The sequence below is a fragment of the Gordionus sp. m RMFG-2023 genome, chromosome 3, assembly GCF_954871325.1.
Source record: "Gordionus sp. m RMFG-2023 chromosome 3, tfGorSpeb1-WG-v2, whole genome shotgun sequence".
NCBI lineage: Eukaryota > Metazoa > Nematomorpha > Gordioida > Chordodea > Parachordodidae > Gordionus > Gordionus sp. m RMFG-2023.
In genome coordinates, this window is record NC_088777.1 from 3634336 (window position 1) to 3778514 (window position 144179).

At 27.2% G+C, this 144179-nt stretch overlaps 5 protein-coding genes and 1 long non-coding RNA gene across 8 annotated transcripts; 4 read left to right on the forward strand and 2 right to left on the reverse strand.

The window, feature by feature from the left end:
• The first annotated feature begins 494 nt into the window (after positions 1-494).
• On the forward strand, positions 495-10630 carry LOC135926634 (uncharacterized). The gene is made up of 5 exons (XM_065462560.1): positions 495-713; positions 8569-8662; positions 9942-10134; positions 10182-10283; positions 10401-10630. The coding sequence occupies exons 1-5, from the start codon at positions 659-661 to the stop codon at positions 10587-10589; spliced, it is 633 nt and encodes a 210-aa protein (XP_065318632.1). The 5' UTR covers positions 495-658; the 3' UTR covers positions 10590-10630.
• A 6722-nt stretch (positions 10631-17352) lies between these two features.
• LOC135926082 (protein kinase C zeta type-like) lies at positions 17353-27904 on the forward strand. The gene is made up of 10 exons (XM_065461754.1): positions 17353-17438; positions 17536-17677; positions 17969-18060; positions 18164-18276; positions 18449-18534; positions 18683-18749; positions 18860-18943; positions 22849-22947; positions 27473-27555; positions 27818-27904. Exons 1-10 carry the CDS (start codon positions 17353-17355, stop codon positions 27902-27904), a joined length of 939 nt encoding a protein of 312 aa, XP_065317826.1.
• Positions 27905-44498: 16594 nt separating this feature from the next.
• LOC135927565 (uncharacterized) lies at positions 44499-49314 on the reverse strand. The gene is made up of 4 exons (XM_065463627.1): positions 49156-49314; positions 46925-47894; positions 46619-46822; positions 44499-45536 (listed from the first exon to the last, which is right to left on the reverse strand). Exons 2-4 carry the CDS (start codon positions 47844-47846, stop codon positions 44926-44928), a joined length of 1737 nt encoding a protein of 578 aa, XP_065319699.1. The 5' UTR covers positions 47847-47894; positions 49156-49314; the 3' UTR covers positions 44499-44925.
• Positions 49315-53932: 4618 nt separating this feature from the next.
• LOC135927465 (uncharacterized) lies at positions 53933-65212 on the forward strand. Its single transcript, XR_010572097.1, has 5 exons — positions 53933-54005; positions 62707-62818; positions 63849-63903; positions 64933-65035; positions 65154-65212. It is a non-coding gene; the product is annotated as an uncharacterized LOC135927465 (long non-coding RNA).
• A 6706-nt stretch (positions 65213-71918) lies between these two features.
• Positions 71919-91700, forward strand: LOC135925685 (transcription initiation factor TFIID subunit 5-like). Of its 3 annotated transcripts, none has more exons than XM_065461119.1 (19): positions 71919-72006; positions 72052-72116; positions 72157-72232; positions 72275-72353; positions 74958-75081; positions 76341-76459; positions 76649-76726; positions 77196-77326; positions 81074-81165; positions 81332-81451; positions 81803-81948; positions 82090-82227; positions 82393-82474; positions 83744-83855; positions 84590-84703; positions 86245-86299; positions 88326-88448; positions 91111-91258; positions 91441-91700. In XM_065461119.1, the coding sequence occupies exons 1-19, from the start codon at positions 71941-71943 to the stop codon at positions 91646-91648; spliced, it is 2076 nt and encodes a 691-aa protein (XP_065317191.1). In that variant the 5' UTR covers positions 71919-71940; the 3' UTR covers positions 91649-91700. The 3 variants fall into 3 exon arrangements, with proteins under 3 accessions (XP_065317191.1, XP_065317193.1, XP_065317192.1); XM_065461121.1 differs by having other exon boundaries at positions 83744-83831; XM_065461120.1 differs by having other exon boundaries at positions 72166-72232.
• Positions 91701-93755: 2055 nt separating this feature from the next.
• LOC135926304 (uncharacterized) lies at positions 93756-97164 on the reverse strand. Its single transcript, XM_065462126.1, has 2 exons — positions 96115-97164; positions 93756-94254 (listed from the first exon to the last, which is right to left on the reverse strand). The coding sequence occupies exons 1-2, from the start codon at positions 97145-97147 to the stop codon at positions 93944-93946; spliced, it is 1344 nt and encodes a 447-aa protein (XP_065318198.1). The 5' UTR covers positions 97148-97164; the 3' UTR covers positions 93756-93943.
• Positions 97165-144179: the final 47015 nt, after the last annotated feature.

The window sequence follows — 144179 nt, forward strand, 5'->3', positions numbered from 1 at the left end:
TAGGATTACGCTCGCGTCGCGGGTCTTTTTACTCCAATAATCTTGCCTACCAATGGACTTACTGATTAAAGATAAAACTTGGCAAAAGATTCTGAATCCTCGCCCTTAAAATTTATGTCGAAATAAAATAATCGAGGGGAAGTGGGAAGGGGGAGGGAAGAATTATGAGAAATTCCCTTCCACATAATTTTTTTCTTAGAGGGAGATAGGGGGGTTAAAATATATAAAGATAGGGAGGGGTAAAAATAACTGTTTTGTGGGTTTATAAGTTAGTAAAGGGGGTTTAATTAAGCACGTTATCTCGATCAATTTTTTCCTCACTAAGAGTCTGTTTATATTAATTGGCTTATAAATTAAAAAAAAATTTCATTGATAGCAATGGTTTTTATCTTTAACTTTTTCCTTTTATTTATATTTTTATAATATCTAATTCAAGGTTTTTTGTTTCGAAATTTACCAAAAAATAATATAAAATTTAATCATTGTCGGATATTTTTCTTTCTATATAAATTATATTTTCTTTTACAATGAAGGTTAATTTTAATATATATTTTAGATAATTTAATAAATCTATTTTTAAAAAAATGACCTATAAGATAAATAATTTTAAAAAAAAATTAAACTAAGCAAGCCCTTTCTATTATAATTCCTAAAAAAAATGCTATTCATTTTATTCGCTTGTATCTTGATTTGTGCCAAAGCCGATCGAATAGGTATATAAATAATTTAATAATAATATATCGTCGGACCTAGGAATTAGAGGTGCTCCACTTTGCGGAAAAAATGTTTAAAACGAGAAAATCTACGTTAAATTTTAAAAATCAAAATATAGGAATGGCTTATTGATCAATTTTGACAGAAGCTATATATATAACTTAGTGGTAAAAAGATTAATATTTTTAATTATATATTGGGAGAATAAATAAGTTACTATCCCCTTCTAACTCAAAAATTTAAAAAATGTCGAGTGGGGAGCACTCCAATCCTAGAACCGACAAATATGTATAAAAGTTTTATGGAGTTAAAGGAAGAAAGTCTGTTAAAAAAACAATCACTTTATACATTCTTCAATTCCAAATCATGTATGTTCGTTAACCACTGAAATAGTAAGTAGCATTTTTTAGGGAATTATTCAGGAGAGACAAAAGATTCTTTTCGATGCGACCCCCCAATACCATTTAAATTTTTTTTTATTTAAATAATATGCTTTTTTGATCAGTTACGAGGTCTTGATAACGTTTAAAAAAATTTTCATTTACAAGATTTAGATAGTGTTGTTAAACGGTGAGCCGACTTTTTAAAACGGCTAACTCAATATTTAAGCCCAGAAAAATATTGCCCTAACCCTCGAAATTTCGATAATATATTAGACCTTTTGTTCCTTCTTATGAGCAAAATCCAAAATCTTCGAGCTTGCGTAATATTTTTCTGAACGAAATATTTGAGCAAGCCATTTTTTTAAAAAAATCGGCTCAAAACGAGCTGTTTAAATAACACATATGTGATGTTTAAATTGATAAAAAATACTAGTCTTTTTTGCTTATTGGGACATGAATCTTTGCCTAGACTACTTGTATAATCTTTGAAAGATTTGAAGGGATCATAGCTCTTAATACAAATTTATTTAGACAGCGTATACTTAGATGTTTATTTTTGCCTTATACGCTTGCAAATTAACAGATAACTAGGTTTTAAAATATATGTTAAAATAATTTCTTTAAATTTATAAATTTTTTTTGTTAATGTAATTGTTCATAAATATTTATATCACTGTTGTTACTTAATAAAATTTGAAAAAATGTTATCATAGTAAGTAACTTTTGTGTAGTGTTGTTAAACGGCTCGATTTGAGCCGATTTTTAAAAAGTGCTAACTCAATATTTTGCAGAGTTGTTAAAGGATCTAGATACTTGTATCTACATCCTGTATCTTGATATAAAAATATGGTATCTGTATCTAGATAGATTTTTTGATTAAAATATCTGTATCTAGATATTATTTTAGACGATGTATCTGTATCTAGATCCATTTAAAAAGTATCTTTTAACAACTCTGATATTTTGTCCCCAATAATATTACGCAACCCTGAAGATTTTTCTCATAGACGGCACAAAGGTTTTAGACATCAATTAGCGAAATCTCGAGGAATAGGCCATATTTTTCTAGCTAAAATATTGACTTCATTTAGCAAAACTACTTTTGTGTGATGATATAAAATATTATGGGCTTGACTTAAACTGCAAATATACATATATGGTAAACTATAAATGGCAAAAGGTAAGCTGCAAATGCTTGGTTAAAGTAGGTGAGAGGCGCATGCGCAAACGTTTTTTTTGTTATTTTTTTAAATATTAAATCGAATGTAATAATTTTTTAAACAACTAAAAATAAAATGTTTTATTACATAATAATAATTGAGCAAAAATTGAAAAAAAAAATTTTTTAATAATATTTTAGAAAACTATAATCTTAAAAGTTGTTCTTAAAACGTTAAATATTTAATTTTGAATAAAAGAAATAAAATATTAAAGGTTATTTTGCAAGATTGCAAATAGCTTTTTTTGAAAAAAAAGATTTTTATGCCTACGTCTTAAAGGCTGAATCAAAAATTGAAGAAAGAATAATTTTAATAGGTGTAAAAATTATGTATATTTAAAGATATATATTATTTAATACATTTTCAATATTATTTATTAATTTTGCTTTAAATTATTTTAATTTCGCTTTATTCGATTTCTAAATCGCTTCAATGTATATTCTATTAATTTAATTTAGATTCATTTTATTTAAGAAATTTACATTTGATATATAACAGATTATAAAAATTAAATTATTCAATAAATTAAATTAATTAGATTAATAACTGTGTTTTCTTTAATCAATGGATGGTTTTTGATACATATAATTAACAATTATATTAATGGATTTTTTTTATTGTAGAAGACTTAAGGCTAGGAACGTTATATTATATGATATTTATTTAATATTAAATTGATGTTTAAACGTTATATAGAAAGATTTATATTTAATATTAAATTGATGTCACCGTCCACTTTACTTTTAAATACAATAGGGCCGTAGGTTTTGGGTGTGGGCTGTTCTCTTGGTCCTCCCTTATCTGTTCCAGCCCACAGACGTTTAAATAATAGTGCACGAACTATTATGCGTACAAGTACGTGCGGCTTGCCCACAAACGTGTGAAGGGCTCCTCATATTTTACTTTACACTTAACTTAAATCTTCCAATTAGATGGAAATGAGGAAAACCTAGCGTAGCTCTGTTGTAACTACAACGTAGAGAGGGCGTATGCGCTTTATTCCGTATTCCGTAAATTGATGTTAATTTTGTATATATATATACACCAAGATTATTATTAAAAATAAAACCTTTTTTTTTTATCTTTTTGGAAAATAAAGAACTTTATTTAATATATACTACACATTGTAAAATTAGTTTTGCTCTATTGAGATATTCCTAATCCTCACGGATTCCATATTCCACGATTGATTTTATATTCTTAACCATCAATCTTCCGTATTTATTCAATACTATCGTCCTCAATTCTTTCCATATTATTACGCTTGTCCATTAGTTTTAAATCACTTTAGGCTGTATCCTAAATATCAAAAATTGCATAAAAATTATCTCGCGCAATTTGCGCCAATCTAACGAAAAAAATAATATAAGCTATTTTTAATGGTAAATTAAAATGTTGGCCTAAATGATTTTTTAGATTTTGCGCATATCATGTGATTCTTAAAAATTATACGATTCGTAAAAATTTAATCATTTTTTCCTCAAACTTTTGCGAATTGAGGGAATAAAAATGGCTAACGAATTTCAATTAATGGAAACTATTAGACCTTATAGATATTTGTGGTGTATTAGTGACCTTAAATACAGAGACACTGCTGGTAGCAAAATCAAATGGGAGGAGATTGGTAAGAGATATTATCTTAGTTATGATGAAATCAAAAAAAAAATTCGCTGGAATAAAGGCAAAGTTTAATAAGATTTTTGCTATATCCACAAAATCAGGTATAATTATAAATATATATAAATATTATTTTATATTTAAGGTTATAAAAATATATAACTCTATAAAATTCAATCCGCAAGATGGCTCATTTTATTATAAATTTTAAAATTATTATTAATTTTTTTTTTGTAATTATAATTTCTATAATCATATCACATTATTACCTGAAAGTAAAAAGTATACTTTAATTCCATTATCTATAAAAAAAAATTTCTCGGATACGAATTACGATTATGATTAATAATTTTAGTAGTGTTTATACAGCTCCATTTTAAGCTGATTGCTAACTCAATCTTTTAGCCAGAAAAGTACTCGATATTATGATAATATGTCTAAAACGTTTGTTCCTTCGAGGAAAATCTTCAGGCATGAGTAATATTTTTCTGGATAAAATAGTAAGTCAGCCGTTTTTAAAAAGCGGCTCAAAACGAACCGTTTAAAAATGCGAAAATTTTAGTCTAATTTACGGTAGCTCTTCTAGGAACCATGCTGTTGATTTTTTTTTTACAAATTCTGAAAACTAATGTCTTTATAAAGTAATCTAATAAAGGCATAATTCATTTAATGCTGAATTAACTCGCGTATTATTCTGTAGTCATCGTAATGAAGAGCGTGATTTTACATTTTCAATCATGATGAAATTTGATGATAGAATCAATGATTGATAAGTAAACCTGTTTGAGGAGAAAAATAAAATTGATTGCATTGATGTTTTGGATATGTCAAAAGTAATATAAGATTACCTTGATAGTGAATTATATTATTTTTTAAGCTTTAGAGTATCTAATGTGCACCTATTTATGGATTGAATACTAATTATTCTAAGTGTATTAACTACAAATAAGCAATTAACAAATGATTAAAATTGTGCAAGTGTATTTTTATTTTCAAATTCGGATAAGAAACATAATTTTTGTTGAAATGCATATAGATTACTGGATTGTAATGATTGTAATCTTGTAATATTATAATTATTTTCTTTCTACTCGTGGAGGTAAAATGTAGGTATGAATGACTGTCATATTGTTATATCCACTTTAACATTGTTTGGCTCTCACGCCCTCCTTTTATAAAGAGTTGGGGCTCCGGATCTCTGATAGAACCGAGGATCTCAACGATGGTTAATCCCTGTATCCAGCGTCTACAAGACAGGATTTTCACTGGATGTAAACCCTCCCCTTCTACCTCAAAAACATATGGGTACCCCCCTAAAAAAACGCGTCGCTTTCGGCGACGATGTTTTACCATTTAATTAACCTTATACTCCTTTCATAAATTTTAAAAAGAAAAACTTAAATTATTTTACATTTAAAAGAATAGCAGAAAGTTTTATTTGGAAAATAATGTCTATGATTGTTTGCAATATATAAACTTGGTCGATGATCAGCAATATCATGTTATTATATAAATCAATATTATCCTATAAAAATTTAATAGATAACCCCTAACATCCCCCCTTAATGGCGCCTACCCACTACACCCCCCCCCCCTCCTCAATAAAAAATGGATGCAAAATGTTTCTACCCCTCTCTTCTCCCTCCGTTCATGTAGACGCTGTCTCAGAAGCTGGGCTAAAACATAATAACGAGCAACTATCTCAGTTTATACTATCAATGAACGAGACCACGTGATTGATCCAACAAATAATATATAAACATTTCCCGACCAAAACATACCCCATTCTGCCCATAGATCTTTCTTTAAATAATAATTAGAGATCTGCAAAAGTAGGCCCAGCCCGTACTCAGCCTGTAAAAAAATGTTGAGGCGGACCGGGCTTGATAAATTAGGCCCGAAGCAGATAACTACGAATTATCATGGAATACGATTAGTATGATCTTTTCAATTTGCCATCTATCTGAATAAGCACATAAATATAACTAACGAATTGTATAAAATAATAATTATTTTTATACGGAAAATTATCATATTGGAATTCTGCCCGTGGAATCATATATTCCATGTTTAATTCTAAGGAATTACTATAAATTAGTTTCTTATATAAAACAGCTGTCAATCTTTTCTCCCAACTGATAGAACCCACTTGATTTCTTGCAAAATTAAGGGCAACATTTTCTGGTTCTTTCAAGAAGAATAAAGTCTTTAAATTTTCGTTCCACATACAATAAAAGGTATTCATGGCACACCTGCGAAAATTGTTTACAGTTGATTGATATGTAGTAAATATCAAAATTTATTTTTGTTCTTTTTTTGATATATTTTCAATTTTAAGAAAATTGTCCCCTTATGATCTATTTTACAATCCATAAATTATGTATTATAATTTTATAATATGAGTGAAAATAATTTTGAAAGATGGCTCCAACCGGTTATATTATATCATAATAGGAATCCATCTTAATTCGTTTTTTTAAAAAACAATTTTGACTGATATTTTGTCATTGATCTCAATTTTCTAAGCACGGGAGTTCAAACAAATTCAAATTTTTAAATAAAATATGGATATTAGGTTCCCACATACATCCTTTAATTAAATAGGAAATTTTATTTATATATCTTGAAAACAATATTGTGACAACTTTGGTTTCTATCATGTGGTTAATAAGGATCAGATAATTATTTGATATGTTAAAATAATATTTGTCTTAAAAGTTTATTTTTTTAAATAATACATCGATGAAGAGGCTTAGAAAGTAAATATTGATGGAATGGAATCATCTTTCAATAAAATCTTTTGAAATAACTTGGGCCACAGAATTGATAAAATCTTACCCTTTATTAATATGCTAAATTTTCTTCAATATCCATAAAAATTAATATTTTTATTTTTTATAAGCTAGCTATAATCTACTAGGTAAGCAATTTAATTGCTCTTAATTAAAACTAATATATTAAATGAATTTAGATTTATTTTATTAAGAATTTAACTTATGATATAAACAAGTTATAAAAAATTAAATTATTCAATTCATTCAATAATAAATTAATTAGAATTAATAATTGTATATTTTTTTTTAAATATATTTAAAAAGTAATCCTTTAATGTAATTTTTATATAAAATTAAAAATACATAACTCTATAAAATTCAATCCGCAAAATGGCCCATTATTATTAATTTTAAATTATTATTTTTTTTCTTTATTATATTTCTAAATCATAATACTATATTACCTATAAAGTAAGCTTAATTCCATTTATTATCTATAAAAAAAATTGCTTGGAAATTTACGATTATGATTACATTTTAATGGGATAAAATAATTTTAATAGTGTTATTAAATGGCTAACTCAATATTTTAGCCAGAAAAATATTGCCTATGCCTCAAGATCTCGATAATATATGTCTAGACCTATATTCCTTCTATGAGCAAAATTTTCAGGCTTGCATAATATTTTTCTGGATAAAATATTGAGTCAGCCGCTTAATTGACTCAAAACGAACCGTTTAACAACACAGAATTTTAGTGTAATTTAAAGTTAACTTTTCTAGGTGCAATGCTGAATTTTGCAACTTCTGAAAAATTAAGGTCTTCCTTCCCAGCCCTAAAAAAAATTATTATCACATTATGTTGACATATTGTAATGTAATCTAATAAAGGTTTAATTAATTTAAATGCTGAATTAACTAACGTATTATTCTGTAGTCTTTGCGATGACATTGCTTATTCAATATAATTGATGAAAGCTGATGATGGAACCGGTGATTGATAAGTAAGCTTATTTGAGGAGAGAGAAAAAATAAATTGATCGTATTGATGTTTTGGATATGTCAAATGTTATATAAGATTATCTTGATAGTGAATTATTATTTGTTGGCTTTAGAATATTTAGTGTGGACCCATTTGTGGATTGAATAATTATTCTAAGTTGACTTTGGTAAGAAATTTAAAAGAAGAAGAAAAAAACAAGAAATAAAAATTAATAAATAATTAAAAAAAATTAGTAAGTTATATTGAAAATATTTGTGCTGTGCATAAATATATCTTGTGTTGAATTTTTTTTTTCAAGTTCAGATAAGAAATATAATTTTGTTGAAATAAGTTAACTGGCTTGTGATAATTGCAATCTTGTAATATTATAAAATTATTAAAAAAATTATGCTTATTAAGGTAAAATGTAGGTATGAATGAATGTCATATTGTTTACTATATATATCAACTTTAGCAACGTTCGCCTCTTCATATAGACGCGGCCTGCGTCAGAAGCTGGGCTATAAACATAATAAAGGGCAGCTATCTCTGTTTATACTATCAATGAACGAGACCACATTGGTCTAACAAAATGGCTATTTGATATACATTTACTAATATTTAACAAAGGGTGTGAACCCGAACCCGTTTTCAGGAATTTAAATTAATTTGGCTGGGCATTTTAGGACCACAGACCAAACAAAGATCGATTTAAGGACACGAACCTGGGATAGTCTGGACCTGGGGTGAGTTCGGACCTCTCTTAGGGAATTCGGTTTCGATTAAGTTCTTGTTATTAAAATTTTCACTAAATAGAAAAATATATATATAAAGAAATACTGATCGTTGTAAAAAAATTAAACATTTCTTTTTTTTAGTTATACCGGCAGAATACAAACATTTATGTTGGCAGCAACATCGTGATCATTATCCTAATCTATTCGATATATTTTTGACTAAAGATATATTAGAGTGAGAAATTAGATTTTATAAATATTTCTTTCAAATAGTCTTGTTAAACGGCTCGTTTTGAGTCGATTTTTAAAAACGGCTAACTCAACATTTTAGTCAGAAAAATATTGCCTAAGTCTCAAGATTTCGACAATATATGTCTGGTCATTTGTACCTTCTATCATCAGTAATCTTCAGACTTGGGTAATTGGATGAAGTATTGAATTAGCCGTTTGTAAAAATCGGCTCAAAACGAGCCGTTTAACAACACTATTTTCAAATTTATAAATTTATTGTAAACTAGTCCATCAAGGCGTTTTTTTTTTAAATTTTTTCTATACCAAGATTTCTCTTCGATAATATAAAATTTGTTTCTGTTTAGTGGATAGGGGTATAAGGAGATTCTTAAGAATTTGTCATTATAACTTAATTATTTTTTAGTCATTATTATCTTAGGCATCATAGTTATGGTAGAGAGGTCATTTCTTATATATATTTAGGGTCAATGGGTTTTTTCCGGGGAGTGCGTTATATTCAATTTTGAATCATTTCTTGAGGGCGTCTTTTTAAATTTTAAAAATCTGATCTTACCTGAAATGTAATCTAGCATCTTTAGAATACCTTTCTTATGAATTGCAGACATGGGACTCTTTTAATCGGATTTATAAAATTTCCTCAATAAATAGTCTCAAAAACTGGAATATTCTGGTTAGTGTTGTTAAACGGCATTGAGTAAGCCTCGAGATTTCGCTAATAGATGTCCAAACCTTTGTTTCTTCACAAACAAAATTTTCAGGCTTGCACAATATTATTCTAGATGAAATATTGAGTTAGACCTTTTTAAAAAATCAGCTCAAAACGAGCCTTTTAACAACACTAATTCTGATGACCTTTTATTCTATAAGGTATTTTCCAAACTCAACCATAAGATTTTATATTCTAATTTAATCCAACAATAATAATAAAAAATATTTAAAAAAGTATTTACTATAATAGTTAGTTTATGATGGGAGAAAATATTTAAAAGATTTATTTTATTTTAAGCTTCTACATGATAAAATAATTTTTTTTAAAAAATAATAAACTAATTATGACTTTTTTTAAATTTCTGTAGCATTTATTTATATCGAAAATACGTAGATATATAATTTATAGATTCTACAAAATCATGAGATCTAGATCTCCAATCTTCACGTGAAGATTCCGAATAACCCCATTATGCCGTCATAACTTATGGATTATATTAAACATTATAAATGATATAAAATTATTAATATTATATTTTATATCTTAAACAAAGGTTTTCACAACTGTATCTTAGTAGAGCGAGCAATAATACAATAAAAGCTCTCATCCAAGGTGGTGAAATGGGATTTGAAAGTCATTCAACGGAGTATACCAACAATAAAACTTTAATTCTATATGAGAAGATTCAATTATTTAACTTATTTAGATTAAATGCACTCAACAGAACATTGATAATCGAAGCTAAGGTGCTTTAATTGGTTCCAACATTATAATAATAATACTCTTTTTTTAGATGGAAATCAGTTTAGAAAGCATTGGTGCAACGATCGTTTTGTGTATGATGCCATTACAGAGTACAGTACAATATATGTGTATGGAATTCAGAAACGTAAATGTAAAGGCAAAAATTTTAGGGAAAGGAAATGGAAGGGAAGGAATGGAAAAATATGATAGCTAAAGGATAATGAATTAATATTATTTTATTCTTTTTTATCGAATATTATATCCATAGATTACATTAACAATATCCAATAACTTGGTATCGTTACGAATAGATAATTCGAACCACACACTCTTGGGCACATACGAAAACTATATCTTATATAGCTTATCGTGGAGCTTACCTAAAGAAAATTTTTATCAATACCGTTTTGTAGGTGGAAGTATAAACGTATCTTGCATTCTTGAAATTTGCAATTAAAAAAATATATATTCCCCTTAATCCATTCTGTTCTATATATATATAATAAAAAAAGCTAATATAACTATAAATTTGTTTATATCACAATTGAGATTATTTTGTTTGTTTGGAAATGTGCTTTTGACTTGTATAAAATAGCCACACTTTTATATTCAAAAACTAAAAAGTTTAAAATTGTTTTGAGATTTATAGGGTGAGATAATCATCTGTACTTCTTTGAGTACATTTAGGGTTAAATAAGATTATTTAAATATTTATAAATGGACTTCAGCAAATAATTTAAGAAGGCGCTAAATTCCCTATGAATTTAATATCCCAATTATTATAACATTTATGAAAATAATTAAAATGCTATCAAAATTTTATTTACTCTAAATTTGTAATTTCCTTTTAGGATTTCAAATTAAATTTTTTGCTTGATGGAAAGGGACTTGTTTTGAATCCCCGTTATTATTGAAATTTTTTTTACCCAATTGTCTTAAAAAATTTTAGGGGTTGGTGACCGGGGTTTCCCAAAACACTAATATTAGAGAGATAAAAAAGGGACCTATGTTTATCGCATTTTTTAGATTTCTTGGAGTTCCAAGAGTAGTTTCTATTAGCGGGAAATGAGGTAACACATGACACAACTCGGACAAGTCTTTTGTCGCCGACCCAGAATGATGTAAAGACATGCCATTAGGGCGTTCACCATCCTCATTTAGAAGACCTAACAGCTCCATGCTATTGGGGAAACCGACCGACATCAAAGATTTGCCGAACCTATTTAGATTGTCATGTCGTAAAAAAGGGCCACCGATTTTGAGGCAAGAGAAACAATGTCTAGAAAATGGATCAACTTGCTTATTGCAGGCTGCACAGATGTCAACAGACGGGGTGAGACAACCTAGCCTATGGTTAATGGCAATTTGAAACCCATTGTTTGTGAGTAACATTTCCTTTACTCATCATCGCCTATACCGATTCATGGCCTTTAGTATTTTATTTTGAATTTCTGAGTAGTTGAATACTATAGATAGGGACATGCACATTGAAGAACTAGAAAGCTCTTTAAATGGCTGAAAATGGGATTCTAGGATCCTAGGAGAAATAGAGTAAGCCCAGATTGTTAAGATGAAGTTAAAAAAGGGATCGTTCAACTCGATAAGCGAGGAAATAGAGTCGTAAAGGATATTCGAGAAAAAAGAAGACAAGCAATTGCCATTAAATTGGGGGGGGGGGTGAAAATCCAAATCCTCTCTGGTAATCAGGCAATGAGGCAAATGACCAATTAAAATCAGAAAACTTTAGGACTAAAAGGGATTGATAATGTTTAAATTTTAATTCGAAGGACTTATGGATGCAAGAATTAGGTAAGAAAAAAAACTGATACTTGGGAAGATGATGAAGATTCTTTAGCGAATTAAAAAGAGATTGAAATCAAATTGTCACAATAATTTGACAAAAGGAAGTTGAAAAGTCGATAGGAGAACTTAAAAGACAAAGTTCCTAGTGTGGAATTTTTTTTAAATCTGCGGGAGGGATAAAATCCTTATTGTTGAGGGAAGATATTTCACATTTATTTTCTATTAAGGAAATACCAATTTTCGGAACTTCCATTTCAACGTATTCGATGGTCAACATAACATTGGGTAAAGATCCGCCATAATAGCCCTCGTCCAGATATCATAAATTTAGGTCTAATTTAAATCAGGCTTTAAATTTTTGTTCAAATCCTTAACACCTATAGTAAAGAGCAAGGGACCTATTGGATCACCTTGCTGAATTCCCTCTTCAGAGGAAATGGAAAACTCTCCGAATTTGAGTAACGAGGGAAATCCATAGCAGGAATTAAGGAAATTCTAATATTTTGGAAAATTTTGTAAGAAAGAGAGTAAAAATAAGCTCCGATGTGCTGCGGAAGGCAATTCTGAAGTCTAATTTGCAGAAATCCTTATCAGCATCAGTGTTTATAAAAATACGCGTTACATGTGAGGCCACTTCGCACCCACCTCTAACTTCAAAAACTAAATTGTGAGGGAAATAGGAAGGAACTGGCCTTAGACCGGATCCTAATTACTATAACCGCATCATCCAGTTTAGTTAAAGAAACAAGACGTGCACCAAAAAGAATAAGGCGTATAGGAACTTCGAGCATTAGGATATTTTTACAAAGTTCGGTTAATGATTTTATTAAAGCGACATTGAAACCACTATCAAAGCATTAGCTTAAATCAGGAAAAAAAACCTAGTCTGAACCCGTCTAAACCACTTTTTGTCCCTTTTTTAAAGGACTTTAAACACTTAAGAACTTCATGACAGGTAAAGGGGATAGGAGAAGAGCCATGCGGATGAATGTTAAAAGGGGACTCAATAATATAAATGCTTTTCTAGAAGTTGCTGAAAAATATTAGCGTTAATAGGTGAAATAGTATCATTGGAAATCAAAATTCTGGCAGCACCATCTCTACGGTCTGATTTTTCAGAGATTCCAGCTGAAAGAGTTAGGATTTAAAGTGTTAGATGGAATTCATGATAAATTGTAATTTTAATCTAAATATTATTTAGCACCATCTATCATATAAATTTATCATTTTGTATAAGCATTATATTTAAAGGTGGAAAATGTAAATAATTAATAAACTTTACGTAAAAATTTTGGATGTTTAAAAAAGTGTAATACTGGTTCCAATTTTAAAATATTTTAAAATTTATAATTTTTACATTAATTATTATTATTATTTAAAAATGGGCATTCGCAGGTTGAATGCATTTAGCAGCAATATAAAACTTGCAATCTAATTTTCAAAATAGTCTAATTATTTCAAGGAGGTCAGAAGTCTCATTAAATTTATTAATAATTGTATTTACAATTATGCAGATATCTTATTATATGATTTTAAATATAAAATTCAATGAACCCGATTGAACCCTGGTTCTGTTAGGGTTCTTAGGAATTAATTTAAAAAGAGTTTAGGTTCGGTACGGGATCACTAAATTCTTCAAAAACTGTTTTCAGCTCCAGGTTCAAGTTCGATACTAACCCCCTTTTCCTTGGTGCTTCATTAGTAGAGGTTAGTACTTTAATCAGTTAAGTAGCTCCAATTAAAATAAAACAAATTTATAAAAAGAAAAAAACAAAAATAAACAGCTTACTAGAAGAAAATAATTACTCTTTTTGTTATTATTTAGTGCTTAATTAGTAAATTTAAATTCCGTTATTAACTTGGTTAACCGCCTTATAGGTTGCAAGCTAAATAAAAGTTATGATGTCACGATTAAGGCGTGAAGTTGGCCGAACGATTGAAAGCGCAACCGATAAAATTAAAATTATTCTATAGTGCTTAATTGGTAAAGGGTCGTGTTTCGATCATTTTAGTAGATCCAAATAAGAAAAAAGTTGTTGAAGAAATAAACAAAAATCAAACAATTAAATGGCGGCACACCAAGACAAATTAGTAATAAATATCCGGTTTTCGCTACTATTTCTATTAACAAAATAAACCAAAAAATGGCCGTACACCAAAACAAAAACTGGAGGTGCAATAAAAATCTTGTTTTCGCACAATTATTTGGTACTTGATTAATATATTTATAAGTTGTAAATAATAAGCTAAATAAAAATTACGACATCATGATTTTAACCAAACGATTGGCACTAACTATGAATACATTCTTAGTGTTTTGTTTAGTATAGGTTATTTGTTATAATCAGTTTTAGTAACCCCATTTAAAATTTAAAAAAATTATTTAAAAGAAAAAACTAAAATAAACAACATGGGCGCTTACAAAAAACAAAATAATACCGTTCGCGTCATTATTTAGTGCTTAATTAGTAAAATTTATATTCAGTTATTAATTCGGTTATCCGCCTTATATAGGCGTCATGATTTAAGTGTGAAGTTGGCAGAACGATTGAAAGCACCAACGATGAAACTTATAACATTCCTTAGTGCTTCGTTAGTAGAGGTAAATGCTTTAATAAGTTTAGTATCCACAAAGAATAAAATGAAATTATTAATAAAAAAAATCAACTAATGGCCACCCACCAAAACAAAAATTATAATAGTACTAAACCCATTTAATTTATTTTGGAGGTATCATTGCCGATATAATTTTTTCTAATGTTTAAAGAAGAATACACGCCATTTATTTGTGTGCTAGTGAACAATAGTGGTCAAAATATATAAAATATAAATATATTAGAAAAACTATTAAATATTCATGAACTTGATGAGAACTTTACATTTCTTTTAATTAAAACCGATAAATTTAGCCAAAAATAATATTACCTACTAGATTTTTCAAAACGATGGTAGAAAGGTTCAAATTCTTAAGGCAAAATCTCTAGGCTCATTAAATAGACTAAACCCAGATTTTTCAACAATACTAAAACAAAAAGTATGAATAAGGAGATTTATTTTTTAATATTATTCTACTGATCATAACAATGGGCTTGTCTTGATCAAAGTGTAAAGATATGCGAATACCGAATTCATTAAGCTCTTCTTTGAACACTTAACAATCACATAATTTAATAAAATATTGATCAACATTTGATTAATTACTATTTAAGTTCTTAAATACTTTCTGCAATTTTTTTGGAGTCAACTAAAGCTGTATTAAATATAAGTATAATAAAAATATTTTTAAAAATAAATTAGAAATACAAAGAAAATAGGGATTTAAATGAGATTTTTATCTTCTGAAAATAAATTTTTATTTTAGGCCATTATGCTATTTTTACTGAGAGAATTCTTAACACCATCTCTACTAACTCCATAAAATCAAAGATTAATTAATGACGAAGGCTGTTTTAAAATATTTTAATCTAAATGTTTTGAATCTTGGAAGCTTTTTCCTGATGTCCCCCTTTGCTAGCTAATCTCCTGCCTTAATCAGATTAATATTATGAGGGATTATCAACCAATTTATGATTCTAATGGTAGAGGATTAATCAATTTAGTTTGAACTAAATTTTATTTATTGGGTGTAGTTATTACACCGAACGTTTTGAGATATTTTTCAATCTTTCTGAAATTAGAGGCTTAGACATTCTAAATATAAAACAAATTTATGAAGAATATCTATAGATTTATTTTTAGGTTGAAGCTGCTTGATTTATTAGATAATATATTATCCTTCTACATTTTATTTACCAAAATTTAAATCCTCTATATTTTTATTATGTTCAAAATATTTTACAAGTCTGGGAAAAGAAAATTGCATGATATCAAAATTTTCTTCTTACAATCTGTCTCATCTTTTTACCATGGTGGCCATATCAGTTGGCGACATTTATATTTCAAAATAACCGATTAATTAGATTTGCAAAACGATTTCGAAATATAAATTTAAATTTCGAAATTATATTAAATATATAGATTATGTGTCCCCTGTGAAACCCATATCAATAACTAGAGCCACCATCTTCTATACTGTCGTTTTTCAAAAAGTTGATTATCCAAACACTATGCCACAATTAGATCATCAATAGAATCGTGAGATACGCAAGTATTCTTTCGGAACCCAGACCTGATGGGAAGACCCTAATCTCGTAAAACTAAGTTATAATCCTCGCTTGGGATTACGCTTGTTTAGATTGTTCTGCCAGATCTCTTTCTATTAACTCCATCATGAGAGCAAAAAAACATAAAGACAAATAAATATAGCCACCTAAATAATCTTTCGTTCATTCCCGTAGTTTTAGTGTGTATATCATTTAGAACCAGAGTTGTTAAAGGATCTAGATAAAAGTAACTAGATCCTGTATCTAGATATAAAAATTTGGTATCTGTATCTGTATCTAGATAGATTTTTGATTAAAATATCTGTATCTAGATATTATTATAGACGATGTATTTGTATCTAGATTTATTTAAAAAGTATCTTTTAACAACTCTGCCCAAGCCCTACCATTATTCAAAAAGGGTTACGTTCATTCACAGTTGACCCAAAAGAGGGCTTTTACTTGCGAAACTGCATCTATCTGTACATGGGTCATTAAGCCCGGATATTTAACCTTATTTTTCTAAATGTTCACTTATGTAATACCTAAATTCAAAATTCTCTTTTAATGTCTATTAATATTGACCTAAATTGCAGGATTAGGTAGTAAAGCCAAGATCATAATATAAAAATTTAAAATGATCACTCATACTTACCAATCAAAATTGACTGCTTAATATTTTAAACAAAGATATCAAAAAGTGGTACAAATAGGTATAAAGACCTTTTGAGACTAGATTCAAGTGACATCATTTTGAACCGTTAAAAGTACAGTTTAGGTTCATGAAATAATAAGAGTTAATATCGTATTAAGCTTTGGTTTGGATCCTTTTATTTCGAGTATAGTATGAAAAGTTCTACAAGTTTTTACGATAACTCTTCATATGGAAGATGATCTTATAAGCGAACTAATACGTATCATGCATTCGAGAATTGATTTTGCTTATTATTTATTTTAATAATTTATTGCGTATTTTTAAATATCTAATTAGAACAACAATCATCATCGTCATTATAAAAAATTTTCTAAATATATGATTCTATTTACATTTTTCAAAAAAGATAAGGATGAAACGAAAAGAAACAACCGCGTGCAGCGGAGTAAAGTTTTATTATATCGATGTTTATATTTTATTATATAATTTTAGAAAAGGAAAGAGGAAAGTGATTGGAGAAAGTAATTGATTGGTTCCTCTGCACAAAGCGCGGTTGGAAACAGAAGTTTGGGAAAGGTTATACCAGGGAAGACGTACCACTTCGTCGTGGGGATGAAAGTATGCGTGGGAGTGTGTTAGATATTGTCGATAAATCTAAAGATGATTGTGTAAATGTTCCACTAGACTCTAGTCAAGACGATGACAAGTAAATCAAGGAAGGAAGGAAGGAAGCAAGGAAGAAAGAAATAAATAAATGAAATTTATAATTATGCAAGCTTTATATAAAAATAATCTTATTTTAGGAAAAGGAAAAAGAAGAAACTGTCAGATTACGAAATAATTAAAGTATTAGGCAGGGGATCATTTGGCGAAGTGGTCTTAGCTGAACAAAAACATACTAAAAATCTCTATGCTTTGAAAATGATGGACTTAAACCTGTGCAAGGTTTATATTTGTTTAATATATTCATTCTTTCTGTTGAAGCTATAGTGAATAATGTATAGGGATGTTAAAACATCAACAAAAAAAATCTATTTATAAAGCAAAATAACTTTCAAAAAGAAAGCCATATATATAATGATTAAATTTTATTATCATTATATCTTTGACAGTATTAAAACAATGATACCTCATATATAAATATATATATAATATAATGACATTTAAGGCCGAGTCGATAAAATTTTCATGTAAAAAGCTGTTGATTTATTTAAATTCAACCATATATTTGTTAAGACGTTATTCGAAAATGAGAGAATGATATTAAAAATCGCGAGGAATCAGCCATTTCTGGTTGGCTATCATGCAACCTTTACAACGTCCGAAAAGTATATTTACTTTTGCGAATTAGGGGAAAAAAATGATAAGACCTTTTGATTAGTTTATATAAAAATAATACAATGTTTCTCAAAAATGAATGTAATATTGTAGTATGATCATAGCAATGGACTTTGTAAATGGGGGTGATTTGCGAAGCCTTATCAAAAAGTTAGACAAGATTCCTGAAAATCATGTAAGGTTCTATGTAGCCGAGCTACTCCTGGGTTTAACATTCCTACATTCTAGAGGTTCTATTATTATAAATACAACTTTTATATTGCCATTTTATATAAATTGGCTTCATGATTTAGATCAGTTTTTTTTTTATTTGCGAATAAAAATGTTGTTTTCTATTAAATACCGATTTAATTTGTATTTTTTAAAAATATATTTCAGGAATTGTGCATCGAGATCTCAAACCTGGAAACATAAAGATTGACCAAGAGGGTCATATACGTATAGCCGATTTCGGTCTTGGCAAAGTAACATCTTTTTTTTACAAGATTCATATTGCAACAATGAAATGTTTCTACAAATATAAACATCAAAATTCAATTTTTTGAAGTTTATAATCAAACTAAATTAATGAGCTATTTCATATAAAGGTACTCTATGTCTAGTTTTATATAGAGTCGTTTTATCGGAGATTTGTTACTTCTTACCGGCATAGAAGTAGATAAATTATTGTGCCATACATGTTTCTGTTGTCATTCATGTTATATTTAGTTTTTAATTTATTTGTACCTTTAATAGGGCTCTCTTTATCTAACTTTTACATATTTAATTTATGAAAATTACTTAATCCAGGTTTAAGCTGCGGCAAGAAAATCAAAGGCAGGTGTGGTACCCGGGCATATTTAGCCACCGAAATCTTGCGGGGTGGAAGCTATGGTAAATATTTTCTAATTATTTCTCTTCTTATATCAATAAAAATTTTCCTATGTTTTTTTTTTACTTTTACAAATAATGTACAATATTTAACATAGTAAATTGGTTTATAAAATTTTTTGTTATTCTTAATAACATTGTTCTTTATGTTTACTTTTTTTTTTACTTTTACAAATAATGTACAATATTTAACATAGTAAATTGGTTTATAAAATTTTTTGTTATTCACATTGTTCCTTATGTTTACTTTTTTTTTTACTTTTACAAATAATGTGCAATATTTAACATAGTAAATTGGTTTATAAAAATTTTTGTTACTCTTAATAACATTGTTCCTTATGTTTACTTTCCTTTTTAATGAAATAGAGGAAATTGGAGCATTTTGAATAGAAAGACATGTTAGGTCTATTATCTATTTCCAAGATATTTATATATATAAGAGTGGAAATTTAACGCTGTTATAGTAAATTGCATCAATAGATTTAAGGAAAGTTTAAATTCTATAATTAATCATGACAATTACTAAAAATAATAGAGCATTATGGTATGTGTTTAAATGGCATTTATAAAACGCGAGGCTTGTTTTGATGATTATTCTCTAAGAATATTAGTCTCATTAAATATTATATATCTATATATTTTTTAAAAAATATACAAATATAATTGTAAAATAATCTGTTTTTAATCTAAAAAATATTATTTTTTATTTAAATCATATAATTATTAAATAATTTTATAATTTATCACAAGAATTTCTAAAAATCCTTAAATTAGGTTTTAATTTCTTAATCATTGCTTGCTTATTATATTTATATTACAACAAAAATTAATTGAGATTAAATTATTTTATTTATTTTATAAAAATAATATTAGAAATAACATGTAAAATATTTATAAAAATAAATACAGAATGATTTTTAAAATAAATAAAACGGGTTAAGAAGAAGTCCCAAAATACTTAGATCATTTTAAAAGAGCAATTTGGCCTTTGAGAAGTCTTTAAAGACGATTCTTAATATCCACGTGATCTGAAATGAAAAAAGACTAGGAGACCTAAGGACTCATTGGTTGAGATAAGATTTTGAAATGTGATATTTTCTGATTTTCAACTTTTCGGTTTTTATTAATAGAATCAATGTTTAGATTAGAAGAAAACTGGAAGCCATATTTGAGATGTTTCTATCTAAACCAAGGGATATTTATAATGCGATGAATTTTTTGTAATAAGAGAGGGATGATTAAATTAATATTTGTCCAACTTGAATTTATTCTACATCACAAAATTGGCCATGTCAAGATTTAAGTTAGGACTTCTACACCCATTACTTTTATGAGATAGATATATATCTCGGACCATTCTATAAGTTATTATTCACCGTAACCTCCTCATCTGATAGAAACTGAATAAGATTTGTATTTGGAACCACTTTTACCCATTAATGGCCAAGGTACCTTTATCCCAAATATCTGAGATGGGAGTCATATGGAATATTATAAGTTAGGAAGAGTAGGATATATATACTAAATTATTTGTTTGATGCCTTAAAACATTTTTCTTCTATATCTTCTATGTGTCTATATAAAAATTATGAAAAAGATTTTTGACTATTAAAATTTTTTATTTTTATAACAAATAGTAAAGGGATTTGAATTAACACTTTTGAAAAATATATTTAAAATTATTATTGTGGTTCAGCCACTCCTCAAAATTGGTAGATAGAAAATTAAAAGAATGTGAACATAGAGTTTAACCAAACGTGTTCAAAATGATCGTAATGTAATATATATAATTAAATTACATGAAAGATTTTTGGGCAGATATCTGAGCTCTTGGCATAACAATGTATGAAATGCTTACCGGAAGAAGACCTTTGTACTCTGAAAAGAAATCTTTGGTAAGGTGTAAATTTTGGAAATCTTCTGCATTTATAAAATTCCTTCCTCAAAAACAAAAACATTTTTCCAAATTTCTACTGCAGTTTAAAAAAATTTTGACTATAAAACCTTGGTCAAACAATGTCATATTTATAAGCCCTTGCATTGATTTTTATGGCATCAACCTTTTATGATTTTAAAATGATCTATAAGATTTCATTTTTTTTATGTCGGCTAAATTTGTTTAAGTAGACATAAATGGACTTACCAGCTGATAGAGTAAAATCTTTTTAAAATGGGATTCATTTCTTTACATTAATACTAATTTATAATTTCGGTCTTACTAACTCTTTTGTAATATATTTTGCACTATATGCACTAATGTCTTCGGGTATTTAGTAGACTGGTAATAGGTTTGTTTCCATTATTTTCAATATAAAACAAAATTATACCTTGCCAATGATTTCTCTTCAGAGACAAATCGAAAGACCTTTGACCAGTTAGCACTTCATACATGGTTACACCAAGAGCCCATATGTCCACTCTAAAATCTTTCATGTTTTTAATTATTTAAATATATAAAATATATTGTTATCATTTTGAACATGTTTGACCAAGCTCCATGCTAATTTTTTTTTATTAATTTTCGCTGCTCCCAAATCTGAGGAAACTAGGCCATGGCTAGATTTAAGATAGAACTCTCACACCTTTTACATTTATGAAATAGATATACATCTCAGACAAACATATAAATGTCATCCTAACTTCCATATAGTAACTCTTCAAGATTAGCACACCAATTTTTTTCAATATCTTCCTTATAGTTACATATTGTGTACCTATTTTTAAAAGGGGGTGGGATGGGGGATGTGTAGGAAGAAAATATTTATTCGCTTAAAAGATAATATATGAGAACAGATAAATTAAAGATGGGGGGGGGATCCTAACCCCCAACTTGGTTACACGCCTAAATGATTATTAGTCATTCTTTGGCCTAAATAACCACGACTGAAAGAGTTTTTATAGAATTTTTCTGGATATGGTGGATTTTTTATAAAAATTTTAAACTAATATTGTAGGGTTGTTGGAACATAATGGATGGATCGAAGTTTTAAAGTGGTAGTGGTAAATTAATTTTTGAGGGGCTTATGTAGACCTTGCCTACATTATATTTTACTTGTTAACGTATCCCTAAAAAATGGATGGTTCATTGTAGGACCTGATAAAAAGATATACAAATTTTATTATTTTTTTTTCAAAGTAAAATGATTTATCCTAAACAACTAACTAATTTGAAAACTTTAAATTCCTATTTAAACATTAAAAAGATTTTGATAAATTAGACTATTCCTTTCTTCTAATTTTGTTAAGTCAGTTAAATTCTAGCAGCAAACAATCACTAAGCCTTGAGGCTTGAGTATATTTATTTTCTAGATTAAGCTATCCTTTAATTTTAAGCCTCGACTAAGATTAAGATGATAGTTTATCGGTTAAAAATTCGGTTCAGCCTTTTTTAGACTTGACTCAAAATCATTTAAATCCTAACTACATTTTAGTAATGAACCTTTATATATTATATTTGAAAATTGAAATATTAAAAATAAATTTTTTTTGCTTATCAAATTTCTCTGTGGCTATAAAAACTTATACGAAAAATTTTTTGACTAATAAAATTTTTAATTTTTATAACAATAATTAAGGATACAAATTTAAAACTTTTGAAAAGGGAGTTAATAATCAAAGTAAATTTGCGGGAGCATAAACTCCCCTTAAACCATCTTGCAATTCCCCAGATGGTGCATTTGTCCAAAAAATAATTTTTCTTCAGATAAATTTATTTTAAAAATGATGTTTAACTTACAAAATAATTATTATTTTAAATGACTTATACTATGCGATTCATTTTTATCCATATAGGGTTAATATATTGAACTTAATCAGGTTAGAAAAAATAATTGTACCCAAAACATCTATGATCTCCTAACCATGTTCAAAATACTCACGATATATTTAAATAATTAAAAACATTAAAGATTTTAGAGAGGACATATGGGCTCTTGGCGTAACCATGTTTGAAATGCTAACTGGTGAAAGGCCTTTCGATATGAAGCTTAGAAGAAATCCTTGGCAGGGTATATGATTGTTTTATAAACAAAATATTTTTTTAAATTAATTTTTTATAAATAATGGAAACAGACCTTTTACTAGTCTATTAAATACTAGAAGACATTAGTGAATATAATGCAAAAAATAATACAAAAAGGATATTAAGACTGAAATATTAATTTAAGGAAATGGTTTCATTTTAAAAGATTTTATCAACTCGATAAGCTGTTAATTCCATTTATATATACTAAAAAAAATTATACCAAAAAAAAAATAAAGATTTCTAGCCAAAGTTTAATATAATGAATATAAAAATTATGCCTAACATATTTTAAAATATAAATATATTATATTCATTATAGAAAATGGAGAGCAGACCTCATAACATATTCAAAAACTGATCAATTGACATGATTTTATTATTTAATTTAGAGTCAAAATGGAAATATATATTTTCAACATAAATAAAATACCTTTTATTTTTATTAACTCGATAGCTTACTATATATTTTTATTCTAACAATTTTTAACACCAACTATAATAGCATCTCAAATATTTCCCCTGTGAGACTATATGCCAACGAGTTTTCCTCTTTGTGAAACAGAGTGAGAGCGTATACGTAGCTCTCTAGGGTTTTTAATTTGTATCATTAATTACATTATATTCGAATTAATAAGAAAAATATTATCAACGCATTAATATTTTATTATAAATATGAGTGTATATATTAATAAAATGCATTATTATAATATATCATTATATAACGTGATATCATTAGATAATAAATTTGTTATAATCATTATGGATTCTAATAAAAATAAAGTCTTCTAACATCCGAAAGGCTAATCATTATTAAAAAATATCATAAATATCAGCAATTATATATTAATTTTTGAAAAACATTAATTAAAATCATTATAATTGAAAAAATATCACATTAGTTGCTTTTTATAAATACAATTGAAGATGAAAAACATTAAATATAACGTCATTATAATGAAAAATATAAATATTAATTAATTTCTGTAAATAATTTGTACATACAAATCATTATATTAAAAAAAACATAAAAATGGTTTATTTAAATATGATTTGTAATATAAAACATTTGTATAAAACAAAAATCATTATAATTGAAAAAAATATGAAAATATTAGTTTTGCAATCATTTGTTCATGAATCATTATAAGAAAATAAAAATATTAGCATTATGCATTATAATTTCTGAAGAAAAAAATTTCCAAAATCATTATAATTAATTAATATTTTGTATACAATTGAAGATTAATAATGTTTATCATTAGTTTCATTGGCTAATGCTACCACCATCCCATGGTGCATCCAATCCTTAGAAGCTGCTTTTATCAGAAAACTCGGAATTCAGACTTTATCGCTATAAAAAATTTAATAAGATAAAATATAAAGGTCATAAGTGGGCATGTGTTTGATGATCTTAATTATATGAAAATTTTTTTTTACTAATTCAAAATTATAAATAAATGACTATAAATCCTTTTTATATATCACATCTCTAATATCTGCATATAATAAGAAATTACCACAAACATAATGAATATCAATTGGCTTCGGGTTCAAATATAAATAATTCATTTTAAATTTCGATAAGTATATTAATACATTAGTGATAAATTGTAATGAACAGTGCTGGCCAAAACAAAAACGACGTACACTCAAAATGTTCTAATTAAAAAACTATAAGATAAAGCCTAGATTATAATTTAATTATATATATTAATGTTTGGGATACATATTCTTCATATTAAATTAATTTGATTAAAATTAGTCTTTAAATCTAGCTAATCTATCACGGTCAAGACCCTGGTCCTCATTCACGACCTGTCATAATGAACAATTTAAAATATTCAAAAATAATCTTATTATATGCAGATATTAGAGATGTGATATATAAAAAGGATTTATAGTCATTTATTTATAATTTTGAATTAGTAAAAAAAATTCTTCATTTAATTAGTAAGACCATCAAACACATGCCCACTTATGACCTTATATTTTATCTTATTAAATCATTTATAGCGATAAAGTCTGAATTCCGAGATTTCTGGTAAAAGCAGCATCTAAGGATTGGATGCACTGTGGGATGGTGGTAGCATTAGCCAATGAAACTAATGATAAACATTTTTAATCAATTAATTGTATACAAAATATTAATTAATTATAATGATTTTGGAATTTTTTTTCTTCAGAAATTATAATGCATAATGCTAATATTTTTATTTTCTTAAAATGATTCATGAACAAATGATTGCAAAACTAATATTTTCATATTTTTTTCAATTATAATGATTTTTGTTTTATACAAATGTTTTATATTACAAATCATATTTATATAAACCATTTTAATGTTTTTTTATTATAATGATTTGTATGTCCAAATTATTTATACAGAAATTAATTAATATTTATATTTTTCATTATAATGACGTTATATTTAATGTTTTTCATCTGCAATTGTATTTATAAAAAAGCAACTAATGTGATATTTTTTCAATTATAATGATTTTAATTAATGTTTTTTTCAAAAATTAATATATAATTGCTAATATTTATGATATTTTTTAATATTCATTAGCCTTTCGGATGTTAGAAGACTTTATTTTTATTAGAATCCATAATGATTATGACAAATTTATTATCTAATGATATCACGTTATATAATGATATATTATAATAATGCATTTTATTAATATATACACTAATATTTATAATAAAATATTAAGATAATATTTTTCTTATTAATTTGAATATAATGTAATTAATGATACGAATTAAAAACCCTAGAGAGCTACTTTTACGCTCTCACTCTGTTTCACAAAGATTAAGACTCGTTGGCATATAGTCTCACAGGGAATAATATTTGAGATGCTATTATAGTTGGTGCTAAAAATTGTTAGAATAAAAATATATAGTAAGCTAACGAGTAAATAAAGATAGTAGGTATTCTATTTATGTTGAAAATATATGTAGTGTATATTTCCATTTTGACTCTAAATTAAAATAATAATAAACAATTTATGGGCAATTTGCAATAACATTATTTATAAGAATTGAAATAATTTGTGGCGTGTATTAAAATTTTATAGAGTAATCTATTAATATTTATTTCAGATTTACTTTGAAAATTTTCGAGGAGATATAGGTGAAATTCCCAATCACCACATAAGAAGATAATTATCTGCATGGTTCACCTAGACATTTTTTATGAGTTTCTTTCAAAAAAAATAAATATATATATCAAAGATCTGCAGATGCGTCTGGACTTGGATAAAAATTGTAACGTTATTAAAAAATCCAAGTTAGGATTAAAGATTTTGGCCCGGGTATAAAAAGTGAAAAAATATAAAAATTATCTAGCCGCTTTTAAAATAAATTAAAATCATGTCAATTAATCAATTTTTGAAAATGTTAGGAAAAAATCCTACAATGGAGGTTTTTTTAATATTTATAGACTGTTCATTTTCGAATTCTCTTTGAATCAATCTGCAAAACAGTGACAAAAATTTAACTAATTTAAAGAAAAATTAAATCTCAAAAAATGGGGATAGTGTGTTCTCAGGACGAGTATATCCCTATCAAATGATTTAATAAACTTAGAGATTATAATAAGCCAAATATCTATTTTAATAAGGTCCTTAAGTCTAAAAATATTTCGGATATGAAAAATTTTAAATAAAAAATTTAATTTTAACATACCAAAAATAATTTTGGCTAATAAATTTTCCTATAAAAGTTGTTCAGACTTAATTTTAATTTTAAATGTCACAATGATCTACATTTTATCATATAATAAAATATTGACAATATTAATGGTAATTAAGACCTAGAGCAAGTTTGAATGACAACAAATTCTCCTGGGTGATATATATATAATATAGGTGATCCGAATAATTTTAACATATGTAAATAGAAACTAGCTCATATTTAGAAAAAAATATATATCAAAGCCTAGCTTGCTTTTCTGAATATTTTTCTTAGGCTCCTACTTTATATCTTTCATCATTCTTTTAAAGAAAGAAACCGAAACAGATATTTAAATTTTAAGTGTATAAATCTGTGAATTAAAAAAATATATGAAGGTCTAATAAAGAAACGTTCAGGATTTTGAACCATTCGTTTTTTTTAAAATCATTTTATACTAATTTCAAAAGAATGTTCTAATTTGTTAATTAAATGAAATATATTTAGAAAATAATTTTAAAAAAAATAATAATATTAACTTTATATACAACTTTTATTTAAGCGTTTATAAATGGATATCATTTTTAAAACACTCAAGATGTTATTATCTACTAATAGATGGGGACTTCAATGTCAATTTTGGATGTCTAGGAAAAAAGAACTTCATTCCAAAGGTTTTACATTTTCTGAACATACATTATAAATACAAATTGTGAATTGCCATTTTATATAAATTGGCTCCTTGATTTAAATCAGTTTTTTTTTATTTAACGAATAAAATGTTGTTTTCTAGTAAATACAAATTTGCTTATTATATTTTTTTGATATTTCAGGAATAGTAGATAGAGACCTTAAACCTGAGAACGTGAAGCTAGAGGTAGTCATTTGGCGAATCACAGATTTCGGATTGTCCAAAGTAATATATTTTTTTTACATTACAACTATTTATAGTTTCAAACAAATATAAAGAAAATATTTAACTTTTTGAATTTTGTAAAATAAAAACTAAATTATTGAGCTATTTAATATAATAGTATTCTAGGTCTAGTTTTTGCATCTTGCTGACATCGAAATAAAGAAATTCTAATATTTCTGTGATAGCCTATGTTATATTTTTTATAAGGGCTCTCTTTTCTTACTTTTATATTTATTTAATTTATGAAAACTACTTAATCTAGAAAGGTTTAAGCTGCGGGAAGAAAATCAAAGGCAAATGTGGTAACATGTCCTATTTAGCCCCTAAAATCTTGGTGGATGGATGGTAAATATTTTTCAAATATTTTTCTCCTTATCTCAATAAATATCTTAAGGATTTTTTTTTTACTTTACAAATAATGTAACATATTTAACATAGTAGTTGCGTGTATAAATTTTTTTGTTATTCTTAATAACACTGTTAATTGCTCTGCAATACGGTAGTGCTTCCACACCCATTACATTTATGAGGTAGATATATGTCTCAAGCAATATTCGCCTTAACCTCCACATCGATAGAAATAATGGCCAAAGTAGTTTTATCCCAAATATTTGAGATGGGAGTCATGGATGATTATTACCCATCAATTCTTAAAGTTAGGAAGAATGGGGATATAAATTCAAAACTATTTGTTTGAAAATTATTTTGCTTCTCTATCTTCTTTGTGGCCATAAAAAAGATTATGAAAGATTTGTGACTATTAAATTTTTAATTTTTATAACAATAATAAAGGAATTCAAATTTAACACAAAAAAATATCATAGAAAATTGAGGGGGAGGGTGTTTAGCCAATATTTAAAAATTTTAGAAAAAGAGCTATAAATGAAAAATATTTAGCATAGAGCTTAACCAAACACTTTCGAAATGATCACAATGTATTTTATATATTTAAATAATTAAAACATGAAAGATTTTAGAGCAGATATATGGTCTTTCTTTATAACTATATATGAAAGGCTAAATGGTAAAAGCCCTTTCGATTTGAAGATTAAAAGAGAAGGGATAAGTTTGTTTTATGCTGAAAATATTTTTTCAATTTATTTTTTAAAAATAACGAAAACAAATCTTTTACTAGTCTACTAAATATTAGATGACATGAGTGCATATAATGCAAAATACGGAGAGAGTAAGACTGAATTTAATTAATATTAATTTAAAGAAATGGTTCTCATTTTAAAAGATTTTATCAACTCGATCAGCTATTCATTTATGTCTAGCCGAGTGCATAAAAAATGAAACAAAATTAATACATTTTAAAATCTTATAAAGTTGATGCTATAAAAACAATGGAAGAGCTTTATAATAAGATATTGTTTGACCAGTTTAACAAGGTCAGAATTTTAAAAGGAATTTAATAATCGCAGATGATTTTGAATGGGGGGAGTTTTATCTAAGGGATGATAAGGAGAGACCCGGCAACCCTGTGTTTGACCTTAATTTAAATATAACCTTATAAATTTTATCGAATTTATCATTTTTATTAGTTATATAATTTAAAACAATACTTTTTTATGATATCATTTTTAGGGAAAAAGGCTGTGGTTCGTATACCAGATTATATATCTGACGATGCTTGTCATGTTTTAAAGAGTTTTTTAGCCAAAGTTTGATATAATGAATACAATAATTATGCATAATATATATTTCAAAGTTGATACATTTTTTAAAATATAAATATATTATATTCATTATAGAAAATGATGAACAGATTGGGAGCCAATCCCAGCACCACTATTCAATCCATTGCCTCCATGCCCTTCTACAGTTTTATCAATTGAAAACTGGTAACATAAATATCTGTAACTTTTTTAAATAGAATTTCTTTTGCAATTACTTTTACTTTTGCATCTCACATTTCTGGAGGATTTAAAAAACAAATTTTTATATCTTCAATACTGACAAATTCTTCTCAATATAGATTTACTCGAGTTTCCTAGTAACTGGTCTAACTATGGTGTATAAAGCGCCTATCTTAGGGTGGAAGCATAACTCCTTCACGGTCGTGAGTTAGTGTTGATTTGTATATGGGTTTGTCTCTTCTGGCTTCGAGATTATAAAGCAAAATAAAATATTATGTTTTTTTTAAATCCTCCAGAAATGTGTGATGCAAAAATAAAAGTAACTGTAAAAGAAATTCTATTTATAAAAGCTTAGAGATATATATGTTATCAGTTTCCAATAGATGGAACTGAAGAAGCGCAGGGAGGCAATGGATTGGATGGTGGAGCTGGGATTGGATCCCAATCTATTCTTCTTTTTCTATAATGAATATAATATATTTATATTATAAAAAATTATCATCTTTATAATATATATTATGCATAATTATTATATTCAATATATCAAACTTTGGCTAGAAATCTCTTTAAAACATGGCAAGCCTCGTCAGATATGTAAACTGATATACGAACCATGGCATTTTTCCCTAACAATGCTATAAAAAAATATTGTTTTAAATTTATAAGGTCTTATTTAAATTAATAACCAACCTTTATACTTTATATTATTAAATCTCAGATAAAACAAAAGATGAACTCTATTATCCATTATTAGAAATTACTTAAAAAAAGTAAATTTCTATTACAAAATAATAATTTCTATTTTTTAATTATAATGCTTTTAGTTTTATCTTTTTTTATCAGAAATTATAATATAAAATTCTAATATTTTAACATTTTTTTCTGATTATTCAGCAGAAATTTTAACAATATATTAATATTTTTTTTTATTATAATGATTATAGTATGTTCAAATGATTTTTCATCAGAAATTATAATATAAAATCCTAATATTTTTATTATTTTTCAATATATTGATTGTAGTATATTTACAAATGTATTTTCATCAGATATTCATATAATTAACTGAAGATTTTTCTAAAATGCATTCACAGGTGTGCATGCATAGAACTTTAAAAGACAATTTGTCAACCATATTTTCTATTTCAGCTAATGACATTGATAACAGTGTTGACTTAAATGGTGCACATTAATAAGAATTGTCATTTTTAGGTTAGAATTAATATCATGGATTTAGATCTGATTTCAGAAAAAAATGAAAAATTACATAATTCGTATTCCACCCAGATATTATGGTTTGCTAATATTTTTGATATTTTTTATTATAATAATTGTAGAATAAAATTTTTTATTCATTCACTAGCCAAAGTTAGATATAATGAATATAATAATTATGCATAAATTTATTTCAAAGATGATACATTTTTTATAATATAAATATATTATATTTATTATAGAAAATGGAGAACAGATTGGGAGCTAATCCTCGCACCACCATCCTATCCATTGCCTCCATGCGCTTCTTCAGTTCTATCCATTGTAAAAATGTTTCTGGATGATTTAAAAAACAATTTTTTATAACTTCAATACTGAATTCTTCTCAATATAGATTTACTCGAGATTTCTAGTAATATGGTGTATAAAACGGCTATCTTAGGGTGAAAGCATAACTCCTTCACGGTCGTGAGTTAGTTTTGGTTTGTATATAGATTTGACTCTTCTGGCTTCGAGATTATAATGCAAAATAAAATATTATGTTTTTTTTAAAATCCTCCAGAAATGTGTGATGCAAAAATAAAAGTAACTGTAAGAAATTCTATTTACATTTAGAGATATTTATGTTACCAGTTTCCAATCGATGGAACTGAAGAAGTGCATGGAGGCAATGGATTGAATAGTGGTGCTGGGCTGGGATTGGCTCCCAATCTGTTCTCCATTTTCTATAACGAACATAATATATATATATATATTTTAAATGAAATCTTTGGAATATATATTATGCATAATTATTATATTAATTATATCAAAATTTGTCTAGGAAGCTCTTTAAAAAATCAGGCATCGTCAGATTGAAAGATAATTAAACGAATGAATTCACAAATTAACACAAAAAAACGACCCACATAACAGTTAATATATTTGGAAGTTCGCATCCCAATTCTGTAACTAAACTATTTCTTGCCTCTCACACCCTCTACGTCAGCACACTTGTAAGACTCAGGTGGCAAAACTCTAAAGAAAAAGGTTTATTCTGAATTGGTCGTTCCCCAGGGAAACAAGTTGCAAGAGTCACAAGCATAGCATTCTCATACTCTCCGAATAAAAAATAAAACGGCTGTCACTATTCCTATTTTCATACAACAAAGATATCAAGAATGGTGTTTAAAAATCCTAAGAATTTCGTGGTTTAGGACTTCCAACATAATGCTAAGAATAATCCTACCTTTATAACGAATTGGAGATATAGCATTTGGTTAGGTGACTCACTGCCAGCCCTGACTTTCCAATTCAAAATCCTTTACATGTCTCTTCAGTGGAATGAGATGAGTCTAAACATTCATTGTTGACAAGTGAAAAAGAATGTATAATTTTTAGAATGCTGTTTAATTTTATATATATATATATATATTAAATTATTAATAATTATTTTACCCTGATATATATTAAATTATTAATAATTATTTTACCCTGGAAACTAGAAATTTGAAACAAAATGATACCGGGGATACCATATTAACTGAGATTGATAGATTAAAGAGGAGTTCCGTTTAAAAGCCAAAATAATACAAATGGAATGTTCAGGCCAATGTCAAAAGAAGGGTCAGATTGGGAGAAAATGAGCATCAAGGGCGTACATAATTTGGTTATAGTTGGTGGCATAAAAAAAGTTGCCAGAATTAATATTTTATTTAAAAAAATTAGAGAATATTTTAGCCTTCAGAAATCGAGTAGCTGTTTTAGAATGTGAAATTGAGGCTGAAAATCGTAAATGTCTGCAGTCAATTTATGAAACAGGTCATATTATCTTGAATGATTCTGATCCATACCTTGAATATTTTAAATGTCTGATGAGGCCCATAATAGAAATGGAATGAACTAACAATCTAATTAATATAAAAACTTGAAAATTAAATTTCTCTACCCCCTATCACCACAGCATATTAATTATGCCTGAAATTTTGCAGTGTAACCAAATTCCTATAAATAATGTTCTAAATAAAATAAAAAGCAATATTTAAAACTCTTTAATAATGAATGGGATATGATTGATAAGCTATAAACAGTATTAAATATATTCGGAGAGTCGGTGGAATTTCTTTCCTCCCAAAGTGATCTATAATAAACCAAGCAGTGAAATAGAAACCCATATACATATCTATAGATCTGATTGCTCAAATATTATTTGCTTAAAGGAAAAATATGTTTTTCATTAGTGAACTCAATTTATTTTTATTAATAAAATTTTATTTTAAACATTAGACTTTAGCGACTCTACTTGCAGATTTCAAAATCTTAAAATTGTTTCAGAATATTTAAATTCGAATTATACGACATCATTGCAATTTTTAATTAGACATTAACTTTTAGAGCATGTACACAGAGTGAGAAGATAATGGGCAAACATCCAGTTCTTAGCGAAAATAGCTCGCAAACATTCCCTTTCAAGCAACGATTATAACAACATTAGAAATCTATAACAAAAATGGCATCTTTTGCTCAGCCAACATAATATCCTAGAAGAGGACGCATTAACCTTTTGGAAGAAAAAGCGACTGGAACTTCCTAGGATTGCTAATTTAGCTAGGACGGCTCTTTGTATACCTACAACCAGTACACCCAGCGAAAGGATTTTTTCCATTGCTGGATTAATATTCAATCTCATATATGGCAGAAAAGAGTAAGCATCTATTAGCCAAATCTCAAGACTTGCATAATTTTGTTTTTGCCAAAATCTTAAATCTGGTCGTTTAGCATCACTGGTTTATTTAAATCCATCCATATATTTGTTAAGGCATTTGATTTATATGAATATGAAAAAGAAGTTCTTAAAATTGCCACAAATTAACCCTTTCTTATTGGCTATTATATTTCAAACATCCAAGTTTAAGATAAATATATGATTCGGAGAGGGGGTCAAGAATTCATAAGGCCTTTATAAAATTAGTTTCAAAACTAATACTTATATTTCTGTAAATTGTAATCTTGTAGTTTGATAATAACCATGGATGAATGGTGGTGATTTGGAAAATCTTATAAAAAAGCTGGGTAAGATCCCGGAAGAGAATACAAAATTCCATGTATCACAGCTGATCTTGGGTACACATTCCTTCTTTCCAAAGGTTTTACATTTCGGAGTATATTTATTAAAAATACAAATTTTAAATTGCCATTTTATATAAATTCTTGATTAAATCAGTTTATTTAGTAGCAAATAAAATTTTGTTTTCATATAAATACTAACCAAATTTATATTTTTTTTTATATTTCAGGGGTCGTACACCGAGATGAACCAGGGAATGTGATGCTAGGCTATGATCATTTACAGATCACAAAGGTAACATTTTTATGCATGAATCATATTACAACAATTAATAGCTTCAACAGAAAGGAGACACAATATTTAATTTTTAAGTTTATAACAAACGAAATATCATATAAATTTGTATTGCTCAAGGCCTAGTTTTATACTCGTGCTATCTTTGAATTGGAAACTTTCAAGGGCCATGTATTGGCTAAATTATACATCTTTTACCGGGCCTGGCATCCTTGAAATATTTTTACAATAGGTTTATGCCGGGCTTGGATCTAAAGTTTTTATTTAAATTTAGCTTATTTTAGGAATACTTATAAGGTCAAATGTAATCTAATTTTATTAGTATTCTTTATCAAATAGTGTATAGGTAATAAATATATATATTATAGGAAATTTACAGTTGAATAGATTCTATTTTAATAACAATAACATGTTTTATATATATGCAGATGCTTGTGTAGATTATGTTGTAAGTAATACATCATGGTTATGAAATAAATACACCAATCTAACTATTTTAGCTAGTGCAGTAAACATTTCTAAAAAAAATCGAACGCGTTCAACTTTCATTGACAAAAATCGAACGCTTTAACGTTCACTTTCAAAAAAAAATGGAACGCGTTCACGTTCTTTCAAAATTTTATGATAAATTTTTTAAAATTTAATTTAATATAAATAAATGTCTTATATTTTTAAACAAAATATATTAGCCATGTTAAAAAATAATGTAAATTTATTTCGGTAATATAATTATAAATACAATATAATATAGTAAATAAAAAATAACCATTGTTTTTTAAATTTTTTATTTGATAGAGAGGAACGTTTGACAGTTAATATGACATTAACTATACTAAAAACGCACTCTACAGGGACAGATGAGTGGATTGCGATATTATATTTAATAATCAACTCTTTTAACGCGGGGAATTTATTATAAACATTAATTGTTTTGTCCTTTCTAATTATCCTCCTTCAATCCATCCTCTACTTACGGTTTTTGCATTATCATTTCGTGGGTTTCCAATGCATTTTTTTAATAACTCTATAAGTTTATTTTTTATAGGTTCGTTCTGTGGAAGTTGTGTCCATGGCCATTGAAGCATGAATACTGGATGTATAATTGCAGAAAGAACATATTGATCTTCCTATATATGTTCAAATCTTTTTAAAAAAAATATGTAATTAATTTGATAGTGACAATAATCCTTTTACTAATCCCATTTAATTAATACTGCGTCTATCAATGGTTAACCATATTTTAGGCAACTAATTTTTTTAATTTTAAAATAACTATCGTTATTGTTGGGGTTAAATAGCCCAAATACATTTTGTCTTCAAATATAATGATTTTACTTAGTTATATTATATATAAAAATTACAATCAAATGTCGTTAAGCCTGAAAACCACCCCCATAGCTACGCCACTGTAATTAATATTACAATCAAATGTCGTTTTAAATTGGAACTTAAAGATTTTTAAATTGATATAATACTTTTTGGGCACATTTTACATTTGGTAAGTATTGAATTTGTTCCTTCAATATAGGATGTTACTGTAATAAACAACTTGAAAATATGATCAGCTGATTATCAAATTAAGACATTTTTCTTAAAAAATTCGGATATATATAATTTTTCAAATAAATAAAAATAAAATGTTTTTAAAATTGAACGAAAGTTAAATTAAAACGCGTTTGCAATAAAAAAAGGAACGCGTTAACGTTCAATATTCTTCAAAAATAAAAAGAACGCCTTCATCATTTTTTTTCAAAAAAAACGAACTGTTTACAACATTACTTTTGGCAGATAAATTTAAATTTAAGATTTTTTTATAACAATTATATAAAGCTTTTTCATTTTCTCAGATATACAAAATGCTTTAATAAATTCTCTTTGTAGTGCAACAACTGACATATACACAGATGACTTTAAAAAGTAGACATATATAACATTAACTCTTCACTACATAATTAAATGAAAACTAATTAAATGTGTTTTGTAAATTTCTCTTTTTTTATAAGATAAAAATACATTCACAAATAATTTGTTTCTAATTTTACTAAACTTGGATAATATGCTTCTTATGCCTTTTACAACATTTATCATTGATCAAGGTAGCAACTTGGTAAAAGCTTTCGAACCATATAACTGATTAAACTGTTGCTCAATTCATTAACACTATGAAATAACTTCTCCAAAATTTGTGCAAATATCCACACCTTTATTATGTAATCTCATTCTTCAATGTAGATCACTGTCAGATTTTTTAAGCAAAGTAGATATGATAAGGATTTATCAAATACACTCTAGCAAGATACTGAAACACGGTGGAATTACAAATTAAAGATGTTCAAAAGTATATATGAACAATTGGAAGAAATTTTAGATTCTATACAGAAATGAAATACGAAGGACAAGCTAAATTCTATTGAAACAAATGGATTGAAATCTTTGATAGACATGTTGACCCCTTATGATCAAACAACCAAAGAGCTGGAAGGAGAGACAAGACCTAATTTATCCAAAGTTTTATTAATCTATAAACATATGCATATCAAAATAATAATGAAATTATAAAATTAAAGTTAAAAGCCAAAGAATTCTTAATATCTAAATTCCAGTTATATCTATTCTCCATATAATTGTTAACTCCGAAATTTTCACAATTACAAATGCTTAATTTGGAAGAAGCATTAGAAGTGAAAAATTTTGTCAGCTATAATGAAAGATTATTCAGAATATCAACCTATTCCTATATATGATCTGGATGAAGCACATATTCCTACTTTAAGGAATGCTACCATAGCTACAAATAACATTTTTTTATAAATATTTATCTATATATTATTTTTAGCTACATCTTCAGATCTGAATGAAGTGCATGTTTCTACCTCGAGGAATATTTCCTGAGCTACTAGTAATTTATTCTTTATAAAATCTTTTTAGCTTCATCCTCATTAATGGATATGTATAAATAGGAGGATGATACAATGTTTAATAATGAAATTGATGCTGATGAGGTTAATTTATATTTGGATTAATTATGAAGTTAGTATCCTTTGGTGGGAGAAGCTCGCAAAAAATTTTCAAAAAATAGCAATATAATCAAAAAATATATGTAATTCCAGCATCAAATGCTTCCAGTGAACGTAATTTTAGCACTATTGGAAGGGTTATGGAAGAGAGAAGGATAAATATAATGAAATTGTTGATAATATATTATATTTAAATGATAATATGAATATATAGATTTAAATTTGTTTATATCATTTTTATCAATATTATATATAATTACTAAATAAAATATTAAATTTCCATTAGTATTACTTTACCATTAGTATAAATAAAAAAATTTAATGGACCCTCTGCAATGAATGTAGAGTAAGTCTTTAAAATTTTAATATACACAACTATCTAAAAATTATAATTGATGCTTATCAATAAAAATTAACTGCTAATATTTTAAACAGTCAGAATATTATAATATCCAAACCCGTTTATTAACCTGTTGAGTCGAGATTGAAGTTTGATTGGCAGATTTTGAACCGATTAAATAAGGTTTAGAAGATAATAGAGTTAATTTTAAAATAACGACTTCGGATATTGTATTAAAGTTTTACAAGTTTTGGCGATAACAGTATGGAAGTTGATCTTATAAACGAAATGAACTATTACTGTATCATTATAAATATTATATTATCAACAATAAAGAATTGTTTTGATTAATTTAATAACTTAATTAGCCACGAATTTTTAAATGTCTAATTTAAACGTCAATCAACATTGTCATTAAAAAAATTTATGATGATGTTTGAAAAACTATTTCCATGTCTAGAAAAAGTAAAGAAGGATACTACGAAAAGGAACGACTGCGTGCAACAGTGTAAAGTTTTATTATGTCAAAGTTTTTTAATTTATTGTATAATTTTAAAAAAAGAAAAGAAGGCAAATTGTTAAAGGCATTAGATTGGTTCTGTTGCAAGAAACGCAATTGGAAAAAAAAGATTGAGAAGGGTTATAGATAGGAAAAACTTACCTGTTCATGGCGATGAAGATAAACTTTGGAGTGGAATGCGTGGATGTGATGCAGATTTTGTTGTTGAGCCTAACGATTAAGTGTTGTGAGAAAATGTCCCACAAGAGCTTGACTGTAGTAGTGGATGACAAGTAAATAAATATATATGTTCTGAAATATAAAACCGTTGGAATGAAGAAATGTGATAACTAAGAAGATATCTCTGATACATAGAATTTTGCATTCTCTTCCGGGATTTTACCTAGCTTCCTTCAATATAATGTGATATGAAAAATCCAGTTCTATTGATTTACCTGTCATCCCCTTTACTAGAGTCAAGCCCTTGTGGGACATTTTCTCACAACACTTAATCCTTAGGCTCATCCACAAAATCTGCATCACATCCACGCATACCACTCCAAAGTTCATCTTTATCGCAGTGAACAGGTAAGTCTTCCCTATCTAGAACCCTTTTCAATCTTTTTTTCCCAATTGCGTTTTTTTGCAACGGAAACCTTTTTCAATCTCCCTTCTCTTTCCTTTTCTAAAATTATATGATAAATGATAAACATCGATATAATGAAACTTTACTCCGTTGCACTCAGTCGTTCCTTTTCGTCGTATCCTTCTTTTCTTTTTTTAAACATTGAAATAATTTTTCGAACATAGTTGCAATTTTGACAAAGTTGATAGTCGTTTAGATTTGTTTGAAGAGATTACAGTCGCATCTCTCATTTAATAAAAGGGAAATGTAGTAATGATTAAGGAATATATTTTAATATACTGTATCTTTCACTAATGCCCAACCCCATTCCATTGTTTCACTTCCCTCCCCGTTCACACATATGAGCGTTTTTTCACCGTTTTCATTAAAAATCTGACTGGCTAATTCAATATTTTATCTATAAAAATATTATAATCGTGAAAATTTTGGTCACAAATGACTCAAAGTCCTAAACCTGGAGACTTCGCTATTCAAAATTTTATGTTTTTGTAAAAGATTAAAAAGATGTTTCTTCAATCTAGCATAAAAATAACCTCAAGATAATTCATTTCAAGGGAGTAATCGAAAAATATGTTCGACAATTTATTTTAATATAGAATGTCGCTGTTTAATTTAATTTAGTTGTATTGCATATCGGTCCTGTATGATTTTTATGCAATTTGACTGGCGAATGTACTATATTTTTCTTAATTTGATTTATTTACATTAGCGATCTGCGTCGGGCCTAATTTTTCAAGCACAGCCAGACCCGAAATATTTTTAAAAAAATTTTGCCGGCCCGGCCCGAATTTATTTAAATATATAAATTAATTTTTAGAATTAATCAAAATAAAAGATATATATGATATGGCGTCTAATTTCTATAAATAAAATCAAATATTTTGATTTTATATAAAAAATTCAGCATAAAATTTGATAAATTTCGATATATTTTAAAATATTTCCAAGGTTTTTTTAAAAATAATATTATGCCCGGTCTGAGCCTTCTTTTGCGGATCTCTCTTATATATTAAAATATAAGATTTTAGAGATAAATTGTTGTTTCCGAAATATTAATATAAAAATGATTCCAACTAATGATTGTATTATATAAATTTGTTTAATTTGATACAACACATAGACCATAATAAAATTGGGCATTCTATAAATTAATGAAAAAAATTTACATTTAATATTGAGGAAACCAAATTTTTTAAAAGATATTGTAGAATTCCGATAATCATTTTTATAAAATAACCTGTGAAATCAGTGCCAACAACTCATCAATCAAGGGTATGTATGGTATTATATCTTGATACCATACAAACATTGCTAGTAAAAAGAAATATCGAATCACATCCTAATGCTGTTATTATAAAGGCAATACGCCATGGACTAGATCCAGGGATTAAGAATACTTTCCTACATATATCCATTAATAAAGATTTTTGAGAAAAATATCGTTTCTAATGAATCGGCCGAAATACGAGTGGAAGTTGACAATTTAGAATTAATGTCTACAAACTATAAGCGTTCTCAGAAAAAATCTATTAATTTTATAAATTTTTTTAATTGTCTTTAAATGTTCTCATAAAGTATATATTTTTATTTTAGCATCTTTAGTTTCGATGGTAGATGAAATCGCTGAATACCTAGCTGATCCAATCGCCTCAGCCTCAGTTACAATGTTGGATTGTTGGAAAAGTAATTCTATACGTCTCCTTACCTTTCTATAAAGACTAAGTTTTCTATGGCAACAGAGCACATCTATTGCAAGCGAACGCGTTTTTTGTCCAAAGAAAAGAAATCGTATGATCACGGAAACGCTTAAACAATTTTTATGTTTTAAATTCATAGAACACCAATATTATGAATAACCAATATTGTATAAAAAATTTTATATGCATTATATATTGTTGAATATATTATTTTTTATAATAAATTTAAATAAATAATATTTAAAATATATAAATGTATAAAAGATTTTAAGATTTTGAGCATAGTATGGGATGGGTTTCTCGTTGAAAACTCTTGTTTTAATATGAATTCCGTGGAAACTTTGGCATATTAAATGACCTTTGAAACTTGATATCTGTAATTAAAATAATTTTGTAAACTATGATTAATTTTGTTAAGACATTTTGGAAAAATTCTCTTTTTATAACTAAATGTTACTGCTCGATTTTTCAGTTTAAAATGAATTTATTTAAGTTTACTACCACATTAAAATTGAAAATGTGATTAACTTTAAACCCTTAATGAATATAAAATAAGAATTACGATTTTGAACAAGTGTTTATATAATAGGATCGCATTAATGAAGACTCTTCCACTGAGGTAATGGCGGAGAAACTGAAATATTCGTCATTTTTCTATAGCTTATCTGCGCTTGAGATTTTAATTTAACATGTTTTACAAATAGAAATATTTTTACCCATTTGATCTAATAAACTTTTTAAAAATAATGATGATGGCAATTGTTACTTTTCTATGGTACATCTTCGTTGAAATTTTAATTCAACTAGTTTACAATTTGTATTTTTACCCAATTTCTTCCAAATAATTCAAAAAAGGTTTAAAACGATTATGACAATTAGTGTTGTTAAACGGCTAACTCAATATTTACCCAGAAAATTATTATGCAAGCTTAAAGATTTTGCTAATAGATGGCACATAGGATTGAACATCTATTGGCAAGATCTCGATACTTAGGCAATATTTTCCTGGCTATAATGTTGAGTTAGCCGTTTTTAAAAATCGGCACAAATCGAGCCGTGTAACAACACTAATGACAATTGTCATGGTTCATCTTAACTGAAATTTTGATATAACATATTTACAATTTATATTTTTACACCTTTAGGTCAGAAAAAATATTCAAAAGGGTTATAAAAAATAAATAACGATTATGTCAATAATTGCCACTCTTATATGGTTCATTTTCACTGAAATTTTTATTTGACCCCTCAAGATTTAGATCCTCCCATTAATAGGATTATATAATGAGTCAGCCATAAAATTAAAAGAAGCTTTAGTTGACTTTCCCACCCAGAATATTAATAGTAGCTAAATGTTATTTATTAATTATATTTATTGGAGTCAACCCTAGTCAGCTTACGGTTGAAAAAAAATTTACCGAGATATTGAGTGGGGTGGAAAAAGGCGAACTGGCCGTCTTTAAAACGACCCAAAGAGTCGATAAAAAAACGACTGTAAATTTGGGTTAGCTCTATTCGAGTCTACTCGGTTTAGCCAATTACAACACTAAGGAAAAGCTAGTTTGGTCAACAACAGATTATGCACATGCATTCCGTCAATTAATAGAATATAACACAGAGACAATAAATCTTTCTGGTATTTCTAGGACTTAGACTTATAATTTGGTAGCGAGAGTTAAAATTAAATTAGAGCCCGCAAACATAGGCTTTGTCTTGAAATAAAATATGATTCAATTTTGTGCAATAAAATAGATATATTTTAACCTTTTTTTTGCAAAAGACAAGGCGCCAATATTTTTTCGTTTGCGGAATATTTTCTTTTATAATTAAAATAAAATTTTATTTATTTATATGACCCTCGGCATCATAATTCATCTATTGTGGGGTATAAAATTTGAAAAAAATGAAAATCTATTATGTAAATATAATTAAATACTAAATAAATTGTCTTTATTGAAGCAGATATTTGTAAAACGATATTTTAATATCGAATATATTATATATATATGTTAGAGGCAATGTGTTTGTTTTACCTATCTTACTAATTGTGTAGACAATTTTGCCTTTAACCTTTGAGTCATTTATAAATTATATATAAGAAATATATGGGAAAACGATTATAAATTGTATTAAGTTTATAAATTTATGTCCAAATTGTCTGAAATTTATAAGGTAGGTATTCCAAAACATGATGTGATACATTTTTGGTAAAATCATTTAAATAAAACACGCCTAAAAATGATTTATAGTTGAAAAAATAACACATTCCTGCTAACACATATATATAAATTATAATTGTTTGTGTCTCCTAGTGTTGTTAAAAAGCCTAATTTGGGTAGATTTTTCAAAAATTCCCGATTATGATTTTAACTAAAATAATATTAATTTGGTAAATAGGTGTCCAAGCATTTCTGTCAGCTATGAGCAAAATTTTTAGGCTTACACAATATTTTCTTTATAATCTTAATCCGGTCGTTTTTTAAAATCGACACGGATCCGGGTTTTTAACAACACTAGTGGCCCCTTACATCTATGGTGCATCAATCTCAGCCTTGTAATGACATAAAATAAAAAAGGAATTATGGCGGAATTAAATACGATTCCAATATAAAATTTTTGATTTTAAAACTTACTTCGTTAAATTTTGTTTTCCGAGAGGAGTCATTAAATTCTACAATTCGAACTCTTATATTTTTAAAGAAATAGCATCTAATGAAATACTACGAGACCCGAATAAAAATGAAGGAAGGATATAATCGTACCCGGCACGCGAAATTTAATCAAGCCATATCTGTTGCACCATTTCATTGGAACCCTCTTTCCCGACACGAATTCCAGGGCTACAAGGCAAATATTTAATATTGGATTTTTACTGCAGACACTTGCTTTCCATCTAATATCAACAAAAACATAATGAACAGGGAGCAAAATTTAAAGATTACCAAAATACATTGCTGATTCGTCGAATTATTTTTTCGTACTAGTAATCCTGCTTTACGTTAAAAACATAGTGATTTGGCTAAGAAATAATTTTTTTAAAGAAGTCGGATGTCAACAGAAAAAAAAAATTATGGAAGCCTGGTGATGGCTTTCATTTAAGACAAAGAATAGCAATAGCCATACTCAAGGCAAGTGTTGTTTGTTTAATTAATTCGATTGCTCTTATAATTAGTATTCTCCCTCATAAAATTACAAATTCCCCTCTTTTTTTCTTTCAAATTTCCTTCTCATAACATAACATAGTATATTCTTTTTTTTTCAAATTTAACTAATTAATTATTGTTCTGTAAATACACTGAATTTCTAATCTTAATATTAATTACGATAATTATATATTGATAAATTCGTAAGGGATCGGTAAAAATTTTTATGGCCGGACTAGAGTTAAAGGATTAGGCCAGATGCAGATCACAAGAGAAAATAATGGGACATTGAAAAATAGATTTTCGGTTAGGCGATAGATCCTATCGTTATTTGCCTACAATGATCGTAACTAGGATTTATTCTTGAGGAGGGCACCATCTCCGTTCAGGTTGACTGAATAATTGGATGCACTAATTCTAAAATCTCTATGTTAATGTTACGCGCTATATTAGTTCCTATGAATGCTTTAACCAGTATAGTAGTTGCCAAAGGAAAAAAAATTGTTTAAAAGTTATTTGCAAAATAAGAATTAAATTGGCAATCATTAGAAAGACAAACATATGGATCTAAAAATTTATTGCCTAGCTAGTACTTGTTAATTCCTCAATAAATTTTGAGAACCACACAAAAAAAAAATAAAATAAACGGAGTTATGAGCCAAGCTTTTGGAACACGCAAATTCTGATTATATCAAACCAAATCCCAGTTAAAAGGATGCAAGGGGTGTATTTGTAAGTAAAGTTAATAAAATTTTTATATTGAAAAAAAAATTAGCACCGCCCCTTTTGTAAAAAGTTAACGATGCCCCCCCCCCCTGCCGCATTGCCTATTTGTAATGGGAACATATCACTAATAACTCTTTTAATTTTTTTTCTCGCGAATCTACATTTTATTCATAGATTTTAATGTTTAGCAGCTCATTAATATTTTACGACGAGATTCGCGATTTTTATATCCAGGGTTAGCCCATCAATATTTTACGAAAATTTACGAGATCGGGTTCCATTTTTTACGTATGAATTTCTCTGTCCATTATAAATTGTCAAAATTTGCCCTGGCAAGCTTGGCAGATCTCTAATACTCACACAATTACTAACACATTCATTCTCTAGGATAAAAAAAAATATTTTTCTCTAAAACATTCAATAATTTTTTTTAAAACTTTATATTATATTCAATTTTATTATCTATTTGTCGAAATATTAAATCAATATAAATTTCTAAATATAATACATAAACTATTATTAATAGTATAAAAAAAATTGTTTTGACTATTTGATACAATTCTAATTTATACGGGATAGCAACTTGATTTAGTTTGAAAATGAAATAAAACAAATATAAGGCCTGATCGCCCACTATCTTTAACGCGGCCTTTAAAACGTTTGCAATCTTAAAAGTTCCAATCTTTTTATTTGCCGTTAAAAGCTTTTTAAGCACAAGGCAAAAGAACCAGGCCTAATATTTAATTTAACAATACATTCTTATATTTGATAAATAATTGGCAAATATTTTTCCATTTTTTGGCTATTTTATTTAACTAAACAATAAATAAATTTTACAAATATAATCTGACGTATGATTTAATAATTTTGGCAGAATAGGAAATCACTTTAGCATAAGAAAGCCTCCGAACTCGTGATACAATAGACCTCTGATAAAGGTAGAACCACATTTCCCTTGGTGTACATTCTATAAAGGGTGCATTCTCTTTGTAGATCTAAATCTTTTATGATTTCTCTCATGCCCTGAGTAGAAACAAGGGAACCATTATCTTCATCACAATTTTCAATGATCATGAAATCGAATATGCTGGAAACTGGCACCTGTGACATTAACTCTAAGCATAAAGCTTTGCCTATGAGCGGACTCTTGGCATACAAAGGGCCTATGGTAAAGCCGTTGTACCTCGGTCTCAAAACGCCGAATCCTAGGAGTGTTTCCTCGCCATTTCCCCCTTGTTCCGTGGCCACTATAGTTGAGGTTCCTTGGGATTCAATCAAACTCGTTATAAAGGCCGTGCGGCTCACTTTATTAATCTTGGAGTCATAATTATTGATCATATTGAATAAAGAGTTATTAAGAGGATCGAATTGATTTTGATGAGGACGACGGATCGATAAAGTTACATTGGCGAGAATCGGATTGTCGGAGTCGTGGAGAAGGATGGAAGAAACAATTTTATCCAATGTACCAGCTCGCATTATGGCCCGGTATCTGGCAACTTGTGAGTTTTATTGTAAAAAAATATGAATAGAAGATAAGTATGATCCGTTAATTACCTAGAGTGAAGATTCATTTATTTAAATGCATTTTAAGTGTCGTCAAATTTAAATCAGTTGGTAGCATCAGAGACCTTCATTTTTTGGGCCCATAGTAAAAAAAAAATCTCTGTTATAATATTTAAAAAAAATTTCCAAACCGAACCCAAGCCCATAAAAAGTTTCAAAAAGCTTCCCGGTCCAAACCCATATTTAAAAAAATTCTATTTATTTAATAAAAATAAACAACATTTAAGTGTATTTAGGCAATCATTTTGTTTACAATACTGAAATTTCTTTCTTAGAAGTAAAAAAAAGAAGGGGGGGGGGGCATTATTTCTTTAAGTTAGCAACTGTTTTAAATAAACAAAATTTTAAAATTTTAGGCCCAAGCCCAGCCTACTAATATAAATGATATTAGTAACAGGTGTGCAAGAATTTTTGCAAACCAATAAAAAAAACTCTCATTTAAATTTTTATTAAAGTTTAAATTTTAATATAAAACCAATATTAGACCATCGGATGATTTATATTTGATACACATTCAAATGAATAAACCGTTAATTGTTACATATTTAAATAAATAAACCGTCCGTCTAGGTTGTGTTATATCTTATATGCCATTCATTGATTGATTTATCTAATCCAGAGACATGCAGAGGTACAAATTGCATGGCCCGGCCCAGATTTTTAAAAATAGCAAAAAAAAAAGAAAGAAGATCGGATCGGTTTTTTACAGGTATCGGCCCAATCCGATATTTAATATCGGCACAGCCTTAGTATTTATAAATAAATTTATTATATTATTGAACAGTTTATTGTAGCAATATTATAAATTAGACCCGAAATACCAACATACCCTATTTTATTATTATTTTGTAAAAGATTTTAATCAGATTCATGGACACATTGGCCGATCAGACATTCTCATCTTAATAGTTCGATATCGGTGCAGTGCAGTCTTACTTAGAAATTATTAATTACCATAAATTAAGGCATGTGTAAAGAAAGGGGGAAGGCTTAAAAAATAATAAAATGATTCTACTTTTGAAGGCTACGAGCATGCCCACCCTTTTATTTGGCTCGATTCTAGATTCTACAGCGTTAACGCCCAAATTTCTATGACCGACGAATAGCTTACGCTTTTCCCAGAGATTACCGCCAACCCCTTTACATCTGTAGGGTTTCTTCACCGAAAACAAACCGCCGAAGGCCACATCGTCGTCCAAATTCATGGCAAATATGTTACCTAATAATGAAAAAAAAAATGAAATAATGTCCAAAGATCATATTAAACGGGATACGTTCATTCATGCTTAAAAAAATTCCACTATAAATATTATAATTGAACCAATAATTTGTCCATTTGGATCTACGGCCACGAACCAGCCATCTGGATAACATTTGTACAATGTGGATAAATAGTCCCAGTGAGATCCGTAACCGAATTCTTGGGCTCTCCAATGACATATAGGCACGATTTCATCCGGTCGGGCATTGCGGTAACAAATATTGGAAGCACTAAAGTTCGAAACGATTTCATTTTCTTTAGCGTCAATTTTATCGGATTCATGTGGTAGCGAGACGGGGAATTTTATAGGACCATCATCCGCGGGTTCGATACTATTGGGTAATAGGATTGTCGTTCGAATATCCGGGAAAGGTGGTACCGGATTTGGTTTTGTATCACGGTTTACGAACTGAGAATCGTTCAATATATCGGTAAGCGGGGTGGTGTTATTGTTATCATTTCGGAAAATATTTTTTATATCGGCTTTTATGGTATCCTTCCATGAATTGTGTCTTTTAAACGTATCGGTACATTTGACGGGTATGGGCTTCACCCTGAACCTACTGTTAGGGGAAATGATCGATTTCCCGGAAGTAACACTGTTCAGAATGTGATCATCGGTCACAACGCTGATATCGTTATTGACAAAAGCGGGTTGTTTATTGTCTGACCTCGTTTCGAAAAGCGTTTTTAGGTTATTACTAACCGGTTTTCTTGGCGGTTTAGGGTTACCGTAAGTTTGGTAATTAGTACTGCCGTTGGCCATCAAGAACATGGACAGGCTATGAACCGTAAAATATTTGTTTCGGTAAGCATAGTCGTAAACGTCGCCATCGTTATGGTTCGCGTTTCTAGGATTGTTGGCGGAAGCGAGTAAGTTGACGAGAGAATAATTGTGGTGGATCATCGGGTTCATGGGAGTCACTGGATCATCATATAGACACGAATTGAAGGCGTTGCAGTGAGCGTGGGTTGAGCACATTGCCTCGTTATTTGCCGTTTTTTTAAAACTTTTTTAAGAATCTCGAAACTTTTTTTTTCATTTCCGCAAGATTTTTATATTTTGTATTTAAAAAAAAAATTAATTATTTTATGCAAATCATTGAAAAGAAAATATGTAAATTCCATCAATCCCATTTATTAATATTTTGTAAAAATATTGAAAAAAAAAATAATCAATAAACCAATAAACTTTATGTTTTTCATCAAAATATTTTTTTAAAAATAGAAATAGATTTTAAAAAAAGGATATTTTACATTGCCAATTTTTGTGAATGGTAAAATCGAAAATTATAAGTTTCGAATGATTTCTTTTCCTACTTAAGATTTAAAATCTCGATTGTCAAAAAAAAACTTGTGATCACAATACATCATTTAAATCTTAATTTATAATTGATTTTTAATAAATAATTGCCAATTATTTTACCAGTCGCAATAATAGGGTAGTTTTCCAAAAATAAAAAATATATTAGAATAAATTTATTTTATACAAAAATGGGATTGGTCGTTCCAAGGATGATTTGAATCGAAATAAAGATGGGCGCCGATTATGATGTAAAATCAATATGGAGTTTTTCGTAAAATTTAAAAAAATAAAAATTTATATAAACAAAATCTAAATAAAAAGATGGCAGCAGATAAATAAATATTAAACACAATCATTTTATATTAAAAAAATAGATAAAAGGAGGGTTTAACTTTAACCGCCTTCATTCATACACTTTAATTTATTGGAAAAATCCGCCATTTTTAAAGATTTTGTCATCAAATAACCTTGTTTTTTTTGGGGATGAACCAATGACAATTATTATATACTCTTATAAAATAGTTAGATAACATGTCCCATAAAATTCATTATCAATGCTGCTAAAGTTCATCTCAAATGAATAAGGCAATATAATTTCATCACCCAAACAAACAAAAATGGAAACAAGGTTATATTTTTTAAAATCGACTGCCAATTTTTTTTATACTAATATAATGATTTAATATTATATTTCAAATATGATAATTTGTAGAATACTAACTTTTTTTCCCCTCATTTAATTTTCAAAAAACAAAATGGTTTCAAAATTCTTCCCCGTGTCCCAAATACTGGTTTATGGTTATGAATAATAAATATACAATCTAAAGTGGTCCCAATTTTTATGTAAAAAAATGTAATTTTAAATTAGATATGATAAATTAGAATAAATTTAGGACATCACAATAATAACTCACAATCCTTCTACCATCAATCTACATACCCTACTAAACTAAACCAACTTATTGGTAATAAAAAATATTTTTACCAATAGTAGTTTCGAATAATTAGAATCTCGGAAAATTCCTAACGTGATATATATTTATTTTTTTTAGCTTCGCAGAAAATATATATTGATATTGATGAACCGCTTTTTTTAAAATAACGCAAAAATAATATAAAATGGAAAATGGTACACTTTTTTATATTTTATATATAAAAATTAATTTATTTATTTAATAATGTTTCATTTTTATTGATTTTTTTAAATTTTATTTATTAATTATTTATTTTATTTATTAATAATGTTTCTTTTTATTGATTTTTATTTAATTTATTATACCCCACGTGTTTACGATAATTTTTTATAGTAAATATAGTAGTAAAATAATATCGTAAATTTATTTTATTTATTTTAAATATGATCAAAAAATAAAAATAGATTAAAATTTATAAAAATTTAAAAAAATCAATCAATATTTGTTTTGCCCTTTTAAATTTGCCGATATTTCTAATTATTTATTTTATTTATTTTTAACAGGTAGAATTGAATTGATTAATTTTGATGATATCATTTTATAAAAAAAAATTAAATTTTAAATTTAAAAACTTAAATTTTATAATATAAACAATAAGAACAATTTACTATCAAATTTCAAATTGTTGGTGTACTTTATTTTAATTTTTTTTAAAAAAAAAACAAACGATTTTACAAATTCTTTACAATTTTTTATTTTTTGAATAGAGATGAAAATTAAAATATATTTTGGCAGATTTCCAAAAATATCTATATTATTTCCATTACTAAACAATAAAAATGTATTTTTAATTTAATTTTTCGACAAAATAAAATTAATTAAGTCGTTTTGTAGACTGGTATAAACCGCAAAAAAAGAACAAATTTTCCAAGGGGAGTATAGTTTTATAATTTTCTTCTAAATCAACTTTGGACAAATTATTCTTGGGTGTGGGATCGGATTAGCGAGATTAGATTCTTCCGAAGGTGTTGTATGCGGACGTTTTATTAAAAAAAATTGTTTTAAACCAGTTGATCACGTGAGATGCGACATTTTTTGTTCTTCGCTCTATTCATATCGGAAATCCGAACCTTATCTCGATTAGGTTTGGGTTCATAGTTATATTGCATTCCAGCGGTGTAACATAATTTTACATTAATTTTTGTATAATTTCGCAGCGAATATCGTCGCGTTATCTCTGAATGCAGGGTAACAACCTAAAACTTCAAATGTATGGGGGGGGGGTGACTGGTCTAAAAATAGAAACTAATATTTCGCTTACAAAAATTGCTTATTGCAATTATAAAATTTTAAGAATGTATAATAAAATCAACGCACACTATAAGGGTTAGGTCAGGAATGTCAACGAAAATATAATTTTATTCAGGTAAAAAAAAACAGTCACTACCGTCTATATAAGGACGCCATCTGACGCAGGCAACCCCTCATACAAAGGTTATGACAACTTAAATATTACTCACTCTAGTTTATACCAATTTCATCTTAGCCATCACGTGCTTTGATGGGCTGACCAATAGGTGTTTACCTTAAAAATTATAAAGCCAGATAAATTTTAGAGTAAACCTTAGGATAAACGCGAAATAAAAAAAAATGGTTACCGTTAGTTCGATTTTGCGATGTCGTCTTTATTGTTTACTTGCCATTAGAGATTATCGTTATAATAAAATTTAAGATTTAACGTCATTGGATTTGGCCATCTTAGTAAATCTTTCGAAATTTAGTCTCTTTTGCACTTGATAGTTAATTTATCTTCATATATCTGTTTTGTGGCCACATATCTAAAATGTGTTCGATAACTTTAAGTCTAAAGAAAAATGAAACACTTGAATTTTTAGAAGCTTAAATAAAGATAAAATCAGAGAAACAGTTACAATTTTATTAATATTTCCCTCTCGTGTTGGATGTAGTATTGTTTTGATAGAAGCGTACGTGTATTTTTCTTTTATTGGTTGCAGTTTCAACATGAGATGGGGTGGGGGGGAGGAGAGTAGGTGTCATTTGTTTTGAACACCTTCCAAAGGGAAACGGTGAACATCTAAGGAGGTAGGAGATAAATGTTTGCATGTTACATCCAGTATTTTTGAAAACGTTGACAGATTTTAGTAATAAAAAAACAACTCCATTGTTCTTGAAACATATGCTTTAAAAAAACATATTTTATAATATATATATAAATAATTATTTTTCGAGGCTTTTTTTTACAGCTGTAGATCTATAATTGTGGTAACTTTAAAGATCTAGGCTTGAATTCCTTTGATTCATGGTTTTAAATTTCATTAAATCTAATTATTTTCATCCATTTTAAAACAAAATTATGCAAATGTAAATCGGAGTGGGAGTACTCTTAAAGTTAATCATAATTCTATCAATTCTTCAACCTGTCACTCTTACGATTCCGATAAGCTGCCACTTCCAACATTTCGCCGTGATAAAGGTCACCGATCAATCAAAAATTATTATCAATCTTTAGAAAGGGTTAGGAATAGGTTATTAATAAAAGATTCGAACCTGTTCATAGAGACCTCTTTGGAAGGTTCGGTGCAGGTTCGGGTGACCAAATTTTTATAACGATAAATGTTAACGGTTAAAACCGGTTTAACAATTTTAGTGGTGAGTTCGGTTTTAATTTCCCGGTGTTCATTCACAAAAAAAAATTCGTTTATTGAATTCCATTCCCCCTCATCCAAGATAAAGGTCAACAGGAAGTCGACAAAAAAAATGGATCCAAAATAAAAATAATTTAAAAATTAAAAGTGTATGAATGAATAATTTCGAACAATATTTGATTATTCTCCATTCCTATATGTTGTTGTTTTCAAAAGTCATTCATAATTAATCTTTTTTTTTTGCGAAAAGGAAGAATTTTCTTTTTGTTTCTTAAGATTTTCATCTTTAAATTCCTTTGTCTTAAAAAACACAAAAATAATCTGTCAAACTAGTTACAAAATAAAACGACTTCCATTTTATATCAAGAAATATCAAAAAAAAATAAAAAATTAAATTAAATTAAGAGATAAGAAGAGGGCGGGCGGGAAAGAAAATTTTTATGATACACAAAACAAACCAATTTATATAAAAAAGATAATTAAAATATGATATTTGATTTATCTTGAGGAGCAATAGTATAATAATTATAATAAATTAAATATATTATATATTTTCAGTTGAAGGTTTGAAAAATTTGATTATTTTCTTTATTTTATTTTAGTTTGAAGGATTATTAATATATAACATTTGTAATCTTGAATTTCAATTCTAAGATCAAAATAATATATGAATAATTAATGATCAAAAATATTTTGTATTAATCAGGAAAAAAAAACCCAGATCGGGCTAAAAAAAAAAAAATTTGAGAATTGACCGGATATATGAATTTGATCTCTCTGGGGTCTCTTATTCAGGATTGGGCAATCAGGGGTGTACTTGTATTTAAAATACTAAATTACAAATACTTTTATAAAGTATTTTGTAATTATTACCGATTTCAACTATTTTTCAGACGATTACAAAAAAATAAATACTTTTGTAATTATTTTTTTTGTTAAAATAAAATGTATGTCCAACATTTAATTATTTGAAACATTAAATTTGTCACCCGAGATAGCGAAAAAAAAATAACGTCTTTCATTTTAAATTAAGCCGGAAAAGCCCGAACGAAAATGCAAGATTTTTTTTTGAAGATGAGGAAGAAGATCTAGGAATTGAAAAAATAAGGTTTCTACATTAAACGCTTAATGTCAATTAGACATTTTTGGCGGGAATTCCATGGCAGTGTCAACATCCATTAAAATGTAATTTAAAGTTAAACATATTTGGGGTGGAAATTTTTTGTCAAAAAAATATCGTCAAAAATCAATAATAAAAAATGAAAGTTAAATGTAATATCTATACTCAAACTAGAAATGAAACCAAAATCATATAAATGTAAGCTTATTAGGATGGTTGATATTTAATTATATTTTGCAATTATATTACATAATTTATGTGATGTATGATGTTCCAAACGATAAATATATTATTTAGTGGTTATTAAGAATTAAAAATATTATTTAAAGTTTTAATAAAATTGATAGAAAAATTGAATATGCAAAATGTATTCGTCAAAGTTATTTGTATTTTAAATACATTTTAGGTATTTTGTTTTTATCATTTAAGATACTTTTTTTTAAAAAACTTGCCCAACCCTTTGATTATATATTTGCCCAGATGTTTAGTAAATCATTTAGCAAATTTAACAAATCTATATCCTCTAAAAACGCGCGCGTTTAAACGATAATTCTAAACCAGATTTTGGCGGAATCTTAGCTGGAATAAGATGGTTTTTTTTTTCGAAATTAAAAATAAAAATTTTTTACAAAAATATTTCGGCCATATTTTTATCTTTCTATTAAAAAAGGAAGAATTATTTCACTTTTTTTTTGATAAAGTTTTTGAATTAATTTATTTTTTCTCTCGATGATCTGGACACATCGCCTAAAACAAATCAAATAAAATTTTTATAAAAGCTTTTAGGAACCGGTTTATCATTTATAACATAACGGTTCAATTGCGGTTTCAAATATTTTGACTTGTTTTTTCCGGGTTCGAGGCTCGGTTCAACATCTTTATGAACTTAATTATATTATCGGTGATTGTTAGTAAAATTTCATTTCGATTTAGTGATCAGGAAATTCAGAATCGTAACATTATATTTTTTTAATTAAAGGTGTTGTTGTAAACGTTAGGCAACAATCTCAAAGATGGATGTTTTTTTCTCTCGTAAGCTAAACGATTTACTATGAACAGAATTATGGAGTATTTCCTATGGGAAAGAGGGAAGTTCCGCCGTGAATCTTATTGGCGTTCCTTAGGTCCACCTTTTGTAAGACCTTTGGCCATGTTAAATTTTTTATTTTGCTCATAGCTGGCAGAAATGCTCGGATCATCTCTATTCGCCAAATCTCGATGCTAAACACAATATTATTTTAGCCAAAATCTCTTTAATCGGGCCGTTTAACAACACCAGTATACATCGCTCCTGAATATTGTTTATATGTGTGGTTTTTTAATTTATCTTTTCATCTTTTATTCCTTTAGGGAAGTAATTCGTATTTTACTTATTTTAAAACAAACAAAATTTCTCTTATACACCAATGTTTTATAAAATTATAATTCCCTTATCTTCTATTATAATTGTTTAATTTAATTTTTATTTTTATTTTTTTAAAAAAATATAGGTTTTTATATTTAATTAATAAAGAGTACTAAAATGCAAATATTGCATCATCAAAATTCTCTCCACAAAATTTATTTGTCGCGCTTTGATTCGTTGATATAAATATTCTATTTCATAAATTATCGATCAATTATATATTTAAATAATTAGAGCATCGATTCCTCACTCCCCGGAGGAGTAATAACTAATTCACCTACCAAAATATAAATATTTGTTTTTTTTAAGAATATATATATATAAATTAGTGTATAATATTAAATTTATATATTTCACGGGTGAGTTGTTTTAAAACACACACAAGTTTCCTATAAATAAGGAATGACTACGTCTCCGAACAGTGCCCAATACCAAAATCAAAGATGAACATGTCTACATATCTAGTCCTAGGTCAGTCGTTTGAATCTGAATGGACAAACTGTATCTAAAACAACGTATGCAATAATAAACATAAAATCAAATAAACATTTTTCGTAACGCATTACATTTCATCAAAAAATAAGAAGGTATAATATGTCGCGACGTTTAAAAAAAATATAATCAATCTGGTTTATTACCTAATAACTTATCATCATCCATCCATATGTTTTACGAATTTTTAGCTCGAACAAAATCACAACATTCAATTTTTTAAAAAAATTTTTTTTTATAGTTTTATATATCATACACGAAATCTTTGATAATTCATATAACTCCCAAAGACATGTGATAATACCTAGACTGACGATGCCATCAATGAAAAACAGCTGAGGACGCCATTTTGATTACCCATATCATTATCCAAAAAAAATTTTTAAACGAGGGGCCAATTTATTCCTATGTCTGACGCAAACTTTATTAAAGAATTGCCTGAGACTCAAACTTTATTAAAGAATTGATCATCGAGATAATAAGGAAGCAAGGTTATCAATTTATTAGTAGTTTAGTTTTTCAACATGAGAATAATTACTATACGGGTTACAAAAATGGCGGGTCCACCTGATTTGCATTTCAGCGATGTTTTCAAATGCATTATTTATGAATGAATCTTCAGTCTAGTTAGTCACCGATATACTTCCCTAATTTTTAACAAATTTCTTAAAATCCTATTTAATAACTAATTTATAAAGTAAAAATTTGACAACTAACTTCAACTTGATAAAAATACTTGGTCCCTACGGTGCCTATACTAGTGTTGTTAAACGGCTCGTTTTGAGCCGATTTTTAAGATAATTCAAATATTTCATCCAGAAAAATATTATGCAAGCCTGAAGATTTTGCTTATAGAAGGACCAAAGGTCTAGAAATATATCATCGAAATCTCTCGAGGCTTAGGTAATATTATTCTGGCTACAATATTGAGTTAGCCCTTTAGCAACACTAGCCTATACTGCTTATACTAAATTAACAATAAGTTTTGTCTTTTTTTTTTCATTACAAGTTATTTTATTATTCTATATTTTGATTAGATTTAACAATGATATTAAAAAATATTAAAAAGTTATACTTTCAAAATTTTTTTGAAAAAACCAGATATTATTATGATAATATAAATAATTTACTTTTTAAAAGAAAAAATGAGGATAAGAGATAAATTGGTTTGAAGATTATAAAAATAAATTTTTTAAAAATTAAATCGATTCGTAAAAAGAAGAAAGGAGGGGGGTTAAAGTGCGCGATTTGACATTTTGTATTGGACCACCTAACCCGTAACTAAGCGGGGAGCGTGAATTTGGTGGCGGATATCCGACCTAATATATTTGTCCCTACCGCAACTCAATAAATAGATATTTGAGAATTTGGTTTTTTTTTCATTAGTGTTTTAAGTAAAAATATAAAATTGCATCAAATTATGCTTATAAATAATTACACAATTCAAGTCATTACAACTATAATAAATTGCATACATAATATAATGTAATTTATATTTTAATTATTTATTTCTTTTCCTTTCTTTCTTTCTTTCTTTCTTTCTTTCTTCACGAATCACATTTTAAAAATGACGAACCTAGTGTTATTTAATACATGAGAAAAGGAAAATAGGAAAAAAAAGTCCCCTTCATCCAATGGCCCCTTCCAAGAAAAATTTCTGGATACAGCCCTGTAGACATGGATGGGAACACGAACCCAAATCCAACCCTCGATATTTCGCTGAACCCAAATCCTTACCCTTTTTTTAAATTTAGGGTTCAAGGGTCTAAGCTTTTATCTAAATTTTAAATATTTCATTTTACTTATTTAAAATTTGTATGTTAAAAAAATAATATACAAAAAACATGTAATTATTTACGTTTAAAAAGAGTTCCTAATTTAAAACAATTGTTTTTATTAATTTTATTGATCATTTTTTGATCATTTTTTCGTGGAATCATTTTTGTTATATTTAAGAGTGGGCAATTTTTCGTAAAAATTTTTAAATTTTACCCAGCAAAGCAGATTTTAAAAGCTTCTTTTTTTTTTTTATAAATTTTAGGATATCGTTGTTTGTGGATTATTAAATTGATAGTAAGACAAAGAGAAGTACAAAATCACGAATATATTATAATTATAATGATAAATTATTTTTAAAAAGAAGATTTTTCTGTTTATTTTAACTAATTTTAATAAGTCATTATTTTTTTCTCCACCTGAGCCCGAACCGGGTTCAGAGAAACCCTAAACCCATTTTTTTAGAAGGAGGGTTCACATCTCTGCCTTTAGGGAAACTAATAAAGTGTAAGAAGATTTTATAATTTTATATAGGATTTCAGAAAAACTAATAATTAGATACATCTTCTATAACTCATGCCATTCTTTCTAATTTATCCATATAGGAATTTTTACATCCCCTAAAGCCAATAACGATCTTAACCACCCTCCCTCCCCACCCAAACTAATTTTTATGACCCCCATTTAAAACTTTATCCACTTCCTCCTTCAATAACCCCTATCACCAAATAAAATTTAGCAAGAAAGGAATTCAAATCAAAACCACCTTATTAAAGTGACAATAGCATCGTCATAACTAGCTACCTCCTTCAATTTCAATAATCTGCGTCATACCCCCCCCCCCTCTCGCCCCCATTTAATGAATTATTTTTTATATATAAAACATATACCACAATCACGTGATGTACTTTTTCTGAGAGAAGTACTAAACTCCTTTTCAATACTTAATTGGATGAAATGGGGTTTAAAGATCACATGCTACGAAAAAAAAGTGGCACTATAATATAATAATCTATCCGTAAAGGTATATATAATATCATATCTTTAAAATTTTTACGCTGGTAATTAACCTAAAAAATAATGATATTGAACCTATTTGAAAAATGCTTATAAATCTCTTAATTGAATTTAAAAGGGGGTATAATTTTCATTTAAAAAAAAAATATATTATCATTTTGCGTTTACTTGTCCTTTGTCTTAGATTAGTTTTAATTTTGCTTGAAATTATTTACAATTTTTTTTAAGACTTTGTATTAAATAATATACTATAGAAGGTAAATTCCGTTATAAAAAAATAATTTAATTCTTATCTTAATAAAATAAGAAATTTATTTCTGGAGGTTTCGGATATCCAGAACTATGCTATGTAGACCCGGTTTTTTTAAAGTAAATTCTGTAATAGGTGTTAGGACTTTGACTAATTCATTTTTTTTTTGATGTCTTTGCTATAAAAAAACAAAATATTTGCAATTTTTAAAGTAATTCGGTTATATCTTAACGGATCAAAATGTCGAACCGGTATAGCAGTTCGGTTTCATTCTCTTCCAACGATTTTATATCAATTAGTTTTGGTTCATAAGATCTTTATCGGGTTTTTTTCTCGTTCTTTCCGGTTTTTAAGTTTTTTTTAAATTTCGAATATTAAAATTAGATTTATATCAGAGATCTAGCAGGTCCTGCCCGTGCACATGAGCCGGACCGTATTTTAAATATTTTTTTTAAATATACCCGGGCCGGGCCTAAAAATCTTTTTATAAATTACCTTGGCATGGCGGAATATTTTAAATCGCCATTATTATCTATAAAATAAAAAATGAATTCCAAAGACTAGGCAACACAGGTCACCTAACCGATTTTTCGTTGTCTTGTTAACTCATTCTCTTGACCCCTTATCCCACCTTTCCCCTCAAATTAAATTTCATATGGGGTGGGAAGGGGGGGGGGGTTAATTTAATTCAGTTACAGTTTAGCAATAGGAAAATGGCACATATAATTCGTTAAGCTCCTTCCTTAAATTTTATAAATTTGTTTGTAATACCAAATTACACAATTTTAAATTAAAAAAAAAAGAAATTAAATTAAAAAAAAATACATATTTTAAATAAAAAAAAATGCTAACTTTTTAAAAATTATTTTATAAAAATAAGATATGTAATTTTATATAAAAATACTAAATATGATGTATATTCCAGAGGTCTGTAGAGATACCATTTGCTTGGCCCGGCCCGAATTTTTTATCCGAAAATTTTTTCGGCCCGGCTCTGCCCGGGTTATATATTTTCAGACCTGATCCATTTTTTAATTTTTATAGCTATTGTAATAATGGGCCATTTAAAATATTTGGTTTTAAAATATACGGCCCGGCCCTCTCTGATATACCTTAATATTACATAGTACATGATTTTAATAATATTTAAAAAAAATCTTGCATAGCTAACTAAAAAAAAACATTTAAACGCAAAAATTTTTTACAATTAAATAAAAAGGCAACTAAAATTATAAGGGAATAAATCCGTGGATGGATATGCAATTAGATAAGATCTGCTCATATCTTGTATTACAATTTGATAAATAATTTATTTATTATTAAGTTATGTTGTATGTAATTTTACTATATTAATTTTAAAGTTTGTTTATATAATGATGAATGATGTAATAAACTATTTACAATTGTTTTTTTAAATATTAACATAAACATAATATTCATATTAAAAATCACGGGGCGAACTTGTTAGCCCGGGTTATCAGCAGTCTTTAGCGGGGTGGCCAGTGAGCCGACGGATCACAAGTTTGAGCAAGAATTTATCTAGCGCTTATTGTCAGGGTCGTGCGAAGACTTTTGGCGGCCATTTTAACACCCCTTCCCCCCTCCCAATTTGCCTACGTAAAGAAATTTGATAAACTAAACATTAAAAATAATAGCTAATTTATTTTTCGTTCTTTTAACGCACATTCGACATTCGTTTACCGAAACCTTCATTCATTCAAATCAATATATACCATATTTAAAAAAAAAAGCCAATTGAAATAGCACCATTTATATATAATAAAGAGGGTTTCGACCTAAGACTTTGATACATGGGTCATTAAGCCCCGCCGAACAAACCCTAAATATATTATTTTATTTTTTTTAAAATTTCTCTTCTTTTTAATTATATATTTTTTTATTTAGAATATAGATATAGTATGTTAATTATAATTTTAATATTCTATTAATGCCGAGCCGCAATTTTTTTTTTAAATTTCTGAATATACCCGGGCCGGGCCTAAAAAGATTTTTTTTGTTCCAAATCCGGGTCGGGCCGTGCTGTGCAAATGGTAGCTAGTTCTGCAAACCTTATAAAACGAGGATAAATATGATTTGAGATAAAATAAAATAAAAATTATAATTTACTTAATATAAATCCGTAAGAAAACAAAATATGTTCAAGCTCTTAAATTAGGCTAATTTTGGCGGCCGCTACCATAGGCTGGTGCTGATACGTGTTTTGTCAGATTCCGACACACTTTTATTCATAGTCGGTTCGAAGACCGGTTTAATTAGAGCCTTTTACTTATGGTCGGTTCGAACACCGGTTTAGTTTGATCCGGTTTATCAAGAAAACGTTCAAATATTTAACTTTCCGCTGGTAATTTTTTACGCTTTCCTTGAAAATATCGTTACCTTCTTCTTATTTTTTTTTTTAGATCATATGATTCCTGGTATCTTGTCATTAGAAACAACAAATTTATTTCTGTTAACTTATAAGATAATAACTAATTTTTAATGTTTTTTTTTACTTTTAATTAATATATTTTGATTTTCCTTAAGTTGAAATTGTAAAAATTGAACTTATATTTTTGTTGTTGCTTATTTGGTTATTATAATTCTTAAATATTTTATATTTCTCAAAAATATTTACATTTAACGAATATGATATAAACAGGATATCTATTACAAATTAATTTTGTTTTTTAATTTGGTAGTATGAAACGTATAGGGTATAGGTCAAGATATTTAGATTTTACGAAAAATAGGTACATAATAATAATATCTTCGAGAGTTAAATATAAAAATATTTTCTCATTTCCTTCTCGTTTATATATTAAAGAAAAATTTAACTTATTTCGAAATACATTTTCATAATTTTTGCCAAATAAAACATGATTATCCTTGAAATGATCGTAATTATTCATTTGTTGATGATGGGTAATTTCTTTTTAAACATTTTAATTTCAGCCAAGATATATATAATTCTTCTCTTCTCAAGGGCAAGCAAATATAGTGAATTCATATAAGCATCTTCAGAATAATTTCGAAGTAAATCATAACAGAGATATTAAAGAAAAAAATCCAAAAATAGTAAATTCAGTATTCCCAGATGTAATAGGTGAAAAATTCATACATTATTCTTCTAAATATATAAAAGCAAAAAAAAAACAACTAATTATTGGACATTTTTTTTAAAACAAATAGTATATCAAAATATTTGTATCTGTATCTTTTATCGAGAAAATTAAAAAGATACAAGATTCTTTTTAAAAAAAAATAAAATATCCTTATATATGAAATATAAGCATCTTATTAAAAATTGCGGAAAGGTGTATTTGTGGCACCCCTTAACTCTGGAAACATACAAGGGCCTTACCGGGTCAGTTTGTGCATAGTTCAATGGGTGCTCAAATTATAAAAATTCTCTGAGGGTCATTCCACTATTTTTATGGGGCTTGAGTGATACCCCGCTATAGTTGGGTAATGGCTAAAATGTCGGGGCTAGTTTGGTTCAATCTCCAGGCTCTTGCTGGAAAAAAAAAGAAGTTAAATAGTAAGGCGTTTTAATTTATATTAGTTTCTTTCAAATTTAAGCTTCTCATATTTTTAAGAAAAAAAATCCCAAGGCAAAAATGATAGATTTCGGTTAAAACTCGGTCTAGTCCCTTTTTTTAGCCCACTAAAAAAATTGTAATTACTAAATTATACCCCTCATTAGAAGTCGCTGACTGTTTATATAAGTTTTTTTTTGTATTTAACGTTCTTTATTATGTTAAATAGCATGCTTTAAGAATTTCTCTCGAAAAAATTAAATATTTTTTTTTTTTTAAAAGTGCATATTATTTGAAAAACTTAATTATTTTTATAATGTAAGGCTGTTGTTATAGAACCCGAGTTCTGTAAATAGCCCTTATTGAGTGCTGTTATAGATATTAAAAAAAATAATATTTTAATATTGATTAAAATAAAATAAATTTAAATATTAATTAAAATAAATTTAAATAAATTGTAATATTAATTAAAATAAAATAAATTTAAATATTAATTAAAATAAATTGTATTAAAATAAATTATAATATTAATCATAATAATATAAAATAATTATCATATTCGAATGAAATATATAGCGATTTACTTACGACCTTTTATAAAATATGCTACAATTTTTATTATATTTTATATTCAAATTTATAGTCTAAAATAATACTATATAAAGTTAAAATTAGATATATATAAAAGTCATCGTATGTTTCCAACAAGTGTAATATTTATACATCCTATTTAAACATTTACAGCTATCCTTTACACCGATGAGTACACGGAAAATATTCCCTAACTATGCGTATTTTTTATATTTTAGAAAGATAGGTTTTTGATTATACTTTTTTTTAGAGTTATTCAGTTGGCGTATTGTCCTGCGTTAATCGTCTAATTTTAATTGACTCCTCTTGCAGAGTTTTTAAGGTGATAAATCATGAAGGGCTAATTAGGCTTCTCCTAAAAATCGGATTACCCTGTCCATCAACCTGAGTTCGACAAAATCAATAAATATTATATTCAACCCCTAACAATATTTTTTTTCCCAGTTATGGCCAGCACCCTTGATTATTTTCTCCAGAAGAATCTGACTCTTGTTTGTTTTATAGGCCTTAAAATTGAGCTCTTTACCTGAATCTAGAATTTCTTTAAAGCAAAGAAATTAAGAAATAAGAAAGCAGACGATAATATAATTTGCAAAGAACAAATAATCCTTTTTTTTAAGAACTTATTTTAAATTTTGAATCGACAATAAAAAAAAACAACATCAAATTTAAATAAGGGAAATTTATATGCATGATTATTCGTTATTTTAATTATTTATCAAAGATGATTCTTTCTCTTAAGATAATAAATAATTTTAAATATTTATAGACCAAAAAAAAGTTGACGCAAATTATATTGGATCAAGATGGGAAACTAGTGGTAATTGTACCGGTTTTGAAATGCCTTTCCAAAAGCAGAAGAAATGTATAATAGATATTAGGTATATTTGTATATATAATGAATGACCTTTCTTAATAGTATTTATATTTTAAAAAAAATAATCTTTCTAGCAATGACATATAATTATACCTAGACTGACGATGCATTCATTCAGCTAGTCATTTTGGTAAACCATATGGCAGTTATTCTCATGCTAAAAGCTAACTATTAAATTGATAACCTTGCTTCCTTATTATCTCGATGACCAGGCAGTTCTTTAATAAAGTATGAGTCAGACGTAGGAATAAGTTGGCCTCTCGTTTAAAGTTTTTAATAATGATATGGGTAATCAAAATGGCTTCCCCTGCTGTTTTCATTGATGTACACTTTTAATAAATGCAGCAGCCAAGAATCTTCTAGCAGGGAGAGGGTGGGGGGGGTTATTTTTATGCCGTAGCAGCTAGATATCGAAGACTCCATCTTGTCTGTCGTGCAGGCTTTTTGCAGTTTATTTTTTTCTTGTAGCACAAGAAATCTCAGAAATAATTATATTCAAAAAATTCTGTCTATTCGTTTATCTGAACATTTGATACACTCTATTAATTTTCTAATCATAGTTATTGGTAGAGATAAATTAAATAGAATTTTTTTATTCCTAAATTTTTCCCTGTTCAGAGCTTTCCCATTTTCTGATCCTGGTTATACAAACTCTGTTGGAACAAATCAAATATAAATTAAAAGATACTTAAAAAAATATTTCAGATTAAAATTGTTTGACATTTGTAACATATTGATTGGAATACATTTTCTGCAAAGTCAGAATTTTTTTTAAAAAAAATTTTTTTTTGAATATCGCTCTCGTAGCCTATTCCTAATTCGGATACATACATTATACAATATGGCGTTAATGGCGTCTCCAGCTGATTTACATTGATACATATACTTTTATGAATGAATCGTCATTCTAGGTATTATTATATATCATGGATATTATACTAAGTATTTCTTTGTTCACCTCCTTTCTCCCCCCCCCCCCCCACTACATATGATATAATTTATCATGTTTATCTAACAAAAAATTAATATTTTAGTTCAAACTCAAGTGTTTGTAATGGCCGTAGCGAAAGATTTGTCCCATGTCATGATGTAAGTGAAACAATTTAATATACAGTGATGTGCAGATTTAATTCAAAACATTTCCATATTTATTAATATATTTTAAAATAAAATTATTTGACTTGCAAAAAAATTGTCAAAATAACATATTTATATATATGTCATTGATTGGCCCTAAAATTTATGTGTATAACTTGTTATATAAGAATAACATATTTTTACTATAACAATAATTATTAATTTTTATATATTTCTTTACCCTTTTCACAAAAATTACTTGAACCAAAATTCGATTTCAAAAAAAAATTTTTATACGTTAGCATACAAAAGTGGGATTTATTTAACCCCCAATAATTTATTTTACCCCAAGTTCGATAGTTTATTTTGCCCCAGGTTCAATAATTTATTTTACCCCAAGTTCAATGATTTATAACTTATTACAGAATATTAAAACATAGTAAAACCCAATTCAAAATAACATCTCCCTTTTTCGTGTTACCCGAGATCATAAAATACGGGGGGGGGGGATATTCCACTTATGTTCGTTTTGGATAGAGAGAGTGTATATCCCACTTTCTTCATTCCGGATGAAGGGTATGTATATATCCCACTTTTATTTTTTGAGGGGTAAAATATGTTTTTTACCACCTAAATTTAAAAATAAATATTTACAAAACGCTTCAATTTGTTTCAACGCAAAAACTCGAACGTTTAAATTTGGAAGCGGTACTTATATGGTGATTGTTATTGATGTAGTTGGGTAGTTACCATATTTTTAGCCATTTAAGTCGATCAATTTTTTAAGCCGAAACTATCACTTTGGCCACCGGGTAGTTTTTCTTAAAAAAAGATGGCAAGTTCAATTTTGGAAGAAACTAATATTAAATTAAAATCGCCTTTAATGTCAGCTGATTTTCTATGGTAGCCGCCGGAAGATTGAGTCGAATTAGCCGACATTTAGTCCATTACCCAACTATTAGTTATTGAATACGAAATATAATATGATAAGGAATATAGTTGTCAATAAAATAAAATAAATAAATAAAATATTACTTTTAGAAAACAAAGTCTGAGATAACATCGAAGTTGGCTAACAATCATATGTGCAACGAACTTCTAAATCATTTCTTACATGGGCTAAAGATATTCAGATACTTTAAAAGTTATCATTATTTTTTAGAACAAAAATTATATTCCTTCCTTACATCTTTAAAGAAATATTATATTCCAAATACAGAGTTCAGTTTTTATTCATTAATTTTTTCTTCTTCTTTATATAGATAAAGATTCTTGCAAACTTCAATGCAGACCGCAATGTAAATATTTTGTGGGAAAGGGGAGAGAAAATTGTAAAAACAAGACGATTAAATTCTCTGCATATGACGATTGCTTAAGGAACCATTTTGTGGTGGACGGTACCCAGATATCTGATAACACCATATGCATACGTAATATACGGCACATGTTGTCCAAGTATGAACGAACCCATCAGTAGCCATTTCGATTATATAAATTTACATTCGAGGTTCGGCACCCCTCCATAGTTCGGTCCTCGGGCCAGAATTATTTTTTTGAGCCCTTGACCTCGCGGAAAATATTTTATAAATTTTATTTTGATGCTAAGAATTAGGTAAATACCTGAGAGTTTATATTTCTCCCTGAAGCTAGAGAAACTTGTAACAAAATTATTTAAAGAAGTCGAGCCTAAGAAACCTAATAAAAATTTCAACAGGATTGTTAGAAGCGTCCACCTCGTACATCCTTAGCAAACTAATTACTAATTAAAACAATCAAATTTTGAATTAAAATATTTTTGAAGGGCTTTGTCACGTTTAATATTGGATTCATCTCTTAATGCGAAATAAGAGATAATATCGATCCAATATTAGATACGCCCAATGGTTTCCTGCCGAATCGATTTTCTTCGGGGATTCAAACGTAACCGATAAACCGGTATCCGTTATTATTTTCCGAACCCAAATCGCGAACCTGATAAAAGTCGAGCATAGCCCAATATTCTTTTGATTCGGCTCTATACGTTAGCCAGAAAAATATCGACTGATCCCTCGAGATTTTTCTAATAGATGTCCAAACCTTTATTTTTTGCCATCTATGAGAAAAAATCTTCAGGCTGGCATAAAGAATTTTCTGGATTAAATAATTGAGTTGGCCGCTTTCAAAAATCGTCTCAATTCGAGTAGTTTAAATAATACTGGTTTTTGATCTTAAATTTTATATTTTTTTAAAACAAATTAATGAATTTATTAGGAATGGTATACGCAGAAATTACACCTAAGATTAGTAATATAAAAAAGCAACCAGAGAGACCGTTTTTATGGGATTCGAATCGAAACAAAAAGTGAAAGGAAAAAAAACCACCTGAACCGATCTCATTATCTTGGCAAGGATCAGTGATTCTCTATTAAAAACACAAAAATATCAAACATAATAAACTTATCATTTCCAATTTATACTCTTAAATTAATAATTTTGAATTTTATTTTATTAGAGATGGTACAGAATTCGAACCTATAGAAAAAGTGATTAGGAAAAAAAATAAAATCTAAATTTTTTTGAAAAAATCAATCAATATATATTTATTTTTAAAAAAATGGGGCTTTTTCGGGATTTTTTTAAAAAATATTATATTTAATTTTTTAATATTGATTTTATTTTATTTTAAATAAAAAATGATGTCATTTTGATGATGCATAATTTATTCAATAAAATAAAGGAATATAAAATAGATGGCGTTAATTAAAAACAGTTAAGATACAAACATCCTTCTAATGCCCTCACAGTTTGTATATTTTTCTTTTATCCTTAGGGGTGAGAGGGGGTATTTAATTTTGATGCTTTGATTATTATGGGATTCTAATCCACACTTGCGCAAAGCCACTGAAAAGTTCTATTTTTGATTACTTATGATTGCTACATGATTAAAATTGATTTATATACTATTTCATATGTAATAATCTATTAAGATATAGTTGTGTTTGACAAAAAAAAAACTTAACACCATTGTATCTCCAATACATTTTGCAAACAGAAAGAAAAGTAATTGAGTTGTAGATATCTTTTCTTTTCTTTTCTTTTCTTTTCTTTTCTTTTCTTTTCTTTTCTTTTCTTTTCTTCTTCTCTTCTCTTCTCTTCTCTTCTCTTCTCTTCTCTTCTCTTCTCTTCTCTTCTCTTCTCTTCTTCTTCTCTTCTCTCTCTTCTTCTCTTCTTTATTTTTTTATAAAAATAGATTATGTTGGGCTTTCAACAAAAATGCCGAAGATTGGATCATGCTTTTGGAATCCTTTTTTTCTATTGGAGCAAATCCATATGGTTCTATTCTAAGAATGAATCGATACATGGTCTAAAAACATATTTAGATACATATACCTTTTAAAATTTATTTATATTCTTGAGGTAAATCGAGATAAATAAAAATAATATTTTTAGCAAAATGTTCAAGATACAACACCGATTCGTTGCCTTAGCACTAAATCTATAATTAAAGATATAAACTTATACAATCATTTTATAAGGAACAGAATACATCGTTCATTCAGAATTTTATTTGATAAGCATTTTGCAAAAAAAAAGTGACATATATATACGAAATCCGTTATCAATTTTCCATCATTATTAATCAATATGATATACGTTAAATTGAACTAAACTTATTTGTTATCTAATCTATCACAATTAACTACACGTCTTAAGGCTAGAGAAATGGTTAATGAGAATTGATAAATCGAAAAATAGAGAAAGGATCATGATCCATTATATATTTGTAAAAATAAAAAAATTTTGAATAAAAAAATCTTGATAAAAATAAAACATTCTCAAATGTTTAACAAATATGAATTTTGTCTCAAGGGAAGCTTTTTTCGGAAAAAAAAACACGTAATAATAATTGTTTTACATTTTCGATCACCATTAATATATTTGTTGGCAATAGGTATAGAATTTAGTTGATCGTTTTTGGATCTGTCTTAAAATGTTAATTACCTTTGCACACACTGAACAATTTTTTTCTCTAAAATATAATCTTTATTGAGGTATAATTTTTGTTTTTATTGAATTTTTGTAAATACTATTTGAGTTTTTCTTTAAATATTCAATATACTTATTTATAACGTTTTTTTGTATAATGCATACCTAGATATTCTTTTTATACAATTTACTTTAATGAATGATTATTAAATGGAATGGATAATTTTTAAATAGCCAGGTAATGTGCATATCATGCAACACGGTGAAATTAATCATTAAACTCCTATTTTAGTGATTAATAATAGGAATCCAAGAAGCGATTTTTTTAAAAGTAGTTTTAGGGATAAATTAGATTAATGATAATAAAATTGATGATAGGTCAACTTTGCTAATAATCTTTATGGTGCAGGAGCCACTTGAACCTTAGGAATGGATTTAATTAGATTCGAAATGGAATCTAGTATTATATTTCTTCATTAATTCGATTTAAAACATTTTATGTTAGTAAATGAATGGTAAGATATCATAAGATATTTATAGATGATGATCTTAGTTTGATATTGATTAATTAATAAAATACAATTACATACTTAACATACTTTTTAAAAAAACTAATTAACACCTTCGCATCAGCATATAAAATCTAATATTCTATTATGCCTGGCCGCCAATATCGATACGGTGATCCGACGATACCTTTAATATCCATCAAAAATATTTTTAATTCACCGTAATTTACCTCATTTTAATTATCTCCATAATAAAGATAATTCCGCAAAAAAATTTGGAAGAAGATAATAGGAACAGAATTTAACAACACTTTCTTTATTATTAATATCAGTTTAATGAGGCATGTGATAAAATAGCATGATGGAGCCGCAAAAAAAGCTTACATTTTTTCCTCATCAGTTTACAAATCTGTAGATCAATTTTTTTCCACTTATAAATTCATGGATTAATAGGCCATTTAAAAAAAAATATTAATTTTGATAAAAAGTTAATTAATATTTTTTGGGGTGTATCGGTGTATCTGATTTTAAAAAAGTATTATCTTATTAATATTTATTTTGGTAACTTGTCATTTCTTTTACGCACCTTAGAATAAGGCCCACCAAACACAATTTTCGTCATAAGAAATGCGAAAAAATATAATACTTCGGTTAGTTTTTTTTAAAATATTTATAATACACATATATTTTAGTATCCTCGTTATGGTTACATTAATATTTATATTTTATCTAATGAACACAACTAGTGTTGTTAAACGGCTCGATTTAAGCCGATTTTTAAAAACGGCTAACTCAATATTTTAGCCCAGAAAAATATTGGCTAAACCTTGAGATATCGCTTATAGATATTCAAACCTTTGTATCATCTATAAGCAAAATCTTTAGGGGTTGTGCGTTTTATTTTTTTGTGAATAAAACATTGAGCTAGACGTTTTTAAAAATCGGCTCAAATCAAGCTCTCTTTTAACATTTACTAAACATAACTCTCTAAAAAGATAATGTTTTTTTTTAACTAATGTCTTTTTTTTTGTAATTTAAGGTAAATAGCAAAGAAAACGCAAAATCGCAATAGTTAAACTTTTTTTTTAATAGAAATTTTAGTTACGATTAGATTTGAACAGTTTTGTTAAACGGCTCTATTTGAGCCGATTCTTAAAACCGAGTAACTCAATATTTTATCCAGAATAATATTACGTAAGGCTGAAGATTTTGCTCAATGATGGCACAATCGTTTGGACTAGTGTTGTTAAATTACCTAACTTTGAACATCTCTATCATGTCTTAGTCAAGCTTTTAGACTAAAAAATTGAATTAAGCTTCTAAGTTGAGCCTCAACTTGAAGATTGATTAGAATATTTCTGGATAAAAATATGGCTAGGCTGATTTATGGATAACTAAAAGATAGGTAGTTTAACAGACACTAGTTTGGACATCTATTAACGAAATCGCAAGACTTAGACGCATATTTTTCCGGCTACAATAATGAGTTAGCTTTTTAAAAATCGGCTCAAATCGAGCCGTTTAACAACACTAATGTTAAAATAATTTAAATGAGAATCGGATAAATGGCAATATTCTTAAATGCGATAAAAAAAAGGCCATTTATAAAAAAAATCTCGAAAAATGTTAAATATCTTATAAATGCAAATCGGTTTAATACGAATTATCGGATATAGACATATTAAAAAGAGCGACATAATTTATTCCTGGATGCCAGAACAATATTTTAATGATATACCCCCTTTTAAAAAATATTAAGATTCAGCAGGTAGTCCCCTTAAAAAGAGATAATTTTTTTATAATGAAAATAGGACTGGTACTTATACATAATTGGTTTGTCTCAAGTTTAAATGTCACTCTATTATTTGCATAATTTATTAGTAATATCGGTTAATTGCAAATCGAGTCATCTATTTAATCAACTTCTTAATTATTCATAGTGCTTTACGTTGAGAGAGTTATTAAGTGAATGAAATTAAAAGTCCTCCAAATATTTATAAAAATAATGAATATTAAATGCTATAGTTTTTCTTAGGAGGGGAAAATTTTCTATATGAATATATATTATAAATTTAACTTTAAAGAAATATATAAATTATGACAGGGATCACGTAATTTTTCAAAGAAAGAAATATCGCTTTTGCTACAAAGCACTATAGATATAACAATTTTTAATAAGCAAAACATTGAATAAATTTCCACATTCTAGGTTTATTATCTTACTTGATAAAATCCAAGGCTTTATTTAACTTATAAAAATCTGCTTTGCTGTAAAATACTTATTGTAAGAAAATAATATTATTTGATATCAAAATTAAATGGATCTTAAGTATTAATTAAATTAAAGCTCAACAAAGACTGCATAAAAGGTTTATTATGGACCATTTCATTGATTGAATTGGTTATAGTAAGTTTATTAATGTCACTATTTGTGATATAAATAGAATATCATGGTTACAAAATTAAAATGCTCTACTTTATATTTTTAAGTATATGAGCTAAGAATGGAATTTAATTAATTAATCCAATAAATTTATAAATAAAAACAATATTTAACAATATTAATCTTTGTTGACATTAGAGCACTGTAAATTTTGGGGTCTTTATATAATTTTGCTATGCACTATATTCCTTCCCCCATTTTAACGGGCCTTCGGTTCACTTTTGTCTATAGCTAGAAAATATTTTTATAAGATAGGAGATTAATTTTAATACAAATAACTTATTATTATTATTTAAAATGAAGGAAATTGCTAAAGATAGTAACCAATTTAAATGATTAATTTTTACATTCTTTCTTTGAATATTATTCTTTAAGATATATATATTTTTTGGGGAAGGGGATTAAGGATGATATTTTATATTAGCTTAAAATGATATTTACAATATATTTATAAGGAGGGTGATAGTGGATTTCTCTTTGCACCCCATCTAGGTGCACCTATGATACACGGTAATAGCATATTTTACAATTATTAGTTGCATAAACATGGACATAAAAAATTCGTTGGGGGACTTCTTTGTAAATTTTTGATAGAAAATTTAGGTTTAAAATATTAAAGTATTATAATTATCTATTTGTAGGAATTTCCACGTAGACCAAGCCCCGCTGCACCCATGAAGAAGTGCTTTTAACTTGTTTTGCAGATTTTTAAAATTTCTTTAAAAATCTTGATAAAATAAGCATGGGTTAATTAAATACGGAATAAATTATATTCAACCAAATTATTTCCATGGATGAAATTGAAATAGATAAATATTTTATGTCTATTTTATATAATTTAATGGTTTATGTTAGTTACCTCGGTAATTTTAATTTTATTTAAAAAACTCTCATGGATAAAATAATCATTTTTAACCAAAAATCGTTCATAATCCACTTTTCAATTCCATTTGGAAGTAGTAATATAAATTACCACTCAAATTTTTACTTATATCAATTAAGTTTTTATTACATTTGAATACTTTCAAATCGTTTATCCCAGTTTTAATTATTATACATTTCTAGACTGACGATGTCCTTCATTATTCACATGTTTCGAATTATCGCGTTATAATATTTTTTTTTGAATTTATGAATTTCTTACCTCAAGAAACTAAGAATAAAATCATTGAGTTATTGAGGGATAATAATCTCAATGTAATATATTTTTGAAATATGTTTTGCATATCATATATTTGTTAGGAGACCGTTCATACTTTCTTAAAAGAAATTGATAATAGTTCAAAACCAATCGACAAATTTAGCAAGTTTATTTTACATATTACCATTATGGATATATCATTGTAGGGAATACAGGTTTAATCAATTGGAAATTTATTCAAAGCTTGTTAGTTTAGTTGAAATGTCTTTAGATAAATATAAGGTATAATAATATATCAAGAATTAAATGTAATATATTTAACAGGCTGAGTTTGCAAACCTCTTATATCCTATATTTATACACACTTTTATTGAACTAATATATGAAAATCAAACTGAAGAAAGTAAACACAAATATTAAATTGTTTATTATTACAATTTGTATTCATTTTGTAGTATATTTATAAAATAAATATTAACTTTTTGTAGTCAATAATAATTTAATCCATAATATGATCTTATCAATTGAATAAATATATTTAGTAACCATAATTATAAATATTTATTAAGCAAATAAAGTAATGACATTACATTTTGAATTATTCTGTCTAATAGTAATGTTATGTTTACATTATTTTTATTGAAAAAGGTAATACTACATTGCTATTTTTCAAAAGTAGCATTGCTACCAAAATAAGGCCTTATTTTCTACTATAAAAATAGTGCAATTTTGCTCTCTGTCATGATTCACGATATGTTAAATATAAAACCATAGGAAACATTTAAATTAATACTAAATGATGGCAACTAGAATTCTGAGATCAATCAGCTGTGATATTGTTTAATGGTACTCACCATATTTCTTAATCACATTCATCACATTATGTAAAGATCATTGCACTTACTAAATGATGAGCTCAATATTTTAGCTAGAAAAATATTGACTTACTCTTAGATATTTTGCTAGTAAATATCCAAACTTTTGTACCATGAATGAACAAAATCTTCAGGCTTATGTAATATTTTTCTGGGTAGAATACTGAGTTGGCCATTTTTAAAAATCAGTTAAAATGGAGTGATTTTGCTTCATTAGTGCCTACTGCCTACTACAAATCAGAGTTGTACCTATTGGGTTCTGCAAAGCCTGCTTACAACCTAGGCCCATTAAGAATGTTTGCACAAATTGCCTGGCCTCACATTAGATTTTTTCACAGGCCTGGCCTGTTATAATTTTTGTAAATTTGCCCTGCTTGGCACAACTTATATTAATTTTTTTTTTAAATTTACCCAGCCCAACCCGTAGATGTTTAAGTAGCCCCCCCCCCCCTGACCATTAAATTTTTTATAAAATTTTCTGCTTATCACATTAACAATATTATATTTATTTTTTCCCCCAATATCAACTAAGATTAAAGAATCTTATATCTCTCATTTATAGCTTTTTATTTCTACAACAATCGTTTTATAAATTGTGTTTGATATTTGTATCATTTGTAATTAGATCACGGCATAAATAAATAGTTTATTTTTTTTGTGAATTTACTATATTATTTATATTTAGTATTTTAGTTAGACAGCTCTTAAAATACAATGGAATGCATATAGTGAAATTTATTTTCAAATAGTATTAATAAAAAATAAAAATATTAACTTGATATTCAAAAAAAAAATTATCAAAATTTTAACACACACTGGCCCCATTAAAATTTTTATCAGGGAATTATGAAGCCCTGTCTGATATTTTATATATAAATTATTTGGCCCAGCCCGAAAATCTTTTATGCACAAATTGCCCAACCCTTTCCCTTAAATTTTCAGCCGCAAAATATTCCCAACCTGTTTTAATTTTTTTTAGAGAATTTACTTGGCCTGGCCTTGGGCTTTTGCAAGATCTTCAGTAACTCTACCATCTTTTTGGCTGATAACCAAGCCACTACCATGGATTATTAATCTGATATTGGGCTTATAAAAAATATCAACGTATTTTTATATTTATTGAAAAATTAAACAAAAAACAAAATAAGAATTCATCAATATTATTATTTTCCATTTATTATAAATAAAAATGTTTTTGAGTATTGGTTACTGGTAATGGTTAAAAATCTAATGTATCGGATACCAACACTTGCCAATACCGTTGTATTATTTCTACTGGAGCATCTTTGCTATAAATAAAACCTGTAACCCAAAATATAGCATGATCTCCACCCCCCCCCCCCCTTTATTTTATTGCACCAGATTGAAAGATGACTTTACAAAAGTAAAAAGATTATTTGCATTTACATTTCTGCATTTAAATTCCAGACCATCAAACAAGCCCCAGATTTCCACCCTTACCATAATTGCATATTAAAATGAGTTTGTATTATTTAATAATTTGCTATGTACGCATCGTTATTTTATAAATCGATTTTTTTTTAAAATTTTGATATGAAGAAAACTCCAAAAAAGGGGAAGTTGCCTAAGTATTATATTTAGGGTATGAATAGGTCCGGGGTTAAATTTTTTAAAAATGTAATATCATTTCAATCTTTTGTGAATAATATTATTCTAAGGATGTTTTTTTATATAGTAATACTTAACATTGTTACTATACGATCGAGACGAGAAAACCTAATCAAACTTAATTGGTCATTTTCGAAATTCGTCTGTGGCCCAGTCGGCTGAGAATTGTATCTCAATCCGATAGTTCTGGGTTCGAATCTGGCAAGAACCATTTTTTTGGGCTCATTCCTAGGGGTGGGTATGATAAATAGAATATCAGAAGCTAACTATTTAAAAAAAAATGAATATTGTTTACTTTTTTTAAAATAATAAACAAAAAAAAAGCGGTTTTGTTTAGTTGAATCGCGGCATTTTAAAAATGTTTATCATTGCTAGACAGATGCTATTTGTAAATTCGGTAATATTGTAAAATCGATTTCGATTAGAATATAAACGGACTTACATAACTTTAAATATATAATATTATATCAATTAAATTAAATTGGATATCCTTTAATTTATAGGTCAAAGATTTTTTACAACATTTTCCCAATTTCACACCGAACTCCACCAGGAAGACATGAAACAACTCGTGGCACTCAAGACCAAAGTTCATGCCGATAATAACGATCTCTTGAATTGGTTCAGGTTCATTTATAATACAAACAAATTACTGTTACTGGGATCTTTCATTTTTCTCCACAAACGATAAAAATATTTTGAAATTTTCAGAACCTACAGAACCCCACTCTCTTCCAGTACACCATTTCTTATGAAATATTGATCGAGTTCTCATTAAAATCTATTGATCTTTCCTTTCATAATATGGTGAAATAATGTGTTAATATCACGTGTTTTCCTAAGTTTTTTATTATAAATAATATAAAGAACAGTGTCAAACCGGTAGATATATCGGTTCGATTCTATCCCAGTTTTTAGTTTGTAGTTTTAACTCGGTTTTCGGTATTTCGGATATTTTTTAAACGGATATTTCTTAGGCTCAATCCGGTTTTTATTAAATATTAGATTTAAAAAAAAATAATTCTCATATTATATATTATTTTGTTGACCCCCTCCACCCCCATCCCCCACTCCCCCCAATAATTTGATAGAGATATTTTAAAACCACTTTTAAATATTAAAGAAAAATAAGTTTTGAATTTTCTCTTTTATTATTTATTATTATTTTAATTTTTTTTATAAAAAAAATATTAAAATCATTTATAAAAACTATTTATTCGTTCCCTAAAATGGAACAATATTTGAAATTCGAAAATTTTGAATTGTAAGTTCTCTCTGAGAAATAGGAATTCCCTTAGTTTCGGATGTTTGCGATTTGATTTTGTGAGCTAAATTATTTTTTTTAAGAAAAAAGCTAATAGTTAAAGAAGCGAACTGTCCGTTGGTAGACGCAGCTATTGGTGAGAATATAAAATTGCTGAGGCTTCTGTTGTTTATTTTTTAAAATTCTCTGCTTGAGTAAGCAAGTTTGCTATTTTAGCGGGGAAGGATGAGCTACTTGTATAATCCCAAATAAGGGATTTGTTCCCCCGTGGCCCAGGGTAAAGTGGTTATAAGAAATAACAAATTTAAATAAATATATAATAATAAACCACACAGATTAATTTTGTATCGATTTTAAATTTTGGTAATCATCGCAAAGAAACCCGTTATGAAACCCGGTTCAAAGCGTTTATAATGGTTCTATTCTCTTTCAATTTTTTTTATAACGGTTCGGTCACGATTACGAAATTTATAACGGTATATCGGTGATCTTAAACCTCTGCAAATTTCCACAAAATTTTATTTATCGCGTAATGCCGGTTTTTAAGCTTAAATTAACCGAATTGTTAGCAAAGCATGTAAAGAGTGAAAGTATATCTTTTTTTTTAAAAAAAAACTAACAGATTTAACAAATACTCTCTGCGTTTCTCGAGGGAAACGCTGGCCTACCTCAAATACCACTTGACCAAGAACAATTTACACGACATCATCAATAAGATGGATACCTTCTTGGACATTGAAAGTATTTGATATTATTTGCAGTATAGTGGTTTGAACACAAGGAGGCCACGTGTTAAGGATAATCCTTTCAATCTCCGTTTTCTAATTTAAAAAGAAGAGAAGAGATTTAGAAAAGGAAGGAAGATAAGAAAAAGAAAGAAAGAGAAAACAGGAACTATATAAGCAATCTTAATTATTTTTTTAAAATTAGTTGCCGATGAACCACCCCGCAGTGCGAAACAAATCAAAAGAGTCATTGGCGCATTGGAAGGCGAATCCAGGAGACACGGTTTATTTATATTTATAATTACGAGATACAAGATACAAAAATTCGTCAGGATTGGTCGCTAGCCCCCGCTTAGTGTTATGAAAAAAGGGGGCATTTTTTCGATATTTTATTTTCTTTTATTTGAACATTCCTAAATATTTTATTTTAAAACCGACTAAATTTGAGTTAAAAAATTAAAACATCGATGTTAATGGTTGGGTTTTTTGGGGTGGGGGGGGGGTGGTATTAATGAATCACGTTTTATGAATCGTTTTATATAATATTGAGTAACAATATGTCCATCAAAATAAAAATTCTATCCGTTTTACATTTAACACTTAAAACTATGAATTTGCTTCCGGTTTAGTTATTAATAAATCGTTACATTTTACCGAGTTTTTAGCCGAAATTATAGGCTCTTCAAAAGGATGCGTCCATTTTGCGGTTAATCATTTTTTTATGATTAGAAACTTTATATATAAATATACAGTTAACAAGACCAAGATATATTGCGGCTTGCTAAAAGAATCCGACGTCGTCGTTTCCCTCGGACCTCCTGGTCAAAATAACGAAGAGGAAGATAGCTCCGCGGTCAATGCGCTCAATTCCGGCGATTTTAAGGTTTTTTGATATTTTAAATTTTGCCGCGATATAGTACTTTAATTACCCAAGCGTTTTCTCGAAAATAAATTCCGCGATAAAAATATGACCTACTCTGTTATTTATTCAGTATATATATAGATTTGTATACCAGATGGTTTTATAATAAATGAATTTTGAGTTATATTTGCCAGAAGAGTTTGTCTAGTATAAAATATTAAAATAAGCATGGCGATTACCTTCTTGATTACAGGTATAGGTTTGCACAGGTTGTCTAACCCTAGCCTCGGGCTTGGACATTGAAATTTCATTGGCCGACCAGTAAATATAAGAAATATTGTTTAATTATTCATTTTGTCTCAGCAAAATGTCAATCAGAATCGCATGTTATTTTTTAATCTTACCACGTGCCATTCATTCATTTACGTAATTTCCATTTTTATGAATTATCGATTTTCCTATTGCATTTTGTTACCAGTTAAAAATGATAATTATTCTGATTCTATTCTATTGATATGTCTATTTTAATATCTTCATTATTTTCTTAATTTCTTAGTTTTATTTTCTTTTTCAATTTCTTGGTTCTTAAATTTAGTTATTTTTTTTCTTACCACTTTTTGAATATAATTTTCTTCATTGTAATTAACTGGAAGAATATAATTTAAAAAAATATATATATAATAATAATAATAATCTCTTCTTTTTCAGGGCTTTTATAACCCAACATAAAAATATAAAAAAAAGATAATGACAAAATTATAATATTGATAAAAAACTAAATTTACCGAAAGCATGTTTATCACAATCATTATATGTGTTAAGGGGTAATATTGTTTTTTTCCGGCAATGTGTTATTTTGTCAAGTTTAAATCATTTTTTGAGCTAGGTTTTTTTTAAAAAATTTAAAAATCTGATTTTACCGAAAATGTATTCAATCGGAATGCCTACTCTATAAATATCAGGCAATTTCGCCACGAACCTTTAAACTTATTATAATTTATATTCGTTTTTTCGATAGATTTTATTATATAAATTATAAATGACACAAAGATTAAAGGCAAAAATCTCTATCATTCATAAGAAAATAGGTAAAACATGCTAGAATACATTTCGCGTTGAATCCGATCTTTAAATTTTTTAAAAAAAAAGCTCTAAAATTATGATTTAAAGTTGAAAAAGATGGCACATTGCCGCTAACATATATTATACTGTTTTGACCTATATTCGATGTCAATAATGTAGTTTGTAATTGTAATCAATATTCAACGTCAATAATGTTTTTTATAATTTATTATCTATATAACAATAATTGTTTGTAATCTATGATCAAAACAGTAAAGTTGCTCGTAATCTATGCTAAAGATATATATATATATAAGGATATAAAACAAAAACTAATAATAAATGATTGACTGACAGTTCTCCACATTTAAACGGCAATCACAACTTATACAAAATAAATAAACTGTTGTACTCGGTTTCGCAACTCCTATTGGCGGTTAAATGTACTTTTATTTAAGATGGCAGGCAATATGTGAATAATAATACTCATAGATTTTCCTCAAGATATTATACAAATTCCAAAATAATGTTCATCTTCGATTTCGGTTCTGGCTGGAACAGAAGATTTGTGTTCAGGTCAGGCTCGGGCAGCTTAAAAAATTACTTTTTTAGGGCTCTTAGGCCTCTGAAACCCAAACAAAAAAATAACTTTATTAACATGATTCGTTTTATAGCAACCTATTCCTCTCCAAACTTACGAAAAAGGAATAAAGGACTTAACCGAAAAAATAGTAAATATCAGATTCAACGAAACCGCTTGGGCCCAAGCAACTCTTCCAACCAAATTTGGTGGTCTCGGCATCAGATCTCCACTTGACTTAGCAACAACTACTTTCATATCAAGTAGTCTCTTGACAAAGCCAATAACCACCGCCCATAATTCTAAAGAAGACCTTTCCTTAATCGTGGCTATGGATATTTGGAAAACAAGGATCAATGCTGATTCTCATCCCCCCCACAACCCATAAACAGAAAGACTGGGATGCACCAGTGGTTGCTCGCTGCGTTGAAACTCTCTTATCTAGCATGCAATCTACCGACCGCACCCTATTCTCTTCCTTGCTCAATGGTACGGGACATGAGTTTCTTGCAGCCATCCCATCTACCAATCTTCAGCTTCAACTATCCAACAATGAATTTACCCATGCCATCGGCATTCGTCTAAATTGTTCCATCACTCACCCTCACATCTGCTCAGGGTGCAACTCGCAGTTGACTCGAAGGGTAGACATAGTTTACATTGTCGCTCCTGCAATGGACGATTCATCAGACACAAGCAATGTAATACAATCATCCAACATGCTCTGAAATCCGCCCAAATTCCTTCCACGTTAGAACCACAGGGTCTTTTTAGATCTGACGGTAAACGTCCTGATGGGATCTCTCAAATCCCATGGAGGAGAGGCCAACTTTTGGTATGGGACTATTCCTGTATTGACCCCTTGGCCCCATCCAACCACGCCATCAACATCCTTGACCAGAAGGAACAATTTAAAATTTCTAAATACACAGAAATAATAAACGATCATTGCTTCATCCCAATCATATCAACCACTCTTGGCACCTTCGGCAAACTCGCCTTAGCATTTTTCAAAAACTTAGGATCACAAATCAGCAAACTCTCAGAAGAACCACGAGAGGGTTTTTTTCTTCGTCAACGATTATCCATAGCGATTCACAAAGCTAATTATATCAGTTTCAATGGTAGCCTTCTAGCCAAAGAGCTATCATAGACAACGCTTACGTCCCTTTTTCATTTTTGTTTCCCTGCGTCACACCATCTCCGTTCTTTTTTTTAATAGTATTATTATATATTTTTCAAACATTTTTAAATATATTAAAATTTATTATAATGAAAATTTAAATTATTATACCTTATATTGAAATTGATAATACCTAGACTGTAATTATTCTCATGTTAAATAAATTTGCTTTCTTATTTTCTGGATGATCATGCAATTTTTTAATAAAGTTTGCGTCAGACAGAAATAATTATCCCTCTCGTTTAAAATTTTTTAATAATAATAATATGGGCAACAAAATGGCGTCCCCAGCTGTTTTTCATTGATGTATACTTTTAATGAATGCAGCGTCAGTTTAGGTATCATTAAATGTTATTGGTTTATAGAGCGTGGATTAAATGATTTGGGTAGTGTAATGACGATGGCGTGTATCTATAACCAACGGATTCGTAAAACTTGTGTTAACAAAGAATTTTTGTATTTAATTTGATTAATATTAAAATTATTGTTACATATTTTATACTCTTAAAAATGCTACAAAATTTTGATTTCCCGAAATTTAAAAAAAAAAAATAAAAGAAGAAGGTTCTTGTGAAAATAAATATTTCTTTTCTTTTCTTTCTTTCTTTCTTTCTTTCTTTCTTTCTTTCTTTCTTTCTTTCTTTCTTTCTTTCTTTCTTTCTTTCTTTCTTTCTTTCTTTCTTTCTTTCTATCTGTATGAAATTGCTAACACCCAATTAGTAGAGGTTTATGAGAGAGTAATCCTTCTCTCGTGCCTCTTTTAGAAACTTGAGATTATATTTTTTGCTTTATAATTTTCCCATCCTTCTCAACTCAGTTCAAGGAACTTTAGGTTTATCTTAGAACATGTAATCTATTTAAAAAAAATAAGAATGAAGAAATGAAATGAAAATAATACATACTACACTCTAAAATTAAGTATTTATTAAAAAAAATTTTATAGAAAAAGAAAACGAAAAAGGAAAGTTTTTTGTTGAAAAAAAGCAAAACCGATCCACTAGGTCCTCCTTTTAACCGGATACCCTTGCCAGAATTGTAAACGTGCAATAATTTTTTTATATACCTTTTATTGATATAGAGGAAAAGAGAGAAAGGAAAGAATGGAAACTAAAAAAATAATAAAAAGAGAAAGATAATTCAGCCAACATGTTTTATGTTACATATTATCTATATACATGTTTATATTTATTTCACCCACTAGGAAAGAATCCGATAAAATGCTGAAGATATTGATGGCACAAGAATCTCTCAAAAGGTTCAAAATTACCCCGACAACTCTGCCCTCAGTATGCTGTTACACCATTTTGAACGCCAAATATAGGTTTTTTTAAAAAAATCTTCTCAATTTTATAGTGATTGTAGGTTTACCCAGGTAGGCAGGCCAGTTTTTTCTCTGATTTTTCTTATACATTTATGACGGTCCTTAGTGTCAATATTTGTAAGATTCATGTTTCTCATATCCTCCGCTATCACATTTGTCTACTCATCTTGGGCCTACCTCTAGGTATTGATTCTCCTAATTCCATCAAGGTGCATCTCTTTAGGGTCCCCCCCTTCCCTCTTTCATTTGAAAAGGATGAAAGGGGGTACAGTGGAAAAAAATTATACATTATACCTCCTTATTAGTGGAACACACAAATTAATTAAAGAATATTTTCTATACCTAACATAGTGTGACGAGCGCCGTGATAAGCGAAGATTCTTCGATTTTGGCCATAGGTTACGGGGACGGGAATATCAAGGTGTATTCTTTGACTCCTCAAAAGCTCAAAACCATGAAACAACCGAGCGAGCTTGGGAAATTGGACGCTAGCGATGGTAAAATAAAAAAATAGAACATCAAATACTCATTTTCCTTGTGGGGTAAGAAAGGCGCGTGGGATGAGTTTTTAAATGTAAGAAAAAGAAATAACATAATACAAACCTTTAAAAAACAAACTATATTGTACACATATATAGACGATGTTTTACACAAAATCATGGACGAGAAAAATGTGAGCGATATCAAGTTACTGACGGGGCACACTGAAGCTATCACCGCCTTGAGCATAAGTCACGATAAATTATACATTTTGTCATCTTCGCAAGATGGAACAAGTTTTTTTCTTCTTAATTTCACCCTTTTTCGTAATATTTTTAACATATAACATTTTAATATCAAGTAATACCTTCTTATATTTTTGTTTAAAACTTTTCTTGATATCTAATTACAGTTGGATAATATATAAAAATGACAAACATTTTAATTATTTTTTTTACAAGTTAAGCTCTGGAGTCTCTTGGTTTACAAGGACATTATATGCTACAAAGGGCACATGCTTCCGGTGTGGGATGTCAAATTCGGGTATTCTAATAACAAAATTTAATAAAATGTTGTAAAGTAGCGTTAGTCCCTGTCGCTCACATATCTGCGACATACGAAGCTGTACCCGAAATGGTCTCGGACCCCAAATAGGGCGAAGATCTTTGAACCGATCCGATACGGATTTCTATGAATAGGGTTAGTTAACCCGCCAAGAAAACGTACTAGAACTTTAAAAAATGTTTTTTCTCAAGTCTATCAAAGGTTTATTGTTAACCCTATATAAACTATCCGTGTCCCATTGCATTCAACAGAATTTACTATTTTTCTAAAGAGTGATCGGGGAGTAAGGCCACAAGATTTAAAACTATGAACGATAATCAAAAAATAAACATGAAAATATTTCCGGAAACATGATTTATTCAAATGGTCAGTGAAAGAGGATCACATAAAAATTTCGTATACCTCTAGCTCTTATATAATATTTCCCCTTTTTATTTTTTAACAAAAAAAATTCTTATTTTTAAATTCAAACTTTTTTCTAACTCGGAAAAAATAAATTATTAATAACTTACAGATTTGTCTCTAATTCCATCGTTATGTTTTATTTTACGAAGTTCAAATAGAACCGGTTCGGACCGCTTCAAAGCCCGCACAATAATGATCTAGACCTATATAAAAAAATAACTAGTATAGATTTCATTTGATTTTCTGGATGGATCTAAATGCAGTGGACCACTTTTTTGAAGAATAAAAAATTCAAAATATGGGGTAGGTCTGAACCTGTTTTGGGTGACCTTCACTGGTTACTTTTTAAAATTCAATTTCTTTAACTGAAAACGGCAAAAGAAATTAATACTCGTTCCAAAACAATGTCCACCGGGTTCTTTTATTTACCACGACACTTGGCAATTTTGGATATGGGGCCCTCACAAATAACTTTCAGTGCTATATGGCAATCCTAAGGAATACTTATATCTGCGCCAGAATATTGGCCTAGAAATTTAATAGATTAAATTTTTTTTTATTAATCCACATGGGTTCTATGCAGTTTTCATAGAATTTTTTTTCTTTAATCTTATAATATCTCGTATCTTTTTAAAAAATAATTCCCCGTGTTATTTTAATAAAAAAAAAATTTTTTTTCGAATTAGACCAAATAAATTTTTACTTTTCATTTGTTGGACATTTTATCAAAAATGGATTAAAACTAACAAAAAAGTAAGGAAAAGCTAACAAAAAAAGTAACACTTTTTATCTGCATTTTTTAAAAATATATATATATCCGACTCGTAAAAAAAATATATAAAGCCCTTACGGTCATTATTTCGCGTCTTGCGGTGCGGACAAAAGTATCCGACTTTGGGCCATGGATCAACATCAACCGCTCAGAATATTCGTGGGTCATCATTCCGATATCGATGTGATAATATAAAATTGCCCCCCCCCCTCCAATCATTCTCTTAGAGTCATTACTCATTAATATAGGTGGCTACTAACTCATTAGCTGGCCTTTGGGTTCTTTTAGGTCCCCATATTACGGTTCGACATTGGCCTTCTTTTTAAGTATTAGTTAGAGATCCTTTTATAAATAGTAGAAAATTTTTTATTTCTCCTCTCATTTGCTTAGTGCCTCTCTCCCCTTTTCATTAATCTTTTATTGCTTCCCCCCCCCCCCCACCTCATTTAAGGCTGCTAAAATATCAAAAATATAAATTAAATAAGTAAATTTATTAATTTTGATAACATAGGCTCTTTTTTAATTTAAATATTAAATAAGCGTTCTTAAATCATTTTTTGTCATTTACAAAAAAAAAATTATTTTTTTTAAAAAAATAGAAATTAAATAAATTCTAATAAAAATTATGCTTTTAAAATTCATAAATTTGTGTAATAAATATGAACTAGTTAGATAATATTAAAGTATTTGGTGGCAGTGTTATTTTTCATATTTTATTCTAGTTTTTTTTGTTTTATTTGGTTGTTTTTTTTCTTTATTTTAATTTTTTACAAAACATTTAAAAAAAAAAATTAATGGAAAATTTCGGACATGTTTCATAATTTTATTAAATTTGCGAAAAATTTTATAAATTTTGAGATTTTTTTCCAATATTATTAGGGCACGGCCTGAAATATTTTATTATTTATCCTATACAGGTGTTAGCCTTTCACCCAAACTCAAATTATCTAGCTTCTGGATCGACTGACAGAACGGTTAGGATGTGGGACATCTTGACTGGCCATTGTGTTAGAATGTTTTCAGGACACAAAGTAAATTTTTCTAAATTCTGGGGTAAGTAATATCCCAAAAAAATTTTTGATCTCAATCATATATCCTATTTATTAATTTTTTTTTCCTAATTAAGTATGTATGCATGTTAAATTTGAGCAAAAAAAATTTGGTTTCCTTAGAAATAGTGTTGTTAAACGGGTCATTTTGATTCGATTTTTTAAAACGGCTAACTTCAATATTTTAGCCAGAAATATATTGCTTAAGCATAGAGATTTCGTTAATGTATGCCTAGACCTTTGTTCCTTCTATGAGCAAAATTTTCAGGCATGCGTATTAACTTTCTGGATCAAATATTGAGTCAGCTGTTTTTTAAAATCGGCTCAAAACAAGCCGTTTAACAACACTACTTAAAAATGCCTAAATTAGGCAATTTTTACTTGGACCTAACATGCTACTTGTATAATTTAATTTTATATAAAAAAATGCGCTAAATATTTTTCCAAATCGGCGCGAAATAAGTTGGTCGTGAATAAGAAGAAATGTTGTTAGACTATAGAAAGAAGAAATTAAAAGCAAAATATTTAATTTTGAGTCATATTTGGCCGCAAAGAGTTTTTTAAAAAAAGGACAAAATGAAAGCGAAAGAAGCCATATACCATCGGCTATCTGACATCTTGAAATTCAGAGTAGAAAACATTCTTAATTCACTAATATAATATAGTTTTATCGTTGTTAAGATATATCCTTATATCGCCTTGGAGATATAGTTGGCGCATTTATATTTTATTATAAAGTTTTAAAATTTGTTATATCATTATTATTTTTTTATAATTTCTGAATCGATTTAGATTTACTGGAAATGAAACTTAAAAATTAATGTGTTTTTTTTTCTTCCAGGCAAATGTGTTATGTTTAAATCATTTTTTGAGCGCGTTTTTAAAAATTTAAAAATCTGATTTTGCCGGAAATGTATGCCGTCGTGTTTGGAATATACCTATACCCTATAAATTTCAGATAATTTTTTTCATGAACTTTTGAACTTAATTATAATTTTTAATTTTTCTTATAAATTATAAATTACTCAAAAGTTATCGGTGAAATTATCTGCAATTCATAATTTAGGTATTCTAAACATGCTGGAATACATTTCAGCTAAACTCAAAATTTTAAATTTAAAAAAAAATAATAATTTTATAGCTTTCCTTTTTAAAAATAGAAAAGAATGATAAACATACTATGAGGTTGGGAAATAGGGATTTCAGAGAAGCCGCCAACAGAGTTAAACCCTTCTCGGTAGGTAGAGTTTACAGTGTCAATTTCGATATGTATTTTCTCATCTGTTTTAAAAGTTGAAAACTATAATACATTACCGAAAAAAACACATTGATGCTAACAATATATATTATATGTAAACTATTTATTGAAGATTCAATATAATAAAGGACACAAAATTTTTTTACTTGGTAAATAATATTTTGGAAAAATATCTGGAACGAAGGGATTAAGTGGAAGCCGGACATATATAATATAATTATTTTTAAAAATTTCTTCTCATTTTAATTTTTTTTATTTTTATTAGACGCCTATAACAGCCCTGGTATATTCTACAAATGGGAGGCATTTGATATCAGCAAGTAAATAAAGGACATTTGAAGGATATATATTTTTTTTAAATAAATGAATAAATACGAAGTTTATCTATAAATAAAAACAGTGACATAAGATTGACGATGTATTATAATAATGCATTTAAAAGCGTCTTTGAAATGCAAATCAGCTGGACCCGCCATTTTGGTATATCATATAGCAATTATTCTCATGTTAAAAATTACTGTTAAACCGATAACTTGCTTCCTTATCATCTCGATGATCAGGCAATTCCTCAATAAAGTTTGCGTCATACATAGGAATAAATTGGCCTCTCGTCAAAAAATTTTAATAATGATATGGGTAATCAAAATGGCGTCTCTAGCTGTTTTTCATTGATGTATACTTTTTTTTAATGAATGCTTCGTCAGTCTAGGTATAATTATATGTCATTGAGTAAAACTTAAGAAGAAATAAATAAAGAAATTTTGAAAATATTCATAATCGGGACCAATATTACAAGGAATATTCAGATATGCATATATATAATATTACACTTTCCCTGCCACCATTTAGATATTACAAATTATCACTCGCTAAGTGGTTTTTAGCATGAGAAATCCTTTGGATATTTTCTTTTCTGTCTCGACATAGACTACATTAAAGAGGTTAAATTTAACTTTAAAGCTTGATCTCAAACACTCTGACGACGTGAGCGACTGTTTGAAGAGATAGTAAAAGCAGCATTGAAAACGCAAAAGATGCTTTAATTGGTCCGAAATTAAATAATAGCAAAAAATGAATATGCTATTATTTACAATCGACCAACCAAAACAATTACAATAGAAATTCGTTCATCTGTGTTCTCCTATCGATAGTTTGAGAGTTGTTCAATTTTTTCAAAAAAAAACCCCTATGAACCTTAATAACACAAAGGAATTCTTTCTTGCTTACTTACTACTACTTTTTAATTTACAAAAAAACGTTTTAATATTCTTATAAATTCTCTTACGCCCGGACAATCAATTTTTGACATCTTTCGCACTTGTACATAAATTGAAATTAATATTCAGGCCTATATTCGTAACGACAAAACGGGATCCTTGGTCATTAAGCGTCACCAATGTTTTAAGAGATATTGCATTTAGATATCTTGAACCCTTGTTGGCAAAAGAGAAATGGTCTTCAGTGCAGCTTAATATATAGCTAATGGTAAGTTAATGATGCTTACTACCTTAAGGTATTACCTATCAAATTTGTATTTTGTTTATTTTCATTTAGATAGGCACTACCAAATATATTTATAATATATATTTGATAAATAGTGGTTTTGAAAAGCCTCTGTGGCTTAGTAGACAAAAGCGTGGCTTACCAATCCGATGGTCATGGGTTCGAATCCCGGCAATGATCATGTTTTTTTTCTTAATTTAATTTGGTAATTCCGTCCTTGGGGGATGATATATAGGAGACTGGACTCGACCACGTGATTCCCTTATAATATATTAAGGTCTTATTACATTTTAATAAATTTTGGTTGGCATTTAGAAAATTGTTATACGTTGACTTGGTTGTAAGCATCATTAACCTTAATTGTAACGATTAGAAGTAAAGTTATGAAATTTCATAGGCGGCGTTATATATAAATTGATCAGGACCTGCAGAGGTACCATTTGCGCAACCCAACTCAGATTTTTTTTAAAAAAGGATTTTCAGCCCAGCCGTCTGATATTGATTGATTTACTTCTGTATTATTTACATTATGATTATAGGTCTCAACTTTTTTTAGTAGATTGCAGTATACATTACTAAATGAAACATATTGTTACATTTGGAGAGTTTGTAATCGGCTTTAATCCCACAATGATAATGATGAAGTTGAGGTCGAGATAGAGAGAAGTTAATTCGAAAGGAGCCTCTCGTTGAATACTTTCAGCAGTGGAAATTTTATGATAGCCAAGTGGTAGCAGAATAAGATCAAATTCAGGAATTTTTTATATTCATCCTTTTATAGTTTCGGTTGCGAGTAAAATATTTAACTCAAAAAATAAAATAATTTATTTCCCCTTTTTTTAGGTTCCGACGGTCAAATATTGGTGTGGGATTTGATTCAAGGTCATCTGATTATCCAATTAAATCACCATACTGCCCCGGTTTACACCTTGAATTTCGATAAGGATGGGGTCTGCTTGACATCCGGTAAATTGATGTTTTATTAGTTATCTTTTTGTATAAGAAACGGATGCTTTAAATTAATGATGCCTAAAACAATTTTATAGATATAAACAGAGTTGGGCAGGTCCTCCGAAAAAAAAATCTAGATACAGATTCTTTTTTAAAAAAAATGAATCTTAGATACAGATACTAGTATCTTTTTCAAAATATCAAAAAGATACAAGATAAATACTTGTATCTTTTACTAAATTAGGGTATCTTAAATACAAGATACTTTTAAATTAGAATAGTTTATAAAATACATTTTTATTATTTATTTGGGAAGAACATAGCATACACATATAAGAATGAATATTTGCAATAATTAATAAAAAATTTATTGATGAATTAATTATAATAACCAGGGATTAATAATATTAATTTTTGCCCATTAATAGCTTAAACAGGGAAGGGAAAGTAGTATATTTAATGGGGTTAACAATGTGCAAATAAGAAAAAAAATTAAATCAAATGATTTATTAGAATTTGCAGGTTATTTTCTGTGTTGTTTTAAATATAGCATATATTCGGAGTTATGGATAAATGGCATCTCTAAAAAAAATATACAATACTTGCTTGTGATATTTATGTATTTTTTAAATTAGTTTTATTTTCTAATATGACTTGTTAATTCTTGCATTTGTAATATCATATATAGTATATAAATATCATTTAAATTTTTTTTCATATTTTTTTTATATATTTCTAGCAAAATTATTAATTATATATAAAAAATATGAAAATAATGTACAACATTATATTATTTAATTGTTAATTACATAGCAATTTTCTTTAATGCATTTTAAATTAATTAAATTTCGTAAATAAATACTGTAATGTAATTTTATTTAATATCATAAATAAATAAAAGTAACTAATAAAATTAAATTCTACCTTATTATAATTATTTTATTAAGAGCCTTTTAAAATTATCTAATATTATATATCAATTGTAGCTTAAATATTTCCTTTAATAAGAACTTGCTAAAATAATTAAATATAAAATATATTAGGGATGTGCCGATAGGGCCGATATTTCACCCATTTTAAAATATCGGTTATAGGTCAATATTATAAAATTTGATCCGATATAAAAATGGCTTCTTTAACAAAAATAAAATGTTATAAATGAAAAAAAAATAGTTATATCTAAAATCATTTATTTTTATAAATAAAATCGAAATCCATTTTTATGTATATTTTTTTAGTAATAATAATTAATTAATAAACATTCTATCATATTCTTATTTTTTTGCGCATTCTGTTTATAAAAGTGTGCGATAATCACTACAGAATCTGTTTTTAGTGAAGCTGGTGATATTGACAGTTACTATAGCCGCAAGCTGACCTCTGATAAATCGGAAATATTGGTATTTCTAAAAAGAAATCTTACCTATATTAAGATTAATGTTATTATATTATATAAAAGTGATTTAACAATAAAAATATTTTATATACTTTTAGAATTGTAATTGAATTGAATATAAACTATAACTCATCATTATAAATATATTTATATGACATAAGTTATGGTATAGTTAAATAATAGATGTTATACTAATAAAAAGTATATTAAAAATTAAAAAATTGTTATCTTTACAGAATACAAAATTAGATATGATATCGAATCGGTAATCGGCCGATATCAATTTAATATCGGGAATATCTGATCGGATCATCTAAAGTAGTATCGGTACACCCCTAAAAAATATATATCCAAAATGATTTTAATTTGATAATCAACTATCTTCTATAAAAAATTTTAATAACAATTATCTAAGAAGGACTTAAGTATTATAGGTATTATTATGTTAATAATTATAAAATAAAAATGTATATTATACTTTAATATGTTTAACAAAGTTTGTGAGGAGTATGTTCAATCTTTAATAACTTTTTTACTTTTGTAATTTTGATATTCGGCTTGCACCCTGTCCTTTTTCACATGAATTACTATATAAAATTTTCCATCTAGAATTTCAAGATTCAGATTTGACTCAGGAGAACCTATCTCAATAATTTCATCTTCACTACTATAAATATTAAACATTCTACAAATCAAAAAATATTACATATAAAATATAACCTTTACTTATTTAGTTTTGGTGCTATTTTTAATCTATCTATCTTTGTGATCTGTAAATTCCAACTAATTTTGGTTATCAATATATTTAAAACATAGCAGGAAAAAATAAAGAAAATAATACGAAGAAAATAAAGTTACATTGTGTGATATGTAAATGTTTTAAACATGAATATTAAAAAGAATCTGTATCTTTTTAAAGAAAATGAAAAAGATACAAGATTCTTTTCAAAATAAAGGATCTTAGATACAGATACTAGTATCTTATTAAAAATGTCAATAAGATACTGAGTACAAGATACAAAAGGATCTTGTATCTTAGATACAAGTATTCGCGGTACTGCCCAACTCTGGATATAAATAATAGAAAATTCGTCTTTCTAGTAAGTTATAGACTAATTTTTGATACCTAATTGATAAAATACGTTTAAAATGTCATAATTTTTGAATAACCTCTTATATATTTATAATAAACCTAAAATCATATTTTAAGTATATAAATATAGTATTTATTTTCTTAAACCTCAAGTTGATTTCTCTGCCCTTAATTTATAAAATAAAAAGGCGGGTCCGATTGCGATTTAGCCTTTTGGGATTACAAGGGATTGTCGGAATGCGAAGAGAGTTCTTCCCTATACGCGCCGTCCGGTGACGAAAATTTATCGAATACGGTATCCGGGGAAAATACCAACAAACCCGAAATAACGACCGAGTACGCAATAAGTGTTATAATGTAAATATAAGTTTTGGGTGCTCGTGTTTTTCTGACAAATAAAAATAAAGGTCTAAACCGCCATTCTTAAAAGTATTAGCCCCATCTCATTTTTTTAAAATCAAACTTTGGCTCTTTCAATATAATTGGGCGTTTTATGTATCGATATTTTTGAAAAATAGTAAATATTCAGATAATCTCACCACCCACAAAAAAGGTCAATATTCAACAAACCCTAATACTCTTAGCCGAGATTCGGGAAATAGGGAAAACAATGGCGACCGTTATTTGATGAAATATTTTAGAACAAAAAATTCTGCCATTTTGCACATCCATTATACTTGGAGAAATTTAGTCCTTATTGTGGCAGAATATTGCGCGATTAAATAATTCTAGACATTTTTTAAAAAAAAATAATATTTAACGAATTAATTTATAAATTATTTACCGAAAATAGTATAAAATTAAGTTATAATATAGTATAACATAAATATATATAGATGTGTATATAGTTATATATAAAATAAAATATATCGCTCCTTGATTATTATAAGGTTCTATGACTTTGTATAGGGTTAGGACATTTATCCATTAAAAAACAGCCGTTTTTCTCACTCATGGCTACAAGCAGGGATTAAAACCGAAACGAATATCGGTTCGGGTTCAGATTCGGATAAAAATAACGGTTTAAGGTTCAGGTTCGGTTCGTAAAAAAATAAAATATCGGTTCGGTTCGAACTTCTAAAAACCGGTTTTTGAACACTTTTGTATTCAAACCTACCGAATTATGTATAGAGGAAATATTTTTTTATTTTATCATTAATTTAAAAAATACATGTATAAAACCTACATTTTTATTAATTGCACATAAAATAATATTTAATTTATAAATATAAAAATAAATATCAATGATTAATTTTAATATGAACAATATTTTACTTTTTTTTTACTTAAATTTTTTTTATTAAGCCACACAATTAATATATTTTCAAAATTCGTCCCACTAAAATCAAATCTATAAGAAGATAGTATAAATTTAATTGTTGAAAAACATCTTTCCACTGTCCACACTAACTTGGGTAGCCAGCACTGCCAATATGATATGTGATTTATAATAATATTTTGGATTTAATTTTTCTCTAAGCATTATAATTTATAAGCTTAGAGGAAAATGTTGTTAAATGACAATTTACTAAAGTTTACAAAAATTATGACCGACACTTATCAATCAAACGTGATTGATGATTTTAAAATAATTCGAATAATTGAAATTTTTTCAATATACTAATAATAACTTACATATTATTTTATAAGCATAAAATCATGAGGGTCGACCCGGTTCAGAGGCATTTTAGCGGTTCGGTTCAGATTCGGCCAGAATTTTTTAGCGGTTTAGGTTCGATAAAAAATACCGGTTTTTAGAGGTTTAATGGTTCAGGTTCGGTTTGGATCCCTGGCTACAAGTCTTCCACTTATATTTTCCCGTTTTTCGCGAGTTATTTTAAAATCACTCTCGAATAATTAATAATTTCTCACAACATTGCGATTAGAATTATATATTTAAACATATTTTCTACATTGTCAAAAATTGAAACAATGTAAATTAAAATAAATCAAATTAATTTTTTTTAAAATCTAGGAAATACTGTTTAATGAAATTTAGTAAATAGAACTTTATTAAAAATATAGATAAATTTATTTTTATTGACAAATCCCTTAGTGACGAGTTAGAAATAGTTCGGGGTAAGATGGACATAACGATTTATATTTTTTATTAGTAATTTAAAAAAATGTATATATCAACCAAGAATAAACAACCAATAAGATAAGCGAGCATCACGCGCATTTTTTAAGGCTAATGAGAAGGTAATGTAATCTAAAAGCATGCATAGGTGGACGATTTTTTTTAAACAATGGAGTTTATTGGCTCCTTTTTTTTTATTGGCAAACTTAATTAATCTTAAATAAACCAAAAATATTCTCTAGGAAAGTAATTTTTAGATCTTAGAACTTATGTCGATTTCTATGTCATTAAAATCTCATCTTTTGTTTTCATGCAGAATGCTTGAATACTTTGTAGTAATGTTTGCTTCAAATTTTATTATGTTCTCGGTAAAAGAGGCCAAAAATTTTTTTTTAAAATTTATCTCTTAAAAATAGTAAGTATTATAGTAACTCATTTAAGACTAAATTTGTTATTTACACGCGTGTATTTAATCACTCATTTATTAAATGTGAAAAAGCCCGGAAAATAAAGAAGGCAATTTTCCATGCTTTTACTTCTGATATCTCTAAAAGTAAAGCAAGCTACGAACTTTTTTTGCTAAATATGAGTCTTGGTTTGTACATAAAATTTCATAAAAATTGAAAAGAGTTGATCAAATCATGATTGATGCAACGCAGAATGACCCTAAATAATTATTTTGTATGTTGTTCAACATAGGTGATGGGTTAAATGACGGCTGAAAATTTATTAAATACGTTATATTATTAAAAGTATACTCTGGAAGAAAAAAAAGAATAATATTTATTATTTAATATGTCAAATTAAAGATATTGTATTTAGGCCGCAAGCCACAATATTCTATTCGTATTTTGAGTATTGTATGAAGATAAGCCGCGCTCAATAATAATTAATAAACTACTATGCCCCATCCACAATTATCGCGAGTGAAGGGTTACCAACTAGAATACGGCATCTAAAACGTCGCCATCTTCTAATCCGAGATCTTGAATTGAGCCGGAATCAAATTCCAGTAGTTCACCGTCAAAGAATAACTTGATTTTCGTCGGGTTTATTCTGACATGAGCGGCTAATTTGGACGCAACAGTGTTCAGGTTATCCGTGGGCTGAATCAAGGTTTCGTAATACGATTTTCCGCCAGGACCGTATTGGATTTTAAGCTTCAGTAATTCTGCAGGATCGGTGGGCAATAAAGACTGAGCGTTATCAAGATGGTCCGAGTTATTTGGGTTGGTAGGCGGGTTATGAAAACCTTTAACAGGGTAAATAAATAAAAATAATTTTTAAAAAAGAGTTTTAGGCGTATATGTCATAGTGGTTCAGCAAATTCAAAGCTATGCCTTGCTGACTCCGGTTTTTTTTGGTAGAACTGTGCCAATGATAAGTATCAGATCGAAACCCGATATTTTTAATATAACATCCATTTTTTGCTTCATTTTATGATTGTATGAAATGTATATATATTGATGTCAATGTGTTATTTTTATAGCTTTTAAACCATTTTTTTGAGTGCGTCTTATTTAAGTTCGAATTTTACCGGAAGTATATTGTGTCATGTTTAGAATGCCTATCATGAATTGTAGACAATTTTTCTGTTAACCTTTAAGTTATATATAATTTAAATTAAAAAAATATATGAAAAGTTCTGATATAAATTATAAGGAGTTTACAAATTCACGGAAAAGTTGTCTGAAATTCGTAGTGTAGGTATTCCAAACATGAAGGGCATACATTTTCAGTAAAATAAGAAATTTTTTAAAATTTATAAAAACGCGCTCAAAAAAATGATTTAAAGTTAAAAAAAAAATTAACACATTGACGCTAAACACATATATATATATAATTTTTTAATAAAATGATAAAACTCAATTTTGCAAATGTAATTAAAGAAATCGAATTTATATTATTCCCAACGAGGAACGGAACATTTTAAATGAGATCCATAACTTTTGGGTAACTAAATAACAAACACAAAGTGCACTTTTAAACATGTGGTAATGCGTCAAATGTTGTCGTGCCCAAAAGAAACAGGTTTCTTTTTTTGCCTATAGTTTACATTCTCGGATGTACCCATATTTTTTATCCGGGGCAACATTTCGCCTTTTTTAAAATATCGTTCATCGGCCAATATTTTAAAAATTATCCGATCCGATAAAATGGCATCTTAATTTCGTTATTTTTTTTTGTTTATTACTTTATTACGAAAACAGATTTAACGCGTTTATACAAATAACTCTATTATCACAACCAATAAAAAAATATTTTATATCCTCTAGATTCATATGAATATAAACTATAACTGATCATTAGTATTAATATATTTAAATGACTTATGTTAATGTTATAGTTAAATTATAGATGTTATGCTATTAAAAAGGTATATGAGATGAGTAGATGTAATGCATTAAATTAAAAAGATTAGTATGTTTACAGATTACAAATTCAGATATCATATCGGATCGACCTTCACAGGATGGTATCAGTATACCCCTAGCTTTGCTATTTTTATATAGAATTAGAAAATATTAGTTTTTTTATGACATAGGCTTCAGAGATAAAAAGCTTGTAAATAAAAATATATCTAAATATCAGATGAAACACCTGTATAGAAATGACAATTATAAATGTGTACATCTCAGAATTAGCACCAGATTGGGCAGCTAATTTTTTTTTATACATAAACATCTTGGGATATCTATATAACATTACCTATAGAAACAAAATTATTCTTAAGGTTAAAGTGTTAGGAAATAAGGCAATTCAAATTGGTTCAAAATTGGATTGGTTTTGCCAATCCAAAACATAGGCTGTTTTATGTTAGAAACTACCAACCCATCCTTAAAATATTTTCATTTGATAACATATTTGTAACTTAATTATTCTTAGATGATTTATTATAACAAAATTCTTTAAATCTTGTCCCAATTTAGAAATATACACATTTATAGCCAGTTCATTTAAATGTTGGCAAAAAATTGATGGAACAATTAAAATATACTATAATGAGTACAAATCTACTGGTGACCTGCCATTTAAATACATATTTAAATGAGTGAATCTCCAATCTAGGGTTTAGCAAATTTGAGGATATGCTTTAAAATAAATAATGAACCTGGTTTAAATAGGCATTCAACGAGTGCTCCCGATTTTAGACCACAGTGTTGGGCAGTGCTGAAGAAAGGGAGATCTTCCCCTTTGTATTGCAACTTCAAATATTGGCAGGCATTTGTTGTGATGTCAATATTTATGTTATTTTCACGCAAATAGTCCCCAATATTTTCGAGTTTTATTATTTCATCAAAAATGGTTTCTAACTTGTGATTGGGATCAATTTTGATAGTGTGAATCCTATTATTATTGCCCATATATCGAACCAAAAGTTTGATTTGGTGACTTTCTTCAAACATTATTTCACCACTCTCTGCAATTAAACTATTAGCATTCTTTTTGGTGGTATTCTTTTGTCTAGGATTATGTTGAGCAAAACAAGCTCCACTAGCAACTTCAAGAGTTGGTGGGGTTGTAACATTTCGCCGAAGCAATTCTGAGGTGTTGGTTATAATTTGATCCAATTTGATCCTGATGTTTGTTTCTGTAATGGGCTCATTGATTTCTGATTTTTTTGAATTCTTTATTTTCCGCGAGGATTTCCTTGTGATAATGGATCTATCAAACATGCCTAAATTATTTGACAAATAAATTAATGGATCATCAGTGTTGGGCATCAAGTATATGGTATCTTGATTTCCTACATATGTTTTTTTGACAATTTGATTATTATCACCATCTAAATCAATGATTTCAACTTGCTCTGGAGAATGCATATGATGGTCATTAGTAAATTGTTTAAGAGTAGTACCAAACGACAAAAAATCGACACTATTATCACCATCATTATCAGATATGTTTAATATAGAACTGATATTTGAAGTTTCTAAAAGGATATCACCAGTCTCATTAACATTCATTGCCATTTGGTTCTCAAAAATTTTCATATCTTGATTGTGGTCTAGATCAGGTTTGTGAGCCTGGTTATTATTTATATTTTTAATTTCATTGTCTTCCATGACACTAATTTGATATAGATTATCAAGTGTTTTATAATCATACTTCCTTTTAAGTAGATCAGTATAAATGGAAGTCATGTGTGTTTATTATTTGTCTATAATTTTAAAATATCATCAGGTTTACATTTAAATAAAAAAATCAAATAAATAAATAAACAAATTGCAATTCACCTTAAAAGTAAATATTCTGATTTAGAGAAGTATCACTAATATCTAAATAAGATAGATTAATTTAAATATTGAAAAAAATGGTATTGTTATGTAATTTTGATTATGAAAAATTAAAATAATTGTCAGCGTTTCTTTCAAAAATTTATCACAACATTTAGATTAAAAAATAACATGAAAAATATTTTTAAAGATTGGAAAAATAATCATTTACTTGATTTTTGATTGTGTAGACAGATTTTTTTCTGAAGGATTGTTATATTAAAAACAATTATTTCTACATAAAAGTTAATATATTAGGAAAATATGTGCTTTGATTTTTCGAATATGTTTATATAAAACATTTTAAAGTATATGAAATACTTTTTAGTAAATAAGGTATAATTACAAATACATTTCAAGTAGTTAAATAATATTAATATAAGATTTAGATTAAATGGTTAAAATATTATATTATGCATTCTTTTTTTAAATAATAATTAGCAGATGGTTTATGGAATATTATTATTTTACTTTATTTGAATTTAAAGCCGTTATTACAAATACCTCAATATTGGTTTTCAGTAAAATATTTTATGAAGAATGCCATAAAATGGCGTAAGATATAAGTTTAGAATATATGTAAAATATTGAACCTTATGTAAAATAAATAATATAATTATGTGATTTAGATTGCTTTAATCCTCTAATTTTGAAGATTCAACAAAGCTACGTGATATTCTTCATTTCTATCTAATTAAAATAAATTAAGCTGGGCGAAAAATTAAAAACACCTAAATTTAGTCAGATTTTGAGTCGCAAAGCTCTATTCATATGAGCGGCTAAATGAGCTGCATGAATTGGCTATATAAATCACAGAATCGCCTCGATAAATCTGCTTTAGAGTCGGCCTGATGAGTCGGTTTTAGTCGGCTACTATTTATTTTGAATTGTTCTACTATTATTTAATATTTCCACGATGAAAAGAAAAATTCTAACCACTTTGGTTTGGGCATTTAAATATATTTAAATTCTAAATTTTAGGACTTATATGAATTAATATATGACCATATTATTATTAATATTACTAAACCTCGGCATATCGCTGATCGATCTCCAAATTTTGTGCCATCTATGACCACAAATTTAAGGCTTGAGAAATAGTTTTCTGGATAAGATATTGAGTTAGGCGTTTTTATAACCAGGCTTAAATCGAGCCGTTTAACATTACTAATTTTTAATATACAATTATTTAGAATATTATATATATATATAAATAAAATTCTTTATAATCTTAAATTTATACAATATGATTAATATGGCTACATAACCGTTATTCATTTATTTCCTTCATAATCATATCTATTATTATTAAATGATACTCCCTAAAAAATTTGAATAGCCCTATGAAGCAAAAAAATTTTTCTTAATGGCTCATTAATATCCTCTTGAACTAAAAATAATTTTAATTGCCCCCTTAACGATTTCTTTTATAATTCTATTGAGTAATATATAGATTTAATTTTATTATTTAAAAATAATTAATGCTATCTAAATTTTTATTAAATGAATACTATTTTAATTATTAGATTAGATTAAAACATATAAATTATATTTTCATTGTCAGTTTGCAATCAAATTCTGTGTTAAAAATATATCAATATCACTCACTAAATATTAATTTAGCATTAACAGTTGAACAGGACCGTAGCCACAGGGAGGCCCCAGGCGGGGGGGGGGCCCAAAAGTGGCCCCCAAAAATTTTTCTGCCCCCCCCCCAAAAAAAAAAATTTTTGAAAATTTTTTATAGAATTGATTATTTTTACAATTATCATGTCTATTTAGAATTGATTATTTTTATATTTTTAAAATAAATTTTGAATATTTATTCTACAAACATGTCTAGTTTGTAAAATTTTTTCTATCCTGTTTTATTTTTATTTTTACCCAATATTAAATTATCATTCATTCATTTTTTTCCATTTGTTTTTGTTGTGTATAACATTCTCTATAGGTATCACATTTATATTATAATATATAGCCAGTTATTTTATTTTACAACGTTTATTTTAAAATTATGAAGAAACAATCAGTTATTAACTCTTATATTAAGTTAAAGTTAAACAAATGTCAAGCAACATCACCTCTACAAACTATTAGTACTACATCAGAAATTTCAGAAACTGATTCTTCTCATAGTTAGTATAAATTTATATTATTATTTCATGATTTATATGATATTGATATAAGGCAATACCTATATATTATTATTTCATATATATTTATTTTATAAAAGATAAGAGCCAGACATTTATTATTAATATTATCATTTTTGTATAATAATTTTAATTATTAAAATAAATATATTCACTCATATTTCAAGATATGAATGAAGCTAATAATCTAGAAAATGATCCTCACTACATTCAGGAGGAGGAAGATGGTAAATAGTTTTAAATTTAACCCAAATTTTTCTATTTATATATTTTTGACAATATCAATAGGAGTAGGAGATTATGGTGTTTCATTATTACATTTTGATTTTAAAACAAATAAAGACGAAGAAGAGACTCAGTTATCTTCATCTAGCAGCTCAGTCTCTCATTGTCAAGAGGTAGTGTTGTTAATTGACTTAGCCGAGTCGGCTCGAACAGAGCTCACCCAAATTTTGGGTCGTTTTTTTCGACTCCAACTCAAAGTTTTGGTCGTTTTTTACGACTTCGACCCGAGTTCAAGCCGAAAAAAACGACTTCGACCCAAAATATGGGTCGTATTTTTCGACTCCGACCCAAGTCCAAGCCGAAAAAAAACGACCTCGACTCAAAATATGGGTCGTTTTTTACGACTCCGACTCAAAATTTGGGTTGTATTTTTCGACTTAAACTTGAAATTTGGGTTGTATTTTTCGACTCAAACTTGAAATTTGGGTCGTATTTTTCGACTCAAACTTGAAGTTTAGATCGTATTTTTCGACTCCAACTCAAAGTTTGGGTCTTTTTTCTGACTCAGACTCAAACATCGGGTCGTTTTATTCAATCCGACCCAAAATATGGATCTTTTTTTTTAAAGACGACTTAAAGTTAGGGTTGCTTTTTTCACCCCTAACCCAATATCTAGATCATTTTTTTCGACCAAAAGTCAAATAACATTTAGTATATATTAATATTATCGGCGGGAAAGTTACTTAAAGCTTCTTTAAATTATAATATTCATCATAGTTATATTTTAAAATTTTTAAGTGAAGATGTACCATAGAAAAGTGCCATTTGTCATGATGGTTATTTTTGAACTTTTTTAAATGAAATAGCTAAAAATATATATTCTAAACATGTTAAATTAAAAATTCAGTGAGGATGTATCATAGATAGGTGACAATTGTCATAATCGCTATTTTTGAACTTTTTCAAATTTTTTTAAAGGAAATATCTAAAAATATATATTCTAAACATGTTAAATTAAAAATTCAATGAGGATGTATCATAGATAGGTGACAATTGTCATAATCGCTATTTTTGAACTTTTTCAAATTTTTTTAAAGGAAATAGCTAAAAATATATATTCTAACATGTTAAATTAAAAATTCAGTGAGGATGTATCATAGATAGGTGACAATTGTCATAATCGCTATTTTTGAACTTTTTCAAATTTTTTTAAAGGAAATATCTAAAAATATATATTCTAAACATGTTAAATTAAAAATTCAGTGAGGATGTATCATAGATAGGTGACAATTGTCATAATCGCTATTTTTGAACTTTTTCAAATTTTTTTAAAGGAAATAGCTAAAAATATATATTCTAACATGTTAAATTAAAAATTCAGTGAAGATGTATCATAGATAGGTGACAATTGTCATAATCGCTATTTTTGAACTTTTTCAAATTTTTTTAAAGGAAATATCTAAAAATATATATTCTAAACATGTTAAATTAAAAATTCAGTGAGGATGTATCATAGATAGGTGACAATTGTCATAATCGCTATTTTTGAACTTTTTTCAAATTTTTTTAAAGGAAATAGCTAAAAATATATATTCTAAACATGTTAAATTAAAAATTCAGTGAGGATGTATCACAGATAAATGACAATTGTCATAATCGTTATTTTTGAACTTTTTTCAATTTTTTTAATACAAATAGCTAAAAATATATATTCTAAACATGTTAAATTAAAAATTCAGTGAGGATGTATCATATTTAGGTGACAATTGTCATAATCGCTATTTTTATTTTTAGATATTTCCTTTAAAAAAATTTGAAAAAATTCAAAAATAGCGATTATGACAATTGTCACCTATCTAAGATACATCCTCACTGAATTTTTAATTTAACATGTTTAGAATATATATTTTTAAATATTTCCTTTAAAAAAATTTGAAAAAGTTCAAAAATTCCTATAAAAAAATTTGAAAAAGTTCAAAAATAGCGATTATGACAATTATCACCTATCTATGATACATCCTCACTGAATTTTTAATTTAACATGTTTAGAATATATATTTTTAAATATTTTCTTTAAAAAAATTTGAAAAAGTTCAAAAATTCCTATAAAAAAATTTGAAAAAGTTCAAAAATAGCGATTATGACAATTGTCTATCTATGATACATCCTCACTGAATTTTTAATTTAACATGTTTAGAATACATATTTTTAGCTATTTCCTTTAAAAAAATTTGAAAAAGTTCAAAAATAGCGATTATGACAATTGTCACCTATCTATGATACATCCTCACTGAATTTTTAATTTAACATGTTTAGAATATATATTTTTAGATATTTCCTTTAAAAAAATTTGAAAAAGTTCAAAAATAGCGATTATGACAATTGTCACCTATCTATGATACATCCTCACTGAATTTTTAATTTAACATGATTAGAATACATATTTTTAGCTATTTCCTTTAAAAAAATTTGAAAAAGTTCAAAAATAGCGATTATAACAATTGTCACCTATCTATGATACATCCTCACTGAATTTTTAATTTAACATGTTTAGAATACATATTTTTAGCTATTTCCTTTAAAAAAATTTGAAAAAGTTCAAAAATAGCGATTATGACAATTGTCACTTATCTATGATACATCCTCACTGAATTTTTAATTTAACATGTTTAGAATATATATTTTTAGCTATTTCCTTTAAAAAAAATTGAAAAAGTTCAAAAATAGCGATTATGACAATTGTCACCTATCTATGATACATCCTCACTGAATCTTTAATCTAACATGTTTAGAATATATATTTTTAGATATTTCCTTTAAAAAAATTTAAAAAAGTTCAAAAATAGCGATTATGACAATTGTCACCTATCTATGATACATCCTCACTGAATTTTTAATTTAACATGTTTAGAATATATAATTTTAGCAATTTGCTTTAAAAAAACTCAAAAAAGTTCAAAAATAGCGATTATGACAATTACCACTTATCTATGGTACATCATCACTGAAATTTTGATTTAACATGTCTACAATATATATTTTTATCTATTTCATTTAAAAAAGTTCAAAAATAACCATCATGACAAATGGCACTTTTCTATGTTACATCTTCACTTAAAAATTTTAAAATATAACTATGATGAATAGTTAATCAGAGCATTATAATTTAAAGAAGCTTTAAGTAACTTTCCCGCCTATAATATTAATATATACTAAATGTTATTTGACTTTTGGTCGAAAAAAATGATCTAGATATTGGTAGGGGTGAAAAAAAGCAACCCTAACTTTAAGTCGTCTTTAAAAAAGAGATCCATATTTTGGGTCGGATTGAATAAAACGACCCGATGTTTGAGTCTGAGTCAGAAAAACGACCCAAACTTTGAGTTGGAGTCAAAAAATACGATCTAAACTTCAAGTTTGAGTCGAAAAATACGACCCAAACTTCAAGTTTGAGTCGAAAAATACGACCCAAATTTCAAGTTTGAGTCGAAAAATACCACCCAAATTTTGAGTCGGAGTCGTAAAAAACGACCCATATTTTGGGTCAAAGTCGTTTTTTTCGGCTTGAACTCGGGTCGAAGTCGAAAAAAACGACCCAAACATTGAGACGGAGTCAAATAAAACGACCCGAGCTTTGGGTCGGGGTCGCGACTTGAGGCGTTTTAACAACACTATCAAGAGGCAACTAGTAATTGATTTATAAATATAAAAATATTATATTTTTTAATACTGAATATCTATAATTTTACTGATCAACTTTACTGATAATCTTCATCAGGGTTGGGCACTACAGTATAGCAAATACTTGTATCTTAAATACAAGATAAATTTTGTGTTTGTTCATTTTTAGCATGCCCTTCCTTCGCCCATCCTGATGATCATTATTATTTATGACCCTTTCCCTCATTAAAATTTATTAATTATAATTTTTAGTGTCAAAAAGTCCTCTAATGGTTCAATTCAAATCCCAGGTGACCTTGGCCAGAATAAACCAAATCAAATCAAATTAAACAATTACGCGAAAAAACATATCCATGGAAGGCAAAGATCATTTCAAAAATCATCGTATAGAGGCCGAGACTGGTTGGAGTATAGTGTAGAAGCTGACGCTACCTTTTGTTTTCCATGTAGGAAATACTTGTGTAATCCAAGTGATGAATTTGGACAAACGGGATTCAGAAATTGGAAAAATGCGTTAGCTGCCAAGAAGGGACTGCTAAAACACGAGAGCTCAAAAGCTCATTTAAATTCAATTACAATATGGCATGATACAAATCAAAATATAAACAATGGTATAGAAATAACTAAAATGTTGGGAGGTGATCAAATTAATCGTAATCAATATTATATTAAATCAATATTTGATTTGATGCTATTTCTTAGAATAAAAGAGCTACCTTTCAGTGAGACTGGTTCAACAATATTACGGATACTTCAAAAGATGAAAACATAATTTATTCTTCTGGGCTATTTATAGCAATGTTTTCCTATACAATCCAAAAAGACCCTGAGTTAAATAAAATTATGAAATTTATACCCCAAAATGCCCAGTATACATCACCACAGATTCAAAACGAAGTAATATCCATTATAACAGATATGGTGCTTGCACATATTTCAGACAAATATAATAAAAGCGAGATGCCTTTTTTTTGTTTTAAGGCTGATGAGACAAAAGATGCTTCAGGTTGTGAAAACCTGAGCATAATAAATCGTTATATTTTTTCTGGAGAAATCCAAGAAAATTTAATAGGAATCATTAATTTAGAGTGTCTTTCTGCTGAAAGCATTACAGATTGCATTTTAAAGCAACTTAATGATCTAAATATTAATTCAGCTAATATAATAAACCAGGCATATGATGGTGCGAACGTTATGTCTGGCCGAAATGGAGGAGTGCAAACATTTCTTAAAAAAAATTTAATAAAAATGTTCCTTTTATACATTGCTACAACCACAAGTTGCATCTTGTGGTTCAAAATTGGTATAATAATATTGTTATTATTTCTAATTTTTTTAATTTATCAAATGCCATGTTTAATTTTTTCAGGCGTTTTAACGTATCCTGTAAATATACAGGCCACACCCTTAAGAGACTTTTAGACCAGAGGTGGACTAGTCATTTGGAAACATCTCGCATTATTTATGAGAATAATTTTGAGGCTATTGGTGAAGTATTATTTTACTTTTCTAATAGAACTCTTAATTCAGAGGTCTCAATTCATGATTCAGTCGAAGCCTCTGGTCTTTTATCTCAATGTATTAATATAAATTACATTATATTAGCCATCATAATTTATGAGATATTAATTACAATAGATCCACTAAATAAGTATCTACAATCAGTAGGTACTAATCTAATGGATGCTAAAAATTGTATTGATTCTACTATCAATATATTAAAAAATAAAAGAAGTTATAATTCTTTTGCTTTGATTATGATTAAGGCAGAAAAACTTTTATCATTAATCTTACTTCCCAAAAATCATCCCGGGTACGTAAAACGCCTATGAAAAAAACGCAGAATTTATCTTTTAGTTCATTTATATTAAAATTTAAAAATAAAAATTGCCGTATTCAATTATAGTAATATTTTGTTTTGTATATGCATATCATAGTATTATTGTTTTGTATATTCATATTATAGTATTATTTCGTTATTAAATTTTTAATAAAAATAGGAAAAAATTTCTATGAATGCGTAATTATTTGTTTGATTTTAAAAAAATAGTGCCCCCCCCCCCCAGTAAGCACTTGGCCCCCAAAGTGAAAATTCCTGGCTACGTCCATGCAGTTGAATCTTAATTGACTTTTATTATTTAAATTTTTATCTAATTAAATAAATATTAATTAAAAATTAACAAATTTAATGTTGAAATTAGCCGAGTTCATCATAATCATATTATTGATTTTTAAATTTAATTATCATGCCTCTTCCTAAATTATTTTCAAGGTACAAATCCAAATAGGTGTAAAAGATTTATTTATAAAAAGTAAGTAGACATATAGTTTATAATACTCTATTATATATAATTGGCTATAAAATATTAGGTAAAATGCCACTTATACAGATGTATTTGACAGTTATGTAATATATTACAGTTAATTTTAATAAATTTTACTAATAATGCTTTTGATAATAAATATAAGTAATAATTTGCATTTAATAACGCCATCTATTTATTTAGATTTATTATTAAAAATTTAACATCTTATTATTTATCCCACAATAGATGTAATAAATTAGATAACTTTTCTTCTCTTTTTTAGGTGTTTTTAGGAAAGCTATCTTTTTCTTATAGTTTTGAGTTTAAATTTTTAATACGAGTATATTTTTGATATTATTACAAACTACTATTATTTTAAGATATAATATACCAACTAGAGGTTGTGCGACAATAATATATAAAATCTTAATTGCTTTCATCATATCACTCTGGTTATTATTTTATAGTTACAAAATGTTTCATCTCTAATATGACATCCTTGCCGTGTAAATAACTCAAGGCTTCAATATATTTATATAATATCTTCTAAAGACTTTTAGTGTTTTTGTTTTATCAATTTATCTAACATAATAAATTCTGATATAAGTTAACATCATTAGTGTCATGGTTATGACTGCATATTAACCCGCATCTATCATTTGTGTGGCTATGTAATTTAAGATTATTACTAAAGCTGCTGAAAGCATATGATTGCATATTTTATAAGCAATAATGGTCAACTGTGTAGTCGTTTATATATCACTAAAAATGGAAGATAATCTTTTATAAATTCAATATCTCACAATAATTTTCTCGATTACTTATCTAGCTTCCATCAGCTCATCTAAGAGGAAGCTCTAACCACCATATAATTTTATGATTTGGATTGGCCGTTTATATTCTCTTCTTCAAGAATTGTTGATTTTTTTAGGCTTATAAATTTTTCTTTATTAGTCTTTATAAAACATTGTTTAGAATGTTAACAGAAAGTTATATTAGTTTGAAGACCTTTTGTCAATGTAAGTAGCTAAGAATTATATTATATTATGTTTTTTTTAACATTATCAATTGAGGCATATGTATGAATTAATTAACCTTTTTATCACTTGTAATTCCTTAGACATAAAAATTTTTTATATAAGAAATCGAAAATTTTTGTACTGTAATAAATAGATTTTGTATTAAAAAATATTAATTTTAGAAATGTCTTGTATTGTTTTATTTATTTACATGCTAGTTTATTTTGTATGCATAATATAATAAATGACAAAATATGAAATTCAGAATAATTGGCCCCCTATAAAAAAAGTTTTTAAGTTGAGCCCCCTGAGATTGTAAAGGCTAGCGACGCCCCTTGTATATGATATAAAGTTTAAGAATATTGTTATACAATTCAAATCATATTTGCCTTAAATTTTAATAATAAATTTGGATTTAAAAAATACAATTTGACCTTTTATAATTTTACTTTTTGTTACTTATTTTATTAATTTTTGTTTTTGTATTCAAATTTCTATATATAATATATATATATATAATATATATTGTTAATTTTTGAAGAGAGATATATAGAAATAAAAATTATATTTTTAATGTGGGCATACTTTACATTAGCGTCTACATGAGCGGGAGGGGTAAGAACAGTTTACATCCTATTTTGTTGATAGGGTAGGGGGTAAGCTGCTTTAATGGGGGTAGGATAAATTTTTTGACGGGTTATCTATTAAATTTAGAGATGAAATAGGACAAAATTTAATGCTGTAAAAATTAATACTTTTATAATTGTATTATTATAATACAATTCATCGACCAAATCTATATATTGCAAACAATCATACACATTGTTTTCCAAATAAACTATCCTTTTAAATGTAATTTAAAAGGTGTAGATATTTCAGCAAGCTCATAATTAATTAATTCATTGTAAATAATGAAGGTTTTAATTGAATTTATTATCTAAAATATAAATTCTTTATATTCACAAAATATCTATAGTTGGTAGTAGAGATAGATTAATTTATCCTTTATTATAAATTCTTTGAAAAGAGTATCTAGCGGGGATTTTTTAGGTTAATGATGCTTACTACCAAGTGAATGTATGGAAATATTCTAAATACCAACATAATTTGCTAAATACCGACCAAAATTTATTAAAATGTAATAAGACTTATTATTTAATATATTAATATGGAATCACGTGGGCGAGTCCGGCCTCCTATATATCATACCCCCAAGGATGGAACCACCAAGTTAGAATAAGAAAAAAAACATAATTATTATCGGGATTCGAAGCCGTGACCATGGGATGAGTAAGCGAAGCTCTAACCGACTAGGCCATAGAGGCTTTCCAAAAATCACGATTTTTCAAATATATATTATAAATATATTTGGTAGTGCCTATCCAAATGAAAATGAACAAAATTCAAATTTGATAGATGGTACCTTAAGGTACCAAGCATCATTAACCGATTTTTTAGGGGGGTAGGCAAAAGTTTTCGAAGGGGGTTTGCATCCAGTAAAAATCTTGTCATGTAGACGCTGCTTTACATGTTACTTTTACATTGTGCCCCGGGATGTAACGGTAAAAAAAACTCATCCTATTTGTTTATATATATTTTTATTGAATCTTTTCTCTTCCATTTTTTTTATAATGGTGAGATTTAATATTTAATATGTAAAAACATAAAATAATTAAAAAAAATTTTTTTTCTCTTATTTCTATAAAAGGTTGATAAAATTTCATTATAAGATTTTTTTATAATATGTATACGTTCAAAATTACTAATATCCTATCCTCCTTCTCCGTGTATGACATCTTGTATGAACTGACGGATGATAATTCAGACGTACAATACACATGAGGACCCGTTTACCGAGAAGTATTCTTCGAGTTTTACAATTTGAAGGATATGTTGCGAAATTATGAAGCCTTAAATGGCAGATTTTTTATATACGGCAATTCCGAATTTATGCAAATCAGATGCACATTCGTCAAGATATGAATAACATTATTTCTTTATATTACGAAAATAAATATTAACCTTTTTTTGTTTGAAATATCATATGTTAATGAATTAATTTTAAAAAAAATAATAAAAATAAATTTTAAATGGATATTAAATTGGCATCCAATTAGATATCTTATTGAATACCTTAATAAATTCCCTAAGTTAATCGGACCTTTAACAGAAGTTTATATTGAAAGGGTACTTGACTACTTTTAGACCAGCACATCATCGGACTCCGTTAAAATAAATGCCTTACTTGCTAATTTATCTGATGATGTGTTCGATAATGTTAAATCTATTTACTCAAATACTGAATTTTTGGAATCTTTTACCAACACAGGATATTTTAAATTTCAATAATATTAAATTCGCAAGTTGGCATATTATTTTATGAAAAAAATTATTTTTTTTATGTATTTTAAAATCATACACTCCAACTTGCGGATTTAATATTATTTAAATTTAAAATGTAATTCTAATTGTTTTTATTAATATAATTAACAAAAATTAAAGGGAACTTGCAAAAAATAAAAATATAGAAATATATATATTGTTAATTTTTTAAGAGAGTAGAAATAAAAATTATATTTCTGTGGGCATACTTTATAATAATTTATTGGAAGCAGTGGCGTAGCTAGAAATTTTTCTTAAAGGGGGTCCAAACATATAAAAGCCCAGGTTATCTTACATAATCATATCTTCGATAATATATAATAAATCCATTTTTTAAATGCATCAATAATATGTTATTATAATTGAGTAGATTATTCTCAATGACTTTATAATAATACTACCCAGAATAATTTCAATAGTAATATAATATCCTTTCACAAACATCAAAACCAAAAAATAAAAATATTAATGGTATTTATTTGATATAAAGTCACTTTTAAATCTTTTGAACGTATAATCTAAAAAAAAATTTTAGCTCTGGGAATGGTCCAAACCCGAAAACCACCCCCGTAGCTACGCCACTGATTGGGAGGCACTTGTTTTATTATTTAATTTTATTATATTAACACTAAAAAATTATATCTTTATGCAATAATATTTATATACAAATTAAGTTAGTTAAAAAATAAATTTTTACATATCAAAAAAAAAGAAAAGTCTAATAAGTTTTTAAAAGGTTATATAAATCTATTTCAAAAAAACGAAAAAGAAAGAATTAAAGGTCGTCGGAACCTTATTTTTCAAAGGTCATTTAAATTATTTTACAAAAAGAAAAAATATAAAAAGTTTTAACATTCAAAAAATATATATTTAACACGTTACATAGTTACTTTACAGATATGTACAAAAAATATTATAAATTCAACTGGATTACTTTTTCGATAATAAAAAAAAATGTCGAATGAGATATTCAACAAAGCAAAGTCTACTATAAGCGTTATTTTTAAAATTTTATTAAATACTACGAATCTCCCCTTTTCCGTGTTCAGGCAGGAAAGATAAAGTTTATTTTAAAAATTAAACAAAGACTTTAAAATATTTTTTATGACAAACTTTAATTTGTTATTGGTATTAAAATGAAGGACTAATTTTTGTAAAAATTGATATATAGTAAAAAAAAAAGAAGATTATTTTATTCCAGGTTCTATTCCAAAGCATCTATTTGCCAAGATTGGCTTTATTTGAAGAATACAATTTTATAATAAAATTTGTAGTTAATATCTATTAAAAAACATAAACGCATACAATAGAGATATTTTTGAAAAATTTACATTTTCATTTCAGCTGAGGCAGTATTAGCGGTTTGTAGCCTTATAATGCTTAATTAATATGCATTATAATTTATTGCTTAAGTCTGTTAGATATAGTGTTGTTGAAAGTTACATTGTTACATTCTTAGAAAAGAAAAAAACTTATAATTATTAGTTCATTTTTAAAAATATATAAATTTTTTTTATGAATTTCAATAAAGGAATTTAAATGGAAATAAAATTTAAAAATAAAGAAATAATTGCATTAAAAAAATACCACGTAAATGACATTAATTTTCAAAGCTTATTACCACACATAAACGATCCTGCCAATAAATCTGCAAGTAATCAAGTAACCCTCACACAAACTAATATATAATAAGACCAATAATTTCAATCTCCCCTCCGAGCTCATCGGCAAATAAAAACGGTAGCTTGATAAACTAACTTTTAGGAAACATCCAGACCCAAAATATCCCCTCTCCGCAAATACTTCCCCCACTAAATACAAGTTTAAATATCTATTCAGAAGAAGTCTTAGCAGCTGTCAAATATTTTCCAAAAGATTCAGCTCCATGCCTTGATTACCTCTGTCCCTCATTTGTGATTTAGACACTTTTAGATTCCTATTTAATTCATTTACAAAAATTTCAATTTAATTAACATTGAAGAATTGCCATATAATCTTGCCCCATTAATCTTTGGTGCTTGATTAATTTTACTTGAAAAATCTGAAAACCAAGTACCACCAATAGCTATTGGAATTTTCTACCTTCAAGCTTACTCAGAAATTATAATTCATCGCCTTAAATCTATCATAGCTTTCAAGTTTAGCCGCCCCCTTACCAAGTTTGATTTGGAGTGAAAGGATACTGTGAAGCCGCAATTCACGGCAGTCTATTAGTTTCTTAATAAGAGAAATTTATTGTAAAACCTGACATAATAATTGCTTAGAAATAATGCGATCGATACCTTCTTAAAGACTTTCTCTGATTATCACAATTATATCCATCTCAGCTACGGCATCCCTTTTCCTTGCTTAGGTTCAACGATTTCATTATTAAATCGCAGAGAGCCTTCAGCATGGAAATCCATTAGGTCTCTTATTTTTTGCTACACACTTAAACGCCTTGTAAGTGACACCGCTCTTTCGTGCAACTCATTCTGCACAATGGTATCTAGATGATTGTACGATTTTGGGGACCATTTTATAAATTCAGAAATGTACATCAAATCAATTTATCCTTAAATATCAAAAAATTCGAAATTTATCTATTTCTACCCCCCTACTAATTCCTTATTAAGTAATTTTCGACTAATAACCCAGCAATATTTTATTATTCTTAGGAGCCCCTTTATAGGTATACAGAAGAGTTATTAAATTTTTAAATAATCACCTGCTATCATTATTCCACAAACTACCAGTATTAAATAAATTACTCCATCAAGCTTATTTTATTCTCAAAAATGCTCTTTTATTAGAGCAATCAATATTATTTAAATACCTCAGATTCTTTGGCATTTGAAACGCTTTCAAATTTATACGAACTAAACATTTTAAGAATGATGCAAAATATTAAATTCGAATCTTACTCCTAGCTTCAGGCAACTTCCTTGCAAATAGGGTGGCATGAGATCAAGATCTATGCAAACTATTGCCCTTGTTTCTTTCACATTCACAAAATTCGTAATACACAAATAATTTCAATTGATATTTAAAGTTAATTAAGCAAAGCCTTAGATTGCTAAAACATCAATACCTTGCCAAATAACAAAAACAAGATGATTGCGATCTAGAGTGATATCTCGTTCCTTTGCTTACTTCAGCTGAGCGATTATCGCCATTACAAATCCCACCCATCTGAGAGGGCCTAATTTCAACAACTTCGACCATAAATGGATTCATTCAGTTTGCGCCTGGGCATACTATTTTTAAACTAATACACTTGCAAGAAATGTAATCAGGTCATAGACTGTTTGGGACACCATGCTTTCCATTTTAAATTCATATCAAAAATTAATTACAACAATAAAATAAAATAAAAACTCTCATTATAGCATTTTTTAATATGATAAATCTCCCGAGCGTTCTTGAACCAACGTTTAGCATAGATAATAAAGCGCCTGACTGCAAAATTATTGTCCACATTGTATCTGGCTAACAGTTGATTTGGGGATTTTATTGCATAGACCCCCCTTACCCCTGAATCCTTAAAATGTCAAAAATATTCTTACCTCATAGGTGGGATGATAATTACTTTGCCCCGATCATATATACATCATCTTACTCATTTAGGCAAGCCGCTTTGAATCTTTTCAAAAACATTTTCCATATCCACATGTAAAAAACACATATTTCTCCTTTTTATAAACTCAAACAAAATATTTCTATCACAATGATTCGTTCAATGTTAAAAAATTCTCGTGAATTATTTACTTGGTAATCTCCTTAAATAAAAATTTATTGACATAAATAATATTTCTTTCTTTTTTTAATACGTTTTATTTTTTAAAATTTAATAATGAACATATATTAGTTGAAATTTTAAAATATTTAAAAAAAACAAATTTATATTCAAATTATAGGCACGTATTAAATGAATCTTAATGCCCATTCAGGTCATTTGATACGCTTTATCCAGTCTTCGCTCTTTTTCAAATATGGTTACGAATTTTACCGCGCATTGCACAATTCCAATCTTTTCAATTTTTACCGTTTTTAAATTTTAATAATTTTTTCCTATGCAATTGCTCACTTATTTCCCATTTAGCCCTTTACCGTTTAGCTTCTGGCGTAGTGATTTTGCTTAAAGAGCTATAGAAAATTTTCTGGATGAGTTAAGAACTCCGGATTAAGTTTAATCATTTGTTCATTTTTAAATATTCTTCATGTTTTATTATAATATAGATTTTATATGTAATTTTTTTTAAATAAATAATAATTTAGATTAACTTTGCACATATATGGTCATTTTGTGAATATTGCCGCATCTTTCCTGCACTCTCGAAAAATACCCTTTCATAAGACTACCTAATATATACTTAAATAACAATAGCCTTTATAGAATTGATGTTAAATATTTTTGTATTGTTTTTCTCAAATACTCTACTCTTAGATCACTAACTTTTTGAAAAGTTGTAGAAGATTCCCCTGGTATTTTTTATCAACCTGACAATTCAAGATTATTTTCCATGCTGCTGAGAGAATTTGATTTTGTGATTTAAGAGTGATATAATGTAATTTCCTGGTGGTTTATACACCAATAAAAATTTCTTTCTAGTAATTTGATATTTCAAAATAATTTCAATTGTTGCTATAACCATGCCCTATAAGAGGAAGATAAAACTTCCTATATAGTATTATAATTCAGATTTATCGGCCAATATATCCCCCAAAAATTGTTGATTATGAATAGAGCTACAAATTTTTCCTAATGATTCTTTCTGTCAAAAATTCATTAAAAATGGTCCAATTGTATTTGTTGCATGACATGTGTAATTACTAGGCTCATCCACAAATCATATTATATATATTTTTTTGTAAATCTAATATTTAGAGGGCTCTAGCTTCTGTGCGCCCTCACCCTAGTAATGCTACTGATATTCGCCATTATCAACAAAATTAACAGATATAAAACAACACTAAATTATAATACCACCATTAATAATTAGTCTAACCAATATTAATATACTCAAACATAATTTTCTACTACGTAATTTATTACCATAGCAACTATTTCTATTTATGATTCACCTCATAGACTTACTCATAAAATTTGTTAAAACAGAAAGCACTATTAATCGGGAACTTGTTCTATCATATTTATTGGGGGTCTTTAAGTTAACATATTGTAGGTCTTGAGCTTTTATATTTTTTTTAACGAATAATTATGGTTTTAACTTTTACTTATTTATGGTTGCAAATGTATTGTTAATACTGATAAATTGTATCCATATTTTTGTTAAGGAGAGGGGGGGGGGTGAAGGTGACAGAATTTTTTTCTGCGCCATCATTCCTAGACTACCCCTATGATTGCCTGTTTCTACTTTAAATACAATTAAATACAGATTCTATTACTATAAATCCTCCATTATTAACCGTTTCTATATAATTAGTCACGGTATCAATTGTAGCTTATGTGACTCAGGTTAAAAAAATATATATGCATTTCAAAAAATCCTAAAGATTTTTTTTTTCTTTTAATTTTTTATCTTGGAATAATATAATTAATCAAAAATCAATCCTTTATACAATAATTCGAAGAAATGTATCACGTCATATATCAGTGATGAACTTTATTTAATACAAATTATATCCATTAATATAATAACAAACGTAATATAAAAAAAAATAAGACAATAAAACATCCTTTTAAACTGAAGGAATTCCACGTTAACAAAATATTTTAATTTTTAAAATGTATATGAGTTAGTCTTGGATTAATATAATATATGAAAAATCAATCCTTTAAAAATAATTCGAACAAAGGCATCACGTCATACATCACGTGATTAACTACTAACACAAACTAAATCCATTTTCTTTCTTTCTTAAAATATAATAATAAGCAATATAATTTAAAAAAAAGATTAAACATCCCTTTTAATTAAAAATAACGTTAAGAAAATATTTTAATTACTAAAATGTACATGAGTTTATCTTTTAAACCATTTTGTGACTTGAAATAATGTAATATATGAAAAATCAAAAATCAATCCATTATACAATAATCGAATAAAAGAATCATGCCATACATCACGTGATTATCTTTAACTCATTCATAGTATATCTTCCATTATTAAGTTACATAATAAAAAAATAATAAGATAATAAACATTTTTTTTAACTAAAAATATCAAAATATTTTAATTTCTAAAATGTATAAGTTTATCCTGATAATTTTTAAATCAAATATCAATACTTTATACAATATTATTAACAAAGGTATCACGCCATACATCACGTGATTAACTTTAACCAATTCATAGTATATCCTCCATTAAAATATAATAATAAGTAACATAATAAAAAAAACAAGATAACATTTTAACTAAAAATATGCCACGTTAACAAAGTATTTTAATCTCTAAAATGTAAGCGAGTTTATCATTTTTACTTTTAATCAAAAAAAAATCCTTTATACAATAATATAAACAAAGATATCACGCCATTCATCACGTGATTAACTTTAACCACTTCATAGTATATCCTCCATTGAAATATAATAATAAGTAACATAATAAAAAAATAATAAGATAACAAATATTCCTTTTAACTGAAAATATTCCACTTTAACAAATAAATTTCTTAAATGTATACGAGTTTGTTTTTTAACTTTTTTTTGTCTTGGAATAATATGATAAATTGAAAATATTTTTCATATTTTCTTTCATTTCTACGTTTATAATTTAATTTAAAACGGAGACAATTATGATGAATAAAATTCTAACTTTTCTACCAATTCTTGCTTTCACTTTAAGTTGTACTTGGCTACACAGTAAAAAAAAACAACCCCTTAATATATTATTTTATTCTAAAATACGTTTCAATTTTTGATTTTTTTATATTAGTCGTGCAAGCTGAAGCTGATCAAGGTAAATAAATATTTTTTTTTACCTACCCTTTATTTGAAACTGTTTATAAGGTAACTTTAAGTGTAGCGTTGATTAACGGCTTGCTTTGAGTCTATTTTTTAAAAATGGCTAACTAAAAATTTTATCCATAAAAAAATATTAAGCAGTCCTGAAGATTTTGTTTAGAAGGAACAAAGTTCTAAACATGTTTTATCGAAGTCTCAATGCTTAAGGCATTATTTTTTCTGGCTAAAATATAGAGTTATTTATTAAAAATGGGCTCAAAAAAGCCGTTTAACAACACTAATTATAGGTGACCTTCGGGTTTTTCTATAACTACATTTAAGAAATTCTAGCAGACTCCGCATTCGAATGACTCAAAATGTCGCGTTTTTTAAAATCTTTATAAATTTTCATTTCTAGTGTATTTTGTACATTTAAAATTTAAAATATAAAAGGGAAAACAAATATAATCAATATAAATTCTAACCTTAATCTACCAAATTCTTGCTTTCATTTTATGCCGTAGGTGGTGGCTACAAAGAGAGAAGAAGAAAAAAACCTTTATGTATTATTATATTCAAAAATCCGTTTTAATATTTTGTTTTTTATGTTAGTTGCGCAAGCTGATGGAAGTAAATATATATTTTATTACCTACCCTTTATTTGAAACAATGTACATAAAGTAAGTTAATTATTTATCCTTTTTTTTTATGAATAGAAAACGACAAATATAGGTGCCTTCGGGTTTTTTTTGACCATATTCAAGACCCGAAGACCCTGCTCTCAAACCCAGATAATAGTTAAATATCGAATGGCTCAAAATGTGGCGTTTTGAAATTCTGTAAAATTCTAAAGCTTAACATTTTTAAAAATAAAATTTTGTATTTTTTATTGAAGGAACATTTCTATTGAACTTAATGTTCGCAATCTTTTTTTACCCTAATCATAAATTATATGGCAAACCACAAGAATACATTGAGATCTTTATTTAATAAACAATAAAATATTTTTATCAAAAATACATTAATTAAATTTACAAAATATATGGATCAGTCACATTTTTATCTTGTATAACTAACACCTGAAAATCTCATTATTCAATGAGGGAACGCTAACTTGCTATTTTTACAAAGTTAGGACATTATTTTTAAGTTCATTTATAAAGATCTAAAGGTTATAGTCTATTAATTCGTTCCACACTTGATAATACTGTAGATTAAGATAAGGGTGTAGGGGGGGGGTCTTTTGTATAGGAATAGAGTAGGAATAGAAATCACGAATTATGAAAACTTTTTAAATATTAACAGGGCTGCAGGAATATTCCACAAGGTCATAGATCAAACTTGCTTCATTCTAATTTTTCTCCCAAATTATCATATTATTATTATTTTTGTGGAAATTAATGAGTGTTTAATAATAAATAAGTGTTAAAAACCCTTAAATATTTAGTGTTATAGTTTTTTAGCTAAGTCTTAACATAATGGAAACCGATCAAACCATTTCACAGGTTCTTGATTTTTTTTTTAATTTTCAAAAGACGCGATTAAATTATAAGATATTTGATCCATATATGCTTTATCTAAATAGGAAATTGATCGAAAAAAAACGAATAACACGTTTTTAGAATTATAAAGATTTCAAAGAGTGACACTTTCTTATGCCACCCGATATACATTGTACAAATTTATTAATCACTCCAATATTAAAATTGTTAGTTTTTAAGAAAAATAAAGGAACATGTGTAATGCAAAAATCATTGATATTTAATTATTAACTCAAAATATTATTATAAATCTTGATTAGTTTATACAGTCATCTGTCATCGGAATTATGGCACATTAGATAAGCTTTTTTGATTTAAATCGCTTGGACTAAAAAAAAATTAATATAATAATTTAGTAGTTACATGTGACAATGGTATTTATTTTGAATAACGAAAAATTGGAAAATTTAATATTTATAATTGTTATGATATTAAATTAATATTATAATAGAAAATGTTAAAGGTGATATATATGGTATAAAGTTTACTATATTATTCTATATAATAATAGGAATTCATAAAACAATGTATATTTTATATAGAAAACTTAATATACAATATGGATTTTTACGTCGAAAGTAATTTCCCCACTTATTATACATATATATATATATATATATATATATATATTTTAAAGATAAAGATTGGTGGCTTGGAATAAGTAAAACATTATGAAAATGAATACATGTAACAATTACAAATAAAAATAACATTAGTGGGAGATAAAAATCTAACTCTAAACATAGGTATGAAAGTTTATCAAAATTAATTGTTTAATGCATTTTAAATATAGAACAAGAAAGTACACCCAACGGTAATACATAGTATATTTGTTCATAACTGAACAACTAAATATTTTCCTCTATAGCCACTTTGACTAGCGTGAATTCTTTAGCCTTTTTTTTAAAATATTTTTAAAACGATTGGGAAAATAAATGAATTCTTTAAAGAATGAGACCTTCTTTTTATTCAACAAAATTACAAATTGAAATTTTTAAATACATGGATTATTCCTTTGCGGAAAAACATTTAGCTTAGCCATTCCCATTCTAGCACCTTATATTTAAACCTGACATTAAGTATAATAATAATATAATAGTTTTTAAAATTATTATTTTTTTCCATTAATAATTATGCTATGTTGTATTTTATCTTTGAAAGTAATATTCTCCTTACGAATTCCTCATGATTTATGAAACATAAAATTACCATAACAAGTAAGAGAGACCGGGGTTAGTAGAGATGGGGGTAAAAATGACAGATGTATATATCCTTCAATATTAGAGCCAATTGATTAAAACCTGGTTAAATATGTATTGCTATCTATATATATATGTAAAATAGCTACCTAAGCTAACTCACTTATCATTAGGGATATACGGTTAACAAATTTAGGCAACAATCTGAAAAATATTTTTGTATTTTCTGCCTATTGAATATACCCACTATCTATATCCTAAATTTATTTTATAGATAATGATCTTATAAAAATAGATCTAGAGTTTAAAACCATTTAGAATTTAGTTATTTAATGATCCAAAACGCTCTAATGATAATTAAAACATGTAAATTTTGTAGATATTTACTTCTTTATATTTTACATTTATATACTTATAATATAGCTACTCGAGAAAGCATAAATGAGACCAACAACCTAGGTATAAGTAGAAAAATAAAATTATATCAAATTTATTGAATTTTTGTTTTTAAATATTACGATAAAGTGACAGAAAGGATAATTATTGGTATATATATATATATACTTATAAAAATACGAAATAATTAATGATCCATATCTCTTATTTATTATTTCCATCAAACAGAAATTTAATTATAAGTTTATAACACTATTATAATATAAATTTGTTAATCAATAAATCTAGAGGGAGTAAATGGCACCCTAAAAATATCTATAGGTAAAATCAATCAACTCATTTTTATAATCAATTTTTATAATTTTTTTTGTTGATATTATATTAATATACTATATATAGGCATATCCGGATATTTTTCTAAGGAAGGAAGATTTATAAGATATCCCTCCTCTCCCCCCATTTTATACCTCGATTTGGCAGACCTTTGATCTTATTTGCCTTCTAAATCAAATTTGGTTCATATTCTTATATTTATGGTTCTAGTTCGTGATAGGCCAATTATATACATTCTTTTTAGAAAAAAAAAGAAACACTGAAAAAATCTAGATTTGTAAGATTTTTAAAAATTCAAGGATGCTCCTAAACCCAAGTTTTTAACAGATTTCGAAAACTTAATTCTTGTTACACGTTTTTTGTATAGATCTGAGTTTGTCGGAATATTTGAGTTTGTTCCATTATTGTGATATTGCAATGCTGCTTATGAGATTTAAAAAAATATTGGTATCACAGAATTTGATTTTATAATCTGGTTGGTTGGAAACATTTACAAACAATTATTACTTTAAACTATAATTTAAGAAAGAAATTAGCTAACATTTATTAAATAATCAACTTTTTATTTATGATATGTTATGATAGAGTAATAACTAGTATTTATAGATAAATTTTCATATATATAATAGCTACACGCTAAAGTTCCTTTTAAAATGCAACTAGTTACAGTTAAAGTTTTTCAAAAAAGTTACCTTACATTAATAATATTAAATAAAAGACATAATTATGAATTTTTTTATTTCAACTATTAATGAGTAAAATATGGACATGATAAATAATAAATTAACTAAGTTATTATGCACTATACTTGTAATTAAATTTAAAATAAAAGTTTGACCTATAATGTAAAAATGTTATTTGAAATGTATAATTACTACATCTTAAGTACGTCAGTCTTTATTGCATGGGGTTCTGCGAGATAAGTAGAGAAAGAAATAATAGGTGCAACATAGATAAGAATGATCGGATGGATGCGGAGTAACTCTAAGAAGGAACTCATGAGAAATGAAAGAATGGTTGATGATGGATTTCCAATTTAGTCTAATATACAGTAAAGTAGATTATTTTACGTTGGCCAGAATATTGAAAGAAGCTAAGTGGGACTTAAAATTGGAAGTATTTACTTAAATATGAACATAGAAAGTGTGATTGTTGATATGAAATTGATAGTAAGATATCCTGAATGGCAAAAAGTAGAGGGCTGGAATTAAGAGTGCCGAAAAATATAACTAATAAAATGAATGATATTAGAAGGAATTTTTATTATTCAATAATAGTTCTATCTTAATACATGATTGCTATAACATAATAATAAGTATAAAAATGCCTTTTTTTGACCAATCTAAAAGATATATATCAATCTCTTTTTAAATTACAAACCTATTGATGATAATATGGCCTCAAGGATTCGATAAAATTAATATGATTTCGAGTTAATGCTTCAATACAATCAAATTCCTATATAATTTAATATTATTCGAGGCTTATATTAGACCTTAAATGGTGTTAAAGGTACCGTTTAACAAATCTAACATTTTTGGATTGCTACTACAATATATGTTTATAATACTAGATTATCGTTCATTGGTATTGAAAAGCTTTTGTGGTCTACTCGGGGAATTTTTTGAATCCAGGAATTTTTTCTGATCCTAAGTAGATAATAGGGTGCTATGGGATAGGATATATACTAGATTGTAGGTTAATGAGAGTCACTACCTTAAGGTATTACCTATCAAATTTTGTTTATTTTTAATTTGGATGGGCATTAACAAATTTATTTAAGTATATATTTGAAATATTCTGATTTTTAAAACCTCTGTGGCCTAATCGATAAAAGTGTCACTTACCAAACCGATGTTTATGGGTTCGAATCTCACCAATGATTATGTTTTTTTTTCTAATCTAACTTGGTGGTTTCGTCCTTGGGGAGATGATATAGGAGGCTAGAATTGACCAAGTGATATATATATAAATATGTTAAATAAGGGTCTTATTACATTTTAATTAATTTTGGTCAGTATTTTGCAAATTTGATAGGTATTTTGAATATGTTGTCTTGGTAGTAGTGACTAATTAACCAAAAATTGGAAGCGGCTGCATGATAACGTCAGCTAATATATATTAAAAATGAGTCTTGCATTTTAAACAAAAATTTATTCGTTGCAAATTGCTATATGTTGACTTTGCACCTTATAATATACATTATTTTAATCTAATTTGGTCTATAAAATAACAAATAATTTATTATCTATTTATATAATTGTTAATATAGTGATACAGAATAATAATAAAATTAAATTGTTTATCATTTCATTGTATATTATATATTTTTTTAATTTATAGGATAGATAATGCATATTATATAACACGAATTCAACATACCTAAATAAAAATCGTCCTTTTCCCCATAAGGGGGGGGGGCTAATTTTAATTACTTCCAGATTTAAACATATGAATAATAAAAATATAAAAAATTATAGTAAATAAGAAATGATAATAGATGATAAACGATTTTAGTATTCTATTCTATAAAATCAGCGAAAATAATATTATTTATTATGATTTATTAACATATTATATTATTATTATTATTTTCTCTTGCACATATTTTTTTACACTAATTTATAAGAATTTCATATTATATATGATTTCTTGTTACTTTAGGAGTTAAAGAGGTATGAACTAGTACTATTTACTATATTTATTTTAACTAACTAGATTCATGTTCATGTTACATCATGTAAAATAGGAAGCATACCCATTGGTAAGATCCTGGTAATCTCTCATTAGACCTTCTCCTCTTCGACAATATTATAGTGTATTTTATCATAAAATATCCTCATAATGCTATTTTCCTTGTAAATTTGAAATTGGTTTTTCCATCTCAAAAATATTTTCTCCGATATTTTTTGTTAAGTTTTTCTTTCTACTTTTCATATCTTTTTGCAAATGAAAGTGGTTCATTTATAATTCATTTACCATGAATCTGATATCTTTTATGAACGTATATTCGTAGGAAAGGCAAACACATTCCTACAGAATGATTTTATTGCCATGCGGCAAAATACATAAAAAGCCTAGATTTCCCTACATTTCTATTTTTAAATTTCGATATTTTCCCGTTTAATTCCCTTTCAATTTTTGCCATCAACATGACATAATTGATATCAAACGTTTTCATAATAGCCGTTTTTCGAGCTTCCACTTTATTGTGTACAAAAAATAAAGGATTTAATATAAATTTAATGAAATATAGAGAAATAATAATTTCCCAAACTTGGCTCTTTAAAATTAAATTTGCAACATTCCTATAACTAACGATGTATATTCATAACTTTTACCAAGATCGGCCACATCAAGCCTCTGCTACCAAATAATTCATATGATTTAATCAACATGATCCCTACCAAACACATTTTTAATTTTAGAAGCACAATACAATTTCTTTCAGTTAGCTTCATGATTTATCTTACAAATGTACCATGGTTTTCTTTCCTATGCCTCAAATTATAATTCATAGACTTTTAATTCTAATTCCCTTCTTCCAATTTCTCTCTCCTATTTAAACTCCTAATTTAATAAACTTAAAATATTACTTCACCTAGGCATTCTTTATAGCTAATCACCATATCTTCTTTGGATTTTGGTAAATAGTTCTTGCTACTATGTATACGGAGTCTCTTTAGCCATTTTTGGTGCTGATCATATCCTTTTTATCTAGTTTTACATGGAACTTCTGGCTTTTTAAGTTTTTAAAGCTATTTCCTCTTATTTTTTTGCATCACCTTCCCAGGCAATAAGCATTGCATCCTCATATTCTTCTATGTCTTGGCGGTATTTTTGCCTATCTTATTTTCTTTTGCACCATTCCTTTTCCCACTCTTGCATTGTCACAAAAAGTTTTATTTTTCGCATTCTTCACTTTCAAATCATCTAAATATCTATTTTTTAATACCTTTCTTAACTCTTATGGCCTCTGAGAAATAAAAATTCAGATAATATTCTCCTTGCTTATAGCTCCACATATTGTTGCATTACTTGAACACTTCTCTTCGTTAATCTATTCTACTACTTGCATGAATATAATATTCATTATTTAATTTTTTAACTATTTTTTAATAGCTCATAACATTCTTCAAACATTTAACATTATCTAAATCTACGATGGCTTTACCTTAAAAATTCCTTATGTCTCAAGAAAAATAAAATCATTAAGACTCTCATGGCCTTTAATATTTACTTCATCATGTTAATATAAGTAATCATTATCATTAACCTTGTTATAATTCCAGATTCTTATTATTTCACATACAAATATTTATATTTATCGCGCTTTCTAACCTATAGCATAGATTGCCACCACATTCATTATTAATATTCGCTTGTCATGAATATCATTTCAAGATTGTAGCTTTAAACCTTTTCACCTCACCATTTTTTTAAAATTCTATTCATTTTTCACAAGTACCCAAAACCTTTAATAGTTCTATCAGAACAATCTTTACTTTGAATAAATTATAATTAAACCTTCTAACTTCATTTGTTATCTACTCCTGATTTATCATCAAATCACCTTCCTCATTTACTTCAATTATATTTCCCATTACAGTCCCCCTCTCTCTTTCTATTTTTAATACGATGTCACTATCTATTAGAATATATTTTTATAATTTTTATTAATTTCATATTATTATTTTAGTCTCTGACAAACTCACAATTCAATCTTATAGCTGTATATATATATATATATTATATATATTGTATAAATTTCAAAAGACATGATTTATTCAATAAATTATATTATCAGATAAAGAATACCATCTAGAACTACAACATAATGGTATATAATCAATAATATAATTTAATCTTCCTCGTGTCTAAATTTTACAAAATCATATATATATTCATTGTATATATTAGTTTACTTTCCCACGATTTATATTACAAACGAGAAAGAGAATCTTTTATTTTAAATTAAATTGTGTTTTTGTTTAATTTCGAAATATTTTCGTGAATTACAACAGTAACGGAGATCTAATTTAGATAACATAACGATATTTTTATGAATAAATTTATTTATTCAAATCCTTATTTATTCAAATCCTTATGATACTGAATTATAATATTATAATCAGAACCTGCAGAGGTACCATTTGTAAGGCCAGGCCCGGGTTTTCTTTAAAAAAAAATTTCAGGCTTGGATTTTTTTAAAATATATTTTATTTATTTTTGGTTTTTATAGCTAATAATGGCGATTTCAGATACTTGCAGTCTCTGATTATAATAGAGTTATTTTTATAAAATTTTTTATTCCTAATCTTATATTATCAAATATATTTGACATAGGCATGGCACTTACAAGAACCTAGAGATTAACAACCTTGGTTTATGAAGAAATACTAAATTACAAGTAATTTTAACCTTTTTAACATTGGATATTTGTTAATCATTATCTGATAAAAATGGAAATGATTATTGTTTCAATTAAAATTTTTGCATCCTAATAATAGCTTAAATTTGTAAACTGCTTGGAAACCTTGGTTAATGAAGAAATAACAAATTGCGAACAACTTAACTTTTAAATAGAATTAATCTTGGTGCTTGTATTTATTAATCTTATGCTAATACAAATATATATAGAATTTATTATTTTTTAAAATAAAATTTTTGCATAAATAATCCCTTATTAATCTACAAATAAATGAGAGAAAATTTTTTTTAATAAATACTTTTTATAAGAAAATCCTTATATCATTAATTAAGAATAATTATGTTATCATAGGCGTAGCCAGGGGGTGGGCAAAGGGAAATTCGTTCTCCCCTCTTCAAAAATTTACTTTTTGTGAATATCATTTTAAGCTAGTAATAAATATCCTCCTTAGTCCTCTCCCCTCCCTGTCCCCCAAAAATGTATGCATATATCTTGAACAATAATTTGAAAGAAAGAATGTAAAAGTTAATATTTTTATTAATCATAATTGATACTTTTTTGGAAAAAAGCGTTTACATATAAAAAACTGAAACTAAAAAATGTTTTTAAGAAAGAAATATAGCCAAAGATAAGTCGTAAGACAAAAGTGAAATGTATTATAATCACTAATAATAGATCCATAAAATTACTAATAATATAATGTATCAAATATAATTTTCTATAAAGTGTGTAACTTTAAAATATTTTTCTTAATAAAAGTAAAATATAATTATAAACTATTAATAAATACAGTATATCTAATTTTATCAGTTATATGATAATCAAATAATTTTTACCAATATAGTGAATTATATATTTTACAGAAGACTATAGAATATTGATAAGGACATCAGGAAATATCCTTTAAAGAATGTAAATAAAAAAAATAATTATATATTTCAGTAGCGTCAATATCTAATAAGGAATGTGGGATGAATAATATGAAGATTAATTTTAAAATCATTTAATTTATATTTAAAATAAATCGCGTTAAATAAATGAATGCAAATGATTGCTTATATTTATTATAAAAATTATTGATTAGTAAAATTTATAAAATATTAACTGTAATATATAATATAATTTTCAAATATATCTGTAAAAGTAGAATTTTACCAAATATTTTGTAACCAATTCTATATAATAGATGCTTACTTTTTATCAATAATATTTTATACTTGTTTGGAATATTACCATGTTTTTGTAATAATGCATATATTTTATATAAACTAAAAACCAATAAAAATATATTTTTTGATTTAATCTATCAATCAATTTCTTATATTTTAAATAAAGATAAAATTTTTTTTATTAAAATTAACATCCTTTCCTATAAAAATATTTTATGTCTATATATAGACTAGAAAACCAGGCAGAAGGCTGTGCAAAAGTGGTCTTAAGGCCCATCCAAATGAGGTCTAGGGGCAAAACCCCAAGAAGTTTTATAATTCCCCCTCCCCCTTAGGAAAATCCTGGCTACGCCTATGTATGTTATATATAATTAAATTTAACTAAAAATATATGATAATGTCCTAACAAGTTTGAGGACAGATTTATATTTTATAAATTTTAATAAGAAAATATGTGTACCTTCATATTTTTCGTATGAGGAATTTTTACCTACCACACCCTCCATTTAGTATAGAGGTCAATATAAAAGTATAAATTTCTGCTATCATAATCCATTAATATATATATTAATGCGTTACATTGAATGTTAATATACCCCATAATCGTTATAATTTGTTAAACATAAAATTCTCATTAAATTTATTTATAACATATCACTATTTAAAATTTTTAATTCTATTACCCCATTTCTATTTAATTCCTGATGCTTTATATGTACTGGCTATCTGGGATTATATTTGTAGGGGATTGATAACCTTAGATTACCTACATGGTGGAGGATAGGGAAAAATATAGTGCTAGATTTCTTCAGCCACTGATCAGTGAAAGAAACCGATCCTGGCAACTGGAATGTATTTAAAAATTGTTTCATTGTAGGGTTGTTTGCATATGCAATAAAGATAGTATTATTGTGATGACCACTCTTGAAGGAATTTACACAGTAAAATATAATGTAGGCAGGGTTTACATAAGCTCCTCAAAAATTAATTCACCCCTACCACTTTAAAATTTGGACCCATACATTAAGTTCCAGCAACCCTACAATATAATTTAAATTTTTTTTATAAAGAACCCAGCATTAATATTTAGAAAAATTCTAAATAAACTCTTTCAGTCATGGTTATTTTGGCCCAAGTATGACTAATAATCATGGGGGGTAGGATCCCCCCATCGCCAATCTGTTCTCATAAATTATATTTTAAGCGAATAAATATTTTCTTGTACACATCCCCCATCTCACCCCCTTTTTAAAAAAATATGTACACAATATGTAACTATAAGGAAGATATTGAAAAAAATTGGTATGCTAATCTTGACCAGTTACTATTTGGAAGTTTGGATGACAATTATATTTTTGTCTGAGATATATATCTACTTCATAAATGTAAAAGATGTGTGAGTTCTATCTTAAATCTAGCCATGGCCTAGTTTCCTCAGATTTGGGAGCAACAAAAAATCATAAAAAAAATTAGCATGGAGCTTTGTCAAACATGTTCAAAATAACCACAATATATTTTATATATTTAAATAATTAAAAACATGAAAGATTTTAGGGTGGACATATGGGCTCTTGGCGTAACTATGTATGAAATGCTAACTGGTCAAAGGCCTTTCGATTTGCCTCTGTAGAGAAATCATTGGCAAGGTATAATTATAATGGTAACAAACCTATTAGCAGAACTAAATACCCGAAGACAATAGTGCATATGGTGCAAAATATGTCACAAAAGAGTTAGTAAAACCGAATTTATAAATTAATATTAATGTAAAGAATTGGTTGCCATTTTTAAAAGATTTTGTCAATTCGATCAGCTGTTAAGTCCATTTATGTCTATTAAAATAAATTTAGCCGAGATAGATAAAATGTAATTTAATAGGTCATTATAAAATCATAAAAGGTTTATGCTATAAAAAATCAATGCAAGGGCTTTTAAATAAGATATTTTTTAAATTTTTAAATTGCAGTAGAAATTTGGAACAAAGTTTTTGTTATTGAGGAAGGAATTTTATAATTGCAGGAGATTTCCAATATTTACACATCACCAAGGATTTCTTCTTAGTGCAATCAATGGGTCTTCTTCCCGTAAGCATTTCATAAATTGCTATGCCCAAAGTATGTCCACCCTAAAATCTTTCTTATATTTTATTATTTAAATATATAAAATACATTGTGATCATTTTGACTACCTTTGGCTAAACTCCATGCTCACATTTTTTCAATTTTTTATCTACCAATGGCTGAACCACAATAATAATTTTAAATATTTTTTTTAAAGTGTTAATTTGAATCCCTTTACTATTTGTTATAAAAATAAAAAAATTTGATAGCAAAAATCTTTTTCATATTTTTTTTAAAGACGCATAGAAGATATAGAAGAAAAATGTTTTAAGGCATCAAATAAATAATTTTGAATATATACCCAACTTTTCCTAACTTATAATATTCCATATGACTCCCATCCAGATATTTGGGATAAAGGTACCTTGGCCATAAATGGGTAAATGTAATGCGAATCTTGTTCAATTTCTAACAGATGAGGAGGTTACGGTGAATAACAACTTATGGTTCTTCGATATATATATCTATCTCATAAATGTAATGGGTGTAGAAGTTCTACCTTAAATCTTGACATGGCCAATTTTGTGATGTAGAATAAATTCAAGTTGGACAAATATTAATTAAATTATCCCTCTCTGATTTCAAAAAATGCATCGCCTTATAAATATCCTTTGGTTTAGATAGAAACATCTCAAATATGGCTTCCAGTTATCTTCTAATCCAAACATTGATTCTATTAATAAAAACCGAAAAGTTAAAAATCAGAAAATATCACATTTCAAAGTCTTATCTCAATCAATGAGTCCTTAGGTCTACTAGTCTTTATCACGTGGATATTATGTATCGTCTTTAAAGACTTCTCAAAGGCTAATTGCTCTTTTGAAATGATCTAAGTAATTTAGGCCTTCTTCTTAACCAGTTATATTTATTTTTAAAATCATTCTGTATTTATTTTTAAAAATATTTTACCTGTTATTTCTAATATATATTTTTTTAAATAAATAAAATAATTTAACTTCAATTAATTTTTGTTGTTAATATAAATATAATAGGCAAGCAATGATTTAGAAAATAAAATCTAATTTAAGGTTTTTAGAAATTCTTGTTTTAGATTAAAAACAATATATTTTACCATTATATTTGTCTATAATAGGACTAATATTCTTCGAGAAAAATTATCAAAAAACAAGCCTCACGTTTTATAAATGCCATTTCGTTATTATTTTTAGTAATTGTCATGAATAATTATAGAATTTAAACTTTCCTTAAATCTATTCGTCCACGATATTATTTATACATCCATTTTATTATAAATACAAATTTTAAATAATTCGTTAAATTTTCGTAACTTTTTTATCGATTCGGAAAATGCGTATAAATAAGAAAAAATATAACTTTTATTTCTTGCTAATACGCCATTTGGCGTAAGTCTATCATCTCCCTCTCCGATAAAACGACTCTATATAAAACTTATAAAACTAGACATAGAGTACCATTAGATGAAATAGATCAATAATTTAGTTTGATTATAAACTTCAAAAAATTGAATTTTGATGTTTATATTTGTAGAAACATTTAATTGTTGCAATAAGTATCTTTTAAAAAAAAAGATGTTACTTTGCCCAGACCGAAATTGGCTATACGTATATGGCCCTCTTTGTCAATTATTTTTCCAGGTTAGAGATCTCGTTGCACAATTCCTGAAATATATTTTTAAAAAATACAAATTAAATCGGTATTTACTAGAAATCATCATTTTATTCGCTAATAAAAAAAAACTGATTTAAATCAAGAAGCCACTTTATATAAAATGGCAATATAAAAGTTGTATTTATAATAATTATAAATGTTCCGAAAATGTAGAACCTCTAGAATGGAGGAATGTTAAACCCAGGATAAGCTCGGCTACATAGAACCTTACAAGATTTTCAGGAATCTTGTTTAACTTTTTGATAAGGCTTCGCAAATCACCCCCATTTACAAAGTCCATTGCTATGATCATACTACAATATTACATTCATTTTTGAGAAACTTTATAAGTATTATTTTTATATAAACTAATCAAAAGCCTTATCATTTTTTTCCCCTCCCCATAATTCCCATAAATTTAAATCTTAGATATTTTAAATTCGCAAAAGTAAATATACTTTTCGAACGTTGTAAAGGTTGCATGATAGCCACCAGAAATGGCTGATTTCTCGCGATTTTTAATATCTTTATCTCATTTTCGAATGACGTCTTAACAAATATATGGTAATTTAAATAAATTGAAATGTTATCGACTCGGCCTAAATGTCATAAATATCAGGTATCATTGTTTTAATACTATCAAAGATATAATGATAATATAATTTAATCATTATATATGGCTTTCTTTTTGAAAGTTATTTTGCTTTATAAATAGATTTTTGTTTGTTGATGTTTTTACATCCCTAAACATTATTTACTATAGCTTCAACAGAAAGAATGAATATATTAAACAAATATAAACCTTGCACTGGTTTATGTCCATCATTTTCAAAGCATAGAGATTTTTAGTATGTTTTTGTTCAGCTAAGACCACTTCGCCGAATGAACCTTTGCCTAATATTTTAATTAATTCGTAATCTGACAGTTTTTTCTTTTTCCTTTTCCTAAAATAAGATTATTTTTATATAAAGCTTGCTAATTATATAGTTCATTTATTTATTTCTTTCTTCATTGCTTCCTTCCTTCCTTGATTTACTTGTCATCGCCTTGATTAGAGTCTATTGGAACATTTACACATTCATCTTTAAGTTTATCGACAATATCTAACACACTCCCACGCATACTTTCATCCCCACGACCAAGTGGTACGTCTTCCCTGATATAACCTTTCCCAAACTTCTGTTTCCAAATGCACTTTGTGCAGCGGAACCAATCAATTACTTTCTCCAATCGCCCTCCTCTTTCCTCTTCTAAAATTATATAATAAATTATAAATATCGATATAATAAAACTTTACTCCTCTGCACGTGGTCGTTACCTTTATTCACATCCTTCTTATCTTTTTTTAAAAATGGAAAGACTAGCATAGCTTTACAAAATTTTATAATGACGATGATGATTGTTGTTTGAATTAGATATTTAAAAATACGTAGTAAATTATATAAATAAAAAATAAGCAAAATTAATTCTCGATTGCATGATGCATATTAGTTGGCTTATAAGATCATCTTCCATATTGAAGAGTTATCGTAAAAATTTAAAACTTTTCATACTATACTCGAAATAACTCTTTTTATTTCATGAACCTAAACTGTACTTTTAACGATTCAAAATGTTGTAAATTTAATTTGATAGTCTCAAAAGGTCTTTAAACCTATTTGTACCACTTGATATCTGTTTAAAATATTAAGCAGTCAATTTTGATTGGTAACTATGTCATTTTTAGAGTTTTTTATATTATAATCTTAGCTACCTAATCCTGCAATTTAGGTCAATAAAGAGAATAAAATTTTGATTTTAGGTATTACATATATATTTATTTAAAGAATGAACGTTTAGAAAAATAAAGTTATATATCCGGGCTTAATGACCCATGTACAGATAGATGCAGTGCAAGTAAAAGCCCTCTTTTGAATCAATTGTATATATGTAAACCTTTTTGAATAATGTTAAGGCTTGGGTTCCAAATGATATACACACTAAAACTATGGGAATGAACTAAAGATTATTTAGGTGGCTATATTTATTTGCCTTTTTGTTTTTTTGCTCTCATGATGGAGTTGATAGAAAGAGATCTGGCAGAACAATCTAAACAAGCGTAATCCCAAGCCAATATTATATCTTGTTACAGGAGATTAAAGTCTTACCACCAGGTCTCAGTTCCGAAAGAATAGTTGCGGATCTCAAGATTCTATTGATGATCGAATTGTATAGTGTGTGGATAATCTAACTTTTGAGAAAAAGGAAGATGGGGTTAGTATCGAACTTGAACCTGGAGCTGAAAACAGTTTTTGAAGAATTAAGTGATCCCGTACCGAACCTAAACCCTTTTTAAATTAATTTCTAAGAACACGAACAGAACCAGGGTTCAATCGGGCTCAGAGAATTTTATATTTAAAATCATATATTAAGATATCTGCATAATTGTTAATACAATTATTAATAATTTTAATGAGACTTGTGACCCCCTTGAAATATTTAGACTATTTTGAAAATTAGATAGCAAGTCTTATATTGCTGCTAAATGCATCCATCCTGCGAATGCCCATTTTTAAATAATAATAATAATAATAATTAATGTAAAAATTATAAATTTTAAAATATTTTAAAATTGGAACCAGTATTACACTTTTTTAAACATCGAAAATTTTACCTAAAGTTTATTAAATATTTACATTTTCTACCTTTAAATATAATGTTTATACAAAATAAAAAATTTATATGATAGATGGTGCTAAATAATATTTAATTTAAAATTACAATTTAACTTAGCATAATTTCTTTAAAATTTGTTAATATTATGTAAACCTAATTAAAAATAATTTCCAAATCTAAATGGAGAAACTTCCAATAATTAAAAATAACAGAGTATTACATAAATAATTAATAAATAAATAATATTTGACTATGATAAGTATCTAATTCTTATGTTATAATAATTTCTACGTTACACTCTATTATTGATTCATTATTATTCCAAAAAAGATATAGTAATTTTCGTAAATTTTCTTAAAATTTTTTGGATCTTTCTTTAATTATAGTATTATAAAAATTTTTTTAAAATAGTGCTAATTTTATAATATATATTTTTTTGAATAATGATAATGATAATTAAATTAACTTTATTAAAACACATATAAATATGAGAGATATAATGCAACATCTATAATATATATAAAAGCCGTGTCAATGTCAAACGTAGTAGCCAATAGTATTCTATTAAAATAAAAATTACCATAGCTTATTCGATTCAATGATAATATCATACCATATCAAAAATTCATTTATTTAAGCTACCATAAGATACATACTAGAATTCTTAGGTTAAAAATATAATTCTATATCAGGCGTGAATCATTAATGAGTGTTAATTCCAAATTTTTATTATTCTTATAATATGTTAATGATGTAAACATATATACTTATTGCAATCAATATGAACAAATATTTGAAATATGTTTGAATATATACCTTTTTTAAATTAATTTCTATATTTTTAATTTTTATAATATACTCAATAAAAAATCTAATTTTGCTAGATGAGGGTTTTGTATATTGTTATCATGGAAACAGATTTTGTATTTGGACTTATTAAAATTGACTTCAAGTAATTGAAAGCGAAATGGCTTATTTATTCCTCCCTAATAATTCTTATAATTACTTTAAAAAAATATTAATAAAGTAAATAAAGTTTTTTAATAATTTTCAAAATAGATAATATAGAATACATCATCGCATATTTTTTTTAAGCATGGTTTACAAAAAAAAATATACCCATTTCTCAATTTCTCAAAAGCTTTTATTTCATTTATTTTAAAATATTCTGGAGATTCATAAAAAATAGAGAAAATAACAATCTCCTCTAACAAAATATAAATATAGCGGTATTTTTAATATATTTATTGTTAATATAAAACTAATTATTATAAAATCAAATGAAAAAAATTATCAAGAAAAAACTTTAATAAGATTGCTTTTAAAACTTTAATAAAATTGTTTTTATATATTAACCAAATTCTTTCATTTCTATTCCTATCTTTCTCAATCAATACCAAATCAAATTCGTTCATATTTAGTCTTGTCGTTCCAAATCAGTATAACTGTTCACCAAGCTAATCCAAAATTTATCGAATTGCAAAATCCATCAATTGATGGTTTTTGTTGTCATAACATTTATACATTTTGTAAATACAATTAAAACAAATTTAGAAATATACTCTAAAATTGTTTTGGTAAAAATATCTGCCTCAAAATCTAAACAAATAAAACATTTTTAACATTTAAAACCTTAAAATTTATTATCCATTTTTAGCTGTGTTATATAATAGGAAATAATAAATAAAAATATTGTAAATTTGGTTATTAAATAGCAATGTGTTTAAATTTTATATCACGCACTCATTAAATTATCTGTATTTTAATATTCTAATACTTGTAAGAAAGTTATTCAGATATGATTTGTCCTTATTTTTATTTTATATCTTATTGCTAACCTTATTCAAATATTTTTTGTATATATATTATTAACATTTTAAGAAAATTTAGTTACAATTAATTTTAAGAATAAAATTATATCGCTCACCGAGACATAAGTTACCTTTTAAAACAAGCTATTAAGATTAACATAGGCTGTAACATAATTGTAGATCTGTATTAACAAATATCCTTCTGATTGCAATTGCATGTTAACAACATGTAGATTTCCTAAATGTAAAATCATGCCTAAATTTTCTTCCGCCAATTTATTATGGGAAAAAATTTTTTAAAAAATATTTGAACAGCTCTTATATATAATTTCCAAAATCGTCTCCAATTTAATTTTCTTTAAAATAATATTCAAATATATATTTGTTTATATTTTTGTATATTTATTAATTAGTTAGTTGTGCCATAAATTAAAATATGATTATACTCTTGAATATATACTAAAGTATAGAGATATATATGTTAGCGTCATTGTCTTATTTTCTCAACATTGAATCGTTTTTTGAGCACGTATTTCAATAATTTAAAATTTTGATTTTACCAAAAATGTATGCCATTATGTTTGGAACACCTACTTTATGAATTTCAGACAATATTTCCAAGAACATTTAAAAACTTAATATAATTTACATTAAAATTTTTCATATATTTTTATATAAATTATAAATGACTCAAAAGTTTAACAATAAAATTGTCTACAAGGAATTCTAAACATGCTGGAATACATTTTTGGTAAAATCAAAATTCTAAATTCAATAAAACGCGCTCAAAACAACGATTTAAAGTTAAAAAAAATAACACATTGTCGAAATAACAAATTGACGCTAACATATATTTATATATATCGATAATATCTAAGTACATTTATCCTGTGTTTACCCATTTTTAAATAATAATAATATAATGTAATAATTATAAATTTTAAAATCGGTAGAATTTTTTGTGTATATGAAAATTTACATATCCATTTTTTAAATCTAAAGTTTATATAAAATAATAATTCTATGTAATAGATGGCGCTAAATAATATATAGATTAAACTAACAATTTAACATAACTTAAATTTTCAAAATGTTGTTACTATTATGTATACCTAATTAAAAATTAATTTTAATTTAAGCAGACAAACCTCCAATAATTTTAAAAATAGAGTATTACATAATCTAATAACAAAAAAAATAGTAGACTATGATCAGTAAACAATTTTTATGATAATAAAAATTTAATTAGTTAACTGCCTCATGGAAACACATGGCAGCAAGCTATGATTGAGAAAACTCTTTTATTAAAAATAAAAATGATTTTTACATTATCTTGTAATATAGCTAAATTTTTAAGTTTATATAGTATTATAAAATAATATAAACCTGAATTTCGCAATATTATTTATATAATTGTACAAATATTTTAATTATTATAAATTTTTTGATCAATTATTTATTTTATTTAATTTTACATTATCTTTCTATAATTTTTTTTAATTTTAATTTTATTTTAATTTGCTATATTATTTTATTTTAACGTATTTTCATTTTTTTTAACATCTATAACACCTCTCAAACACGATACATAATTAAATAAATAAATTTTATTAAATCACCTCACACTAAAAATTTTCCCGACGAAATTAAATTTTTTATTTACGATCATTTTCTTAAAATTTTATTTTACCAAACTCTCCCCCTTCTATCTTAAATAAACCATTGTTATATTAAATGAGCCTATAAAAAAATTATATTAAATAATAATATCAAATTTAATTTAAGTTTTAATAAATATTTACACGTAATTTCTTTTGTTTTGTTGCTTCTAATAATATTTTTTATTTTATTTTTCCAACATGAAAAATAAAGATAACTTATCAAATACTTGTGTTTATCTTATTCGTCTCCCCTTAGCTATATATTTTTTTTCTTTATCTTCCTGAAATTTTGATTCCCCCCCTACCTTTATATCTTTACCCCTGTTAGTATCTTTTTATTTTTCCCATCCAAAAGTCATGGTAAACGCTTGCTGCCAGGTGTGGTTAAAAAATAATTTCACTTATTTAAATGGCATATTAGGAAACATGGTTCACCCGCTTGCCTTAATTCTGGAAAATTCTCCTTCCCTTCTCTCTTAGATCATTTTATTAGATCTCCTCACTCGCGTGTTCCCAGATCTGATTGTTGTTCCTCAAGCTCTGTTGATTTATTTCTTGTTTCACATAAGTTCTGAGTTATATCTAGGATCCCTATACCCGAGAATCGATATCAAAGTTTCTTCACGACATTTATAAATAATTTGAATTCAGATTTCCACTCTACACCCTAATGGTTAGACCTGATTAGTTTTTGTTGTTAAACCCAAAAATAAAATAAATAAATAATTTATTTGCCTCGATTAAGGAGAAAGTGTCCAATTTTGATAATATCATTATTGATGAATTTACTCCATCCAACTCTTAAAATCCTAACTCTTTCCTTTTAAATTGATCTCCTAAAAATTAGACCCTGGAGATATGCTGCCCGAATTTTGACTTCTAACGATACTTCCCCAATCAACGCTACTATTTTTTAGAAATTTCTTGAAAAAAATTTATTGGCGTCCCCTTTTAACTTTCACCCGAATGGCTCTTCTCCTATTCCCTTTACCTGTCATGAAGTTCTTAAGTGCTTGAAGTCCTTTAAAAAAGTGACAAGTGATTTAGACAGGTTCAGATCAGGTTTTTTTTCTTGATTTAAGCCAATGCTTTGATAGTGGTTTTATTGTCCCTTTACTAAAATCATTAACCCAACTTTGTAATAATATACTAATGCTCGAAGTTCCTCATTGTATACTCCCTTTTTGGTGCACGTCTTGTTTCTTTATTTAAACTGCATGGTGGGGTTATAGGCCAGTTCCCTTTTTCCCTCACAGTTTGGTTTTGAAGTTAGAGGTGGGTGAGAAGTGGCTTCACATGTAGCACGTATTTTTATAGGCGGATGAGGTTAAAGTTAGACATCACAAATACCCTCAGCAGCATTCATGGGAGCTCATTTTTACCCTCTTTCTTACAACATTTCCCCAAATATTAGAATTTCCCTAATTCCTGCTATGAATTACAAATTTGGCCTCTGAAGAGGGAATTCAGCAAGGTGATCAAATAGGTCCCTTGCTCTTTGCTATAGGTAATTTGATCAAAATTTTAAAAACTTATTTTAAATTAGACTTTAATTTATGGTATCTCGACGAGGGCCCTTATAACAGTTCTTTACCCATTTTTATGTCGGCAAAACGAGTACTTTGAAATGAAAGTAGTTCCGAAAATTGGTCTTTTCTTAAATAGAAAGAAATGTGAAATATCTTCCCTCATCAATAATGATTTTATTCCTTCCGCAGATTTTAAAATCATTGAACATAGGAACTTTGTCTTTTAAGTTCGCCTATCGGCATTTCAACTTCCTTTTGTCAAATTTTTTTTGACAATTTGATTCAATCTATTTTTAATTTGCTAAAGAATCTTCCTTATCTTCCCAAGCATCAGTTTTTTTTCCTCACCAAAAAATGTTTTTTATTACATAAATTCTTCATCTTTAATCTTCCTCAGCTTTCTTTTATACAATTCCCTCCTTACGCCCTACGAATTAAAATTTAAAAATGTCATAGAATCCCTTTTACTCCAAAAGTTTTCTGATTTTAATTGGTCATTTGCCACTTTGCCTGCTTACGAGCTTGGCTTACTTTAATCCTTAAAGGATCTGAGCCAGTCATTTTAAGAGCTTTCTAGTTCCCATGCTTCAATGTGTATTTGAAATACTTTATTTGTGTCCTGATCTATAACCTTAAACTACTCAGAAATTCAAAAAAAAATCCTAACGGCCATGAATAGCTAGACTCGATCCCGAATGGGAAAAAGGAAGCGTTACTCACAAACAATGTGTTTCAAATTGCCATTGAACATAGGCTAGGTTGTCATATCCCGTTTTGAAATTTGTGCTGCCTGACAAGTTGATCCATTTTCTAGTGTTTCTCTTGCCTCAAAATCGGTGGCCCTTTTTTACGACATGACAATCTAAATAGGTTCGGCAAATCTTTGATGTCGGTCGGTTTCTCCAATAGCTTGGAGCTGTTAGGTCTTCTAAATGAGGATGGTGAACGCCCTAATGGCATGTCTTTACATCATTCTGGCTCGGCGACAAAAGACTTGTCCGAGATGTGTCATGTGTTACCTCATTTCCCGCTAATAGAAACTACTCTTGGAACTCCAAGAAATCTAAAAAATGCGATAAACACAGGTCCCTTTTTTATCTCTCTAATATTAGTGTTTTGGGAAACCCCGGTCACCAACCCCTAAAATTTTTTAAGTCAATTGGGTAAAAAAAATTTCAATAATAACGGGGATTCAAAACAAGTCCCTTTCCATCAAGCAAAAAATTTAATTTGAAATCCTAAAAGGAAATGTAAATAAAATTTTGATAGCATTTTAATTATTTTCATAAATGTTACAATAACTGGGATATTAAATTCATAGGGAATTTAGCGCCTTCTTAAATTATTTGCTGAAGTCCATTTACAAATATTTAAATAATCTTATATAACCCGAAATGTATTCAAAGAAGTACAGATGATTATCTCACCCTATAAATCTCAAAACAATTTTAAACTTTTTAGTTTTTGAATATAAAAGTGTGGCTATTTTATACAAGGCAAAAGCACATTTCCAAACAAATTCAATTGTGATATAAACAAATTTATAGTTATATTAGCTTTTTATTATTAAATATATATATATATATATATATATATAGAACAGAATGAATTCAGGGGAATATATATTTTTTAATTGCAAATTTCAAGAATGCAAGATACGGTTATACTTCCACCTAAAAAAAACGGTATTGAAAAAATTTTTCTTTAGGTAAGTTCCACGAGTTTTCGTATGTGCCCAAGCGTGTGTGGTTTAAATTTTCTATTCGTAACGATACCAAGTTATTGGATACTGTTAATGTAATTTATGGATAATATATAAAAAAGATAATATTCGATAAAAAGAATAAAATAATATTCATTCATTATCTTTTAGCTATCATATATTTCCATTCCTTCCCTTCCATTTCCTTTCCCTAAAATTTTTGCCTTTACATTTACTTTTCCGAATTCCACACACATATATTGTACGGTATTGTATAATGACATCATACACAAAACGATCATTGCACCAATGCTTTCTAAACTGATTTCCATCTATAAAAGAGTGTTATTATTATTATTATAATGTTAGAATAAAGCACCGTAGTTTCGATTATCAATGTTCTGTTGACTGCATTTAATCTCAATAAGTTAAATAATTGAATCCTCTCAAATAGTATTAGAGTTTTATCGTAAATTCCGTCGAATGACTTTCTAATCACCACCTTGGATGAGAGCTTTTATTGTATTATTGTTCGCTCTACTAAGATACAGTTGTGAAAACCTTTGTTTAAGATATAAAATATAATATTAATAATTTTATATCATTTATATGTTTAAACCTATAATCCATAATTTTCGATATAAATAAATGCTACTGAAATTTAAAAAAGTCATAATTAGTTTATTATTTTAAAAAAATTTATATTATCATGTAGTAGCTTAAAATAAAATAAATCTTTTAAATATTTTCTCCCATCATAAACTAACTATTAGTAAATATTTTTAAGTATTTTTTATATTATTATTATTGGATTAAATTAAAGTATGAAATCTACGGTTAAGTGTGGAATATTATCTTATAGAATAAAAGGTCATCTGAATTAGTGTTGTTAAATGGCTCGTTTTGAGCCTATTTTTAAAAATGGCCTCAATATTTCATCTAGAAATATATTATGCAAGCCTGAGTTTGTAGAAGGAACAAAGGTTTGGACATCTATTAGCGAAATCTCGAGGCTTAGGCAATATTTTTCTGGCTAAATTACTGAGTTAGCCGTTTCTAAAAATTTCCAAACGAGCCGTTTAACAACACTAACCAGAATATACCATTTTTTAAGACTATTATTATATATAGGGGAAATTTCATAACTCCGATTAAAAAAGTCCTATGTTTACACATCATGAGATAGGTATACTAAAGATGCTGGAATACATTTCCGGTAAGATCAGATCTTTAAATTTTAAAAGACACGCTCAAAAAATGATTCAAAATTGGAAATATAACACCCCTATACTATAACTATTTCCCCTAAGATAATGATGACTAAAAAATAATTATGTTTTTATGACAAATTCTTAAGAATCTATTTATACCCCTATCCACTCAACAGAAACAAATTTTATATTATCAAAGTGTAATCTTAGTATAGAAAAATCTTTTTAAAACGCCTAGGTGGACAAGAATTTAGGTCTTGGACAATTCATAATATTTGTTTTGAGCGTTTATTAAAAATTTACAAATAATTGATGTTCATCATATTATATAGATTACAATAAATTTATATATTTGGAGGCAGTGTTGTTAAACGGCTCTTTTTGAGCGGATTTTTAAAAACGGCTAGCTCAATACTTCATCCAATTACCCAAGTTTCTTCTTAATGATAGAAGGCACAAAGTTCAGACATATATTATCGAAGTCTTGAAGCTTAGCCAATATTATTCTGGCTAAAACATTGAGTTAGCCATTTTAAAAAATCGGCTCAAAACGAGCCGTTTTATAACACTATTTGAAAGAATTATAAAATCAAATTTCTCACTCTTATATATCTTTAGTCAAAAATATATCGAATAGATTAGGATAATGATCACGATGTTGCTCCCAACATAAATGTTTGTATTCTGTCGGTATAGCTAAAAATAAATAATATTTAATCTTTTTACAATGGTCAGTATTTCTTCATTATATATATTTTAAAAAAAAATATGAAGCAGTTAAATACAGGGGATGTCTAACCCCCGACGGGTTCAAGAATTTTCATTCTATTTAGTAAAAATTTTAATAAAAAAAACTTAATCGAATCCAAATTTCCTAAGAGAGGTCCGAACCCACCTCAGGTCCATATTCCACCTAAGTTCAATGAGTGGTCCTTTAATCGATCTTTGTTTGGTCTGTGGTCCTAAAATGCCCAGCCAAATAATTTTGAATTCCTGAACCCGGTTTTGGGTTCACACCCCTTGTTAAATATTAGTAAATGTATATAAAATGGCCATTTTTTGTTAGACCAATTACGTGGTCTCGTTCATTGATAGTATAAATTGAGATATTTGCCCTTTATTATGTTTATAGCCCAGCTTCTGACGCAGGCAGCATCTTCACGAACAGGCGAACGTTGCTAAAGTCGATATATATAGGAAACAATATGACATTCATTCATACCATTTTACCTCTATAAGCATATACAAAATTTTAAGCTATATCCATTTCAACAAAATTTTATTTCTTATCTGAACTAGAAAAAAAAATTCAACACAAGATTTTATTATGCACAGCACAAATTTACTCCTTATAACACTAATTTTTTAAAATCATTAAAATTTTTATTTCTTGTTTTTTCTTCTTCTTCTAAGTTTCTTACCAAATATCCACAAATGGGTTCCACAATAAATATTCCAAAGCATACAAATAGTAATTCACTATCAAGTAATCTTATATTACTTTTGACATATCCAAAACAACAATACAATCAATTTAATTTTTTCTCTTTTCAAATAGGCTTACATATCAATTACCGGTTCCATCATCAGCTTTCATCAATTAAATCTTAAAAAAGCGATGATGGGAAAAATGGACGTGAACCCACGCTCTTCATTACGAAGACTACGGAATATTACGTGAGTTAATTCAGCATTAAAAGAATTAGGCCATTATTAGATTACATGATAATATTTCAACATAATATAATATAATATTTTTTTTAGATTTAGAGGAAGATATTAGTTTCAGAAGTTGTAAAACACATCACCTAGAAAAGTTAACCGTAAATTACACTAAAATTCAGTTTTGTTAAACGGCTCGTTTTGAGCCCATTAACGGCTGATTCAATATTTTATCCAGAAATAAATTATGAAAGCCTTTTTGCTCATAGAAGAAACGTGTCTAGACATATATTATCGAAATCTCGAGGATTAGTCAGTATTTTTCTGGCTAAAATATTGACTACTAAAATTATTTTATCCCAATAAAATGTAATCATATGTTTACAACAATTTTTCTATAGATAATAAATGGAATTAAGCCTACTTTCTATGTAATAAAGTAATATGATTTAAAAATATAATAATAAAAAAATAATAATATAAAATTAATAATAATGGGCCATCTTGCGGATCGAATTTTATAGAGTTATGTATTTTTAATTTTATATAAAAAATTACACTAAAAGATTTCTATTTAAATGATTAAAGTAAATATACAATTACTAATCTAATAATTTAATTTTTTGTAACTTGTTTATATCAGTAGAAAAATTCTTAAGAAAATGAATCTAGATTCATTTAATATAATATGAAGTTTTTTAGAATAAATCAAAGTTACGAGTTTAATTTAATTTAATTTATTTTAAAATTTTAGCAATTATTTTAAAACTAAAAAATCATATAAAACAATTTTTATATTAGCATAATAATTTATATAAAAAAAATCAATCTTCACAATTTATAAAAAAAATCAATTTATATAATCATAAAAAAAACGATTTAAAGGTTAGTATTAATCGGTCATATCAACATTCCACCCTTTAAAAAATAATCTCCACCCAGATTTTTCTTGCATGTGAATCTTATCGTACAGTCAACGTTTCTTGATGCTTATATTGTCATCATTTGTATATTTCATTAACTTTTGCTATTGACATCAATCAACTGTAAACAACTTTCGCCGGTTTTCCTGACCCCCATGTGGAACAAAAATTTTCTTCTTGAAAGAACCACGAAGTGTTGCCCTTAATTTTGAAAGAAATCAAGTTTGGGTTCTATCAGTTGGAAGAAATGATTGATAGCTGTTTTATATAAGAAACCAATTTATAGTAATTTCCCTAATAGTTTTCCATGATAATTCGTAGTGATCTGCTTCGGGCCTAATTTGTCAAGCCCGGTCCGGCCCAACATTTTTTTATGGGCCGGGTACGAGCTAGGCCCAGATCTCTAATTATTCTTTAGAGAAAGATTTATGGGCAGAATGGGGTATGTTTTGGTCGGGAAATGTTTATATATTATTTGTTGAACCAATCACGTGGTCTCGTTCATTGATAGTAAAAACTGAGATGGTTGCTCGTTATTTTGTTCTTAGCCCAGCTTCTGACGCAGGCAGCGTCTACAAATTCTCTATTATATATTATTAGAATATTCATCATAATTTTTCTTTTATTTTATTATTATAAATTATTTTTTTATCCCCTTTAACCAAAAACAATTTAACTTTTATATCTTTTTTTAACAATAAAAAAATAAGCAATTATAAAATAAAATTGTTAATAAAAAAAATGTAATATGATATATAAAAAACGTTAATATTAAATTTTCACCGAAACGTATATCAAACAAAATCAGATTTTTTAACATAAACAAAAAAAATAAATTTTTAATTATTTATAATAAATATATTGTAATTTAAAATTAAATTATAAATCAAAGCAAATAATGAATATATTAACGTATAAATATATTAAAAAGCGACAAAAGGAATATGAATGAAAAATTTAAAAATAAACAATGAAGACAGTGGATAAAATAAATCGCGGAAAAAATGGTCTAAGATAGCTCTTTGGCTAGTAGACTCATTGAAGCTGATGTAATGGCTATCAGGATTGATTTGGCAAGCCTTTGTCGAAGAAGAAACCCCTCGCGATGTTCTTCCGAGTGCTTGCTTGTCCTAAATTAGCTAAGGCAAGTTTGCCAAAGCTGGTAAGTGTGGTTGAAATAATTGGAATGAAACAATGGTCATTAGTAATTTCTGTGTATTTCGAGGCTTTAAACTGTTCCTTTTGGTCAATGATGTTGAAGGCTTGGCTAGAT

Bases quoted from the DNA above. Each gene is read 5' to 3' on its own strand.
- LOC135927565 (XM_065463627.1), bottom strand. From the start codon at position 47,846: ATGTGCTCAACCCACGCTCACTGCAACGCCTTCAATTCGTGTCTATAT. The intron at 46,823-46,924 runs GTTCAATTATAA...TTTCATTATTAG, and splicing joins TCCAAATGGACAAATTATTG to GTAACATATTTGCCATGAAT. The intron at 45,537-46,618 runs GTAGAATCATTT...AAAACTCACAAG, and splicing joins CATGCTCGTAGCCTTCAAAA to TTGCCAGATACCGGGCCATA.
- LOC135926634 (XM_065462560.1), top strand. From the start codon at position 659: ATGCTATTCATTTTATTCGCTTGTATCTTGATTTGTGCCAAAGCCGAT. The intron at 714-8,568 runs GTATATAAATAA...TCTTTTTTTTAG, and splicing joins TGCCAAAGCCGATCGAATAG to TTATACCGGCAGAATACAAA. The intron at 8,663-9,941 runs GTGAGAAATTAG...TCTTAAACAAAG, and splicing joins TTGACTAAAGATATATTAGA to GTTTTCACAACTGTATCTTA.
- LOC135926304 (XM_065462126.1), bottom strand. From the start codon at position 97,147: ATGACTTCCATTTATACTGATCTACTTAAAAGGAAGTATGATTATAAA. The intron at 94,255-96,114 runs GTTCATTATTTA...ACCCTGTTAAAG, and splicing joins TGAATGCCTATTTAAACCAG to GTTTTCATAACCCGCCTACC.
- LOC135925685 (XM_065461119.1), top strand. From the start codon at position 71,941: ATGAATTTCTTACCTCAAGAAACTAAGAATAAAATCATTGAGTTATTG. The intron at 72,007-72,051 runs GTAATATATTTT...TATATTTGTTAG, and splicing joins TGAGGGATAATAATCTCAAT to GAGACCGTTCATACTTTCTT. The intron at 81,452-81,802 runs GTTTTTTTAAAA...TACCTAACATAG, and splicing joins ATTTTGAACGCCAAATATAG to TGTGACGAGCGCCGTGATAA.
- LOC135926082 (XM_065461754.1), top strand. From the start codon at position 17,353: ATGCGTGGGAGTGTGTTAGATATTGTCGATAAATCTAAAGATGATTGT. The intron at 22,948-27,472 runs GTATATGATTGT...TTGATATTTCAG, and splicing joins TAGAAGAAATCCTTGGCAGG to GAATAGTAGATAGAGACCTT. The intron at 27,556-27,817 runs GTAATATATTTT...TACTTAATCTAG, and splicing joins CAGATTTCGGATTGTCCAAA to AAAGGTTTAAGCTGCGGGAA.